General features: G+C 41.0%; 2 protein-coding genes and 1 pseudogene across 8 annotated transcripts; all 3 read right to left on the bottom strand.

Annotated features, from left to right (window-relative positions):
* Window positions 1-27,186: 27,186 nt before the first annotated feature.
* Window positions 27,187-85,338, bottom strand: RABGEF1 (RAB guanine nucleotide exchange factor 1). Of its 4 annotated transcripts, none has more exons than XM_028109805.2 (9): window positions 85,239-85,338; window positions 66,060-66,248; window positions 63,310-63,476; window positions 51,774-51,943; window positions 40,408-40,489; window positions 39,176-39,308; window positions 37,879-37,970; window positions 33,067-33,323; window positions 27,187-29,745 (listed from the first exon to the last, which is right to left on the bottom strand). In XM_028109805.2, exons 2-9 carry the CDS (start codon window positions 66,236-66,238, stop codon window positions 29,347-29,349), a joined length of 1,479 nt encoding a protein of 492 aa, XP_027965606.1. In that variant the 5' UTR covers window positions 66,239-66,248; window positions 85,239-85,338; the 3' UTR covers window positions 27,187-29,346. The 4 variants fall into 4 exon arrangements, with proteins under 4 accessions (XP_027965606.1, XP_027965608.1, XP_027965607.1 ...); XM_028109807.2 differs by having other exon boundaries at window positions 51,774-51,940; XM_028109806.2 differs by having other exon boundaries at window positions 66,060-66,245; window positions 85,239-85,319.
* Window positions 46,468-47,229, bottom strand: LOC114214383 (grpE protein homolog 1, mitochondrial pseudogene; annotated as a pseudogene).
* Window positions 85,339-100,802: 15,464 nt separating the features above from the next.
* On the bottom strand, window positions 100,803-111,714 carry KCTD7 (potassium channel tetramerization domain containing 7). Of its 4 annotated transcripts, none has more exons than XM_028109809.2 (5): window positions 111,399-111,714; window positions 108,345-108,514; window positions 105,157-105,335; window positions 104,324-104,722; window positions 100,803-101,488 (listed from the first exon to the last, which is right to left on the bottom strand). In XM_028109809.2, exons 1-5 carry the CDS (start codon window positions 111,540-111,542, stop codon window positions 101,436-101,438), a joined length of 945 nt encoding a protein of 314 aa, XP_027965610.1. In that variant the 5' UTR covers window positions 111,543-111,714; the 3' UTR covers window positions 100,803-101,435. The 4 variants fall into 4 exon arrangements, with proteins under 4 accessions (XP_027965610.1, XP_027965609.1, XP_027965611.1 ...); XM_028109808.2 differs by having other exon boundaries at window positions 104,324-104,696; XM_028109810.2 differs by having other exon boundaries at window positions 101,396-104,722.
* Window positions 111,715-114,155: the final 2,441 nt, after the last annotated feature.

Genomic DNA, 114,155 nt, shown 5'->3' with positions numbered 1-114,155 from the left:
AACCTCATGCTCCGTGTTAAGAAACTAGAATGGGGAAGGAGCTACACAGCGTACTTCAAAGGTACTTTGAGCAAGTCACAAGCACTCTGAACCTCATGTTCTTCATTTCTGAAATGCGGATGATAATACCAGCTTAGTCAAGTTGGTAAAAATCCTCCGCTCTGTAAACTGTAAAGCACTATCCAAAGAGAAGTTATGTGCTGTGAGAGCTAACGGTGGTAGGACCTGAGCTGTTTGTCAAAGTTCCTGCAGGGTACTGATCCCCAGTCAAGGTATGATGCACACTGATTTAACAGTATTGTTTTGTAACCCATGGGTTCAAGGAGCTTCAGAGTAGTTTGTGTCAGCTTCTCAGCATTATTCGTTGATAAAAGCCAAAGGGTTCTGCAGTTGGAGCTAGTTACATAGCAGGAATATGCCTATGTGACCAGCAAAATATTAAAAAAGAAACTAGCAGAGACTCTATCTTGGGCTCCCTGCTCCAAAGTGTTCCGTGCACATGTCACTGGTTCCTGTCCCAGGAGTGAAAGTGCGTTCTGTCTTGGCTCAGACAGAAGTAGGGTAACAGAGCCCTGTACTTGGCATTTCCAGCAGGCCTCTTGCTATGAGACAGCCTTTGGCTGTGATGCATTATCTGTTACTTAAATTTTACTGCTATATTTAAAATGAAGGTGTTATTAAATTTGTAGACTGAGGAAAAAGAACAAAAAAGATATTACATCTATATTGTATTTTTTTTTCCTGTAATAAACTGTGGATTTGTTAGTATTGTCACTTGGCATCCTGGGAATCTTCTTTAGCACCTAAAGCCTGTTAAACCATCTCAGCAGCTGCTATCAGATGTAGGATTTACTGAAAAAACAAAAAACAAAACAAAACAAAACCCTGACTCATTCTTAACTGAAAACGTGGCCAGGGCATTACTAGAAAGAAAAAGGGTGATTCTGATAAAGAGGATGAAAATGAACAAGTTACTCCTGGTTTGAAGTAGCTCAGCCTTTGAAATTAGACACCAGCAGTAAAACATTTCAGTGAAATCTGGAAATGAAAGAATCGGAACCTCAGGAGCCAGAAGAATGGACCAGAAGGGAACTGCAAACTGCTGTCAGGTCAGCTAAAAATTCAGTTCTGTGGTTGTTGCTTTGAGCATCAGCAAAATGAAAGTAAGTTCGGAATCTCCTTGGGGTGAGCTCTGCCCCTTGCAGCTGGCACTGTAATATCTGATGAATCAGCTAGTTCTGCGAGATGTATGACAACAAAGAAGGTAATTCAAGTGAGGCAAGATGCCGAGGGCAAGAAACCATAGAAATAAGGGATTATTCAGTGAAGGAGCTGAAGCATTTTCTAGATCATTACAGACATCATTCTAATAAACCTTTGTGAAAAGGACTCCTGAGAATTTTAGAAGGAGGAGCAGTGTCTCTGCTTTGAACACTTCTGACTAAAGGGGAATATTTGGGCCCACCAAATATTGGCTAATACCTTTGTGGGGACGGTTCAAGGGGAAGCCCCTAGACTTCTAGAATGGATTAAGAGAAGGGCAATATCAGTGCCCCTCCCTTGTCAACACATGCTGAAGCCACAAAAACATTGCAGGTGTAGGCAGTTCTGAGCTACCTTCCTAACGACAGAATCAAGCTTCCTGCTGGGACGTCCCTCACCCAGGCTACAACCGACGCTGTAGTCCAGGGAGTCCCACCAACACTGGAACCATACATGACTTTGCTATTGAGACCACAGGAGGGTGTAAAAGAGGTAACCTTGAATCCTTTACCCCAACTACCACACAGAGGATTTCAAAATTTTTAAAGAATCAGTGGCACAGCGACTCTGGAAAACTGCCTAGCAGTTCCTCACTGACATTTAACAACAGCATTATAATAGCCAAAAAAAAAAAAAAAAAAAAGTGGAAACAGCCCACATGTTCATCAACTGAGGAATGGGCAAGCAAAATGTGGGACATCCATACAAAGGAACATTATTCACCCATGAAGGGGAATGAGGTACTGACACTTGCTCCAACGTGGATGAAACTTGAAAGCATTATGATAAATGAAGGAAGTCAGTCACAAAAGGCCACATATTATATGATTCCATTGATATGAAATGTCCAGAATAGGCAGATCCATAGAGACAGAAAGTGCATTAGTGGTTGGTGAAGGTGGGAGGTGGTAACTAAAGGGGGACGGTGTTTTGGGGGGCCAACAAAAACATCTGAAAATTGACTGTGCTGATGGTTGCACAACTCTGTGAATACACTAAAAACTATTGAATTGTACCCTTTAATTGGGTGATTTATGTATATGAAATATATCTCAATAAAGATGTTTTCAAAAAGGTTAAAACTTTACAAAAGAAAGAAGATCAAACCAAGAAAGGGATCAACAATTCAGGCTCCAATCATGTAGAAATCTTTAGACAGTTAATTTTAAAAGTCATGAAAAAGGAGGAAATTGACAGAGTGCCACCAAAACCTTGATGGAATTTTATGGAAATCTGGGGATCCCACAACTAAGTCTCCTCGATGTCCCTAGGATGGAAAATCCCAAGGCTTAGGGAAAGACAAAGCTTCCAGTGAGCCTATAGCATTAGATTCCAAAATACCCACTTTTTTTTTAAGTTTTATTTATTTGACAGAGAGAGACACAGCGAGAGAGGGAACACAAGCAGGGGGAGTGGGAGAGGGAGAGGCAGGCTTCCTGCTGGGCAGGGAGCCCGACGCGGGGCTCGATCCCAGGACCCTGGGATCATGACCTGAGCCTAAGGCAGACGCTTAACGACTGAGCCACCCAGACGCCCCAAAATACCCACTTTTAATATAAAGGTGGTAGTCCTTTTTCCCATACTTGCAAATTTTCTTTAAGATTGATATTATTTCAATTTTAAATTTAAATTCAAATTTTAAATTTAAGGACATTCCTTATTAAAAAAAAAAAAATCAAGGCCATAATGGAGGAAGAAGACTGACCCAAGGGCTGGGGTCTCTTGACCCAACTCCCAGGGTAGTTCTTCAGGCCTTGTACCAACATGCGGTGGAATGGCCAAGGGTGGAGAGGTAACTCTTGTAGGTCTCCTGGGTACCAGAACACATTTGCAGTGTTGCCTAGGCCTGCGAACAAGCCCTTAGGGGCAACAGAATTAACTCAGGGGGCCATGGGGATGCTGCTGCGAAAGGGACCAAAATTAAAATCTGGTCAACAGTTGGAATATGTTGGGCCTCCTGGGTGGCTCAGTTGGTTAAGCGTCTGCCTTTGGCTCGGCACGATCTCAGGGTCCTGGGATCGGACCCCACATCGGGCTCCCTGCTCTGTGGGGAGTCTGCTTCTTCTTCTCCCTCTGCCCCCCCCCCCGCCTCTGCCCCTCCCCCTCCGCTTCTGCCCCTCCCCTTCCCCCTGCTCGTGCTCGCGCGCGCTGTCTCTCTCTCTGTCACTGAAATAAATAAAATCTATTTTTTTAAAAAATTGGAATTTGTGATTTGTGTTTTGTTTTGTTTGGAATGTGTGATTTGTAAATGTATGCTGTGGTGGTGTCTCCCTTACCTGCCATGTTTTTGTGGTGGAGTCAGGGCAGAGGGGAGGGGCCAGAGCAGAGGACCTACCCAGGGGTCTTCTCTACTGTACCCTTACCTCTCTCAAGACTGGACCTGGTCGTGTCTGCACTGGAACTTCAGTGAAGGGCTCCAGAGGCTGGAAATTTCCACAAGATATCATGTCCATAGATTTGGACCTAATTGCAGGATTTCAAAGAGACTGACAGAACTGACTGTCCCTTCCCCACACCCCGCCTCGGTGGAGCTGACTGCTGAGATGTTTTGCGGCCTGGTGGATGGGATAGTTGCACTTCTCTGCACTGATACAATCAGACCCTCAAGATGAACTGAAGGGGAGGCTCTTCCCCATCTCCTGTTACTACCAGCAGGACTACGTGCATAGTGGGGAACCACCGGACCTTCCTTCAGAAAGGACTGGATTCAGATTAATGATATATGGAAAAAGATGAGATTGCTCCCTGGGGGGAAAGGGAGCGAATAGCTTGTTAAAAGGGAAGATCTCACCAAATTTCCATGCCTTGTGAGAAACTTAGAGGAAGAGAATAAATATGGTCTCTTAGCTTTGACTCAGATGGTCCTTGGAGCAAAGAACTCTGTTTGCCAAAAGCTCCTCTTTTTTGAAGAGCCAACAAGTGACCTGAGCACTATGAAGAACAGCTTGGCAGATCCTCAGAAAGTTACATGTAGAATCACCATGTGATCCATCAATTCTAATCCTAGGTATGCACACCACAGAGGATTAAAAGCAGGAACTAAAACAGATACTTACATACTGACGTTCATCATACCATTGTTCTCAATAATGAGAATGTGGAAACAACCCAAATGTCCAGAAACAGATGAATAGGCCAACAAATTGGCATATACATACAAAGGAATATCATCTTTAAAAGGAATGGAATTCTGATACATGCTACAACATGGATGAACCTTGAAAACATGATAAATGAAATAAGCCAGATACAAGGAACAAATATTGTGATCTAACTTTCATGAAGCAGCTAGAATAGGCAAATTCATTAAAACAGAAAGTAGAATAGAAGTTACCGGGGGTGCAGGGAGGAGGGAATGGGGAGTTGTTTAATGCTACAGAATTTCTATTTGGGATGATGAGCAAGTTCCGGAAATGGATAGTGCTGATTGTTGCATGAACTGTGAATGTACCACCGAATTGTACACGTAAAAATAGTCAATTTAAGTTGTAAATATTTCACCACATTAAAAAAAAAATAAGTGAGCTGAGAATATCCAACCTAATGACCTTCTGGGCATGGTCTATGTCCTCACAACCGGTGAACAGTTGTGAGGTCTGTTGTGACCACAAGAAAGAATAGTAACGTGGCTACGTCTTTGCATTGGCATTTCACATTTGGTCATGAAATAATAGAGAAAAGGCCTCTGACCTATACTCCTATGAGAAATAAGATATGGTACATGAGAAAAGGTAGATTTTGTTGGAAGGGACAAAATAATAAAAAATAGATTAATTACGGTTTAGTCAACAGAAGTATGCCATAAAGTACAGAGAGTCATTGAGCAGGGAGGAAAAGAATTATCAGTATAAAATTTTTTTAAAAAGATCTTACTTATTTATTTGAGAGAGAGAGACAGAGAGACAGAGAGCACGAGAGGGAAGAGGGTCAGAGGGAGAAGCAGACTCCCCGCCGAGCAGGGAACCCGATGTGGGACTCAATCCCGGGACTCCAGAATCATGACCTGAGCCGAAGGCAGTCGCTTAACCAACTGAGCCACCCAGGCGCCCTATCAGTACAAAATGTTTGTGCTTGTCCTATTATTGGATGGATCAGCTCTCTGTTTAAATGGGTACCAACCCCCCCAAATTACTGCAAACATTTGGAAACTGTGTGCACACTCGAATTCTCTGTATGAACAGAGTGCCTGTTCCAGAGTGTTCTGTGCACATGTAGGTGGTTCCTGAACCGAGAGAGGGCTAATAGGACCTTGCACCTGGCTTTTCCAGATCCTTGGAATAAGATGGCCTTTGGTTGTGATACATTTCCTTACTCTAATGCTGTTGCTACCTTTGTGCCCTTTCCATGAATAAACTGTAGATTTGTGAGCATCGCCACGTTGAGTCCTGTCACTTTGGATCTTAAGCAAGTCAAACCCACTTGACTACCGGCATCTGGGCGGTTTGGCTTCATTAACAATCACTGGGCTCCTGATGGACTGCACTGGGACACGGACACATCCATCGCCTCTTTGGCGTTCCTGCCAAAATGCTAAAACCTGAATCTAATCCTCAGGAAATGAGCAAACAAATCCAGGATGAGGGACGTTTTGTAAAATATCTAGTCCACGCTCTTCAAATGCATCCATCTCATGAAAACAGGAAACAATCCTTCCATGATGTATATCAAGTCATCATGATGTACACTCTAAATATCTTACAGTTTTATTTGTCAATTATACCTTAATAAGCTGAGGGAAAAAAAAAAAAATAAGGCCGGGCAACTGTTCTAGATTAAAGACCACTAAAGACACATGACCACTAAAAGCAAGGATTAATCCTGTACAGGACCCTGGATTGGAAAATTTGGTTATGGTCTGCTTATTGCATCAATGTTAAATTCCTGTGGTTACATGAAAGACTGTCCTTATTCTTAGGGGATACATACTTATGTAATATATATATATATATTTAGATCTATACTAAATAAAAGTATTGCGTTATCTGCACCTAAGAGAGAGAAAGGAAGCGAATGTGACAAAATGTTAAGTGTTGGATCAAGAAGGGCATATAAATATTCATTATAGTATCCTTGCAATATTTCTGTGGATTTGACATTTCTCAAAATAAAAATTTAGAAGAAAAAAATAATAATCACTGTAATACATTAGGCCAGAAGTCAGCAAACTTTTCTGCAAAAAAAAAATATTTTAAGCTTTACAGACCATATGGTCTCTGTTGCAACTATTCATCTCTGCCATGTACTGTGAAAGCCACAGAATGAATGGGAGTGGCTGCATTCTAATAAAACCTTATTTACAAAAGCAAGTGGTGGGCCAGATTTGGCTGCAGGCCATATTTTCTGACCCCTGCTTTAGTCTGTGGCCAACTCAGGGCAATTCTGTTGCATCTTACGGTCCACTAGAAATACGGTCCACTAGAAATTCATGGCTGCTCAGGAATTGACACATTGTTAAAACGTGAATAAAATATTGTAGCTTGAAATGCTGTCATCCTAATCTCCCAATACCTGACAACCTAACAGCCACACCCCACTTGAAGCACCCTCTCCTCTTTTTCATATTGTCCCTAATAAAAACTTCTCAAATCTCATTTTCCCAACATCCAAGGGCTAAAGCTCCAATGCCTACCATTTTCTCCTTTCTCAGTTCTCTGAGATCTTGGGAAGAGTCAATATATAAATTGGTGGTTAGAAATGGGGGACTCTATGGCAGAGTGTAGAATGGTGCGGCCACTATGGAAAACTGTATGGTAGTTCCTCAAAATATTAAAAATAGAACTACCATATGATCCAGCATTTTTGGGGTGTATTATACAAAAGAACTAGAAGTTTGGATCTTGAGGTATCTGCACTCCCGTGTTCATTGTAGCACTATTCACAATCGCTAAGACATAGGAATAATCTAAATGGCCATCAACAGATGAATGGATAAAGAAAATGCGTAGGGGCACCTGGGTGGCACCGTCGGTTAAGCATCTGCCTCTTGGTTTTGGCTCAGGTCACGATCTCAGAGTCCTGAGATCGAGCCCCGTGTTGGGCTCCACACTGGGCTTGGAGCCTGCTTGAGATTCTTGCTTCCTCTCCCTCTGCCCCTACCCTACCTTACTCTAAATAAATAAATCTGAAAGAAGAAAAAGAAAGAAAGAAAAAAAGAAAGAAAGAAAGAAAAAGAAGTAGGAAAGAAAGAAAAAAGAAAGAAAGAAGAAAGAAAAGAAAGAAAGAAAGAGAAGTAGGAAAGAAAGAAAAAAGAAAGAAGAAAGAAAAGAAAGAAAGAAAGAAAGAAAGAAAGAAAGAAAGAAAGAAAGAAAGAAAGAAAGAAAGAAAGAAAAAGAAAAAGAAAAAGAAAAAGAAAGAAAGAAAGAAAGAAATGTGTACACAATACAGTGGAATGCTACTTGACTTAAAAAAATAATTCTTCAAAATGGAACCCAACATGGATGGATCTTAGGACATAAGGTATGATTCCACTTATATGAGGTATTTAAAATAGCCAAATTCATAAAATCAAAGATTGGGGTGGTGGTTACAGGGGTTAGAGGGGGGATAGAAAATTGGGAGTTATTGGGGCGCCTGGGTGGCTCAGTTGGTTAGGCGACTGCCTTCGGCTCAGGTCATGATCCTGGAGTCCCGGGATCGAGTCCCACATCGGGCTCCCTGCTCGGCAGGGAGTCTGCTTCTCCCTCTGACCCTCTTCCCTCTCGTGCTCTCTATCTCTCATTCTCTCTCTCTCAAATAAATAAAATCTTTAAAAAAAAAAAGAAAAAAAAGAAAATTGGGAGTTATTAATCAACAGTCAAAAAGGTTCAGTGAAAAAAGATGAATAAGCTCTAGATAGCTGCTGTCCAAGTCAACAATAATGCACACGTAAAAATTTGTGAAGCGCATAGATTTTATGTTAAGTGTTGTTACCACAATAAAAAGTAAAAGACATAAAAAGAGTGGGGGCCCTGGAACTCCTCTGCCTGGGTTTGAATCCTAGCTCCCCACTTCAGCTCTGTGATCTTGAGCGAGACACTTGCATCTCTGTGCACCAGCTTCCTCTCTGTTCCTCAGGATAATTAGTATTACTTACCTGCAGGATTAAATGAGTTCTTCCACGTGAAGCACTTAGCATAGCCACTAGCATGTATCAAGCACCAATTAATGCTACCTATTATTATTCCCGCCAAACTAGGTTTGTTAGACCCATTTAAGAGGTAATACCTTTTAAATGCTTGCTTAGCATGCTACCTGGTACATCAGGGCTAAATACATGTAAGATTCTGTAATTATTCCACGAGGCAGCTAAACAGCGTCACTCCCCTTGTATCTTACACCCAACTCTTCTTTTTTTTTTTAAGATTTTCTTTATTTATTTGACAGAGAGAGACCGAGAGAGAGGGAACACAAGCAGAGGGAGCGGAAGAGGGAGAAGCAGGCTTCCCTCCGAGCAAGGAGCCCGATGCAGGGCTCGATCCCAGGACGCTGGCATCATGACCTGAGCCGAAGGCAGACGCTTAACGGCTGAGCCACCCAGGTGTCCCCTTACACCCAACTCTTGAGCTATTTAATTTTTCATGTTTTTACACCTTCCCCTTTCTCCTGGATTGTAGGCTCTGGGACACGTGTCTTTTCGCAGCCCCTCCAGCACCATTCTGTATATGTAGTCTGGGCTGGAATATATATAGGGCATAGACTTAACGCAGTTTTAAAGGGAGAACCTTGAGCAAACCACCTAGTTCAACACCCTACTGATTGGTTCATCTAAACACTAAAAAGACAGAGTTTCCAGAAGGAGTCACTACTACTTATGAAATGATAAGAGGAAGTTTTCACTTGAGATAGCGACGCATCCATCCACCCCTCTGACTTTTCAAATCAGGAGAAAAAGCCCAGACTCCTCCCCCTCCCCTCCCCCACCAGAAATTCAGGTTAATTTTGACAGTGGACTCAGTGCTTAGGCTAGGTGCCTCCATATTTAAGAATGCTTACCAATCTTCTAGCTGCCACCCCAAATCCAAGAAGCAAGATTTCTTTCAGCTTCATTGACTTTTTATTAAGGGAGGGAGCAACTTTCTTCTGGCAGTGAAACCATTCAGCAGGTGTATACTTCTGTAAAGGGAATTTAAACCAGACACCTATCCCTGCAGACAGTTCGTTATTCTTTTAAGGAGGGGTAGGTCTCAGAACCTTCCAAGAGGGTGATTCTACCCCTAGAAGTGGCATTCTATATTGGCAACCACAAGGGGTTGCCTGGGAAACCTTGTTTAGAGACCAACTGTGTCACTTTTAAAACAAACGTCTCCCTTTAAGAGGTAACATGAGCTATTACAGTTCTGTGTTGTGTGGTGGTTTGGATAGCTTTAGTTCTTACACTCTTAGAATAATTTTCTTCATTTTTCTGATTATAAAACAACCACGGCATTGTATAAAGTTGGGAAAATTTAGAAAATATTAAAAAGGAAATTAAAACCATCTGTAATAACCCACCCAGTGGTAACTACTGAGAAGATTTTGCTGTAGTTCTTTCTTTTTTTCTAGCATTGCATGGAATTTTCTTTTATTTTTTTAAAAGATTTTATTTATTTATTTGAGAGAGAGAATGAGAGAGAGAGAGAGCATGAGAGGGGGAAGGGTCAGAGGGAGAAAGCAGACTCCCTGCTGAGCAGGGAGCCTGATGTGGGACTCGATCCCAGGACTCAGGGATCATGACCTGAGCCGAAGGCAGTCGCTTAACCAGCTGAGCCACCCAGGTGCCCCATTGCAGGGAATTTTAAAACAAACTTGGAGTATGTTTAACATCATGCTAGGATAGTTTTCTACATAATTACTATTTAATTTAAACATCCCCCTCTACACAATTCAAATACTGAAAATTTTAACTTCTGTAGTCAATATTTTTTATAGAAATTTTTATTGTGTTTCTTAAAAATTATTTTCTTAGCATAGTTTTCCAGAAATGGGATTACTGTGCCAAAAAGTAAAAAGGTTTTTAAGACTCTTGACATATAGTACTGATTTGCTGTCTGGAAATTTTATAATCTGCACTTCTATCAATGAGGCATATTTCTCTGCACACTCATAGTCATAAAAATGTTATAAAATTTTGCTTTTGCCAATTTGACAAGAGAAAAATTATGTTATCAAATTATTTTACATTTCTCTGATCACTAATGAGGTTGAAATTTTTCATCTGTTGCTGACCATTTGTAAGTTTAAATGGTGAATTGTTTGTTCATGTCCTTTGGGAATTTTTGTTTTTATTTATTTATTTATTTATTTATTTATTTATTTATTTATTTTGAGAGAGAGAGAGAGAGAGCAGGGGTGGGGAGAGGCAGAGGGAGAGAGAGAGAGAGAGAATCTTAAGCACGCTCACACCCAGCATGGAGCCTGACTCAGGGCTTAATCCCATGACCCTGAGACCATGACCTGAGCCAAAATCCAAAGACAAGACACTTAACTGACTGAGCCACCCAGGTACCCCACTTTGTGCATCTTTAAATGGCTAAAATGTTTTTAATATTCTTATTTGAAGAAGTACTTAGGGGCGCCTGGGTGGCTCAGTCGGTTAAGCGTCTGTCTTCGGCTCAGGTCACGATCCCAGGGTCCTAGGATCGAGCCCCGCATCAGGCTCCCTGCTCCGCGGGGAGTCTGCTTCTCCCTCTCCCACTCCCCCTGCTTATGTTCCCTCTCTCGCTGTGTCTCTCTCTGTCAAATAAATAAATAAAATCTTAAAAAAAAAAGAAGTACTTAAATTTTTTTTCATATTTGTATTGGTAATTTGTCTTTCTTCTTTTTTCCCCTGACTTCATTGTGATATAACTGACATGTAACATTGTGTAAGTTTAAAGTATACAGCATGATTTAATAGACAATAATGTTGCAAAATGATTACCACAAAACGGTTAGTTAACACATCCATCACACAGTTACGAATTACAGTAACCCACCTCACACAATTACCTTTTTAATTTAATTGAGGTTTTTTTGGTGAGAACCTTTAAGATCTAATTTCTTAGCAATTTTCAAGTATGTAATATAGTTTTGTTAACTACAGTTACCATGCTGTGCATTAGATCCTCAAAACTTACTCATCTTACAACGGGCAGTTTGTACACTTTGACCAACATCTCCCCATTTCCCACCCCTCAGCGCTGGCAACCACAATTTTACTATTTCCATGAGTTCAACCTTTTTTATTTTTTAATTATTTATTTATTTGAGAGAGAATGAGGGAGAGGGGCAGAGGGAAAGAATTTCAAGCAGACTCCCCACTGAGTGGGAGCCTGACACGGGGCTGGATCTCATGATCCTGAGATCATGACCTGAACCGAGATCAAGAGTTGGATGCTTAACCAACCGAGCCACCCAGGTGCCCGAGAACTCCATTATTCATACTGATCAGAGATGAAGGCCCTGAGTGTGTTTACTTAATATACGATTACCATATTCTGTGCTAAGTGGTCCAGAGGAAAAATGAATCTTCTCACTTCATTATATATATCATTTTTTTGAGATTTATTTATTTGAGAGAGAGAGAGAGAGAGAGAGAGAGAACAAGCAGGGGGAGGGGCAGAGGGAGAGGGAGAGGGTCTGCTTGGGGATCTACCTCCAGCTACCAAGCATAGAGCCCAACTTGGGGCCTATCCCAGGACCCTGAGATCATGATCCAAGCTGAAATCAAGCCCAACCGACTTAACCACCACAGGTGCCCCAAGTTCAGCTTTTTCATTTTCCACATATAGATTCTATAAGTGAAATCATACAGTATTTGTCTTTGTCTGATTTATTTCACTTAGCATTAATGCCCTCAAGGTCCATCCATGTTGTTGCAAACGGCAGGATTTCCTTCTTTTCTTTGACTGAATTTTATATGTTGATAACATTTCTTTATATATTTATATAACATTTCTATATATTTATAACATTTCTTTATCCATTCTCTGTGAGTAGACACGTAGGTTGGTTCCAAGCTTTGGCTATTATGAATAATGCTGCAATGAATGGGGGCACAGATCCTCTCTGAGACACTGTGATTTCATTTCCTTCCACATCTATACACAGAAGTGGGATTGCTGGATCATATGGTAATATTTTTAATTTTTTGAGGAGACTCCATAGTTTTTTCCACAGTGACTGCACCAGTTTGCATTCCCACCAACAGTGCACAAGCGTTCTCTTTTCTCCACATCCTCACCGATGCTTGCTGCCTCTCATCTTTTCTATAATAACCATCCCCACAGGTGTGGGGTGACATCATTGAGGTTTTGATTTGCATTTCCCTGATGATTAGTGGTGTTGAGCATCTTTTCATGTATCTATTGGTCATTTGTATGCCTTCTTTGGGAAAATGTCTATCTATTCAGGTTCTCTGCCCATTTTTTAAATTTGATTGTTTTTTTTTTTATTATTTTATTTATTTGACAGAGGGAGACACAGCGAGAGAGGGAACACAAGCAGGGGGAGTGGGAGAGGGAGAAGCAGGCCTCCCGCTGAGCAGGGAGCCCGATGCGGGGCTCGATCCCAGGACCCCGGGATCATGACCTGAGCCGAAGGCAGACGCCTAACGACTGAGCCATCCAGGCGCCCCAATTGTTTGTTTTTTTTTTACACCATTTAATGAAGAGGCTATCCTTTCTTCATTGTATATTCTTGTCTTCTTGTAAATTCATTGATTATGCACATGTGAGTTTATTTCTGAGCTTTCAGTTCTGTTCCAATGATCTATGTGTGTGTGTTTTTAATATTTTATTTATTTATTAGAAAGAGAGAGAGAGAGAAGCAGACTCCCCCTGAGCAATCAGTCTGATGCAGGACTTGATCCCAGGACCCTGAGATCATGACCTGAGCCGAAGGCAGATGCTTAACCGACTGAGCCACCCAGGTGCTCCTATGTGTATTTTTATGTCAATATGGTATTGTTTAGATTACCATATCTTTGTAATATAGTTTAAAATCAGAAAGTGTGATGCTTCCAGCTTTGTTCTTCTTTCTCAAAGTCGTTTTGACTTTTTTGGGTCTTTTGTGGTTCCATACAAATTTTACAATTGTTTGTTCTAATTTTTGAAAAATGCCATTGGAATTTTGATAAGAATTGCATTGAATCTGTAGATTGCTTTCAGTGTAGTATGGACATTTTAATAATATTAATTCTTCTAATCCATGAGCATGGAATATCTTTCCATTTATTTGTGTCTTCCTCCATTTCTTTCATCAGTGTCTTATAATTATCAGTGTGCAGGTCTTTCACCTTCTTGGTTAAATTTATTCCCAAGCATTTTATTGTTTTAGACTATTCTAAATGGGATTCCTTTATTAATTTTTCTTTCTGATACTTCATCATTGGTGTATAACAACACAACTGGGTTTTGCATATTGTTTTTGTATCCTGCAACATTACTGATTTCATTTATTAGTTTTAGAAATTTTGTGTGTGCGTAATCATTAGGGTTTGCTATCTATAAGATCAATCATCAGCAAATATAGTTTTACTTCTTCCTCTCCAATGTGAATGCCTTTTATTTCTTTTCCTTGCCTAATTGCTCTGGCTAGGACTTCTAGTACTATGTTGAATAGGAGTGCTGAGAGTGGACACCCTTATCTTATTCCTGAAAACAGAGGAAAAGCTTTTATTTTTTCACCATCGAGTATGATGTTAGATGTGGGCTTGTCATATATGGCCTTATTATGCTGAAGTATGTTCTCTCTATATACACTTTGTTTTTTTTTTTTAAGATTTTATTTATTTATTTGACAGAGAGAGAGAGACAACACAAGCAGGGGGAACGGCAGGCAGAGGGAGAAACAGGCTCCCCACTGAGCAAGGAGCCTGAAGCAGGACTCGATCCCAGAACCCTGGGATCATGACCTGAGCCAAAGGCAGACCCTTAACTGACTGTGCCACCCAGGCATCCCTATATGCACTTTGTTAAGGTTTTTTTTTTTAATCATGAATGGATGTTGAATTTTGTCAAATACTATTTCTGCATTTACTGAGATGATCATGTGATTTTTATCATTCATCTTGTTAATGTGGTATATCACATTAATTAATTTCATATGTTGAGCCATCCTTGCATCCCAGGGATAAATCCCACTTGATCGTGCTGTATGACCCTTCTAATGTGCTGCTGAATTCAGTTTGCTAGTGTTTTGTTGAGAATTTTTTTGCATCTATATTCATCAGGAATATCAGCCTGTAATTTTCTTTCCTTGTTGTGTTCTTATCTGGCTTTGGTATTAGGGTGATGCTGGCCTCAAAATGAGTTTGGGAGCGCTCCATCCTCTTCAGTTTTCTGGAAGAGTTTGAGAAGGATTGGCACTAATTCTTTAAATGTTTGGTAGAATTCACTAGTGAAACCATCTGGTCCTGGATTTTTGTTTGTTGGGAGGTTTTTTACTACCAATTCAATCTCCGTACTCATTATTGGTCTGTTCAGATTTTCTGTTTCTTCATGATTCAGTTTTGGTAGGTTGTGTGTTTCAAGGAATTTAGGTTATTCAATTTACTGACATATAATTCTTCATAGAAGTCTCTCACAATCCATTGCATTTCTGTGGTATCAATTGTAATTTTTTAAATTTGATTTTGTTTATTTGAATCTTCTCCCCTTTTCTCCTAAATAGTCTAGCTAAAGATTTATCAATTTTGTTTATCTTTTTAAAAAGTCAGCTGTTAGTTTCACTGATCTTTCCTGTTGTTTTTCTGGTCTCTATTTTGTTTATTTTTGTTCTGATTTTTGTTATTTGCTTCCTTCTGCAAACTGTGGGCTTAGTTACTTTTCTAGTTCTTTGAAGTTTAAAATTAGGTTGTTACATTGAGATCTTTCTTTTATCTTAATGTAGGCATTTAACACTATAAACTTCCCTCTTAGCACTGTTTTTTGCAGCATCCCATAAATTCTGGTATGTTGTGTTTCCATTTTCACTTGTGTTTCACACGAAAGATTTTGTTTCCTTATTGATTTTTCTGCCTGAATGATCTATCCATTGATGTAAGTGGGTTGTTAAAGTCCCCTACAATGACTAATTTACTGTCATTTTCTCCCTTTACGTCTGTTAATAATCGCTTTATGTATTTAGTTGTTCTCATGGTGGGTGCATAGACATTTAGAACCATTACATCATCTTGTTGGATTGATCTGCTTATCATTATGTAATACTGTTCTTTGTCTCTTGTTCCAGTCTTTGTCTTAAAGTCTATTTTGTCTGGTGTTAAGTATTGCTACTCTGGTTTTGTTGGTTTTTTTTTTTTCCACTTCTATTTGCATGGAATATTTTTCTCCATCCTTTCTCTTTCAGTCTGTACGTATCCTTACATCTGAGTGAATCTCTTGTAGGCACCATTTGACCCATTGGTTGTTCAGGACAGTGTTGTTTAATTTTCATATATTTGTGAATTTTTCAGGTTTCCTCCTGTTGCTGACTTCAAGTTTCATACCATTGCTGTTAGAAAAGATTCTTGGCATAATTTCAACATTTTTAAGTTTGCTAAGACTTATTTTGTGGTCTAACATATGACCTATCCTAGACAGTTTTCTATGTATGCTTAAGAGGAATGTGTACTTTGCTGCTGTTGGATGGAATGTTCTGTATATATCAGTTGGGTCCATTTGGTCTAAAGCGTAGTTCAGGTCCAGTGTTTCCTTACTGATGTTCTGTCTGGATGATCTATCCATTGTTGAAAGTGCAATCAAGTCCCCTACTATTGTTACATTTCTCTCAATGTCTCCCTTCAGATTTGTTAGTATTTGCTTAATATATGTGGGTGTTCTGATGTTGGATGTATATGTATATTTACAATTGTAATATAGTCATGTTGAATTTACCCCTTTATAATTACATAGTGACTTTTGTTTCTTGTTACTTGAAGTCTGTTTTGTATGCTATAACTACCCCTTCTCTATTTTAGTTTCTGTTTGCATGGAATATTTTTTTCCATCCTTTCACTTTGAGTCTATATGTGTCCCCGAAGCTGAAGTGAGTCTTTTGTAGGCAGCATCGTCTTTTTATCCAGAGAGCCACTCTATGTCTTGAGTTGGGGAATATAATCCATTTACATTTAACAGTGTCATATTTAATTGGTGTTATAAATGGAATGAACGTCCCCAACTTAGCCACCTTTATGGAATATGCATTCTACGAATGTAAAGAAAACAGTTTAAGAACAACAAAGGGTAAAGGGAATACTTACATATATTTTACACTAGTACTTTCACCATTTTGTATTTTTATTTTTATTATTATTATTTTTTTATAACTAACATTGTGTTGTGAGCACTTGAACAGGTATTACCTCTTTTATTTTATTTTTTAAAGATTTTATTTATTTATTTGAGAGAGAGAGAATGAGAGCATGAGAGGGAAGAGGGTCAGAGGGAGAAGCAGACTCCCTGCCGAGCAGGGAGCCCGATGTGGGACTCGATCCCGGGACTCCAGGATCATGACCTGAGCCAAAAGCAGTTGCTTAACCGACTGAGCCACCCAGGCGCCCCATTTTGTATTTTTATATCTGTCTCTTTAGTCCACCGGGAATTGAATTCATGATAGTATGAGATGAAGTTCTACTTCAATTATTTACCAAAAATTGGTAATACGGTAGTATATCACTGGGGAGTGGAAAGCAATCACTCGTGATAAGGAGGAGAGTGCAAATCAGTGGGCTGGGAATTGTACATCTCCTCCCTCAGTCACTCTTATCTAGGCTTCATTCTACCATTAAAACAGCTTGCCACTGAAGCTGGCTCTATCCAAGTGTGTTACCCCTGGGCACCTGTCACATCGGAGAAGCTTGTAAACCATTGAAATAATGACATCCAACATGATTAAACTTTTAATTTTGAAATACTCATAGGAAATTGGTAAAATAGTAGAGAGACCTCCTGTACATACATACCTCCAATGGTAATACCATACATAACTATAATACAGTAGTATACCAGAAAATCAATATTGGTATAATCTACAAACCTTATTCCCATTTCACCATTTTTACATGCACTTATTTGTGTTTGCACACATGTGTAGTTCTGTGCAATTTAATAGCATGTATAGATTTGTGTAACCATCACCGACAACATCAAGATACAGCACAAAATCAAGAACTACCACCACAAAGCAACGCCCTCATGCTATCTTCCACTCCTGTCCGTAACCCCTAGCAACCACTAATCTTTTCTCCATGTACATAATTTTATCATTTCAACAATGCTATGTAAATGGAATCATACAATATGTAACTTTTTGAAGTTGGATTTTTTTTCACTCCAGTTGCATGTATTAAGAGTTCTTCCTTGGGGCGCCTGGGTGGCTCAGTCGTTAAGCGTCTGCCTTCGGCTCAGGTCATGATCCCAGGGTCCTGGGATCGAGCCCCGCATCGGGCTCCCTGCTCCGCGGGAAGCCTGCTTCTCCCTCTCCCACTCCCCCTGCTTGTGTTCCCTCTCTCGCTGTGTCTCTCTCTGTCAAATAAATAAATAAAATCTTTAAAAAAAAAAAAAAAGAGTTCTTCCTTTACGTTGCTTAGTCGTGTTCCATTGTACTACACTTGGTTTTAGCCAAAGGGCCGAGAAGCAATAGTCGTGTTCCACTGTATGTATGTGCCACAGTTAGGTTAACCCATGAAAGAACATATGGAATGTTGCTAGTTTGGAGTTATCAAAATAAAGCCGCTATTAATATTTGTGCACAGGTTTTGCATGCCCAGGAGTTTTCATGCCCAGGAGTGCTATTGCTGGGTTGGATGGTAAGTATATGTTTTATAAGAAACTATCCAACTATTTTCTAGAGTGGCTATAGCATTCAACACTTTTTCTTTTCTAATTGCATGTTTTTATTTTTTTTCTGGATTCATTTTCCCTTTTATCAAGTGTAATTCCTTTTTACTTCTTTTTTATTTTTATTTAAATTTTTTAAAATGTGGTAAGATACACATAACTAAAATGTTAAGTGCACAGTTCAGTGGCATTGATTATATTCACAGTGTTATGCAACTATCATGACACCCATTTCCTGAACTTTTCCATCATTCCAAACAGAAACTCTGTGCCATTAAACAATAACTCTGCACTCCTCCTCTTGCTCCAGACTGTGGTAACCTCTATTCTACTTTATTCTGTCTCCATATATTCTGTCTCCATATAGTTGCCTCACATAAGTGGAATCATACAATATTTTACGTTTGTCTCTGCTTTATTTCACTTAGCATAAGGTTTTCAAAGTTTATCTATGTATCATGTATCAGAATTTCATTCCTTTTTGAGGCTGAATAATATTCTACTGTGTGGATAAAGAAAATTTTTTTTAATTCATTCATCTCTTGATGACCATTTGAGTTATATCAACCTTTTGGCTATTGTGAATAATGCTCTCCAAGCATGGGTGCATAAATGTTATAAACTAAATTTTGTCCCCACAAAAATTCATTTGTTGAAGTCTTAACCTTTAGTACCTCAGAATGTGACTATATTTGGAGATAGGATCTTTACAAGTGTAATTAAATTTAAATGAGGTTATTAGGGTGGACCCTAATCTAGTATGACTGGTGTGTGTATAAGAGGAGGGAATTTGGACGTAGACATATACAGAAGGCAGACAATGTGAAGTCGTGGGAAAAAGGCCATCCACAAAACAAGGAGAGGCCTCAGATCTAACCCTACTGCCACCATAACCTCACATTTCTAGCCTCCAGAACTGTGAGAAAATAAACTTCTGTTGTTTAAGCTACCCAGTTTTTGGTACTTGTTGTAATACAAATTAATTATTTTTTACAATACAAATTAATTATTAATTATGTATAATTAATGAAATATTATTAATACTAATAATACAAATTAATACAGCAAGTATCTGTTTGAATCCCTATTTTCTTTTTTTTTTAAGATTTCACTTATTTATTTATCAGAGAAAGAGAGAGTGATTACAAGCAGGGGGAGTGGCAGGCAGAGGGAGAGAAGCAGGCTTCCTGCTGAGCAAGGAGCCAGATGGGGGACGCGATCCCAGGACCCTGGGATCATGACTTGAGCCGAAGCCAGACGCTTAACTGACTGAGGCACCCTGGCGTCTCTGAATCCCTATTTTCAATTCTTTTGGGTACTATATCTAGAACTGGAATTGCTGGATCATGTAACACTCTAATAATCATATTATCATATAATAATCCTATATTTAACTCTTTGAGGAACTAAAACACATCAAACACACCAAAATGTTTTCCACAATGACTGCACCATTTCATATTCCCAACAGCAATGCACCAGGATTCCATCTACATCTTCATAGCCACTTGTTTTCTGCTTTTCTACCAACAGCTGTCCTGATTGGTGTGAAGTGGTACCTCACTGTGATTTTGATTTGCTTTTTTCTTTTTTTTTTTCTTAAGATTTTATTTATTTATTTGACAGAGAGACAGCGAAAGAGGGAACACGAGCAGGGGGAGTGGGAGAGGGGGAAGCAGACTCCCCGCTGAGCAGGGAGCCCGATGCCGGGCTCCATCCCAAGGACCCTGGGATCATGACCTGAGCTGAAAGCAGACGCTTAACCGACTGAGCCACCCAGGCGCCCCTTGATTTGCTTTTTTCTAATGACTACTAATGTTGAGCATCTTTTCATGGGCTTATGGGCACTTGTGTGTTTTCTTTGGAGATGGTTATTCAAGTATTCTGTACATTTTTGAATTGGGTTGCTGTTTTTTTTTTTTAATTGTTGAGTAGTAGGAGTATTTCATATATATTCTGGATATGTAACCCTTATCAAGCATATGATTTGCAACTATACTCTTTTGTAAAACGGTGATTTCTAGGGGCTTGGGAGAAGAAGGAATGGGGAGGTGATAGCCAAATTATACAAAACTTCAATTAGGCAACGTAAATAAGTTCTGCAGATCGACTATACAACACAGTGCCTATAGCTAACAATACTTTAAATTTTTCTAAGAGGGTAGAAACTACCCCCCCACACACACATGCACAAGTTAATGATGATAAAAAAGGACAAGAGGAAACTTTGAAAAGTGATGGATATGTCTATGGCCTGGATGTTGGTGATGGTTTCACAGATGTATAATTATCCTCACTCATCGAGTTGCACATCAAATATGTACAGCTTAAAAAATTCCTCTCTCCGGGGCACCTGGGTGGGTCAGTCTTTGGGCGTCTGCCTTCAGCTCAGGTCGTGATCCCAGGATCCTGGGATCGAGCCCCGCATCGGGCTCCCTGCTCGGCGGGACGCCTGCTTCTCCCTCTCCCACTCCCCCTGCTGGTGTTCCCTCTCTCGCTGTGTCTCTCTCTGTCAAATAAATAAAGTCTTCTAAAAAAAAATTTCTCTCTCCCATACTGTGGGTTGTCTTTTCACTCTCTTATTACTGTCCTTTGAAGCACAAAAGTTTTAAATTTTGATGAAGTCCAATTGATCCATCGTTTCTTTTGTTTTCTGTGCTTTTGGTGTCACATCCAAGAAATCATTGCGAAATTCAACATCATGAGGATTTCCCCCTCTGTTTTCTTCTAAGTTTTATGGTTTTAGCTTTTATGTTTCAGTCTTCGATCCATTGAATTAATTTTTTATGGTGTGAGGTAAGGTCCAACTTCATTCTTTCACATGAGGGTATCTAGTTTTCCCAACACCACTTATGGAAAAGATTGTCATTTCTCTCACTGAATGGTCTTGTATATATCCTCTATGGTTAAATTTCTGTTCAAGTCTTTTGTCCCTTGTCTAACTGAATTCCTTTAATTGTTGATTTCAGAGCATTCTTTAGATATCATGGATATCACTTGTTGGTTGGACATGATTTGCAAAATTTTTTGCAGTCTCTAGCTTGTCCTGTCATTCTGTTAACAGGGTCTTTCCTAGAGCAAAAGTTTTAAATTTTGACAAACTCCAGCTTATTAGCTTTTTTTCTTTTATGGATCATGCTTTTGGTGTCATGTCCAAGAACTTTTGGTGTAGCCCTGAGATTCCAAATATTTTCTTCTAAAGTATTATAGTTAAGTGGAGGTTCTTCTTCTCTTTTCCTTCTTTTTTTTTTTTTTAAAGATTTTATTTATTTATTTGACAGAGAGAGACACAGCGAGAGAGGGAGCACAAGCAGGGGGAGTGGGAGAGGGAGAAGCAGGCTTCCCGCTGAGCAGGGAGCCCGATGCGGGGCTCGATCCCAGGACCCTGGGATCATGACCTGAGCCAAAGGCAGACGCTCTCCTTCTTCTTTTGCACTATGGATGTCCAATTGCTACAGCACCATTTGTTGAAAGTCTACCCTTCTTCCATACAGTTTGGGGAGAACTGTAGTCTTTACAATGCTGAGTCTTCCAACACAGTATGTTTCTCTATTTGTTTGGCTTTTTCTTGATTTCTTCATCAGCATTTTGTAGTTTTCAGCATAGATATGCAGAACATGTATCCTTATATTTATACCTTAAATATTACTTTTTGAGCATTTGTAAATTGTATTTTATATTTAGTTCCCACCTGTTCATTGCTGGTATATATATATATTTTTGTTTCTACATAACTTTATTTTTATTTAAGTGGATCAGATGTTCAGCGTCCTTCACTGCAAAGTGCCTATTTACTTTCCACTTACATTTGTATTCTTTGTTGACATATTTCTCTCTCTCTCTTTTTCTTTTTTTGGTAAATATTTATTCTTATTAACATTTTAACAAAATCACCAAGGGAACTTTAAGAAAACAAAAGGAAACCTGCCAAAATTATGTACAGGGCATCATCTTTAAAGCACATCAACTTTAAGTAATAGTATCCTGAAGTAAAGGCAGAAATCTTAAAGTAAATGCCACAATACAGCCTGGAGGATTTGCCTGAAAAATTTTAGATGCTAGCAATGAGCTCCACAGCTGTTATTCTGACATTTTAAAGCTTTGTCGAAATATAACTCACCATAATATTCATTCTTTTAAAGTGGACAATTCAGTATTTTAAGTATATTCACAAAGTTGTGAAGCCATTATCACTAATTTCAGAACATTTTGTCACCCCAAAAAGAAACCCTGTACCCATTAGCAGTCAATTCCCATTTCCCAGCCCCCCGCCCCACCCCTGCTCTTGGCAACCACCAATACTTTCTGTCTCTATGGATTTGCCTATTCTGGAGATTTCATATAAATGGAATCATACAATATGTGGTATTTTGTGTCTGGCTTCTTTCAATCAGCATAATGTTTTCAAAGTTAATCCATGGTCTAGAATGTGTCAGTATTTCATTCCATTTTTTATGGCCAAGTATTCCATTGTATGCATATACTATTTTTATCTACTCATCACTTGATGGGCATATAGGTTGTTTCCATATGATTTAATAGATTCAAAAAATCAAACTTCTTATTTTAGGATAATTGTCAACTCACATGCAGGAGTAAGAAATAATACAGATCCCAAGTACTCTTCAAACGAGGTTTTCCCAAGGGTAACATCCTGCAAAACTATGGTACAATAATACAAGCAGGAAATTTACACTGAAACGATACACTGATTTTACACAGATTTTGACAGTTTTACATAATATTATTTGTGGTTTAGTTCTATGCAATTTTATCACGTGTAGATTTGTGCAATCACCACCACAGTCAAAATACAGAACAATTTCACACCAAAAGGATCCATGTACTGCCTTCTTATAACAACATTCAGCTCCCTCCCCACCCTATCGTGAACCCCTGTAATCCACCAATCTGTTCTTTACCTCTATAATTATCATTTTAAGAACATTATTTAATTTTGATATAAATTATAATGGAATAAAAATAAATGGAATCATACAGTATGTAATCTTTTTCGGATTGGATTTTTCACTCAATATATATCCCTTGAGATCCATCCAAGTAGCTTTATAAATAGTTAATTCCTTATTATTGAGTAGTGGTATTCCATTGTATGAATGTACCACAGTTTGTTTAACCATTCACCTGTTGAAGGATATTTGGTTTCCAGTTTGGGGCTATCATGAATAAAAGTGCTGTGAGCAATTGTGTACATGTTTCTGTGTGAACATAGTTTTCATTTATCTGGGATAAATGCCCAACAATGCAATTGGTGAGTTGTGTGACAATGACATGTTTAGTTTTATGAGAAGTTGCCAAAATGTTTTCCAGAGTAGTTATATTAGATTTCCATCCGGATTGTACAAGTGATCCACTTTCTCCACATCCTTGTCAGCATTTCCTTCTGGTGTCCATGGCTTCTGATGATAAATCCAATGTCATTCAAGTAATTGCTCTATCATAGGTAATGTATCTTTACTAACTAAAGATTTTGTTTTTAATTTGAGAAATTTGTAAAATATGTCTTTGCATGGATTTCTTTGGGTTTATCCTGTTTGGAGTTCACTCAGCCTCTTGAATCTATAGGTTTACTATACCTTTGGCCAAATTTGGTAAACTTTCAGCCACTATATCTTTTAACAATTTTTTAGCCACAACTTTTTTCTTCCCTCATTCTGGAACTCTAATGACAAGAATGCTAGATCTTTCATTATTGTCCCAGAGGTCCCTGAGGCTACATTCATTTTTTAAAAAATTTCAGCCTATTTTTCAGTCCATTATCAGATTGGATAATATCTATTGATCTGTCTTTAGCTCACAGACTCATTCCTGTCATTTCCATTCTAATATGAAGGCCATCAGTGGTATTTTTTCTTTTTAAATTTCAGTGATTGTAGTTTTCCGTTCTAACATTTCTATTTGGTTCTTCCCTATTTCTTTGTTTTGCTGAGACTTTCTACTTTTTCATTTGTTTCAAGCATGTTCATCTTTGCTCATCAATGCATTCTTAGGATGGTGTCTTAAAATTTCTCATTAGATAATTCCAACATATATGTCATCTTGAATAGAAGTGGTGGAAGCAGGCATCCTTGTCTTGCTCCTTGTCTTAGAGGAAGAGCTTTCAGTCTTTCACCACTGAGTATGATAGCTTTGGGTTTTCAAATATGCCTTTTATTATGTTGTGGTTTCCTTCTATTCTTAGTTTACTGTTTTTTTTTTTTTTCAAGAAGGATATTAAATTTTGTTAAATGCTTTTTCTGCTTCAGTTGAGATGACTATGGTGTTTGATCCCTTTATTCTGTTAATGTATAGCATAGATTGGTTTTGTATGTTGAACCATTTCTGCATCCCCAGGAATCAATTCCACTTGGTCATGCTGTATAATCCTCTTAATGCATTGTTGAACGTGGTTTGCTAATAGGTTGAGAATGTTTGCATCTGTAGTCACCAGAGAGATTGGTCTGTAGATTTCTTTTCTCGTAGTGTCCTTATCTCACTTTGGTATCAAAGAAATGCTGGTCTCCGGGGCACCTGGGTGGCTCAGATGGTTAACCGTCTGCCTTCGGCTCAGGTCATGATCCCAGGGTCCTAGGATTGAGTCCCGCATCAGGCTCCCTGCTAGGTGGGAGCCTGCTTCTCCCTCTGCCTCTGCCTCTCTCTCTCTCTCTCTCTCTCTGACTCTCATGAATAAATAAATAAAATATTTAAAAAAAAAAAAAGAAATGCTGGTCTCCTAAGAAGTGTTCCCTCTTCAATTTTTTAGAAGAGCTTGAGAAGGACTGATGTTAGTTCCTTAAGTGGTCGAATTCACCAGTGAAGCCATCTGATCCTGGGCTAAAAGACTGATATTTAAAATTGCATTCCCTCCCCCCCTACGGTTACTAGCTATCATTTTACTGTGAAGAAGGCTTTCCCTCCATCAACTGGGTGCCAATTATAGTTCTTCCTCAAAATGGGTTGGTATAATGGTAACCTCCAATATGTGGAAGTTTTTAAAATTTATTCCATGTTTTTCACTATTACTCTTCATAGTTTTTTATTCAAACTGTCCCCAGATTGGCCAGTGAGAATCCTTTCAAGCTGACTCCTCTGTCCTATTGGAATATGCCCATTCGCCTTAAAGTAATTTCTTACTTTCTGGCTTTTGGACCAAAGATTTATTTTCCTTATTTTTTAACTTATCTGGATTCAGCCTTTTCTCCATGGAGTATGCTGGAGAAAGGGTGAGTGAAGCTCCTCCCCACCCCCCAACTGGCCAAGATGCAGCTCTCATCCAGCTAACCATCAGTTGCACCATCCTGTCCTGGTCCAACACCCCAAGCATGCACACCCAGCTCTGACCATTCCTGAGTGCCCAGGCCCTGGCTAGAGGGGTAAGACGAAGAGCTTGTCCTTGGAGGGTGGTGAGAAGCGAGATTATGAATGAGCTAAGGCTCTAAGCCCCACAGTGCATGCTCCATTGTCCATCAGACTTGACTTAAAAACACAAATTCAAGGGGGCGCCTGGGTGGCTCAGTCATTGGGCATCTGCCTTTGGCTCAGGTCATGATCCCAGGGTCCTGGGTTCGAGCCCCACATCGGGCTCCCTGCTCAGCAGGAAGCCTGCTTCTCCCTCTCTCACTCTCCGAGCTTGTGTTCCCTCTCTCGCTGTGTCTCCCTCTGTCAAATAAATAAAATCTTTAAAAACAAAAACAAAAACACAAATTCAGTGATAAAATAGAATTTCCAAGATGGCAGGGAGCCTAGGCGGCTCAGTGGGTTAAGTGTCTGCCTTCAGCTGGGGTGATGATCTCAGGGTCCTGGGATCGAGCTCTGCATCAGGCTTCCTCCCAGCGGGGAGTCTGCTTCTCCCTCTGCCTGCCACTCCCCTTGCTCGTGCTCTCTCTCAAATAAAAAATTCTAAAAAAAAAAAAAAAATTCCAAGAATGAAGAGATAGAACATTAAAGCCCAAGTGTGGGGAACTTCTGAGCATAGGCCCTGTGCATGTCTATTTTTTGTTTCTCAATTTTATATTTTTTTCCATATAAATCCTAAAAGCTCTTGCTACTTGATTTATAGGTTTCTATATTGAATAAAACTTTTCCCATTACATCTGCTAACTGGCTAATGAAATCCGTAAGTCATTTTGTACAGTTATTTTTGATGGCTATTCCTAGCATTTTCTATCTTACCATCTTAGTGAAATTTAATGTTTCAATATCAGTTCTCTTGGGTTTTCTACATAGAACAATCAACTATAAATAACGGCGATCACTTGAGCACTTAGCATTGCTAGGTACTGTTGCAAGTCATTTAATCCTCACAAGCCCTTGAAGCAGGCCCGATGATTATCCCAATTCAGATTAGGGATGTGAAAAATGAGAGACTTGCCCAAGGCCAAAGAGGTAGTACCTAAATGGCAGCCAAAACTCTAAACCAACACCAAGCCTCCTAGCTCGAGTTCATGTCCCCTATCATGACGCTAGAACATTTTTTTAAGATTTTATTTATTTTACAGAGAGAGACACAGCGAGAGAGGGAACACAAGCAGGGGGAGTGGGAGAGGGAGAAGCAGGCTTCCCGCTGAGCAGGGAGCCCGATGTGTGGCTCGATCCCAGGACCATGGGACCATGACCTGAGCCGAAGGCAGACACTTAACGACTGAGCCACCCAGGCGCCCCGAGGCTAGAACATTTCTACATAGATTAGATTAAGCCCCCTTTGCCTGGGTGGCTGTCTCTCAAGCGTCTTCCTTCGGCTCAGATCAAGATCTCGGGGTTCTGGGATCGAGCCCCACCTCGGGCTCCCTGCTGCAGGGAGTCTGCTCCTCCATCTCCCTCCACCACTCCCCCTGCTCATGCTCTCTCTCTCAAATAAAATCTTTTCAAAAAATACAAAATAAATTAAAAAAGATTAAGCCCCTTTTATTTCTGTTTGAAGGCTGAGTACCTGGGGTAAAACTTTCAGGACAATGCGAATAGTAGGAACAGCAAACATCCTTCTCTTGTTCTTAATTTTAACTGGAATGTCTCTAATATTTCCTTTTTGGAATAGTAATGGTAATGATGGTTGTGCCCTAAACAGGAAAACTTTGTAACATAAGAATGTTACTAATGTAATTTTCCTAAGGAGCTAAAAATCAAATCTATTTGGAAGAGGGATGGATGATGACACCTTATTAATACGGACTTCTGTTCCAAAGGTTTATTCCAGTTACATTTATAGTACATAAAATAGCAATACATTCTTGTTGAGAAGACAGAAACTGTGGCCATAGTATTGAAGCTGACCTAAGAGAAATACAAGCCTCTACCTAAGGCAAGAGTTCATATCTAAAGAATTCAATTAATATGAGATGAACAAATCAATTCAACAACTTACTCTAACGATACGTAAGAAATCAAAAGAAGACAGCTTTTGTGGGAGGCTGATATGCACATTTTATTTAACAAATATAGTGTACGACGACTAAAAGAACTGTATATTCCCAGGAGAATTAAGAGTGTGTATACCTGGATTAGCACCTAGAGAGTACATAGAAAAGAACAAAGGAAAAAGGGGACCGCCCTCTACAGAAGTCACTTGGGGCCAGGTTTCTAAGTGCAGATTCTCACTGGTATTTGACAGTAACTCACTGCACTCCACGTGAGCTTGGTGATCGGGGACACAGGTCACTGCTTCATCACGTCTTCAGTGCTTTATGACAACAGGTGTGTCAACCTGATGGCTTGTACGTGTAAATTTAAGGATAAAAAGTTTTATACTCACCCTAGTTTTATTCCAAAATTATTGCACTACAAATTGGTGGTACACTATTAGGAAGATATTGGGAAAGCAAAGAAACCTTAACTGCTTGTGACATGACCTTGTTTCAGAATGGTGCCCTGTAATTACGCACAATTGCTCAGGTCCACTGGTAACCTGTAGAAATCACTGACTGGAAGGAGGAGCATACATGACATATTTAGGTCACAGAGGGTTCCATTAGGATTAGGAAAGGTTCCACAGTGCCAGTGACTGTAAAGCCTCAATGACTATCAGTTAACTGTACGGTGCATTTAATGCAATATTCTTTGGTTACATCACATTAACCACCACAAGGTAACTTGGTTACCTTCCTCACTTACGAAATAGATCAGGGGTTCTTAACTGGGGGCGATTTTGCCGTCCCCCCCAACCTGGAAATATTTGGCAATGTCTGGAGATAATTTTTCACAACTCTGGGGGATGCCACTAGTGTCTAGTGAGTATAGAAGCCAGGAATACTGCTAAACATCCTACAATGCACAGGGAAGCCTCCATAACGAAAAACCTTCAGGCTGCAATGTCAGTAGTACGGAGGCTGAGAAGCCCTGGGAGAGGTTTACAGGACACGTGTCCGGGTTGTCCATCAAGTCAAAAGTTCTCTCCAGAGGCAGAAAGGCACCTGTGCACATTCGAGCTCGGAGAGATCCCCCATGGGCTCTCCCCAGTGGAGTCCTGTTCACTCCTATCTTCTGATCCAGACCCAGGACCAGCTCCTTTACAAAGAACTCTATAAATATTTCCTGAATGAGTGGAGGAAAAAGGTGCAAGAAGCATGGTTCCAAGTCTTCAAATGACTATCCTAAACAGCAACTTCATGTGACCTAAAAATTATTCTGAAGCTCAATGGTGTCACAGTCTCTGACTGTACAGAACCCAAGTCAGGGCTAACAAATTGTTAAAAATGGAGTCGAGATTTTAAGGGGACTATGCCCAAACACTTCTAGATTCATTTAAGTGGGGGCAAACCAAATAAAATGGAGTTAAAGGCAAACATTCAATATACTTCATTTTAAACTAAACAAATTAACACATGAAATGCCATGCATAGCAGACACCATTCCTTTTTTTTTTGTTTTTACATATTTACAATTTTACATATTTACTTATCAATATATCTTCTATCTTTACAATTATAAAATATTTCAAACTGTAGAATAGTGGTACCACTGAATCCCCTTAAACATACATTTTGTAGCATTCATCTGTTTTATCCTTTAAAGGCAAGTATTACCCAAATCCAAACCACAGTGAATGCCAAAGAGGAAGCACACAGGAAAATCATGGAGAAAAAATAGATTTAGACAAAACTTTCACATAAACCTTAAATGAATCTATTTCAGTAACTCAAATAAATAGTATTTTATTATTTACTAAGCTTCCCCTGCCAGGAAAAACGAAACAAAACAATCCCCACAAACTGTACCTTGAAAAATGCTCTGACATTTATAAGCAATTAAGTTATAGTCTAGATCCCAATCATGGACTGTAGTAAGGGCTAGCTACAATTTAGGCTCAAATAAATACTACCCATGTAAATTTTTATCATCCTGCATAAACTTGAGGTTGCAAAGGTGGAGGAAGTTTATCATTTTCAACATTTTCAGAGTCAATAGCTGCTAAAGATTGATTTGGGGGTTTAATTTCAAGCGGGTATTTCTCAACAATGTCTTGAACCTCTTTTGCAATTCCATCCGTCCACTCTATTAGGTCTTTTTCAAGTTTCTTGGCTTCACTCATGATCCTTTCTTGCCGTTCATTCAACTGAGACAGAAGATCCAAGTTCTTATACATTTGTTTAACCCCTAAGCAAGCATCAGGAGACCAATTCTCAGATTCCTGCTTCCTGGGAGAAGTCTGGCCGGACATGTATCGATCAAAATCTTCCTGACTTAAATTCAAAGACTGAGCATCTAATTTCTCAATGAAAGCCACAGCACAGCACTACAAAACAAAACAAAACAAAACAAAAAAACCCAGAATGTTATTTACTATAGTCACATGAGGAAAGCTTCAAATATTCAAATATATATTTTTAAATCCTTTTATTATGGTGAATTTAAAATAGAATCAAAAGTAGACACAACAGTTGAATGACCCACCATGGACTTCAGCTTCAAAAATTACCAACTCCTAGCCAATCATGTTTCCTTTATACTCCCATACAATACATTTCTTCCTTAAAAAAAAAAAAAAAAAAAAAGTCACATTGCCAATCCCCACTGAGTCTGTGAGAAATTCAGTCCTCTCCTTGGGTTGTTCACAGAGTCTCATACAGAGTGAACGCTACAGCAGGTACCTTCAGTCTGTTCCACACCGGCTACTACAGAGCTTCCCGTGGACAAAAACCGAACGATTCCTCAAACTCCAGGGCACTCTGCCTCCCGGTCGCGTTCAAGACAGAGGAAATCACTACCGTGGCCAGGAGCGCCAGGGCCGCGTGCCTCGGGAACATGCCCCATAAGGCCATTCCCTCTTGAGGTCTAGCCAGTCCCACAGCGTTCACCCAGGGCACGGCAGCTACTAGGTGCATCTTCAGGGACTGCTGTGGCACACAGACCTCTGGTCCTCAAAGGACCATTGGTCTTTTAACATCAAATGGTTAAAAGAATATAAGCTCTGAAATCAGGCAACCTGAGTTGTCACCTCTGTCACGTGATAGCCTAAGGGTCTGTGAGCCTAGGAAATTTACCCATGCTCTCTGAGGTTCCGGCATCTGTAAAACGGGAAATACCACCCAGATTTGTAGTGAGAATTAAACAATCCAGCACATGTAATGTGCTTCGCTCACAGGTCAGCAGGAAGCAATGAATAAATGGGAGCAATTACTAGTATAGAAATCCTTGGGCAAATGCTCAGTTGAACAGACATCTGTTAGCTATACTTTCTTATACTGATTTAATTTTTCTATAAGGAAAATTAATTTTCACATTTTTATTATTTATTCATTTTTATTTTTGTTTTTTGAGTAATCTCCATAGCCAACATGGAGCTCGAACCCATATCCCCAAGATCAAGAGTTGCATGCTTCACTGACAGAGCCAGGCCCTCACATTTTTTAAAAAAGGCCATTTTCACAAGACATGCAATATAAACAGAGGAAAACAGGCAGCTCTCGGAACTTCTGCTGAGCAGCTCATTCCCAGGATCCTCCATTATTGCTCATAAAAATGTGAATCTCTTTAAGGAGTATTCAGCAAACCTACTGCAAGTGACTCATGTGATGAGAACGGGCCCATCTGACCCCTCCATGTCACAGGCTTGCACTGCATCTGTGGAAGTGTGCAGTCCCTGCGACCTGGAGAGAGGAGGAATCTATGATCCCAGCACTGCTGGCATGGACATACGCTATTGCCGCCGTGGAAACAGTCTATGGTAGAAAAGAGAAAACCACCTGAGGTTCCGGGAAGGAGTTTTAGTTTTGAAAAATTAAATTTGAGGCATAATGAATAGCTGGGAGTGGAGCTCAGTGTTGAGGGCAAAACAGGTGACGTGAGCCTGTGCATCCTCACCGTGCAGGTGACAGTGGAGCTGTGACCAGAGGAGACAGCCGAGGGAGAGGAATGCAGAGGACAGAACCCTAGGGAGTAACACAATTCAAGAGGAAGTAGAGGACACAAAGCCTACAAAGGAATTGTGGAATTCAAAAGACATAGGAAGTTCTAGAACAAAGGAGCTATCAAGAGTGTTAAACAAGTGAGATGAAGACAGAGTTTTCATGGGACCGAACAACTGGCAGATTTTTCACTTTTGCCAGAGCAGTTTCACTGAAGCAGTAGGAGGAGAAGCTAGACTCTGAATCAGATGGGAAGAAGATGGAGAAATAAGGTGCAAACAGAGTAAAGGCTGTAGGTCATGGCTCTGGGAAACTGCAGGAAGAGGCGACCCAGCAGCCTCCATTGCTGACCACAAGGGCTACAACCTCCGGGTCCTGCTCACTTCTACTACCAGCCATGTCTCCATCTCCATACTTCTCAGTATGAGAATCTCAGTATGAAAATCTCAGGATTTTCAGATTGTCTGATTTCCCTAGACTAAGAACTAAATCCAAAAGGCTCTTCTCTAGCAGTCAAGAGCATGTTTCACTTATGTTAAGAAATGAGTAGTTCAGCCACTTAAACTTTTTTGGGGAGTATAATTTAAACAACCATGTGTCTGGAAGGATGAAAAATACAGCAAGTAATGGCGCAAGCGTCATTTTGAAAAAGAGCATTCCTGGGATGGGTTAAACGGTGATGGGCAGTAAGGAGGGCGCTTGTGATGAGCACTGGGTGTTGTATGTAAGTGATGACTCACTAAATTCTACTCCTGAAACTAATATTACACTGTATGTTAACTAACTGGAATATAAATGAAAACCTGGAAAAAAGAGCACTCCGAAGTCGAACAGCTGAACCCAATGGCTGAGGGTGATGAGTGACAGGGGCAGGTCCAGGTTTTGAGGGACCGGAAGCTTACAGACTTTTGGGAACCCACTTAAAGGAAAACACAATACAAAATTAGGTACAGAGGTGAATACATATTTAGGATGTAAAAATAAATCACAACAAATTTCTGGAAGCCTTGAAGATTCAAGTACCGTCTTTTTGGACAATTTACTAGAAACACTACCTTATGTAACCTTGCTTTCTCTCCCTATTACCCTGTACAACTTCCAACACAGGAGAGAAAGCATATAAGGTATTCTGATGCTCAAATTCATTAGTAAATCTAGTCTAAAGCAAACAAACAAAAGTTCAGTGGTCAGTAAAAGTATTCAACCTTATTACTTAGACATACATACTTTAATACTGTCTCACCAAGAATCAATTAGCACTGTTAACAATACTTGAAAATCATTTCACATCCCCTAAACCAACCCTTTTAAAATCTCAGTATTCAGTTCTAAGAGATCACTTATAGAAATGAGACAAAAAATAATTCCCAAGTCTTTTAATAAATCAAAATCCACGATCTGATTCATTCATGGTTAACCCAACTAAGTGACTGGCCCTTTTACCCAGGATCTGGGGGAGTGATGGCCAAGAGCAGCAGAGACTCCTCCATGTGGCTATCAGGTGTTCCGTAAGAGGACCACAATCTGTGGGCAAGTGCCAAGCGGTGGGGCGTCTGCATGGTGTGGTCGCGTACGCTATGGGACACCAGGCAAACATCCTCAGCTATGCTGAGGCACTAGACCGTCACGGGCCCGGGGGGGTCTGTCACAGCCCGCGGTAAGTCCCTTCATGGTCCTTCTCCGTTAGCTGCAAGACATCAAGCACTCACCAGATTGGTGAAATAGTAGCCGTCCTCCCCCGCCATCAGTCGGCTCGGGTTGCAGAAGCGGGTGACATACTGGATGTTGGACTGAAGGCGCGGGGGGTTGCCCTTCAAGACAATGTAGATGAGAGTTGGCAAAAAGTCATCAGCTGAGGCCGGCTCATTCTTGGTGATCTTAATGGCATTGAAAATGTGCTTGCTGCACTTGGTGATGCAGGCCAACTTATCTCGAGGTACACGCTTTGAATCCATTTCAATGATATCTATAAAGCAGAAAAGACACTGCTTCCAATGAGAAATAATTACATAAAAGAAGCATTAGAAGTATCATTTTTTAATCTATCAAGTTAAGAGGTACCCTCGCTAACCCCTTCTCCGTCGGGTAATTTATGTATGAACAACTCTGACCACAAAAAAACATAAGCACTAGCTCATCCTTTCGGGAAGCAGGACCACGAGCCAGACACCATGTGCATTATTTCTATGCTCCACAAGCCTATTTCTTTTTCATTCTCAGATTGTACAATGGGTACAACTATTAGGAAGGGAGCTGAAGTTCAGAGACGCTTGATCATTTGCCCAAAATTATATAGATAGCAAGTGGCAAATGGACGATTTGAAACCAAGTCTATCTGACTCTTAAAACCCATGCTTTTAATCACGATGTTAAACTGCTTATAAGCTCCTTGGAGAAGAGTCTTTCTCCTGCTTCTGTTCCTCTAATACACTGTAAAACTCAGTTTAGAAAGCATACTGCTTTTTAGAAAGGTGGCTATCATACAAAGCATCATTGTACTGGATATCAAAATACAGCTGCTGAAATCTATCACACTGTAGGTCTACAGTGGCCAGTCCCCATGGCATATAAATCCCCACCAACTATAAACATCTACAGAACCTTTGTGACATTTATAACCTACTGGTCAGCACAGGGGATAAAGCAAGGATATAAATTTTAATGTCATAAATACCATTCATTTCCCTCAGAGAAAGACTACTTTACTGTCCCTAACTACCACTAAGTGGCAGGCTCTTATAAATGCACGCCCTGTGTCACAAAGACTAGGAGGTGGTGAGGAATAGCTGTCAGAAGCACTAGAACAATACAAGAGGAAGGAGGGAGAGTGCCCTCGGATGGACATTTCTGCTTGCAATCTGGAGCAACATGAAAGAAACAGCAGAGGCAGGTTAATTTGACAGCAATTTCTGGCCAATAGCAGGAGTAAAAGTTTCCAATTTAGGCAGGATGGTGGTAAACATCGGAGTTCTTTCTGCTCCCAGCTCCCATCCCTGAGGTTGGCTCCCAGGGGAACCCTCACAGGACCACCAGCCCTGGAAGAGTAGTGTGTGGGGGACAGAGACACGGGACAGTGCGGAGGCTGTATTTTAACTTACTAATGCTTTCATTTTCTGAACTCACATGTCTACTGTGTGCTTTTGCTTATTTTATAGTTTAGTTCCTTTAATCTTTTAATTATGGGTCGTAATTATTGTTAATATGTCTCAGTCTATTTTCATTTTCTTTTTCTATTTGAGTAGAACAAATTACAAAAGAGATTTGGGGGTAAGACTTTTACTGGTTTTTATTCTTTATTTTAAACTTTTAGCCACTCAGGCGCCTAGGTGGCTCAGTTGGTTAAGTGACTGCCTTCAGCTCAGGTCATGATCCTGGAGTCCCGGGATCGAGTCCCGCATCGGGCTCCCTGCTCAGCGGGGAGTCTGCTTCTCCCTCTGACCCTCTTCCCTCTCGTGCTCTCTATCTCTCATTCTTTCTCTCTCAAATAAATAAAATCTTTTTAAAAAAATAAATAAACTTTCAGCCACTCTCTCATTAATGTTTATCCTTTAAGGGGCGCCTGGGTGGCTCAGTCGGTTAAGCGACTGCCTTTGGCTCAGGTCACGATCCCAGAGTCCTGGGATTGAGTCCCACATTGGGCTCCCTGCTCAGCGGAGAGCCTGCTTCTCCCTCTCCCTCTGTCTGCCGCTCTGCCTACTTGTGCTCTCTATCTCTGTTAAATAAATAAATAAGAATCTTAAAAAAAAAAAAAAAGTTTATCCTTTAAGTATTAAAGGGAATAAAAAATGAATTACTTTTTATCTGGAAGCATGTGTAGCTGCCAATGCCAGGAGGGAGGGCCAAGAGTGTAAAAAGGAAGAGAAGGGAAGGAAAAAAAGAATAAAGGGTGGTGGTGGTGATTTCTCCCACACTCTGTCCTGCAGAGACCCTTAACTTCCTAGCATCCTTTAAGCCTGAAAGAAGTTTTTTGGGGGGAACGCTTTTGAACCCCCCACCATGTGTAGTTAGTTCCATGAGCTGCACTGCCTGAAAGCCTAAATGAGGAGATCCCGGAGAAAATAACTGAACAGGAAACTCCCCGCTGTATTAATTCTTCCAGTAATGACTTCCCGCCCTAGTCTGCCTCCTGCTGTCGCTTACTTCTCACAGTCCTCAGCTAACTGCTGTGTGTCTGCCGTCTGGGGCTTTTACGTGTCATCAGTAGGAAAGATGGGCTGAGTGTGGCTACTCCATCTTGGCAGAAGTCTGGTTTTATCTTTAATGAAGTTTTGAAAACAAAGTAAGCTAGCCCTCTAAGTCATGATTTCTCAACCTTGGCACTAAACAGTATTTTAGATTGGATCATCTTTTTTGTAGGGAACTGTCCTGTCCTGCAGGGTGTTTAACAGCATCCCTAGCCTCCACCTACTAGATGAGAGATGTCAACTGAAATGGAAAATGCCTCATTCAGTGTATTTATCAACAAAACTGACAGTGCTGATTAGTAGCACATGGGATGATTTTGAGAAATTTAACTGACTTCTCCATTTTTAAGACCACTGTTATACCCTGTCCTCTCTGGTTGCTCCTGTATTTAGGCTAACAAAGGGAGAAAGTGATCACATGACCTTTGGCCCTCACAGAATGTATCTGCACTCGGATTGGCAAGATATGGGGGCTAAGATGAGAAAAAGTAAAGAAGGCTTTTATAATTCTGTGGCCAAATTTCTACTCTCAAAACATCTCTTCAAACTCCCAACTCAGATGACTTGAGAAAAGTTTCAACTCTCAAATTCTATTAACAAACTATTGATATACTGAAGTCCTCTTAGTTCTATTTTTAAGCAAACAATGGTCTGGCTCTGGCAGTTTCTGGTTTTACAAGGTCTATCCTATGGCACTTCAGAAAAGAGTACCAGACATAAATTTCTATGAAGTACTTTAAACAAACCAGTTGGTCTTGAACTTGGCAAGAGTCTTCGGAAAAAAACACAAGTACAAGGCCATATCCAGGCTTCTCACCTTCAATCTCTTACGATGTTCCCTGAGCAAAAGGTGGGAGTGGGAGTGGGCCTTGACCCAAAGGAGTCAATTCATGAAACCTACAACACTGCCTTGCAGAAAAGCTTTGAACAACAAAGATAACAGTATTTAGCTAGGCCAGACTCTGCAAGCGGAATTACAGAAAATCATTCATTTAATAACAGGAGTTAAAAAGCAAAGATATACAAAGAGAAGCAGAACCCGAGAGAGTGGAAGAATCATGTTAAGAGCAGATGATCCAGTCCCTAGAGGGGCCATGAAGCTAAGTTTCTGTGAGAGTCCTGCTTCCTTTCTTACCTTGATAAGCAAACCCCCATTTCTTCCTGTAACTTGAGTCTCTAGTTCTTATAACCAAAGGAGCCTACTTAATGGCTTGCCCCCGGCCACCGCTAACAGCAGCCGACCAACTTTCCTTCCCAGCAGAATTTCATTAACAACTCTAAATAGGCAAGTCTTTCCAACTCTTCTTAATTAAGGATACCCAAGGCTGGGTATCCTCTCCATTAGAAGGAATTTGTTTTCGTTCTGTTTTTTTCTTTGTTTTTAACTTTTGTCGTATACTTCTGCTGAGCTATTCCTATGAACAAGAAACAGAAACCTTATGAGGTGCCTGGACCTGTCCAGGATGGTGGAGCCACATCAGTTCAGGGCACTTCATTTACATCTTAAACCAGAAAAATAATCCAAACCACATCTCTGATTAACAACCAATTAGAGAGCATGGGGATTACCATGCCTCATCAATTCCCTTCCTTCCTCCAAAATTATTTTGAATATATAAATGCAACCGAGTTTTAAGAAATCTGCCCTAGGGGCGCCTGGGTGGCTCAGTCGTCAAGCGTCTGCCTTCGGCTCAGGTCATGCTCCCAGGGTCCTGGGATCGAGTCCCGCATCGGGCTCCCTGCTCCGCGGGAAGCCTGCTTCTCCCTCCCCCCCTGCTTGTGTTCCCTCTCTCACTGTGTCTCTCTCTGTCAAATAAATAAATAAAATCTTAAAAAAAAAAAAAAAGAAAGAAAGAAAAAAATCTGCCCTAGCTAGGGCGCCTGGGTGGTTCGGTTGGTTAAGCGTCCTCCTCTTGACTTCTGGCTCAGGTCATGATATCAAGCCCCATGTTGGGTTCTGCGCCGGGCATGGAGCCCGCTTGAGATTCTCTCTCTCCCTCTTTCTGCCCCTCCTTTCCCCTCCCCCTGCCCCAATCACACACTAACTCTCTCTTTAAAAAAAAAAAAGGAAAGAAATTTGCCCTAGCTGCATTTGACCTTACTTTAGTTCAATGCCCAAGAAATAAGAGACCTTGGTCACAGAAAGTAAAGGGGAAACATAGTTCACCTGCTAAAATGCTTCAAATTCATAAAACTAGCACACTTACAAATTGCTTTTACCGCATTTCAGTATGTCTTTGGCAGTCTGCATTTTAGAAATACTTTGCTGTCTCATACGGATTTACGTTAACTTCAAGGGAGAAACACCCAAATAAAAAAGCTCTCCATTTCACTGACCTGTAATTGCTTTCACCACCATATCAGATACTTCTGAAATTTCTTCATTAACAGGGACACAAAGCATCTGAGGTGTAACCCAGTGCAGGGCTCTACAAAGAGGGAGAGACAGTAAAAAAAAAATTCCAAGAATGGACCACAGTCATTTGTCTTGTCATTTCCTTCAGTAAAGGAGAAATATGGGGCACCACTGACTAATGAGACAATCCTCGGAACCAGCACACTGCCCCTGAACATATTAGGAACCCAGATGAAGTGACCAAAATCCTAAAATGAGGCTTCTCTTATCACAAGAAAAGCAGAAGACAATTTTACTGGTTGAAATGAGATTATACTAAGGCTGAAAAGACCGAAGATTTGAGAAGAATCTGCTGCTCCCTCTCTTCATTGTCCATCACCATAATGTCCATTTAGGCTCTGCCTTCAACTTCTGAGGCACACCAGAGGCTGTGTAAGAGGTCAACAAGCATGTGTCACCCAATCTGAATCCCTGAGTTTCCTGGTCACACCCTATCTTCACAGCAGAGATTCTTGCCTGACAAATACTCTCACCATGCACATCAGTCCAAAGCCCATCTAGTTCCTTCTGGCTCCACCTGCAACCTTCCTAATACCAACTCCTCGCTTCTGGTGTGACACCATCAAGAAGAGATCTACCATTACCAGCCCCACTGTCGGGGAATCCTGTTTGGATTCCTAGGCCCCCAGACCTTAGCATGACCAGTCTTGGACCCATTCCCACATTTAGATGGCCTATTTCCTAAAGGTTTCACTGCCATTGGAATACAGAGCCCTGGGGCTCCCTCTACCGCCCAGGGAAGATGGAGTGCTTTGGGAAGTGTTATCAACCCAGTACAAGTGGGAAGATGTGATCAGAGGAACAGCTTAATAATAAGCACCCCCAGTAGGGAGGAGGAATAATGACCCCTACTGCCTTCTATGGATATTCACAGCTTCTTGCCTGATAAGACATTATAATGAAATGAGAAAATAATGAAATTTCCTCCTGTTCCTCGGAAATTTTGGAGATTTGAAACAATCTCAAACATCAGATCTGCTTATCTAAAGCTGCTTGGAGTCAGATGCATAAGCAAGAAGGTGATTTCAGCCCTTTCCTCCTATCAATTTACCATAGTCCTTTTTTCCTTCTGATACCATGAAGAAGCTGAGATGCTAAGGATGGTGTGTACCTTTGAGGTTAGTTGCTGTCAAGGTTTGAAATGCAAGTGTCCTGTTGACCCACAACGTGTTCTGATGGTAGGTAGTAAATACAAGACAAAGCAAAACAACCAACTACCTGATCCTCTTTTGAATAGCGAGATCTTTCTTCTCATCATCTGTAGTTTCTGGACAGAACACATATTTATAGAGACGAGTCATGATGTACTTTTCGATCTGATCCATTATCTTCTCAACTCTTTCTGAAGGCACTGAAATATCCAAATGGACATAAAAGCTAGCTCTCAAGAGAAGGATGGACAGTTTAAATTAAGAGTATGTCTTCATAGCTTTTCCTATGTAGCAGAAAACTAATTTACTAGTAATGCATTAAATATAACCAGAAATAAAAGTGTAAGATGTTACATTAAAAAATACCCTTTAAAAATTTACCTCAACTTTTGGGGCTGCCTTTCACAGAATCACCACTTCTAACTGAAACTGTTGGGGCAGGACCTAAGAGCTGTATGCCCTGCCAAGTGGGAACACTGCAGCATGGGTCACTCCGCATTGCTACATTAGAGAAGCACCTGAAACTCCCAAGACTGAGAATGATGGCAACCACTCTTTCATTTTTCTGAGGTTTACTATACAACCTTGGAGACCTCTTAAGAGATGCACAGGTGGGGCTTATTTCTCAGATAGACATCTATGCTAAGTATATCCTAAAACACAGCATCAATGGAAGTCAAATTTAAGAAAATTCTCTAAAAACCTACAGCTCTAGGGGTGCCTGGGTGGCTCGGTCGTTAAGTGTCCGCCTTCGGCTCAGGTCATGGTCCCAGGGTCCTGGGATCGAGCCCCGCATCAGGCTCCCTGCTTAGCAGGAAGCCTGCTTCTCCCTCCCCCACTCCCCCTGCTTATGTTTCCTCTCTCGCTGTGTCTCTCTCTCTCTGTCAAACAAACAAACAAAAACAGCTCTAAGTCAGTGATTCTCATTCCCCCCCACCCAATCTGAGGAATACATAATCATGAAAAATGACTCACCAAAATGGTGATTCCAAGATGGGCATTTCATTTAGAAGCCTCCTAAGGGGTTTTAATGGATTCTGCCCCTACCCCAACGGGATTATTAAACAATGTTCAATAAATTACGCAACTGCTGTGATCACCTTGGAGTGATGCACACGGTGGTATTCAAAGGCCCTCTAAGGATAAGACCAGCTATCAGAATGTCAGTGGAGTTGTTTATAGGACAGAGCTGGCAAACCAGCCAGGCCATGAGAGAAACAGAGAAAGTTCTAACAGACACAGCAGTCAACTCTGTACAATTACCAGCAATCCTTTTATGGCTGGCTAACAAAGCATTACCTTTTCCACGAGTCTGCATTCTTTCAGCCACATTCTGGTAAAAATCCTGAGTACACTCTGACTGTTCCTCAATGCTTAAATCCTGAAACAAAGGGACAAAGAGGCTGCTTGGTAGCTGAAGAAAGATCGTGCATAAAGCTCTAAATTTTACAAAGTTTCCAAAACCCACTCCTTGACTGGTGCTCATCTCAAAAAGTACCTACCAATTGTATTAACTCTGCAGAGGAGAAAAACCTATCCTTTAAAGTTATTTACAACTCGGGCGCCTGGGTGGCTCAGTTGGTTAAGTGACTGCCTTCGGCTCAGGTCATGATCCTGGAGTCCTGGGATCGAGTCCCGCATCGGGCTCCCTGCTCAGCGGGGAGTCTGCTTCTCCCTCTGACCCTCCCTCCTCTCGTGCTCTCTCTCTCTCATTCTCTCTCTCAAATAAGTAAATAAAATCTTTAAAAAAAAATAAAATAAAGTTATTTACGACTCCCATGACCTCTTACTTCTTTCTGTGTATATATGTGTGTGTGTGTGTGTGTGTGTGTGTGTGTACATATATATATACACACATATATATATTCTTACGTGGGTATAATGCATATTTTGACAATTTACATGTTTATGTACATTTCTATTTATCTGATCTACTTAGTCATTTCTGGTGGCTTTCTCACATTCCATTATATTAAATGATTCACTTAACCAGTCTACCACTGTGCATTTGGGTTCCTTCTCTTTTTGTCACTGTTATGTACTGCAGCTATAAATAATTGTGTGGACTATTTCTCTCGGGTTATTTCTTTGTGTTAGATTTTCAAGAGTGACATTAACAGTTTAATAAATATGAACAACTTTATAGCTCTAAGTATCTACTGCTAGATACAATCCTCAGAAACTCCAATGTCCAGCCATCAGCCATATATGTGTGTTTATTTCTCCATGGCCCCTACAACACTGGGCTTTATAATTTTCCTTTGGGTTTACTGATTATTTAGGTAAAATATGTATATTTATCTCCTATTTTCTTCTAAAGAATAAAGTCTACATAAAATATAAACACAGTTCAGCACAATTAACCAGATGAAAAACAAAACATGGAGAGAAACACAAAATGGAGCTAGGAACAACAGAAAAATGCAGTCCTTGAAGATACAGAAATTAGTGGAGTCAGCCCATACCTTTGTCTTTAAACTTTCTAGCAATCATCACTAGGACAAAAAATAATCACATAACTGGGTGTCCAAAATGTAAAAGTAAACTAACTCTTCAGATGAAATTCTAACACCAAACCCAGAAATTTCTCCCAAGGGTTCTCATAAAGAAGTCATTGCAGAAGAGCATGAATATGGCCCGGGACAAATTCCACAGGACTGTTTTTCAGACTGCCTCCACACAGGCCAATGAGAGCATAGAGCAAAGGCCCATAAGGCCCTGGGGAGAGCATGCAGACCCTGCCCCTCCGGCTTAAATCCCAAAGTATGCCTTGGGGTCCAGACCGTGCCCTTCTGCCTTTTACAATGTCTCTCCCAGCCATCCTCCCCTGGTTTGGCCCTCGTCACCTCTCACGTCGAGTATAGTTGCTCTCCCCAACTTTGATCTCACTTTTCAATCTATCCTACACACCACAGTCCAACTGGTCATCTCAGATTCAGATCTGGGCACAAAATCAGATTATCCTCTGAGCGCCACACCTCCAATGGCTGTCCATCAGATGGATGCTTGAAGCCTGCACTTAGCACCACCCTCCACCCTCCTTCCTGCTTACCCTGCCAGGTTACCATTTGTTCTGAGGGTATGCTTTTAGTTGCCCCACCTCTCTAACACTATAAAGTTATTCTCTGTCTGCATTACTTTTATTGCTGTCCAGTCTTCCAACAGCTGTCCAAAGAAGGCTCTGTTCACACGTTACCTCTTCTAAGAAGTTGTCCTTCATTCCCTTAGTCAAAAGTAACTTTGTGGGTCTCACAGGGCTTACAGAGCTCTTTGACAACCCTGACAGCTACTCTTGGTGCTTCCTTCACTATTTATATAAGAGCCATTTGGCTGAATTGAAAATGATCTCTTGTCTAGTAAGAACTCGGTACTAAGTAAATTTTATACATTTTGAAATGTTAAGCTTTTATTTATATTCACCACAATTTCCCAGTGCTGCTTTCCATTTTATCTTTTATTTTTCATTACGCAGCTTTTAAAAAGAATACCACTAAACCTTTTAGCTGGTTCTTAAGAATAATTCTTAAAACAGTTCAATTGCAGCTTAAAAACTGTTCTAAATTTCTCCACAGAAATAAATATCTCTACAGTTGAAATAAATATTCTAATCTACTTTACTAATTTACTTCTAAGTTTTTTCATGTTTAACTCTTTATTTGGCGGGAGTGTAAGGTGCACAGTATAGAATACAGACCGGAAGTAATCTATATACAAACTTCCCTGTTTTTTTCAGAAGCAGGTGGTAAAAAGCAACACTGTCCCTGTCTCGTTTCCCCAGTTGTCACATACCTGGCTCCCGAGAAACTGAATTTATTTCTGGAATCCCTGGTTTATTTCACTGTCCTATATTTTATTTTTTTAATTAAAATCTCACCTAGTTGTGATGTCTTTCATTTTAGGATATATTTTGAAGTTGGCCAGATCTAGAAATCTCTCCTACCAAATTCCTGCTCCCCGCCCCACCTCACAAAAAGATTATACAGTATATATATATTTTTTTTAGAATAAATGTAACATTGTAATTTAAATTTTTCTTAGCTAGATCCAAGATACAATCCTCAGTCTTTTAATTCTTTGAATGAACTAATTTTCCTTATTAAAGTGTTACTAATATTTAATGCCATTCATTGCTATTATCTTTGAAAATTACTTTTTAATACTGTGCTAGGCTCTTTAGCTCTTTATCACAGGCATGTCATATTGTAACTGAATTTCGTGAATTTATCTTGTCATGTTGCTAATTTTACACCCCTATTAGTACACTTGGATTTTCCTGATGAGATCATTTTTCCTCAATTTCATGAAAATTATATTTCTATCCACTCTAAAAGCACTTGCTGCATGATTAGAATTGCCAGCCACTGTACCAGACAAGTACAAGAAAACTAACAAAATGCTCAGAGACCATTCAACTTCAATGGGCAGACTGAATGCGAGTAAGTAATTGTAACAGTCTACCAGAAGGACAGAGCGCCAGGGGGCATATGGTAAATCTTTTACTTATTCCATCTGTCTTCAACAATCTTCTCTAAATAGGTACGGGTAGCAGCAACAAGTATTCTTCTTTCATACCAACAACCACGTGAGTTAGTAGTGATCTTCCCAGCAGTGCTCACGAGAAGGGATGTCTCTTTCAAGCTCTGTGGTGTCAACTCCAGGGGACCCACTGCTGTCTGCGAAAGAAGTGCTAATCCTACCCAGCCACTCCTGCTGCTGCCTCTATGTGAAGGCAGGATGGGACTCTATCTGAGCATGCTCAGTCTGTCCAATACACGACATCCTTTCTGTACTACTCCCCGGCGAGATTTCAAGCTTTTGTTTCCTATCTAGCCCCCATCTATGAATCACTCAATAAAGTTTGTATTGTAAATTCTCTAAGCTTCATCCCTGCACTAAATTAGATCACCAGACAAATATATCCATGGACTAAACAATTTTAAGTCTCCTGGGAGCATTTTTATGATATGGGGGATTCACTTAGCATTTTAACAGTAGTATTTTTATCTTCCTTTATGATGCTATAATTTTACTTGTTATTCTTTCCGTTTATGTACCTTCCACAATAGATTATCTATTCTTTTCATCTATTTAGGTACCTTAGACATGGCTACCTTTCATTTACCAAAGCTCAACACTTAGAACAAACTACACTAATTCTTCTGATTATTACTAGTACTCACTTCTAACTAAAAACTGTGATCTGTTTTCCTAGTGGCAATGAATCACCTATTCCTCCCCTTGCTCCACACAATCACTGCAATTCTGTTACTATTCAGAAAATATCTTTTTATATTTCTATATATATTGCACAGACTTACACTTCATTACGGTGTTTATTTTGCAATTTAAAATAACTCCCCTGCCACTCTGTCCTCTTCTCCTGTTTTAGATTCTTTGTAGGACTTACCACTATGCTATATTACAAACCTGTTTATTATCTATTTTCTCCACTAAAATGTGAGGTGCACAAGGGCACTGCCGACCACCGTATCTTCAGTGCCCACAACAGGGCCAGGCATAGGGCTAGCGCTCAGTGAGTTGAATGAAAGAAGAAATAAATGTGACCATCTATCATCGCCCCTCCCTTTATAATACTGTAAGAACATTGGGACACAATTCTACATAGCTCTCTTCTACTTCTACATATCTTGTGAGGAGAGCCACGGACTGCCTTTGTTCTACACTATCTTTTCAAGGATAGCTGTTCAGAAGACAGAGATAGTGCCACCCTCAAGTAAAAGGGCAAATTGTCTACTGTCCAGTATAATAATGGTTCCATGTGAGGCGAAGGTCAGTCAAGCTTACTGCCCATTATAAAAGATCCTCTTATCTAACGTTGCTCATTGCACCCACAGGCGTTATCTGGTCTTTGCATGCCCCATGGGAACTGATACTCAGGGAACTGGTGCAAATGCTGATATATTCTGGATATGGCTACTGCTGTGAGTAATAAGCTGGCCTTCTTTTCTGACCCAGGAGACTCATGCCTTCTGCCAGCATCCACAAAATGATGGCAGGCTAACTTGTTAACTTGCAAGTAGGGAAAATCTCAGATCCTTCACAGTTCTTGTCAAAGAAGCTAAACTCTGGGCAGGTTTGTGCTAGTAAATTTTTAGGTTGTACAAAATTCCAAAATGTTTTTTTGGTTTTCTAAGAAAAATCACAGCCTAGCCACATAAATGAACCCCTTTCCTTAAGTATTTTTTTATTGCCTGGGATCATCTTTTCTATAATGTCTGCATGTAAAGTCATCTTATTTTTTTTCCTAAAAATTTTTCCTTTGTAGTTTAAAAGTTTGACAAGCAGGTGAATTCCTTTGAATACTGAGAGGTATTCTGTATACTTTCTTAATTGTCTGGTTGAAATTTTTTCCCCCCAATCTGTTTTGAAAACTTTGCCTATTCCCTAATTGTGTTTTCTATGTTGTTCATTTGAAACTCTCATCTTTAGAATTTAGAATTCCATGATTTGTTTTCTGGGTTACGTTTCTTTTGTACTGTAGTAACTTTGATTTATTTAGGTGTTAGCTTTGATGTCCATATTGTTTGAATTGCTGGTTCCTGTTGCCTTCAAAAAAAATTTTTTTTAGGAAAAGAAACACATTAGGGCTTTAATCCTCTTAAACAAAATTTTAAAATTAAACATTAACATCTCAAATAGACCAAGCATGTGGTTCTTTTGAGATAGTTCATCTTACCAGGGAATATATCCTGAGGTCATTAGTAGCTAGCTGAATACAGATTTAAACATTTCTACATTTTAGATGAACAAAACAGGGCAAAAGTAATTGATTTTTGTCAAATTCAATTACTGGCAAAATAAAGGTGGTGAGAATTAAGGTACATGTGTTCCTTTCACATCTCTAGGGAAAAGCCAATAGTTGATCATTTTTAGCAGCTGGCTAGTTACTAATTACAAATGAGCTCACATATGTTCTTTACAAAGGTCATCATTAAATTTTTTTTTAGCAAGAAAAATGTAATGCAGTGGGTAACTAAGTACTCTGGTAACTCACATGCTACAGTGAGATGCAGAAGAACCACAGTGCAGCCAGGCACGGCCAAGTAACCACAGAGAACTCCCAGTGTATTCATTTAAGATACCTTGATGTCAACAGAGTTTGAGCTGATATAGCTTACTCCTGATACTCTAGAGCTCTAGTAGTGTCCCACTGGCCTCTGCTCTCAGTATGTGAAACAATTACACAATTGTGTAATCAATGAACAGACTCCTCAATTAGAGTTCATTAATGCAAATGCGTGTTTAGCCACTTGGGTTTTCCAACAAGGTTTGGGAAAAGGTAAAAAGTACTCATAGATAAGATGCCTTTCAAGAGTTATAGCGGCTAGTTAGAGGCAGCTAAGCTTCCTTCACCACACCCACCAAGGTAGGTCTTGGTGTGTGCCCATAAGCTTCTACCTCACCTTGTTAACTAGCACTGCTGTGCCCAGCTCTTTCCCTTCAACAAGAATGCAGAACAAGGCCTCACACCTGTAGGGTCAAACTTGGCTTTTTGAACACCTTCTGAATGTGGACTTCAGTCATTACGAGGCTCTTCTACGAGGTTCTTCCATAGATTTGATAGAGTTATCATCTTTAATTTTTTCTTCTGGAACACACATTGTGTTGCTTTCTCCAAAATGCCTACAACCTCTAGCAAGTCCTTGCAGAATTCCTAAATACCATATAATTTTGCCTCCTCTGCAACAAGTTCTTGGTCTCTGCGAAACCTCGCTTTTATTTTTCCATCGGCTCTTGTAGTTGTTCTTCTAACTTGACCTTCTCTTCCAGGAGTATCTTCTCTGTAGAGGAAGTATCTCTCTTCTGTTCCATTTTGGCTCATGTCCTCTCTTCCATTCTGGCCACTGTTCTTTTGTTTTGTAGCTGTGCACAACAGGAGAGGGCCTGAGGGGCGATGCCAAAGCTGGGAGCCTGTCTTGCCGGCCTCACCCACTGAGGGATCAACTTCGTGTTTTAAATTTTCTCTCACATATCACTGTATTCTTCTATGTATGTTCTTATTTTATTCATTCATCACTTTCGACATAGTTACAACTCAACCTTTTATTTACCTTTAGTTCTTATGATATACAGATCGTACCAGCTCAGATGCTTTCCCATTGCTTGTCACCTCACTTCTCATCCTCTGTGCTTCTAATTTACAATTGTGTCCTGGGTTACTCCCCTATGCCTGTTCCCCAATTTTCTTAACCACGATTAAAGCCTATTTTGTTAATTAAAGTTTCTTTGTCTTGGATACATACTTCTGCTCTCTTAACAGTAATTACATAGCAGGGCAAACTACGCCTTGCATATACACATAGTTTAGAATAGTGAAGTCATTTTAAGGTACAGGAGGCCATCTATCTTTCTAGTTCTGAAGAAGAGAAGGTAAATGAAGATATAGCCACATTTTAAACTATGATTTTCTTCTCCTTTCTCAGGTTTAGAAAGTTAAATTTTAAAAATTCAAAGAGAATTAGTATGGGAAAATTTTTAAATTTATATATGTAATAATATCAGAATTTTATAGAATGAATGGCTGGGAATAGAACAATGAAAGTAGCAAGAGGTCTTCCATTGTGTTTGAATGCTTCCTTAGGAAGGGAAAAAGCATATTTGAATGACGGCTAATAAAGGAATCTTTTTTAAAAAATTGTATTGAGAGGGGTGCCTGGGTGGTGCAGTTGGTTAAGCATCTGACTCCTGGTTTTGGCTCAGATCATGATCTCAGGATTGGTGAGCCCTCTGTCGGGCTCTGCAGTCAGCATGAAGTGTGCTTGAGTTTCTCTTTCCCTCTTCTTCTGCCCCTTCCCTCACTCTCTTGCTCTCTAGCTCTAAAATAAATCTTTTGAAAAATTGCACTGAGAAACCCACAAAATTCACTTATTAAAAAGCTTTAATGTCCAATAAATTAAAGGGTATGTGTTTTCAGGAAGTAGAGGGTAATACAGGCTACGCTTTCAGAATAAGGCAGTGTTTCCGAAGGATTTATTAGTAATTAACAAGGGCAGGATTTAAACAATTTGAGCAGCAAAAGTATTTTTTTGATTTAACTGCAGTCTGTTTTGTGTGTGTTTTGAAAACTTTTTTTTTTTTTTAAGATTTTATTTACTTATTTGACAGAGAGAGACAGCGGAGAGGGAACACAAGCAGGGGGAGTGGGAGAGGGAGAAGCAGGCCTCCTGCTGAGCAGGGAGCCCGATGCCTGAGGGGCTCGATCCCAGGAGCGTGGGATCATGACCTAAGCCGAAGGCAGACACTTAACAACTGAGCCACCCAGGTGCCCCTGAAAACGTTTTCATATAAATAAACTTGGGAAAAAATTCTTCCTTTTTTGGCTGGGATCTCAAGTTAAAAAATAGGGTTTTCTACTTATGATGGAAAAGGCTAACATCTAGTTGGGTCTCTATAATTTTAAAATTACCCTGGGCACATAAGTTTTGTCCAAATGACAAAAGAAACCTATACATCCTTCATTTCTTTGCTGACCAGATACATCCTGGAATCCATGGCCACTCTTAGGGCTATTTAAAGCTTGGTTCTTACAGTGAGATTCTTAAATTCTAGTTATTTTTGTAATGATAAGAAGTTTAAAAAACTAAACCTTGTAAATTCCTCTTAGATTCTTCTGCATATGCTACCCCCCATCAGCCATTTTCTCAGTAAAATTTAAATTCTTGCTATGATGAGTTCTAAGAAGAGAAAAGCGTCTGATAACAACATTAATATAAATGGATTTTGTGTTAATGATGTAGCTGCCTATCTTGTTTGCAATAAAAATATCTCTTATTCTAAAGAATATAAAAAGGAACTATAAGAAATACATATTTTAATATTAAACAGCTAATAAGATTAATCGAAAAGAAAAAATGGCAAAATAAACCAGCTTCAGAAGAGTCTTAGTAAACAAAAGTATTTGTTGAACAGCAAAGCATTACATTGCATTACTGCAGTGTGTATGAATTATGTAGGGGCTGAATGAAATTTCAACCCAAGATGAGGAAATTAAAAAAACAAAAAAGTCTGAGTACAGATAAGGTGTTTCATGACAAAGATAAAATGGCTGAAAAAAACCCCAACCTTTTTAATGCAATTCTGTAAATATTTAGTTTTCTAGACTTGATCCATATGTGGAAAAGGCTGCTCACCATTGGCATAGAGGAGGATTGGAGAAAACAGAAATGTAGTAGATAAAGATATGGGCAAGAGTGGCTCATTGTCCTGGACCTCAGAAATTTTGGGAAGACTACTACTGTGGGACGCAATAGAAAGAATTACCAGTTGGGGCGCCTGGGTGGCTCACTCGGTTAAGCAGCCGATTCTTGATTTCGGCTCAGGTCATGATCTCAGGGTCCTGGGATTGAGCCCTGAGTTGGGCTCCCCACTCAGCAGGGAGTTTGCCTCTCCCTCTCTCTCTGCCCCTCCCGTTTGTGCTCCCTCTGTCTCTCTCTCAAATAAATAAAGTCTTAAAAAAAATAAAAAAAATTACCAGTTAATGGCAGTGTCACCAGGGTGGGTTCATACATATAAGAATGAGTTTTCGTATTGTATAGGTCATTAGAATAAGATGACTTAGAAAGTCTACTTGGTGAGAATAACATTAAGTTAAGGTTTTGGAGTCTTAAGTCTAAGCCTAAGTTAAGGTTTTGAGTTTTGGTGAACTGAGTAGAGAGGGCACCTTTCACTATGACACACTTCATTACCTCACAGCAACTATCCCAAGCTGTACTCAATCAAATTCTCCCAAGAAACTTAAGTGATTAAGTGATTTGAAGCTAGTCAGTTAATATTGGTTCATTCTGGTATAAAAACTGTTTCATTTATTTGAAAGGATATTTAACTTGCAGACAAAGGCAGAAAGGCTTCTCCAGGGACATTTCAGTTTAACAAATGTCTGTTCATTATCAGGTACATGCCAGGTTGTGCTAGATGCTAACCACACATGCATAAGACTTGGCCACTCAGCCACAGAACATTTAGGGCTGTGTAGAAATGCAACACAGGCTGCAAGATGGCTCTTCAAATGGAAGCAACCTAGGCCCTATCCAGTTCTCTGATATCAATTAGTGATGCCTTGAAAACAGGCATGACGGTAGCTGCACTAATTACCGTTATACTTTTAGTGTATTGATTTAAAAGTCAACTAAATTGGGGCGCCCGGGTGGCTCAGTCGTTAACCATCTGCCTTTGGCTCAGGTCATGATCCCAGGGTGCTGGGATCGAGCCCCGCGTCCGGTTCCCTGCTCGGCAGGAGGCCTGCTTCTCCCTCTCCCGCTCCCCCTGCTTGTGTTCCCTCTCTCGCTGTGTCTCTGTCAAATAAATAAATAAATAATCTTTAAAAAAATAAAAGTCAACTAAATTATTACAGAACAAAAGCACATTATAGTTCTGAACAAAAGAAAAAGGAATAAATCTGTTCTGATGAGCTGATTAAATGAGCTGACTGGTTTTCTAAAATACAGTATTACACAGTATACATGCTATATGTACAATGCCAAAATAGGATAGATGTCCTGTAAACATTCTGTATGAGCTAAAGAATAAAGAACTACAAAGCCTTAGTTTTTACCTCTGGTTAAAAAATGAAAGTTGCACACCACATGAGCTCTGATATTTCCATACTGAGGAAGTCTATCATTGCTTCTAACCCAAAACATCAATGATCTATGCTTTCTTTAAATGTTACTATCTGCTTACAAATACTTTGAGGGAAAAAAAAAGGGGGCTGCTTACTTATTCTCAGTGTAACTACACACCAAAAAAGAAGAAAGCTTCTTTTCTCCTTTACTAACTGAATTCGGTATTTAAAACATATTTTGGCAGAAGATGACTGCTTATTAGCCTAGTGATCCTGACCACAGCTGGAATACAGCCAAGCAGTTCATCACCTTGCTGCCTTCTTTATTCTCTTTTTCTTTTCAAGACTTCCTCACTTTACAGAAGGGGCTTTTAGAGCTAATTCTGAGTTTAATAGCTGAAGAACACTACAAACAAATTGATCACTGTTTAAAAAAATGAGTCCCTTTACAAGTAGTCTTATGAATTATTGCAACTGAAATTACAGTTTAAGAAATTATGGGTTAAAGACACACATGTGGAAGGCACAAGTTCTAGTTCTGACATGGGCAGAATGTAGCTGTGTAACCTTCCCCATCTATAAAATAAAGGGACTGAACCCAGATAGTTGCTAAGGTCCCTTTCCACATCTAAATTCTAGCTTTCCCTTCTCTACCTGAGCAAGGAGAGGTATTTTGTATCAAAATACAAAACAAAAAAAACCCCAAAAAACCCTGACATGAATGCTACCTGGTCTAACAACTGTTACTTAGAGTTCAAGATCTACTATGTTCTTTCTCTTGGTGGTTTATACTACTTACAAGGTGACTGGTTAGGAAGGCTTTTTACTAGAGTACACAATATAAGTGGCTTCAGTGTCAGGCTTTCCGTGCAAAGATGATCCAAACACCACTGACTTGCAGTGGAAAAGTACTAGCCTGGGAGTTGGGTTTTAACTTGGTTCAGTGACATTTCTTAGGTAAGTAACTTAACATCTCTGGGTCTTGATTTTCCCAGGTGTAAAGTGACAAAGTTACACTAGATTATCTCTAAGACCTTTCCTAAAACCAAAACTCCATGTTTCTAAGTGGTTATTCTCAACCTACCCTTTTGTAATGCATTGTTTCCAAAAACATCTTGGTCTGCTTATAGATTTCTTGGCCTGTCTTGTGGAAGGTCTTGAGAAATTCTATGAACTCTTTAGACACTCTATCCGTTTCAATGCTGGCTTGCCGGTTTATGGAAGGACTGGGAGCTTTTGCTTCCTGAATTTCTGCTGGGAAAATTAAACATAATGAGTTTCATTACATAGAAGATCCATGCATGGAATTACTTTCTTTAAGTATGTAACTTAAGATTTTTTAAATTATGCTTAATCAAAGTTAAACTTGAATTTAAATTACTTTATGTTTAAATATTTGGACAACTTTACTTAAATTGAGCTAAATCTATTTTATGACTAGGAGGTACAAGCAGATAAAACTATATGATATTCCCATTCAAATAAAAGTTGTTCTACTAATATTTTCTTAGCCAAAATATATCATGCTTTGATCTACATACTTAATTGTAAATACTGAAATAGCACTACTATCTTGAACTTTCTCAAAGACTGCATGAGTTTACGAAACTAGTCAACAAGTAAAATAACAATCAGTAGAAGCACAAAAATGTTAGGTTACTTATAAGATTTGTTAACTCTTCCAAACCCATTCTACCTGTCAAAGAGGCTAATCTGTTTATGTGGAGACTAACAATTATTTACCCATCATTCAGTTTTCAAGTCATACTGCTCAAAGTGAAAGAATGCATCCAAAGCAACACAGTGATCATGACAGAACATACAGCAAAGAGGCAAGCGAAACAGATAAAATACTGTCTACTCAGCGGCCACACAACTCTTTCCTCTCTTCAAAATAATACACTCAAAGGAAAATGGGACCTTTACAGAACAAAGATAAGGGTGATGCGATAGAGTAAGTGCTCAAGGACAGCACGAACTGTATCACCAGATCTCAGACCACATTCTAAGCACCCTGATTTTTTTTTTTAAAGGATTTTTTTTTAAAGATTTTATTTATTTATTTGACACAGAGAGAGAGACAGCTAGAGAGGGAACACAAGCAGGGGGAGCAGGAGAGGGAAAAGCAGGCTTCCCGCTGAGCAGGGAGCTCAATGCGGGGCTCGATCCCAGGACCCTGGGATCATCATGACCTGAGCGGAAGGCAGACGCTTAACGACTGAGCCACCCAGGTGCCCTAAGCCCCCTGATTCTGAACTGTGCTAATTCAATAACTGTAACAAATTAAATGACCTCATACTCCCGTGAAGACAAAGTATCTTTTGAAAGTAGTGAAATCAACTTATTACCTGCTTTCTCAGAGTAACTTCTTATAATTCCACTTTTTAAACTTTAGTACCTGCAATACATTTTAATGATGAAGGTGCACTAAAGTTTTAAGACTGGATTATTCGAGGGGCACCTGGGGGCTCAGTCAGTTAAGCATCTGGCTTCAGCTCAGGTCATGATCCCAGGGTTCTGGGATCGAGCCCCACATCAGGCTCCACCCCCAGCAGGGAGTCTGCTTGAGGATTCTCTCTCCCCTTCTCCCTCTGCCTGCCCCCCCCCAACACGCTCTCTCTCTAATAAATAAATAAATCTTAAAAAAAAAAAAAAAGAAAGAAGAAATCTTAACAGTTCAACAGGAAACTGGGTAAAGAATACTAACTGAACAGAAAGGAAACATAAATGGATCTTAAACATAGGAAACATGCTCTATCTCACTCATGATAACAAATTCTCAAATTAAAACTAAATGAGATGCCATTTTAAAAATTAACAAAGACAAAAATCTGATGCTGATGGGGATATGGAGGGAAAGGCACTCTCATACTGTGGAGGTGAGAAAGTAAAATGATGTAACTGCAATAGAGTGCAATGTGGCAATAATTGTCAAAATTAAAAATACATTTATCCTGGGGTGCCTGGGTGGCTCAGTTGGTTAAGCGACTGCCTTCGGCTCAGGTCATGATCCCGGAGTCCCGGGATCGAGTCCCGCATGGGGCTCCCTGTTCAGCGAGGGGTCTGCTTCTCCCTCTGACCCTCTCCCCTCTCATGCTCTCTCTCACACTCTCTCTCTCAAATAAATAAAGAAAATCTTTAAAAAAGAAATACATTTATCCTATGACCCAACAATTCCATTTCTCAGAAATTTTCTACTGATATAACGGCACATGTACAAAATAAATACATACAAGGCTACTCATTTTAGCACTACTTATAACAGCAGAAGACTAAAAATGGCACAGATATTTATCACTAAGGGACTAAATAAATTGTGGTTTAATCCATAAATACTGTATAGTCTTAAAATATTTTTAATGTACTAAAAAGGAAGAATTCTTAAATGCTCAATAAAAAAAGGACAGTATGTAAGAATACAGAGCAGAGTATATGTAATAAAAATACATGTGTCTATAAATGAAAACAAAAGCACATAAGGATACACAAGAAACAAATGACAAAGGTTGTCTGCATATGGGAGAACGATGGTGGTAGTGGCTGGAAACTAGATGGGTGAGGGACCATATACCTTTTATTTTGGAGCCATCCGAATGTACTATTTATTTTCTTTTTAAGCAAATAAATAAATCAGGTACAATTTAACTTAAAACAAAAACTGGCAACATCCTTCCTGAAACATTTTTTACCAGTATGGAAAACCAAAAGTTGTATTTGACATCCTGTATGATTAGAAAAAGTTCTTTAATACTTAAGGGTTTAATCCTTCACTCAAACTGATAATTCCACTCCTAGTCATGATGGAGTAACAGGGATTGGGTTTATGCTACTGCCCTAACAACTAGAAAATCAGATAAAATATATGAAATAATGGTTTTTAGAAACTGGACAATAGAGAGATGGTAGAGTAACTCCTAAGAAAAGTAGACAAATATGGTAAGTCCTACAAGTACCCCAGCTTACTACAGGGAGAATTTTTAGGCCATGGCACAGGGGAAAGTAAGGCAACTCAGAGCCTAGCAGACTGGCTGAATTGGGGAAAGAGCATTTAGAGCTAAGGGAGGCCAAAGTCCCTAGAAATTGCATGGCAAAATGAGAGGATGGGGCTGCATAGAAAAAATTCCAGATAACTGCAGAGGGGTTCCCTCGAGTCTGTGACTGAGTACTGCATGTGTGTGTTAGAAAACTACCAATGACTGCGTAGAGAAGTAGGCAGAACAATCCCCAGAGCACACACAACAGGGAATAATTCATTTCCCAACAGCCAGGAACAAAGAACACCAGCAATGGCAAATATAAAAAACATTTTCTCATTTAAAAAAATTTCTAGAAGATAATTAACTGTTTACAGCTAAAGTAATAATAACGGATTGTGGGATTTATATCATACGTGTAAGTAAAATATAGGACAACAATTGCACAAAGAGTGGGAGGAAGAAATCTAAGAATACTATTGGTAAGGTTCTAATATGTAAACTGGTATAACACTATTTGAAGGTAGAGTAGTTAAAAGGTATTTTTTAAACCTCAGAACAGCCACTTAAAAAAAAAGAAAGAAGTACAGCTAATAAGCCAATAGTGAAAATAAAGATATAATCATAAAAAACAATCTACCAAAACAAAAATTTTACTAAATATAAATAGCCTGAACAGTCCAATATAAGTAGCCTAAATAATCCAGGATCCCTATATATCTTCTCTCTGAGAGAGGCAGAGTTCAGGTACAGAGGAAGAAGATGAGGCCCAACAGGTATTCAGAAGGGAAGACAGAAAGGAGTAACTTCCCCTATATCACATTTTGGCTAGGATCCAGATGGCAACAGCTTGCTCTTCAACTTCAAATCTTAAGATTTTAATACAGAAAATTTTTAATGTAGAATGTACATTATATAATGTAGATAGGCCTGGATGGTTCAGTTGGTTAAGCGCCCAACTCTTGATTTCAGCCCAGGTCATAATCTATGGATCATGAGATCAAGCCCAATGACAGGCTCCACACTTACAGTGGAGTCTGCTTGAGATTCTCTCTCCTCCTCTGCCCCTCCCCCTATGCACATGCACATGAGTTCTAAATAAATAAAAATCTTTTAAAAAGTCTTCTTAGCAAGGTTCCTCAAAAAGTTAAAAACAGGAGCGCCTTGGTGGCTCAGTCAGTTAAGCGTCTGCCTTTGGCTCAGGTCGTGATCCCGGGGTCCTGGGATCGAGCCCCGCGTCGGGCTCCCTGCTCAGTGGGAGGCCTGCTTCTCCCTCTCCCACTCCCCCTGCTTGTGTTCCCTCTCTTGCTGTGTCTCTCTCTTTGTCAAATAAATAAATAAAAAATCTTAAAAAAAAAAAAATCCTAGAGGAGAACATAGGCAGTAACCTCTTCAACATCGGCCACAGCAACTTCTTTCAAGATACATCTCCAAAGGCAAGTGAAACAAAAGCAAAAATGAACTTTTGGGACTTCATCGAGATAAAAGGCTTCTGCACAGCAAAGGAAACAGTCAACAAAACAAAGAGGCAATCCACAGAATGGGAGAAGATATTTGCAAATGACACTTCAGACAAAGGGCTGACTGATATCCATGACCTGTAACTTCTCAAACTCAACACCTAAAAAACAAATAAGTCAAAAAATGGGCAGAAGACATGAACAGACACTTCTCCAAAGAAGACATACAAATGGCTAACAGACTCATGAGAAAATGTTCATCATCATTAGCCATCAGGGAAATTCAAATCAAAACCACATTGAGATGCCACCTTACACCAGTTAGAATGGCAAAAATGGACAAGGCAAGAAACAACAAATGTTGGAGAGGTTGTGGAGAAAGGGGAACCCTCTTACACTGTTGGTGGGAATGCAAGTTGGTACAGCCACTTTGGAAAACAGTGTGGAGGTGCCTCAAAAAGTTAAAAACAGAGCTACCCTGTGACCCAGCAATTGCACTCCTGGGTATTTACCCCAAAGACACAGATGTAGTAAAAAGAAGGGCCATATGCACCCCAATGTTCATAGCAGCAATGTCCACAACAGCCAAACTGTGGAAAGAGCTGAGATGCCCTTCAACAGATGAATGGATAAAGAAGATGTGGTCCATATATACAATGGAATATTACTCAGCCATCAGAAAGGATGAATACCCAACTTTTACATCAACACGGATGGGACTGGAGGAGATTACGCTAAGTGAAATAAGTCAAGCAGAGAAAGTCAATTATCATATGGTTTCAGTTATCTGTGAACATAAGGAATAGCATGGAGGACATTAGGAGAAGGAAGGGGAAAATGAGGGGGGGAATTGGAGGGAGAAATGAACCATGAGAGACTATGGACTCTGAGAAACGAACTGAGGGTTTTAGAGGGGAGGGGGTAGGGGGCTGGCTTAGCCTGCTGATGGGTATTAAGGGGTATTAAGGTGGGCATGTGTTGCATGGAGCACTGGGTGTTATACACAAACAATGAATCATGGAATACTACATCAAAAATTAATGATGTATTGTATGGTGACTAACATAACATAATAAAATTAAATTAAATTAAAAAAAAAAAGAATAGGTGTGAAAGAGTAAAGACAACCTGAATATGTCAATTATCAAAAAAGAACATGATCATGTAGTAAAGATGACTAACACCATTTCTAGTACTAAAAACATTTTATAGGGCGCCTGGGTGGCTCAGTTGGTTAAGCGACTGCCTTCGGCTCAGGTCACGATCCTGGAGTCCCGGGATCGAGTCCCGCGTTGGGCTCCCTGCTCGGCGGGAGGTCTGCTTCTCCCTCTGACCCTCTTCCCTCTCGTGCTCTCTATCTCTCATTCTCTCTCAAATAAATAAATAAAATCCTTTAAAAAAATAAATAAAAATAAAAACATTTTATATCGCCATGTTAAAAAGTTTACTGAAAAAAATCCCATGTTTCTCAGATTATCCAAACAAAATAGGGGCAGCTCAGTAGAATATTACAGTTCTTACTTTTTCAGTGGTTCTGTGTATAGTTATATAATGTGAACTAAAAGGGAGATAGTCTGTAGCACAGTAAGAAATGTATGTTTGGTCTCTGCACCTGGGTTCCCTGGACAGAACTTCTAAGACCCTTGAAATTTCCTGAGTTACAGAGACGAGAGGAGCATCTGTTTTTATTTATAACAAGCCCCTTTCTTCCTTCCTTTTCTGAATTTATGCTAATGAGGTGACTCCGTGGACCCCTACATAGCTTAGGGCTATCTAGAGAGGCTAATCACCAACCAGAGGAATCAACCCTGCAATGAGAGGGTTTAAACTTTGAGTCCCACCCACCCCACTCACCCCTCAACTTCTGACTTCTGACTTTTCAGACGGAGGGGGGGATGGAGACTTTTGATTACCAATGATTTAATGAAGCTGCCGTAAAAAACCCTAAATGATTAGGTTTGGGAAATTTCCACATCGGTAAACATATCGAGGTGCTGGGTGTATGGCCCACCTGGAGAGGACATGGCAGCTTGGTGTCACCCCACCCCCGCCCCATACCTTGCCCTATGCATCTCTTCCATTTGCCTATTCCTGTGTTGTATTCTTTATAATAAACTGTAAGATAAATAAAGTGTTTTCCTGAGTTCTGTGAGTCATTCTAACAAACTGTCAAACCTGAGGAGAGGCTTGTGGGAATCCTGGACTTATAGCTGGCTGGTCACAAGTTTGGGTGCCCCGACTCCTGGGGGCTGCAACTGGCCTCTGGGGTGGGGACAACCTTGTGGGACAGAGCCCTTAGCCTGTGGATTTTGTGCTGTGGAGTTTGTGCTGACTCTGCGTAGTTAGTGTTAGAAAAAGGACTGAATTGTTGGCCACCCAGTTGGTGTCAAAGAATAAAAGACTCCAAATACACAGTAATAGGGAAAAAATTTCTCATAGTCCTTATCAATGAAAGTCAGAAAACAGTCACGATTATAAAATCAGTTCTAAATTCAACTTGGGGAATCATTAACTCAGTTTCATCTAAATGCCAAAGTGGCCCTCATGATTAAAGTAGCAATTCATTAGTGATCCTTCAGACGATGTAATCAACACTATGCTTCTACTTAATTAACATCTGAAGTTCAGGTCTTGGGATAGCACTGAATGCTAGAGGATTACAGTTTTAAGTCTTATTTTGAAATAACCTCAAATTTACAGAAGCTGCCAGACTGTCACAAAGAATTTCTTTAGGGGCCTCTGGGTGGTTCGGTTGGTTAAGTGTCTGACTCTTGGTTTTGGCTCAGGTCATAATCTCAGGGTCGTGAGATCGAGCCCCCGTTGGGCTCTGCACTCAGTGGAGAGTCTGCTGGAGATTCTCTCTCTCTCCCTCTCTCTCTAAAAATAAATAAATCTTTTAAAAAAAATTTCTTTATACCCCTTACTCAGATACACAAAATTGTAACACTTTGCTACATCTGTATTATTTTTTCTAAATTTTTCAAGTAAATTGCATATATCATGCTCTTTATCCCTTAATTTGCATGCTTCCTAATAACAAGAATATGCTTTTACATTACCACGGTACAGTTCCTGAAAAAGTGAGTGTTTTTTTCTTACACAGGATTCAATTGAGAGTCATGTCTTCACTTGGTGGTCAAGCATACTTAGTCTCCTTTAACCTCTAAGGACTCCCAGCCTTCCTTTGTTCTCATAATACTGACAACTTTAAAGAATATAGGCAAGTCATTTTATTGAATACCCCTCAATTTGGGTTTCTCTGCTGTTTCCTCATGACTGGATTCGGGTTATAACTCTTCAGCTTAAATATGACATAATTCATGGTATGTTCTTCTCAAAGTATCATATCTGGAGGTACATAATGTCCATTTCCCACAATTACAGTTACCATTTCTCTATTTATAATTAATTAATTAGTTGTGGGAGTTAATTTGAGATCATGTTCATAATTTGTTCCTCCGGAAACTCTCCTCTCACCCCAGATTTAGCATCCAGTGATGAAATGTGCCTGAATCAATTCTTACTATGATGATTGCAAAATGGTGATTTCTTATCTCCATTACTCCTTTCATATTTATTAGTCAACATTCTATGGTAAAAAAAACAAAAACAAAAACAAAACTTTCTCTGGGCGCCTGGGTGGCTCGGTCAGTTAAGCATCCAACTCCTGATTTCAGCTCAGGTCACGATCTCAGGGTCACGAGATCAAGTGCCACGTCTGCATCTGCAACCACATCCAGAGCTGTGCTCCTGCTCAGCGGGGGAGTCTGCTCAAGATTCCCTCTCTCTTTCCCTCTGTCATTCCCCCTCCCTGCCTGCACTCTGCAGCACTCTCTCCCAAATAAATAAATCTTAAAAAAAAAAAAAGAGCTTTCTCTTCTCCTTTATTTAGTCTTTTATTTATTTAATTAGTTGAAAGGACTAATGGATTATTTTATTCAATCAGTTATACTCCACTTATTGTCCTTATTTAATACTCAAATTTGGCCAGTTGAAATCCACAGAAGCTGGCTTCTGGGTCTTTGACATGTCCCCAAATTTTGGGCAGCCCGTCTTTCCCTGCTCCAGCCCCTGAATCAGTCTTTTCTCCACGGAACTCATGAGTTCATTTTAGTGAAGATTAGTATTTAGACTCTAAGGTCTGGGTGGAAAAATTGGTATTTCAATTCTAAAAAAAGAAAAGAATCCTATGAGCACTGCCTTTAGATTAGTTTGTGAACAATGCATACAAGATTCTACTCAGGACAACAAGAGTCTACTTGAGCTCTAAAAGAAAAGGGGCTTTCAAAATGTATGAGCAAGTATTTCAACTTGGCCAATCAACTATGACTTACTCTGTAAGCTCACTCAGTCTTACTTTAGAAATCTAAAAACTGTAGGTAAACTCTGAGTCTTTAATCAAGTTATTCCCTTAACCTTCTGTGAAGGGCATCCAACTCTTAACAGGATACTAAATATTCTTCAAACTCCTTAGAAGGCTGTATTTATGTTCTGTTTACCACCAACTTGCCTTGGTTTAAGAGCTTTCTTTCATGCCACCGACAGAAGCAAGAAAAATATCAAGAGCAAAGGCATCATGTATTAATGAAGTAAAATAGAGAATACAGAACACAAAAGGCCTATTTTAGTTGTGACTCAATAAATTAAAATCACATTTAGTATAGACTAACTTTATCCACAGGCAAAGACCAAATAAATCAGTCTGAAATGCAAAGTTCATCTGTAAGCAGTCTGCAAAGATCAAATAGGATCTTTGCACACACACATCAATTTTTTTCGATACTTTGAGGTCTCTATCTCCCTATGCTTTCTATAGACCAAAGCCAACTAAAGATTGAAAATCTAAGGTAATAATCTACCATTTGAAAAGGAAAGAAGCTAAGAAGTATACCAATAAAATTTTAAAAAATAAAAACAACTTGGAACTTTTAAAGTACAAATCTTCTTTCATAATATAATGCACATGCACAGACATTCTTAGGATACGCTTTTTTAAAAGTACCAAGGATAGTCACCGAAGGTACATGACTATTACGCACTTCAGTGAATATCATACAGACACAGAGAGATATACACACACACCCACATTCACTAGAGATCAAGGGATATAGTGGGAAAATGGAACCTAAACATCAACATATTATATGACCTTGAGTAAGTTACCTAATGTTTATGGGCTTTCATAGTGTTACTTACAAAAAGAGGCAATTAGAGCCACTGGGTTTTATAACTTCTTTACTATTTCATATTTCACGTTTTACTATTTCACTGTATATCATAATTTCATAAGGTTAATGAGACTTTCCCAAAGCAAGAAACAGAATTTAAGCTTAATAGGAATGAATGGCTTTAATACCCTTGAGCTCCTTACTAGTAGAGCTTATTCTACCAGAGAAACAACTTGTATTTTTAACTAGCTAACATTTACTGGAGACTTACTATGTTTGTCAGGTACTGTGCTGAACTCTTTTAATTGCATCAGCTCATTTAATGCTTAAGACATGCCTACAGTAGGTACCACGGTCCCTCAGAATAGACAGCTTAAAGAGATTAGCTTGCTCAAGGTCACAAGAGCTAGTAAACCACAGAACCGAGACTCAAACAAGAGGACTCCAAAGCTTATGCACTTAACCACCATGCTACACTACTTCCTCATAAATAAATCATGAGCCAAATTCATCCTTAATTTAATCTCTAACAGGTACTCATTATTCCCTTTCTAATTACAGTAAACTGCCACAAGTAACAGCCAACCAGGAAACAACTCCAAATTAATCATGTGAACAAAAAGATTATTTAAAGGCTTGCTTTTATTGGGACACCTGGGTGGCTCAGCTGGTTAAAGGTCTGCCTTCAGCTCAGGTCATGATCCCAGGGTCCTGGAATCGAGTCCCACATCAGGCTTCTTGATCAGCAGGGAGCCTGTTTCTCCCTCTCCCACTCCCCCTGCTTGTGTTCCTGTTCTCGCTGTGTCTCTCTGTCAAATAAATAAATAAAATCTTAACAACAACAACAAAAAAGGTTTGCTTTTATTAAAGAGAAGTGCTGTGTTTGGGGTAATCAGCAACCTTTCCTTCTAATAAAAAATAATAGCCATTAAATCTGAAAGACCAGCAAAGATCTTAAGGTGTGATATTATTATTCAAATACAAAAACAAAACAAAACTCCTGACAATTACCCCAGGTGGTGGGGTTTGTCCAAGAGAACATCTCTTCTGATAACATCAGCCTTATCTCCATCACCATTTCAAATTTACTGCATAACTCTGATTACCAACATAAAGGTTCAAAGACTAGGGCACCTGGGTGGCTCAGCTGGTTAAGCCACTGCCTTCGGCTCAGGTCATGATCCTGGAGTCCCAGGATCGAGTCCCGCCTCGGACTCCCTGCTCGGCGGGGAGTCTACTTCTCCCTCTGACCCTCTTCCCTCTCGTGCTCTCTCTCATTCTCTCTCTAATAAATAAATAAAATCTTAAAAAAAAAAAAAAGGTTCAAAGACTAAGCCCTAACAACAGTCTTTTTCTTGCTTCTAGCTAGGCCACCTGAACCAGCTGTCTGAGGACAGGTAGAACACATTTTAACTTTAGTGACAATCTTTTTACTGGGTATATAGCATTTTAAGAAGCAGTTGAAGAAGGTAATGTACATATAAATCCATACACTAGAAAATACCTACTATGAATTACTTTCACCCCTCCAAAAGCCCAAAGCAAGCCTTTTCCTATATGTTCTCTATGTATTTCTTCAAGATGCAAGCTGTCTCTCAAGCGCTCAGAAAACCTCTATTTTAGGTGACTTTCAGCCTAGAAACAGTCATTTCTGATTAAGGTACGGTTAATAAGGATATTATACAAAGGAGAATAAACCAGAATCCCAAAAATTAAAGGCACAAAAAATAAAACATTCAAAAAGATATACATTTGGATGGTAATACATTTTATAAACAGAACTACATTTTTGTAGTCCTACGGGGTAATAAACAAGCTTCTCCCACACACAATGTCCTCCAACCAAAGAAGATTTTTGGTGTTATATACTGTCTGACCCTTAAACCCCACTTCAGTTTCAAATCTGAGTTGATACCCCCTGAATGCTTAGAGAAATTAAAAAGCAGAGCCCACATGCACTGTGGATCTACTCTGTATCTCATTTGAGCACAGAGGAAAAAAACGAATCAGAAAATTACCCTTTTTTGATCCAACCCTGGATGAAGCACTGAAGAATTTCTTTACTGTGGTAACCTTGCGAGTCTTCTCATTGGTTTTCTTTTCTTCAAACTTGGAAAATGTGAGGGACTGGGCCCCTGGGCCACTCTGACTGCTGGCAAAGGCCTCTTCCTCCTCCCGCTGAAGTCTGCAGTTCAAGAGAGGATTGAGAATGAGCCAGACATCCTCTTAAGTTTTCCCTGTATCCGAAGTTATTACTCAATGAATTGCAGGGGCATCCAGAAGGTTTAGAACTGGAGGCTAAACACACCAAATAGGTCTGAGGTGTCTGATACGAAATTATCCCTACCGGATCCTAGACTTCAAAAGGGACCTTCTCCATGGATTGTATTCATTTAGCAACTGTAACTAAATGTAACGAAGGTTACAGAAAAGCACTAAACTCTAGTCCTTTCCACTAACAACCTCAAGGTTGAAAAGGAGAAAGAGATAAGTAATTACCATATAACGCGATAGCTCTTACAGTAGAGAGTAAAACCCAACTGCTGTGAGAATATAAGCGAAGAATAACTTAATCTGCTAGAGAAGTCCAAGGTTTTACAATGGTGACATTTAGGCTGAGCTTAAGAGATGAACAAGGTTCCACTGACTGAAAGGACACTCAAGAGATGAACAAGATTCCACTGAGCGAAAGGACACTCCAGGGAGAGGGAGCTACAAATGTGAGGGCATGTGGCTTCTTTTGCCGACTAAGTTAAGCGAAGTCATTGATGGTGTGACCAGATGGTAAGAAACTTTGACAGCCAAGTCCATTATAATGCTAGATTTCACCACATGGTGCAGAACCAAGAGTGATCATAAATCCAATAAATTACCATTATCAGATCTGTGCTTTAGAAAAATAATGCAGGTAGCTATGTGATAACTTGAGGGGCAATAATTAAGAGTATATACATGTAGTATATACATGTATACTCTTAAGAGTATATACACGGGCACCCGGGTGGCTCAGTCATTAAGCATCTGCCTTCGGCTCGGGTCATGATCCCAGGGTCCTGGGATCGAGCCCCACATCGGGCTCCCTGCTCAGCGGGGAGCCTGCTTCTCCCTCTCCCACTCCCCCTGCTTGTGTTCCCTCTCTTGCTGTATCTCCCTCTGTCAAATAAATAAATAAAATCTTAAAAAAAAAAAAGAGTATATTATACAAAGATTTAAGTGAGAGAAAATAAAGACCAGGAAACTAAGAAAGGGTAAAATTCAAAAGACTTCTCTGAGCTGGAATAAGTTCTACTTATCGCCCAATTAGTTTTAGATAGTATGGGAGAAATTAAGAATGATTCCAATGTTTTTTAGCCAACTGAATAAAACAGTGATGTCATTAATTGATACAGGAAGAAGTGTAGGTAGGAGGAAACACTGGTATTGAGGATTAGAGTAAATAAAAACAAATTTGGCCTAGGACAAGCTGAATTTGAGAATTTATAATAAATCTCAAAGGCTGTCCATAGAACAATGGCTCTATATGGTGATCCCAGCAGCATCACCTGGGAACTTGTTAGAAATCCAAATTCTCAGACCTCACTCCCACCCTACTCAAGTCAGAGACTCTGCAGTGACGTCCAGTGATGCCCCTTTTTATAAGCTTTCCAGGTGATTCTCATGCTTGTTCAAATTTGAGAAACAGTGCTATAGGAAATCTCAAGCAAGGTCACAAATGGAAGCAGTAAGAAACAGCAAGGAAATCACAGACAGAAGTGTTAGTCTGTGAGTGGAATAGGGACACACCTCCCTCTGAGACAAAATAGAAGTTAACATAAAGATATTAGTACATTTTGCTGTGGAGAGGGGAGAAAGCTAAGGGAATTCATGCCTAGTGACCTCCACTTTCTTCATGAAATAGGATCAGCTACTGAGAATATCAGTGGGAAACAGGATGAAATTAACATTCTATGTCTACATTTTCTGTCTTTGACTATAGAGTTACTGAAAGCAGTGAGCATGCATTATAATTCTGAGTTCACCACAAATGCAAGCAAAGTGGTCACTCAACAAATACGGCTGAGTAGATATAAAAAAAAAAACTAGCAAAAGCTGTCAGAGTTCAGTCTGACTTTCTTTTATGGAGAAGTTTTATTGTTTCTGGGTTGTTTGGCAAAAGAGTAACATCATGCGTGGTATTTTATTCATCCCTATGCTCACCATCCATTCTATCTTTTACTTTTTACCATAATCATATTTCTGGATAATATAAACTACTTTTCACTAACAAACCCCATTTTTAAGAAAAAGTTAAGTTTCCAAAATGCAAGGGCCATGTATACAAATCAACAAGTTTCTACTATTGTGTTTATGACCATGTCAGATGCCATGCTGAATATATTATAAGAATGAGGAAAATGATGCTTGATGAGAGCCATGTGCCAAGTTCTGTGCTAGGGACATCACAGATATTACCTTAGTTGACCTTCACTATGAAGTATGTGTATATGCATTCTTCTAGTCCAAGAAGCCTATTATCTATATTAGAGAACTCAGACTAACACACTCTAAACACAAAATAATTAAAGGAATAAAGATGAAAATGAAGTAATCACTGAAAGCTATTCATTAAATGCTGACTGAGAAGAAAAGGGTAAAAAATTTCATTTCTCTTAATATTAAGCTGACTTGTTGACAGCTCACAACAGGAGAGAAAAATGGATTTTGACAGTGACAGAACTGTATATCCAATCATATCACAGTTAAACCACCCCTATTTAAGTCCTTTTACCGCTCTGCCAGTTCCCAATCCTCCTGAATCTGCTTCTGCCTTGCTTTGTGGTACTCTTCCCTCCAGCACTTGGAGCAGAAACCCTGCCAAGCAGGGTTGCCATAGTAACCACATCCTTTCTTGCAAAGGAGCTCTGACTGATCCACATGAATTCCTCGGCGTTCAGACTTAAGGCTCATCTTCTTCCTGCTAATCAAGTAAATAAGAAAGTGATGTTGTAAATGAATTCACTATCATTCTTCTATTAGCACAGCAATTAAGAAAAAAAAGGTGAGTCCAGGGGCGCCTGGGTGGCTCAGTTGTTAAGCATCTGCCTTCGGCTCAGGTCATGATCCCAGGGTCCTGAGATGGAGCCACGCATCACTGGGCTCCCTGCTCCACAGGAAGCCTGCTTCTCCCTCTCCCACTCCCCCTGCTTGTGTTCCCTCTCTCACTGTCTCTCTGTCAAATAAACAAATAAAAATCTAAAAAAAAAAATGTGAGTCCATAATCTTCAAGCTGTAAGGGAGGGAAGGAACACAGAGAGGGAGGGAAAAAGAGTTTAAATATAACAAGTTCCTGGGGTACCTGGCTGGCTCGGTTGGAGCATGTGATCTTGATCTTGGAGTTGTGGGTTAGAGCCCCACACTGGGTGTAGGGATTACTTAAAATCTGGAAGGGAGGGAGGGAGGGATGGAGGTAGGCCCATCCGTCCTGACAGTTATACTAAAGAAAACACTTCTTATTTCCTTCTCAATAATATAAAGAACACTTTAAGAAAGGACTAATATTGGATTAAAGACCTAAATGTAACACATGAAACTATAAAACTCCTAGAAAAAAACATAGGGGAAAAAAACTTCATGACATCAGATTTGGCAACAATTTCTTGGATATGACACCAAAAACTAGCATAAGCAACAAAAGGAAAAATAGACAGATGTGACTGTATCAAACACGAGCATGGTGGAGGGGGGTGGGGCAGAGGGAGAAGCAGACTCCCTGCCAAACAGGGAGACTAACGTGGGGTTCAATCCCAGGACCCTGGCATCATGACCTGAGCTGAAGGCAGACGCTTAACGGACTGAGCCACCCAGGCACCCCTGTAACAAATGTTTATAACAACATTATCCACAATAGCCAAAAGGTGGAAACAATCCAAACGTCCATCAACTGATAAATGGATAAACAAATTGTAATAAATCCATACAATGGGGTATTACTTGGTCATAAAAAGGAATTAAGTACGGATATACGCCACAACAAGATCAACCTTGAAAACATTACGCTATGTGAAAGAAGCCAGTGATAAAAGACCACATATTATACGATCCCCTTCATGTGAACGTCCAGAACAGGTAAATCTACAAAGACAGAAAGCAGATTAGCAGTTGCTTAGGACTAAGGGGGAGAGGATGGGAATAACGAAGATAGCTCAAGAGTATGAGGTTTCTTTTTGAGATGATGAAAATATTCTAAAGTTGGCTGTCATGATGGTTGCCACTGAATTGTCTGATCTTTAAATAGCTGAGTTCTATATGTGAATGATATACCTCAATAAAGTTGTTTTTAAAATACAGGTATAGGGGCACCTGGGTGGCTCAAATGGTTAAGTGTCTGCCTTTGGCTCAGGTCATGATCTCCAGATCCTGGGATAGAGCCCCATGTCGAGCTCCCAGCTCAGGGGGGCATCTGCTTCTCCCTCTTCTTCTGCCCCACCCTGCTTGTGCTCTGTCTCTCTCTCAAAAATGAATAAAATCTTTTTTTAAATAATAAATGAATGAATGAATGAATAAATAAAATACAGGCATATCTTGGAGATCTTGCAGGCTGGGTCCCAGACAACCACAATAAAGCAAATGTCACAATAAAGTGAGTCAAATAAATGTTTTGGTTTCCCAGTGCACATAAACATTAGGTTTACACTATACTACAGTCTAAAAGTGTTTAATAGTATTATATCTAAAAAAAAAGTACACACTTTAAATTAAAGACATATTTATTGCTAAAAAAATACTTTATTGCTAAAAACTGCTAACCATCTGAGATTTCAGCGAGTTGTAATCACTGATCACAGATACTATAACAAATAATGAAACCATTTGAAATATTACAAGAATTACCAGGTCTTGTGACACAGAAACATGAAGTGAGCAAATGCTGTTGGAAAAATGGTGCCAACAGATTTGTTCAATGCAGAGTTGCCTTACAAACCTTTAATTTACAAAAATGCAGTATTTGTGAAACTCAATAAAGCAAAGTGCAATAAAACAAGGTATGCCTGTAAAAATCAGAAAAAGAGGGTGGAATGGGAAGTCAGATTCAAAGAACTATCAGCTTTGAAGGTGGACAGACTGTAATCCAAGGAATATGTAAAGCAAAAATAAATTTGCTTTTCTCCACTTCTAGAAGCGGACAATGACCCCTGGCTCACAGCCAGCAAAGAAATGAAGACCTCGGTGCTATAACCACATGGAACTCAATTCTGTCAGCATGAGTATGTCTGGAAGCAGATTTTTCCCACAGCCTCTAGATAAGAGCCCAGGCTGGCTGATTTCTTAATTTTGACCTCCTGAGATCCACAACAGAGTACCCAACTTGAGCTAGCCAAGAGTTCTGACTTACAGAACTTTGGGACAATAACTGGGTGTTCTTTCAAGCTGCTAAATTTGTGGCAATATGTTATGGCAACAACAGAAAATGAACACAGGCCTTCTTCCCATTTGTCTTTTTTGGGGCCTTTGCACTTATGTTCCAATGCCTAGAATGCTGTGCGCCCTGCTGTTCGCATAGTGACAACTCTCTCACCATGAAGGCCTCAGCTTTCATGTCACACTTCCAGAAAGGCCTTCCCTGGCCATTCTATCTAAAGTACTACCTCCCCAAGCTCCCCAACCCTCACCTCCACACTGGCTCAGCATTATTTCTATCTAACTCTGTCTAACAAGGGAGGGTAGGGAAAGAGTTAACCAAGTAGGATCAATTGCTAAAAAATCATAAGCATTCTCAGAAAGGCCTGCTTAGTATGTGACTGGCTCTTGGTCAGCTTCTGGAAATGGAGGTCTTGGAAGTGTCCTTGTGTTCTGTACTCTTGGAAGTACACTATACGAACTTGTTTAGATGGTTCGTGCAAATAGTGTGATGTATGGTAAACACCCGCTTTCTTTCTGGAGTTGGATTAACTGTGGTCAGTCATGAAGGCAGTTGTGCTTGTCTGACCAACCTTCAACAAAAACCCTGGAATTCAAGGCTTAAGTGAGTTTCCCGAACAGAAAATACCTCACATGTTGCTACAATTTGTTGCTGGGGGATTAAACACACCCTGTGTAACTCCACTGGGATTAGATTCTTGGAAGTTTATGCCTGGTATCCTCTAAACTCTGTTCAATGCACCATTTTCCTTTATTGATCCTGCTTTGTACCCTTTCACTAGGTATAAAACATAGCCAGGAGTGCAGGAGTCCTTCTATCCAATTACCAAACCTGGGGGCAGTCTTGGGGAATACCAACATAGAGTATGATTATAAAGGGGTGGCATGAGGGAGATACAGAATAATTCTGTATCTTGATTATGGTGGTGGTAAACAAAAAATTTTGTGGATTTGCAGAGCTTCCCACTATTTTCCTTATGAGAATCCTGCTTCCTATTCTTGGGTTCAATGTCATGTCCTCATAGATCACTCCTCAAGGCTGAGATTTATAGGAAACATTCAATCAACTCTACTAAAATGATAAAATGTCCTTTGACCTCAGTTAAGAAATAAAACTTACAGGTAATTTTTTTCCCTTAAATTTGCTTTTCTCCACTCATAGAAATATAAGATGCTTACTCTAAAACACCTGAGATATACAGACAAGAAGAAAATAAAGTACAAAGAAAATAAAAACATCACCCAAGTCACTATATTCTTCTAGTGCTTTCTCTACTTATCACTCACTTATTTAGCAAATATTTATATACTGATATACATTATATGACAGGTACTTTATAAAAGTAAAAGTAAAGTTTCAGTCCTCATGGTGCTTGCTGTGTAGTATGGGAGATATAACTATATATCTAGAAAGCCTGAAAGAAGAAATGAAAACACTATGAAAAATGAAGAAACAATTTTAAAATTACATAAAAGAATTTATGTTTATGTGGAACAAGCTAAATATGTATACATGAAATCTATGGAACTCTTAAAATAGCCTAACAATAACAAGATAGAAAATATAAAAAGAGATCTCATTCACAATAGTATCAATGTTGTAATAGGAAAATCATATAGTTTACAATAAAAATTGAGATACAAAGAAGGCTGAAATAGTTGGTAAGACATGCCAATTTTTACTGAGAAAATTAAATACATAAATGGTAAATGTTTCAAAAATTTCAAGTTTAGTACAAATGACAATAAAATTACAAAAAACTTTTTTGAACTTGACAAAAGTTTTCCTTATTTTCTCAGCAATAATAGGCAAGATTTTTTTTAGTTTTCTAAATTAAGTTATTGAATTTTAATTTTTTAAATAAAATTTTTAAAAGATTTTATTTACTTATTTGTCAGAGAGCGAGCACAAGCAGAGGGAGAAGCAGGCTCTCCGCAGAGCAAGACCGAAGCGGGACTCAATCCCAGGACCCCGGGGATCACGACCCCAGCCGAAGACACACGCCCAACTGACTGAGCCACCCAGGTGTCCCTGAATTTTAATTTTTTTAAGCAAACTTGTTAAAATAGGGTGAACTTAGAAACAGAACTGGCAAATGGATACAGAACAGGTTGACTCCAAAATGAATGCTAATACAATACATAAAACAACTGGGGCACCTGGGTGGCTCAGTCGGTTAAGCGTCTGCCTTTGGCTCAGGTCATGATCCCAAGGTCCTAGGATTGAGCCCCACACCGGGCTCCTTGCTCAGCGGGGAGCCTGCTTCTCTCTCTCCTGCTCCCCCTGCTCTCTCTCTCTGTGTCAAATAAATAAATAATAAAAAAATCTTAAAAACAAACAAAAAAAACCAACTTAGTAGTAGTGGAAGGAGAAGGGGAGAATTTTCAATAAGCAATGCTGAAATAACTGGTCAGCAACCTGGTACTCTCCCAAATTAATTACAGGTATCTTAAAAGAGTTAAAAAAGTTTTTATTAAGGTTTTATTTATTTAACAGAGAGACACAGCAAAAGAGGGAACACAAGCAGGGGGAGTGGGTGAGGGAGAAGCAGGCTCCCCACTGAGCAGGGAGCCCGATGCGGGGCTCGATCCCAGGACGCAGAGATCATGACCGGAGCCGAAGGCGGATGCTTAACAACTGAGCCACCCAGGTGCCCCAAGAGTTAAAATTTTTAAAAGACAAATGGAAAAATACAAAGAACTAAAATTATTTATGAAACTTTTAAAGTACTGAGGGCTATTTAAGCTTAAAAACTGAAGGAAAATTTAAAAAGAAAGATTTAAATATAAACTGAAACTTCTACCTAGTTTTTAAAAGGTCTACTTAGAAAAAGAAAAGCAAATACTTTAATCGGACAATGAAGTAGTTTATCATATTTAGAAATTATACTGATAAAAAGAAATTGTGAATCTCTGATATGCAGGATAAGGATGTGAGTAGACCAATCATAAAATGGGAGCAGCTTCCTAGAAACAGAAACGGAATGTCAAAGGGTTTGTGCATTTTAAATATTGATATATACTACCAAACTGGCTTCACAAAATGGTTGTATCCATCTACATTCCCACCTATGGTGTATGAGAGAATCTACTTTCCCACAAAATCATAAACAGGCATCATTAGTCTTTATTTTGCCAATCTGAAAGGCAAAAAAAAATCATTTATTGTTTTAATATGCATTTCCTTAAGATTAAACATCTTTAATACATATTTACTGGCCATGAGCATATCTTCTTTGAAGAATTTAACTATTCACGTTCTTTGCTTGTTTTTCTACGTCATCTTTTTTTAGATGAAGCATAGTTTACATATAATCTTTTTTCTTTTTATAGGTGCTCTTTTTATGTTATCTTTTAGTCCCTGACTTTATATTATGAAGACACCATTGTTTTAATCAAAGACAGTATTTAAAATCTATACCCAAATTTCACTGACTTTTATATTATTAAATACATTGCTTCCAAAATGAATGTAACTATCATACTGAGGGGGTGCCTGGGTGGCTCAGTCAGTAGAGCATCAGACTTTTCATTTCCGCGCAGGTCAGGATCTCAGGGTCGGGAGATCAAGTCCTCCCTCAGGCTCAGTGGGGCGTCTGCTTGAGATTCTCTCTCCACCTCCCTCTACCCCTCCCCCACCGGGGCTCATGCTCTCTCTCAAATGAATAAATAAATCTTTAAAAAAATATATATCACACTGAGAATCAGTGGCAGAGTTCCAATGTTAAATATAACAAAACAGAGTATCCAAACACTAGCCTGCCCAAATAATTCCACTCTGTAATCAAACCCATGGAATATAAAGTGGAGTTTGTGCTGCTGGAATGAGCAGAGCCAGAAGAGCAGCATTCTTACAGAGTGAGTTCTTGACAACAATCTTCCACTGTATTAAGCTGCACCCTCTCCAGATAAGTAAAATTATGACTCCGATCTGAGCATGCCATTTCCCAGGCTAACAACTCAAACTTGCACGCAAAAAATAAACTGGCTGCTCTGGTCTACTTCCTACCATGCTCTATCCTCTCTTCCAGGGAAGCAGCCAATTCCCCAACTGGTCAGTTTCTAAGTAAATGACCAAATATTCTCTCTCTTAACTCCACTTACACTAGCAACAAACTGCGGTACATAATGTGGTTTCAACCATTAACAGCTTTGTTTTTTCTCAAACTTACACCTTAGTTTTCGCTTTGCTGCAGCCATTTCACCCTTAGCCTCACCCAGCTGTGGTTGGGCAAAGTGATACACACACACATCTATGAGATATGAGAAATACAAAAAGCAACTGCCTGGTTTGAAAATTTATTCAGACTTGTTAGATGGCTCTATGAAATACATATTTGTATTATGTTTTAAGCTTCTGAGAAGTATACTGTGTGTAATAAAAATGTAATCCCATTAAATTGCAGGAACTTTCAAAAGTTCCTAAACCATACCATCTCAGGGCGCCTGGGTGGCTCAGTTGGTTAAACATCTGCCTTCGGCTCAGGTCATGTTCCCAGAGTCCTGAGATCGAGCCCCACGTGTCAGACTCCCTGCTCAGCACGGAGTTTCCCTCTCCTCCACCTCCCTCTGCCCCTCTCACCTGCTCATGCTCTCTCTATCTCTTTCTCTCTCTCAAGTGAATAAATAAAACCTTAAAATAGAATAAAATAAAAACCATACCATCTGTTGTGGGTTGAACTGTGGCCCCTCAAAAGACAGGCTGAACTCAATACTGTGAATGAAACCTGATTTGGAAATAAGCTCTAGGCAGATGTAATTATAGAAAGAGGTCATACTGGATTAGGGTGGGGATTAGGGTGGGCCCTAAATCCTTATAAAAAGGCCCTGAGAGACACAGAGGCCATGTGGCCACAGAGGTGGAAATCAGAATAATGTGGCTGCAAGCCAAGGAACTACAAGGACAGCCAGCAATCATCTTCCCTACAGCCTTCAGAGCTAGAACATGGCCCTGCTGACACCTTGATTTCAGATTTCTAGCCTCCAGAACTATGAAAGGATAAATTTGTGTCGCTTTAAGCCACCCAGGTTGTGCTAGTTTGTTTAGAGGAGTCCTAGGAAACTATAAAACCATCAAGAATTGTAAACTGTAATTGTAAACAAATAATTGAAAGAAATGAGTTTTCCACAAGTTATAATAGAACTGTGGGTTCACAGTTATCACTTGCTCTTTATACACTGGGTAATCACACATCCCAGTTCATGAGAACCGTCTGGCTTATGTCTGCTATCCTAGCATAAAGACACCCCTTTGGTTCTCAAAAATGACCTGCTCTGCATAATAAATTACATGGTCACTTTATTTATGAACAAGCCTAGAAAACTCTGTTAGTCTACCTTCAAATTTCACCCCATTCAAATAACATCTGACTCCCCTTTTCCCATTGATAGAATAATTCTATCTCTCTGGTTCTTACAGCATTTTATAAATACAGCTATTGTAAAACATTCTATTATAAAAGCTTACTTACATGTCCATTCCATGTTCACAGGCACATAACGCAGTGTTAGGAACAGAGTGAGTAATCAATATGCATTTCCTAAATTTATTAAATTATTTATTCAGAAGACTAACAAAGTACCTACACAGTCCATTTTCTTTCATTTTTTTCCCCATATACACTCTCCAGGGCCCAATGAAGGTAGAAGTATAATTTAAATAGCAAAACAACTAACTTACGAAGCAGTTGTTCTCAAATTTTAGCATGCATCAGTATCATATGGAGGACTTGTTAAAGCACAGAGCACTGGGTCCCAACCCAGAGTCTCTGATTCAGGAGGTGAGGGGCAGAGCCTGAGAATCTACATTCCTAACAAGTTCCCAGATGATGTGGTTAAGGACTACTCTTTGAGAACTACAGCTATAAAATAAGCACAGGGGCGCCTGGGTGGCTCAGATGGTTAAGCATCTGCCTTCAGCTCAGGTCATGATCCCAGGGGCCTGGGATGGAGCCCCGTATCGGGCTCCGTGCTAAGTGCAGAGCCTGCTTCTCCCTCTCCCTCTGCCACTCCCTCCACTTGTGCTCTCTGGCTCTGTCAAATAAATAAATAAAATCTTAAAAATAAAATAAAATAAAGTAAGCACAACAATTATTAAAAGACTAATTTCTTCTCATGAATTCATTACTGGTAGGAGACTTTCTTTTCTAAATACAATGGAGTAATTTGTGGCAGACCAACACTCCTGCTGAGAACAAGGAAAGCTAGATACATTTTTTAAATCAATATTTAAAGGCATCAGAAAATCTGAAGCAATCTAGACGCCTCTGGATTCTGGAAAAAGAGAGGAACTGTAGAGAAACAAAGTGACATTCTGCAGTCACTTTTGCTGCAAGTGTATTTGCTGATTCTGGGGCAAAAGGATGAGAATCCAGACTTTAGGCAGAAGAACCACAGGAGCTTTTGTAAAAGAGGAAAGGCAAGACTCAAGAAGCCAAAATCCCAGTGAAAGAGAGTCAAAGAGAGCTGGGTGTAACATAAGGCTGGTTTTCCCCTGAGGACATTTACCAAATTTTGCAGCTGCAAAGAAGAGGGCTTCAAAACAAAACTGAAAACCTGAAAATCTAGAGTGGAATTTTCAGGGGTGCCTGGCTGGCTCAGTCAGTGGAGATGCAACTCTTGATCTCAGGGTTGTAAATTTAACCCCCACGTTGGGTGTGGAGATTACTTAAGAATAAAATCTTTAAAAAAAAAAAAAAAGGGGGGGGGCGCGCCTGGGTGGCTCAGTCAGTTAAGCATCTGCCTTTGGCTCAGGTCATGATCCCAGGGGCCTGGGATAGAGCACCAGTGGGTCAGGCTCCCTGTTCAGCAGGGAGTCCGCTTCTCCCTCTCACTGTGCCCCTCCCTCACTGCTTGTGCACATGTGCTCTCTCTCTCAAATAAATAAAATCATTAAAAAAAAGGTGGAATTTTCAGTAATCTCACTGTTCTCAAGAAACAAAGATTACAGTATAGAAGCCACCAGGGGAAGACACCCCTGTGAATCTACACTATCAGTTTGAAGCCCGGGATGACTACTCGATAGTAGTAAAGGTAAACAAGAGGGAAACCGTCTTAATCAACCCAGCAACACAACCTCAACCATTAGCTCAGTCCCTAATAAGACTAGGTGATAAGCCCGTACTCAAAAGGGAGGAGAGATTTCCTCTCTGAAAAAGAAGAGTATCATCTGGAGCTTCATTTTATTCACAACACCCAGCATTTACATAATTAAAAACCAAAAAGAAAAAAACAGACAATAGAAAGAGATGCCCAGATGATCCAATGAAGTTAACAGAAAGACTTTTAATAATGACAGTTATTTAAATTCCCTATTTAGGGCGCCTGGGTGGCTCAGTCGGTTAAACGACTGCCTTCGGCTCAGGTCATGATCCTGGAGTCCCGGGATCGAGTCCCGCATCGAGCTCCCTGCTCAGCAGGGAGTCTGCTTCTCCCTCTGACTCTCTTCCCTCTCGTGCTATCTCTTTCTCTCAAATAAATAAATAAAATCTTTAAAAAAAATAAATTCCCTATTTTAAAAAAATAGGTAAAAAGTAGATTAAAAATAGGTGAGAAAAGGGGGAAAGAACATTTTAAAAATGAAGAATTTTAACTGAGAATTGTAATCATAAGAATCGATCTGAAAAGTATAACTAAAATTAAGAATTCAAAGGTTAGATTTAATAGCAGACCAGATCTAACAGAAGAGAGGATTAGACACTGGAACCCAAGTCAATAAAATACATCCACACTGAGGCAGAAGGAAAAACTAATAGGAAATACAGGGAAAAAAAAAAGTGTAAAGAGAATCAGGGACATTGTGGAAAAGTCTATGGAGTATGTAACTGGTGTCCCTCAAAAGAAAAGGAAAGAATGAATAAGAACCAATATTTAGCAAATTTTCAAAACTGATAAAAAGACAACCCACAGGGGCGCCTGGGTGGCTCAGTTGGTTGAGCGACTGCCTTCGGCTCGGGTCATGATCCTGGAGTCCCGGGATCGAGTCCCACATCGGGCTCCCTGCTCAGCAGGGAGTCTGCTTCTCCCTCTGACCCTCTTCCCTCTCATGCTCTCTATCTCTCGTTCTCTCTCGAATAAATAAATAAAATCTTTAAAAAAAAAAAGACAACCCACAAATTCATGAAACTCTGTGAACCCCAAAGCAGAAAACACAAACACACAGATACAGCATACTTAACTGTTGATAATCAAAAACAAAGAGAAACTTTTAAAAGTAGCTAGTGGAAAAGAAGCACATCACTTTCATAGGTGCAACAATAAAACAGCTAAATTTTCAAAAGAAATCATAAAAACCGTAAGACAATAAAATGACCTCTTGAAAAGGCTGGAAAAAAAAAAAAAGCCCACCTAGAATGTAGTGCTTAATAACTGTTTCCTTTAAAAATAAAGGCAGAATAGGGGTGCCTGGGTGGCTCAGTCAGTTAAGCGTCTTACTCTAGATTTAGGCTCAGGCCAGGGTCATGAGATCAAGCCCAACGTCAGGCTCCACGTTGAGCCCGTTTGGGATTCTCTCTCTCCCTCTGCCCCTCTCCACACTCCCGACCACACCACTCATGCGCACTCTCTCTCTAAAAATAAAGAAAAAAAAATTATAAAGAATTCATTATGGGCCCACTTGCATTAGAAAAAATAGGAGCGGGAACTCTTCAAATGGAAAGAAAAATGTCTATGCCAAAGAGAAACAAAGAAATAAAGGAAGGGTCGAAAAGTAATGTAAACAGTAAATATGTAAGTAAATGCACATAAATACTGATTACAAAAAAACAATAATTTCTTACAGGTCTTAAAAAAATAGGTAGAATAAATGAGTAAAACAGTAATGCAACAAGGCAGGAAAAAGACAAATTGAATTAGTAACTAAAGTTCCAGCATTACTGGAGAAGTGATGAAAGTTATAATTTGTATTAGACTGCAGCAAGTCAAGGGTGTATGTTATAACTGATAGTAATAATCACAAAAAGGATAGTAAAAGAATGTGTAACTAAGCAATTACTACAGGGAAAACATTAAATACTAACCGAATAATAATCCAAGAGAAGGCAAGAAAAAAGGAAAAAGGAACAAAACTGGTGAGTCAAAAAGAAAACTTATCAAAAGATGGTAGATCTAACACCAAATATAGTGACAATCGCATTACATGAAAATGGACTAAATATTCTAATTTAAAAACTAAAATTTATACTAAAGAAAAAAACTAAATTCAACATCAAGATGCTAGGATAAAAAAAATGAAAATATAGGGATGGAAAAAGATACAGCATGCAACATTTACCTAAAGAAAGCTTAAGTAACGCTGTAGTGATACCATACAAAGTAGACTTTAAGGCAAAAAGTATTACCAATGATTAAAGGATAACAGTGTTAATCCACCAAGAAAATTCTAATGTGAGCCAAGCAGGTAGAAATTAGTAATCACTGGGAGCTAAGAAGAATACTTTTACGAATGGCCTTTGAAGGCCAATGCAAAGCACTGGCTGCAACCAATTCCATTTGGGAAAATCTATGGCAGCTCAAAGGGTAGAACTCTACAACAGCATAGAGCATAAATACCAGACTTCTTTGCAATACAATAAAACTCACACATACCTTATGGGAATTTTGAAATGCTTATATAAAATAGTAAATAACTTTTTTAATCACAAAAAAAAAAGATAAGACCATTTTACACAACAGAAGGTATTCTGGGGTAATATAGTGTTTACCAGACTAGGTAGTTTGAAAAGTCACTAAAATTTATAACTATAAAAACTAGATTTCCTGAAATTAAACCCTCAGAAAAAGAAAAAACAAAACTTTAAGAAAGTACTTAGGTTCTCCTTTTCCAAATATAGCTCGAGCTTTGACTGAAGAATGTAAACTGACATCTTTGCATTACACTTACCTAAATGGCAGACTCACCATCATAACCATTAGTGGTTGTGTTTGGAGCTGGAATTGGTTAGGCCTAGAACCGACCTCCTGATCAGTTTTTCTGTTAGAATCTAAGAACTTTAAACTTCAAAAGAATCTCAGCTTACTTCTCAAGCACTATTTTAAATAAATTAATAAGTTGAGATTTTTATTTTCTAATTTATTTATTCAATTACTAGACCAAAGTACTAAAAAAGCAAAAGTTCTTATTTTTTCTTTCTTTTTTTTTTTTTTTGGTGGTCCATACAGGGATTGGAGAGTTCTTCTTGAAAGAAATAGCCTATAACCTCTTGTGGTTAGCAACAACGTCAAAAAAGTGTCTGCAATTTGTTACCAAATATGTCCAAGAACAAAAGTAGGCTCTTGGGAGAAAGCAGTGTTTACATACAGTTGATATTCAAAGAACTTAAATACTGAGCAGTTAGCATATGGGTGAAAACACTTTGCCATCTGATTATTCCTCATAAATGATACTTAAGATGTGTCCACCCATGACTACACAACATTTGAAACCTCAAATAATATCTACACACTTACCACACTTGGAATGGCTAATTAATTTATACAAATAAAGATATAATCCAACTTGCTAAGTAGAAGCCAAGCATATTACTTCCTGAGACACTAATTACAATGGATTTTAGACATTTTATTTCATCAGCCTACAGTTCTGTTTTTTGTTTTCACATTTTTTATTTGCATTCTTCTTGTAATATCCTATTGAAAACTGTGGTCACGGGGCGCCTGGGTGGCTCAGCCCTTAAGCGCCTGCCTTCGGCTCAGGTCATGATCCCAGGGTCCTGAGATGGAGCCCCGCATGGGGCTCCCTGCTCAGCGGAAAGCCTGCTTCTTCCTCTCCCACTCGCCCTGCTTTGTATTCCCTCTTTCACTGTGTCTCTCTCTGTCAAATAAATAAATAAAATCTTTAAAAAAAAAAAAAAAACTGTGGTCACTAGCCCAAGTCATTTTTCAGGAACATGTTTAAAAAACAATGTCAAAAGCTCTATGGAAATGCAATTAAGGAACCACTAAGTTACATAACTACATTTAGGCAACAACAGTTCCACCTATTGTTTACTGATTAAAGATGAATAAGGATGTTCTCTACTCTGCAGTTTCATAGACTAGGTCACAATTTACAATATACTATAGGAACTATATTATAATACTTCAAAAAAAATTGGAATTACCTGAAATAGCTGCATATGAAAATGCACAATAAATAATGGTTTACTTATCTGCACAACTTTAGTGCAATACAATTCCTAATGAAACAGAATGAGGCTTAAGAACACATACACCCTGCAATGGCATTACAACAAAAGTATAACCTAAATTCATCCCAAATCACAGCAGTGTTGGGGCACCTGGGTGGCTCAGTCAGTTAAGTGTCTGCCTTCGGCTCAGGTCATGATCCCAGGGTCCTGCTCAGTGGGGAATCTGCTTCTCCCTCTCCCTCGGCTGCCCCCCTGCTTGTGCACTTTCTCTCTCTGTCAAATAAATAAATAAAATCTTAAAAAACAACAACAACAAAACAACACCAACACAGCAGTGAGACCACCAGCTAAAGTTTACTCTAAAATATGAATATCAACCTCTTTTTCTAGAATGGTGCACTACCTTTATAAATATTATTGTGGCTTTCCTGATCTCAAGACAAATTTAGAGCAAACAGAAAGAAAAAATATATGCATTTTAAATGCAAACACATGAAATAATATCCCCACTCTGCTGATCCTGATGCATGCTTAGAAGATTGCCCCCCACCAGCTTTACAGACTGTGGCCAGCCAAATGCCTTAAAGTTGTGGCTCCCTGACCATTATCTGGATAGGAAGATCCCAAACTGTTCAAGGCCCTTTTGTAATGGTGGGTTCCAATACTTGCCAATGTGCCTACCTCTGTTAAGTGTATATGTCTGGTCTCACCTTGTGAGCTCACAGTCTAGTCTGCTGCAGGTATTATAAAGTCATGGTTAGGTGCAGACCACTGATTCGGTCAGACTACCAGAGTTCAAATCTCCATCACCTCTTGTATGACCTGAAACAAGTTTTGTTGAACCACATTTCTTTATATCTTTAAGAAGGGTGAGGGGAAAGGACAACATTGAGATCACACATGTGAAGGATTTATTACTCACATAGTGCCTGGCCCATGCTAGCACTTGATAAATCTGAACTATTATTACTTAAACAGGCAGCTTTTTAGCTTGAGCAAAATACAAATATATTATCTAGACACTCCATCTAAGATGAATGGATCTGTTCCCGTCTTAAAAAAATAAATTATATGCCTGGACTTTTCAAGCCAACATTTTCTGTGCTGCAGCTAACAGCCTGAACCTACTTCTGGAAATGAATGTTAGGTCTGCTGTTTGGTATTCCCTAAGACCATCTCTATATGAAGGTAAGGTGATTTACATTTAAGTATTTGTTCTTGTCAGACTCCTCCATTTTCATAATCCCCATGAAAATAAAGCATGCCTGCCAAAAATATGGCTCTGTGATTAAACAATATAAAACAACATAAAAAATAGATGTACTCGAGGAACTTGTCAGGAAGCACAAACTCACCCCACTGCTGATAAATCTATAACAAAAAGCTCCACTGAGAAAATATTTATGGAAGGTAACCTGAAGAATGTACAATCCCCATCTACTTATCTAGATAATCTAAAACAGATCCTTAAATTAAATTAGCGTAGAAATCTAAGTACTTAGATCACATTATTTTGCCAGCACCAGGACTGCTTTTACTGAATTACGTTTCGATGTTCTGTCATCAACCTGCACAATGAGGCAACAAAGACTTTTAACTAAAAAACAAAGTAAAACACAACACAGTCCTTTGAGATGCATGCCGTTATTTACTTAACGATGTAGTTGAGGAATTTGTCAATACAAGGAGTCTCAGAATCCAAAAGAGAAATTGGTCTTTTATCTTATGGTCACTTAACTATGCAACTGATTATATTTTTCTCTGAACTGGCTATTAAAAAGCAGTCATATTTGTGGCCTTCTAACAAATATTTAAGACTTCAGTCTAAGTACTTTGTGTACAGATCTCATTCCATCTTAATGAGGATCTTACAGATGTGTTTTCATCATAATTTTTCTCCCTCAGTGCTAAATTCATCACCCCTTTATTTCTGTATGTTCTCAATAACATGCTGTATTTTTGTAAGCCATTATGAATCCTTTCTGGAACAAGATGTGACATTAAGTAAATGATATGCTCCACTTAAATATTATAACACACTAAGATGTTTTCTTCCATTAATAAGTATTTTATGAGTTCAACTTGTAAAGGCATTACCTTTTCTGTGCTCCCAAAGAAAAAAGAAAGTGCTTTTGCAAATACTGTGTCTAAAATTAGGAAATTCTAACAACAGGAACTATAAAAATAAAACTTTCATGATGTATTTTTAACTGTGGAGCACACAGAAAATTATAAATATATCCCATGTAAAAATCACCCAAAAGTCATTTTTAATTTTAAAATACAGACCAAATCACCATAAATGCAATTACAATTATTTATTCTGAATGGGAATTGAAGAGACTAGCTTCAAAAATGATTTCTGTACAACTCCTTCTGAGCTGGCCTGTGCCTAGCATAGAGGATGCTGCCAACCACACCTTAAGGTGAAACAACACAGAATTTAGAGCCCCAAAGGTTCTTGCTACATTACTGCTTTAAGGATTTTGCTACATTCCTGCCTCAGGGATTTCAGCAAGCTCCTTGATGCCATTTGAGGAAAATAAAAAGCTTAAGAATCTTAGCGTGTACAATCTAACCTATTCATGAACTCATACTCTGATCATAACTTAGGACTTTTAACTACATATTTATCTAATTAATGGATTATAATTAGTTCTTCACCTTCCTCGTGACCATAAACAAGTAAGCTATGCTACCAGAAACATGAAAAAATGTTCTATTTTGTAATAAAAATTACAATTTCTACCCCACTGACAGAAACTTCTTCAAACACAGGAATCTCACACTCCAACTTGAAAGCAGCACCATAAAGGTACAGCTTTTTCTTAGAGCATTTTAGGAGCTTTATCCAAATATCAAACAAAATATAAGTTATATAATATCAAGTGGGATGGAGGTAAGTCCACTGTTGTTTCTCCTGTTTATTCAACAATACTCTGAATTATTTCCAGGCATTCCAGTCGTATGAAACTCTAATGTCTCTACAATGCTTTATGATAGAAATGAGCATTTAATAAGACTTTCAAAATGTTTGACTTCTATTGTGAAACTCTTGTTTCTGGTGTGATAACTTTATTTATGGGTTAAGAAGCCACTTAATAGCATTTCTATTCTGAGTCACAGAATAGACAGGTGTGTTACACAGGTATCTTCCACATTTTAGGGATGGGTCATTTCTGCTACAGATGTTTCCTATGCAACCAATAAAAACACATGTGCCAAAAATTAAACTCACAGTCAAGACTGAAATTCTATGCCTCTAGCCAAAGACTGACACAAGTAAATGAAACAAGATCTTAGTTCTCCTATAAGTAGATATTAAAATAAGTTAAGTACTGACGGAGTTTTTTTTTCCCCACTGACAACCAACATCAGAAATCAATGAATTCTCATTAAGTTAACAAGTACTCACGGAACACTTGTGAATGCCCAACTTGGATTAGGTATGCAAACAGATAAAAGCAGAATTCCTGTTTACAGAAGCTTACAAATGAGCAGGGTCAGACACTTTTTACACAATGAAACAACTAGTAAATGAGCATAACACTCAATTCAAACATTTAATGAGCACATAATCAAGCTCTACATTGGGTACACACAGTCTTCCTCAGCAAAATAGCAGCCAGTGCATAAGATCTACATAAAATTCCATTTTAATCACGCAGAGACCCTTCTTTGGTTTTGTCATCGCCAGATAAAAGCCGAAGCTCCTGCATCTCTGCCCAGCACTTTTTTACTTTGCAAAAACCACCTCCCAGTAGTGAGTTACTGGCCTATTCTCCTGTTACTCGGCCCACCTCCACATTCCCACCCAACCTTATTTCAAAGTTACTCATTCTTCAAGACACTTCCATAAAGTATTCGCTGATTATCTTTCTTCACCCTCCACACCCTGCAGTGTCTCTCCTCAGGGCTCTATCTCAGCTCTAACGACGTTGTGTTGAAAAGTACCCTCATTGTCCCTCTCTAGAGAGAAGAAACACGATTGCTTGGAAGGTTAGTGACATTTCAAATCCTGAACACGTCTTAATCTTCCGCACAAGAACCAGTATCTCTTAAAAGTTAACGTTAGGGGCGCCTGGGTGGCTCAGCCGTTAAGCGTCTGCCTTCGGCTCAGGTCATGATCCCAGGGTCCTGGGATCGAGCCCCGCATCGGGCTCCCCGCTCAGCGGGAAGCCTGCTTCTCCCTCTCCCACTCCCTTGCTGTGTTCCCTCTCTCACTGTCTCTCTGTCAAATAAATAAATAAAATCTTAAAAAAAGTTAACGTTATTTATCATTAAACGGATTAATAATATAATCCAATTTTACCCGACCGGCAAGCCTTCTTGTTACAACTATTTTAATTAACAGGCTTTTTAAAAAGCAGTTACAGGAGCGCCTGGGAGGCTCAGACGGTTAAGCGTCTGCCTTCAGAAAAAAAAAAAAAAAAAAGCAGTTTCAGGTTTACAGGGAAAAAAAAGTACAACCATTATTATTATTAATTTCAAAACAAAACCAACAAACAAGAACAGCCAAAACTCTTCTCATCCAAAAACCTACTCCGCTAGTGATGCTGTAAACTCGTCCTGACAAATTTTCACGTCTAATCTCAAGGGCAAAACGAGTCCACTGACGTATTTCCCAACCACAGGGCTTGGTCACGGGCGCTGAGGCACCACCAGATGTCTGTGACCTACTCTCTAAAGCGGCTGAGTGCCTCCCTCCCTCTGACTAAACTTCCGTGATGGGCATCACCTCTGTTCCCCTCCGAGACAGTTCGGAAGCAGGGACTTCTGCTCCTAACCCCAGGCCCACAAGTTCCCCCTCAACCACCGGGCGAAAGTTAGGACAAGTCTTCAAGTCCCCGCACCACGAAAGACTGCACCCTCCCTGCTCCGGGACCTTTCCCTCCGCAAGACCGACGCAGGTTCGTGAAGTCCCGACGCCCCGGCCAAGGCGGGGCTGCGATCTGGGTCTGAGCCGTCAATCCCGACGGACCCCCGAGCGGCCCGGGGCACGAGCCGACCGGCCGCCACCACAGGTGTCCCCTCGGACTCCGAGAGCTGGACAGTGAAGAGGAAGCCGGCCAGAGGGAAGCCATCCTGCGAGGAGTGGACGGGTGGCAGGAGGGGACCAGGAAATGACAAGCGCCTGTCCGTCGGAGTTGGGCCGGGCCGCGCAGAACTTGGCGACGAGCGCCTGAAACGGGCAGAGCACGACAGAATTAAGCCGGCCGGCGACTGCCTGCGGCTAGTCAGGGCCGCACCGCGGGGCCCGGGGTTGGGACAGACCGCGGCTGGAAGCACCGAGGCACAACGGCTCCGGCCGGGTAGACGGCACGGGCGAATGACCCAGCAGCCCCCGCTCGGACGGCGCCGCCGCCCCGCCGCCCGCAGCCGAGAGCCGCGCCAGCCTCGGCCCGCGTCCGTCTGCTCCGTACCTGGTCTGCGGTTCCACGGGCGTCGGGACCGCTGCTCTCCGCGGGTCGCTCGAGTGGGTCCCCGCTCCGCCAGTCCACAACCCGCCCTCTTGCCGGCCCTCCCTCTCTCAAGCCCCGCCCCCGGCGCCGCGAGCGCCCGGCACGCACGCACAGACGTCACTTCCGGGGCCCTAGGCGCGCGGAGGAAGTTGTTGCGGGTTCCCCTCAGAATCTGCTCTGGGTGTAGCGAGGCCGAGGTTGGAGTGAATGACAGCACCTGCATTGCTCGAGGTGTAAGGGGAGGAGGCGGCCGCCAGGCTAGGATGGGAAGGGGTAATCCTTGGGCCAGTAGACGGTTGCCAGCCCGTAGGGAATGAAGCCGCTTGGAAAAAAACCAATGAATCCTATCCCTTCTCGGATGTCAAGATTTTTAGTTTTCGAATTAAAAGACCTTTAAAAGATTGGTGGTTGATCCAAAAGCCGTTTTTACAGCTAAGCATAATTGAGCCCCACGAAATTAAATAATTGTTAGCCAGTATTAAGGTCGAGTCATAAATGGAATCCAGTTCTCGTGATTCCCTTTCAGGAATGTTGGAGACAGCAGCTGCTTCTGTATCCTGGATGCCATCTGTGGCATAAATTGCAGCACAACAGAGAAAAAACAAAAGTATACTGTATCTTGGAGACCTGGATTGGAATCCCACCTTGGCTAAATGCTGCCTCTGTGATCTTGGACAGGTTGCCTAATTTATCAGTCTTTTTTCATTATTTGCAAAATAGAGATTGAGTCATTCCTCAAATTCTTCCTAAATGCAGGGGGATAGCAGAACATGCCACCCCGAAACATACCTCTTTGGCAGAAGGTTAATTTGAGAAAGTAGACACAAGAGAAACTCTGAAAACAAACTAGAATACCCTTTTGGAAGGGAAATGTACATTTATAAAGGAAATCTCCATTTGTAAAGGTGTCTTCCTCTCTGTGCCTAGAACAGCATTACTGAATCACAAGACACTTATCAATGGAGGAGACACTAACCTAAATCTGCATAGCAAAACTTGAGCTTGTTTCCTTTCCTTTCCCTGGTCACTTCCCATAGCTGGTCCTACAGCTACCCACCCAGCCCCAACACACACCTTTCTTTTGTCTACCTGAAGATAGTATTTAAGTTGGCATTCTAAGTCTTTTCCTTGCGTATCTCTTATGTATGTATGAGGTATATGTGTTAATAAATTTCTATTTGTTTTTCTCTTGTTAACCTTTTCTTCTCAGCCAAGAAGTAGAGGTAACGTTCTTTTCCCTCCCCTAATACTGAGAAGCTTACATTCTAGAGAGGGGAGAAGCCAATAAACAAGTTATTTACAGTAGTACAGGAGATGGTGATAATTGTTATTAAAAAAAATAATAATGCAAGGAAGAGGAATAGAAAGTGCAATCTAAAAGTCTGCAGTGTTAGAGTTGAGGGGAAAGCCCTGGCTGAGAAAGTAACTTGAACAAAGGGCGAGGGAGCTAGCCATGCTGGTATGCAAATATTTGGGCAGGTGTTCTAGGTCCAGGGAACAAGTGCGAGAGCCCTCTTGACACTTCCAACCTATGTAGCTGTAGCAGAGTGAACTAGGGGGAGGTAGAAGGAGAGATCAAAAGGTAATGGGCAAAGTAGGTAAGGGGCTAACCCCTAGGTCAATGTGGGAGGGAACTAGCAAAAGTGAGGACACTAGTAGGTCTGACTCATTGGGGCCGTTAGTGGGACAAATTACCAGATATGCCTTCTCTCTCAGAGAAAGTGGGGTGGGAGGCTACTGGAAAGGGGCACCAAGGCTATACTTAACTGAGGAAGCAATGTTTTAGTTCTTGAATTTAGTGGTTTAGTTCTTGATAGGTATATGGATATTCATTGTATTATTTTTATTTTTATTTGTGTTATTTTGCATATGATTATATTTTGCATATGCATAATTAATTTTAATTAATTGATATATTTATTTATTTAGAGAGGGACAGAGAAAATCTGAAGCAAGCCCAACCCAGGGTTTGATCTCACAACCCTGAGTTCATGACCTGAGCTGAAATCAAGAGTTAGACACTTAACTGACTGAGCCACCCAGGTGCCCCTTTTGCATATGAATTTATAAAAATCAGTCCCATTGGAAAAAGTGAAGATAAAAGAGGGCTAAAAATTCATCTTGGAGTGAGTCAAAAGAAAAAGAGCCAGCAAAAGAAGAGTGAAAAAAAAATAGAAGCAAGAGGAAAATTATAAAAGAGGAGTAATGTGGAAGCTAAGAGGAAAGAGAGAAAGCAAAGGGGTTGTTGGGAGGAGTCAGATTCCAGAGAAAGGTCAGATAAGATGAATCTACCCAAGAGAAATGAAAACATGTTAATAAAAGTAGTGAAAGCAGGCATCCTTGTCTTGTTCCTGATCTTAGTGGAAAAACGTTCCATCTTTCACAATTGAGTATGATGTTACCGCTGGGTTTTTCATATATGGCCTTTATCATGTTGAGGAAGTTCCCTGCTACTCTTAGTTTACAGGCTTTTTTTTTTTAAATCATGAAAGGGTATCATAGTTTTTAAAACTTGTTTATTGTAAAATATATACATCATAAAATTTACAGGCAGAAGAATGAATTTGGACCCTTACCTAACACCATATACAAAAATTAACTCAAACTTGATCAAAGACCTAAATGTAAGAGATAAAATTTGGAAGAAAACACAGTTGAAAAGCTTCATGACACTGTATTTGACAGTAATTTCTTATGCAATACCAAAGACACAGGTAATAAAAGAAAAAATAGAAAAATTGGACTTACCAAAATTTAAAATTTTCATGCATCAACGCCACAATCAACAGAATACAAAGGTAACTCACAGGATAAAATGTTTGCAAATGACTTATCTGATAAGGGATTGTTACCCAGAATATAGAGAGAACTAAAACTCAACAACAAACAACCAAATTTACATGAGATTTCTTTCCATTTGTCTTCTTTATTTCTTTCAGCAAAGTTTTAGAGTTTTCATTGTACAAGTCTTCTACCTCCTTGATTAAGTTATTTCATAAGTATTTTATTCCTTTTGATGCTCTTATAAACGGAATTGTTTTAATTTCTTTTGGGTTGCTCATTGTTAGTGTATAAAGAGGTGACTGATTACTGTGGGTTGGTTTTGTATTACTACATTGCTCAATTTTATTTATTCTATTAATTTTTCCTGTGGAATCCTAGGGTTTTCTACATATAAAATCATGTCTTTGACCAGATATAATTTTACTTTTTCCTTTCCAGTTTGGATGCGTTTTTTTATTTCCTTTTCTTGCCTAGCTGCTCTGGCTAGAACGTCCAATAATATGTTGAATAGAACTGGGAAAAAAAACTAGCCATCTTTGTCTTATTCCTGATCTTAGTGGCAACTCTTTGTCTTATACCATTGAATAGAATGTTAGCTGTGGGTTTTTCATTCATATGTGGCTTTCTTATACTGAGTTAGTTTCACTCTATTCCTAGTTTGTTGAGTGTTTTATCATGAAAGGGTGTTAAATTGTGTCACAAGATTTTTCTGTATCAATTGAGGAGATAAGGTAGTTTTTTCCCCTTTATTCTCTTAAGACCATCATTGTAGTCTAGGGATATATCCCACTTGGCCACAGTATATAATCCTTTTGATATGCTGTGGAATTCAGTTTGTTCATCTTTTGTTGAGAATTTTTGTATCAATATTCATAGGGGATATTGGTCTGTATTTTTTTTTTTCCAATAGTGTCTTTGGTTCAGTATCAGGGCAATGGATGAGTTAGTATGAGCTAGAAAGAATTCCCTTCACTTTCAATTTTTTGGAAGAGTTTGAGAAGGATTGGTATTAGTTCTTCAAATGTTTGGTAGAATTCTCCAGCAAAACCATCAAGTCCAAGGCTTTTCTTTCTTGGAGGGTTTTTGATTACTGATTCAACCTTGTCACTAGTTATAGATCTATTTGGATTCTCTATTTCTTTGTGATTCAGACTTGGTAGGTTTTATGTTTCTAAAAATTAGTCCATTTCCTTTGGTTAATTTGTTGGTGTATATGTTCATAGTATTCTCTTATAATCCTTTTTATATAAAGTCAGTAGTAAGGTCCCCTCTTTAATTTCTGATTTTAGCAATTTGAGTCTTCTCTTTTTTCTCTGACATTCTAGCTAAATATTTGTCAATTTTGCTGATTTTTTTTTTAAGATTTTATTTGTTTAGCTGAGAGAGAGAGTGAGAGAGCGAGCCTGGGCAAGAGGCAGGGGCAGAGGGAGAGGGAGAAGCAGCCTCCCTGCTGAGCAGGAAGCACAACGTGGGGCTCCATCCCAGGACCCTGGGATCATGACCTGAGCCAAAGGCAGATGCTTAACCAACTGAGCCACCAAGGTGACCCAACTTTGCTAATTTTTTTTTTTTTTTTGCAGTCAACACATATTTATTGAGACAGCGAGAGAGGGAACACAAGCAGGGGGAGTGGGAGAGGAAGAAGCAGGCCTCCCGCGGAGCAGGAAGACCGACTCGGGTCTCGATCCCAGGACCCTGGGATCATGACCTGAGCCAACTCAGGCGTCCCTATCCTATTCATTATTTCACTTATCTCCATTCTAATCTTTATTTCCTACTTTCTGCTAACTTTGGCTCAGTTTGTGTTTTTCTTTTTTTTTAAAGATTTTATTATTTGACAGAGAAAGAGATAGCGAGAGCCCGAACCCAAGGAGGGGGAGCGGGAGAGGGAGAAGCAGGCTTCCCGCTGAGCAGGGAGCTTGATGCGGGGCTCGATCCCAGGACCCTGAGATCATGACCTGAGCCGAAGGCAGACGCTTAAGGGCTGAGCCACGCAGGCACCCCTGTGCTTCTTTTTCTAGTTCCTTTAGTATAAGGGCAGCCGGCTGGCTCAGTTGGTAGAGCATGTGACTCTTGATCTCAGGATCATGAGTTCTAGCCCCACGTGGGGTGTGGAGCCTACTTAAAAAAATTTTTTTTTAGGGGCGCCTGGGCAGCTCAGTCGTTAAGCATCTGCCTCCGGCTCAGGTCATGATCCCAGGGTCCTGGGATCGAGCCCCACATCGGGCTCCCTGCTCCGCGGGAAGCCTGCTTCTCCATCTCCCACTCCCCCTGCTTGTATTCCCTCTCTCACTGTGTCTCTGTCAAATAAATAAATAAAATCTTAAAAAAAATTTTTTTTAAGGTGTAGAGTTAGGTTATTGAGGTTTTTTAAATATAGATGTTTGCAGGTATAAATTTCACTTGAGCACTGCTTTCAGTACATTTCCTAGGTTTTGTATGTTGTGTTTTCATTTTCATTTGTCTCAAAATATTTTCTAATTTCCTTTGTGATTTTTTCTTTGACCACTGGTTATTTAAGAGCATTTTTTATTTTTTTAATATTTTATTTATTTATTTGACAGAGAGAGAGATAGTGAGAGCAGGAGCACAAGCAGGGGGAGTGGGAGAGGGGGAAGCAGGCTTCCCGCAGAGCAGGGAGCCCGATGCGGGGCTCAATCCCAGGACCCTGGGATCATGACCTGAGCCGAAGGCAGACGCCTAAGGACTGAGCCACCCAGGCGCCCCTCCTTTGGGCATTTCTTACAGTGCAGGTCTACCAGTAACAAATTCCCTTACCTTTTGCTTATCTGGGGATGTCTTAATTTCTCCTTCATTCTTGAAGAGGAGTTTTGCCAGGTATAGTCTTTTTTTTAATTAATTAATTTATTTTAGAGAGGCAGAGAGAATGAGCAGGAGGGGCAGATGGAGAGGGAGTGAGAATCTCAAGCAGACTCCATGCTGAGCACGGAGCCCAATGAGGGGCTCAATCTCCCAATCCTGAGATCACAACCTGAGCCGAAACCAGAGCCAGATGCTTAACCGACAGCACAACCCAGGCGCGCCCAGATACAGAATTCTTGATTGACAGGTTTTTCTTTCAACACTTCAAATATGTCATCCTACTGCCTTCTGGCCTCCATAGTTTCTGATAAGAAATCAGTTTATATTCTTATTGGGATCCTTTTTATGTGATGAGTTTATTCTCCCTTGCTGCTTTCAAGATTCTTTTTCTTTGGCTTCCTACAGTTTGATTATAATGTTTCTTGGTGTGGATCTCTCTGAATTTATCTCACTTGGAGATCTCTAGGCTTCTTGAATTTGTGTATTTGCCCCATTTGCTTTATCATTTGTTCAATCTCTCTTCTTACATATGCGCGCGCATGTGCGCGCGTGCGCACACAGACACACACACACACACACACACACAGGCGTTTTCCTGAAAAATGCAAATAAGTTGCAGACATCATGCTTCTTGACTCCTACATATTTCAGTGTGTATTTCCTAAGAAGAAAGATAATCCTCTTAGAAAACCAAAGCAGAGAGCGCCTGGGTGGCTCAGATGGTTAAGTGTCTGCCTTCGGCTCAGGTCATGATCCCAGAGTCCTGGGATCGAGTCCCGCATCAGGCTCCCTGCTCTGCGGGGAGCGTGCTTCTCCCTCTGCCTCTCTCTCTCTCTCTCTCTGACTCTCATGAATAAATAAATAAAAAAAAAAAACAAAAAAAAGAAAACCAAAGCAGAATCATTAAAATCAGGAAAATTAACATTTGATAAATTAACATTGATAAAATTCTACTGCTTAATCTACAGCCCTTATTCAGTTTTCATCAATTGTCCCAAGAATGGCCTTTATAGTTATTGTTTCTCCTGGTCCCAAATCTAACCCAGAATCATTTAATTGTCATGTCTCTTTAGTATTCTTTAATCTGGAATAGTTCTTCCATTTTTGTTTTTCATGATCTTGAAATTTTTAAAAAGTGTAAGACAGTCAGTCTAAAGAATGTCCCTCAATTTGGGTTTGTCTGTTGTTTTCTCATGATTAGATTCAGGTTATTCATTTTGACAGAGAAATTATTTAAATAATGTGCTTTCTCAGGACAGGCCCTTCGGCTAATGTTGACTTTGGTTACATGACTCATGAGGAATCTTTCAGGTGTCTACACTGTAAAGTTACTATTTTTACCTTTGTAATTAGTTATTTGTAGGGAAATACTTTGAGACTATGTTAGATCCTGTTTTTCTTCAACAGTTCATTCATTAATTTTAGAATCTTGATTCTTGTCTAAGTCAGTTATAATTTTGATCATTGCTAAATGTAGATTTTTCTAACCCCATCATTTCCTCTCTATCTGTTAGCTGACATTTTACTGTAATTAAGAACTTTCCAGGGCGCCTTGGTGGCTCAGTTGGATGAGCATCCAACTCTTGGTTTTGGCTCAGGTCGTGATCTCGGGGCCGTGGGATCCAGCCCCGTGTAGGGCTCCATGCTCAGTGCCCAGTCTGCTTGTCCCTCTGCCTTTGCCCTATCCCCCTGCTCACACTCATGCACAGTCTCTCTCTCAAATAAATGAATAAATAAAATCTTAAAAAAAAACTTTCCTTTCTACTTCTTTTATGTAATTATTTATTTCTGTCAACATAAGCTCATGGATTCTTATTTTATTCAGTGGGTTATAACCCATTACAGTTGGCCCTTGAACAATGTGAGGGTTAGGGGTACTGACCTACTGTTGAAAATCTGCATATAACTTTTGACTCCCCAGAAACTAAACTACTAAAAGTTTACTGTTGACTGGAAGCCTTACTGATAACATAAATAGGTGTTAATTCATATTTTGTATGTTTTATGTATTATACATGGTATTCTTACAATATGAGTATAGTAATAGTATAGAGGGATGTTGAGCATCTTTTCATGTGTCTGTTGGCCACTGGATGTCTTCTTTGGAGAAATGTCTGTTCATTTCTTCTGCCCATTTTTTGTTTTTTGGGATTGTTTTTTGGGTGTTGATTTGTATAAATTCCTTATATATTTTGGATACTAACCCTTCATTGGAGATGTCATTTGCAAATATCTTCTCCCATTCAGTACGTTGCCTTAAAAGGCAACTGTTTTTGATTGTGTCCTTTGCTGTGCAGGAGTTTTATATTTTGATGTAGTTTACAGTTTTTTTTGTTTGTTTGTTTTTTGTTTTTTAAGCATCACACAACACAGAGAACTTTATTCATCCATATCATTCCAGAGAAAAGCAGGGTCACTTTAGTATGCTGTTGTCTGGGGCTTCTGCCAGTTCTCTCTCAGTGTGTTTCCATTTCTCCTGCTTCTTTTTCTCCTTGGCTGCTATCCTCTTTAACTCTTCTGCTTGAGGTTTCAGGTAGCTGTAGCACTTGGCTCCATAGGCCATACCAAGGAATAGGGCAGAGTAGTGGCTGATGAGCAGAGACCTGCACTGCCAACACCGTCTTTTCTGTAACCCTAACCAGATTTTTTTTGATAAATACAGAACAGTACTGTAAATGTATTTTCCCCTTCTTACGGTTTTTGTAATATTTTCTTTTCTCTAGATTATTGTAAGAATATAGTATATTATATAAGTATGTAGACTCTTTATGTTGTTGGTAAGGCCTTCGGTCAACACTAGGCAATTAGTAGTTAAGTTTTGGGGGAGTCAAAATTTACATGTGGATTTTCTGCCAAAGAGGTTGGTGACCCTAACCCCTGCATTGTTCGTGGGTCAACTGTACTATCAAATTTTAAAGTTGGGGGTGGGGAGGTGGAGCTCTAAATGGATAGATCTACAAAAGATAGTGTTAAATGAAAACAGTAAGGTGATGGAACATGTGGTATGCTACCTTTAGACTTCAGTATAGATATATATTCTCTTAGGATATGTATCTCTTTCTAATATATGTATATCTCTTTCTATATGTTCATATATTCTATGAATATATATATTCATATACAGAGAGAAAGAAACGGAAAGAGAGAGATACATGTATACATTCTAAAATAGATACTGTAGATATAGGAAGAGAATTATTTTAAAGAATGGGGTCATGTGATTGTGAAGGTTTGGTGAGCCCAAAATCTGATGGGGGAAATTAGCAAGCAGGAGGCTCTGGAAAGAGTTGCAGTTCAAGTCCAAAGACAGTCTTCTAATGAACCAGGAAGAGCTGATACTGTAGATGAAGTTCTTAAGGCCATCTGCTGTCAGAATTCCCTTGTGCTTGGGGGAAGCCAGTCTTTTGTTCTATTCAGACCTTCAACTGACTGGATGAGGCCAACCCACACTAGGGAGGGCAATCTGTTTTACCTAAAGTCCACTGATTAGAATGTAAAACCCACCCAAAAACACCCTTACAGAAACATCCAGAATAATATTTGACCAAATATCTGGGCAGTGTGGTCCAACAGAGTTGACACATAAAATCAACCATCACAATTCTGCCCCTTGTCAACTTAACACCCATATCTCTTCAAATCATACTTAATCTCCATACTGAAATCTCTTTACCTGGTGAGGTGACCCAAACTTTCATTCATGAAAGGTCTGGGCCATTAGTAGTCCTGCCTAGATTGGGTTGTTGTTTTCCATTGACTTTAATCACAGGGCATGGTAATACTAAAATACCCTAAGAGGTCTGTCCCTACACTGGACAGATTGTTTGACAGAACTTGACTGAGCACCTCTTTTCCAGGCACTGTTCTAAGCATTGGGATATAGTTGCAAAATTTCTGCCTTCAGGGAGCTTATTTAAAAGGAAATAGAGACATAACAAACAAGATTATTACTATTGGTAACAAATGCTATAAAGGAAATAAATCAGGTGATGTGATAGACAGTATTGGAAGTGTACTTCCATGGCATGATCAAAGGTCTCACTGATTATGTGACATTTGAGCTGAAACTTAAAATAGGAAAGTGAGCCAGCCCATGAGAAGGGCTGGGGGAAGGGCATTCCAGGGACAGGGAATGCCAATCACAAAAACCTGAGGCAGGAACTGAAAAAAGGCAAGAATAGAGGGTGGGAAACAAGGAGCAGGGTGGTGTGATGAGCCTGGGGGTGCATAGGCACCAGATCAAACATGGTAAGACCTTTCAATTCCATTCTAAAAGCAAAGAGTTTTAAGTTGGCATGCTGCAGGATCTAATCAACCCTTTCAAGACTATTTCGGAGAACAGATTGGAGGGGGTAATCAGGGGCCAAATTAAGCCAAGAAGCCTTTGTAGTAATGCAGGGTGAGAGATGATGGTGATTTAGACAGGTGAATTTGTGATGTTTTCAAGATACATCCTGAAGACAGATTCAAGACCTGGCAATGGATTGCACTAGAAGGTGAGGTACGGAGGGGAGTTAAAGATGACGCTCAGGTTTTTTGTTGACTGGGTGAATGGTAGTGCCATTTCCTGAGATAGAGAAGATGGAATAAGGAAGATGGTTGGGGTGGGAAGAGGAAATAAAGAATTCCATTTGGATATATTAAGCTTGGGATGGCTAATAGATACTGAAGTAGAAGTATTTATCAGGTTATTGAGTATATAATTCAAGGCTCAGGAAAGAGGCCTGGGCAGGGGTATAAATTTGGGAGTCATCAGCATATAGATATGCCAGTTATTGGGGCAGCTCGGTGGCTCAGTCGGTTAAGCGTCTGCCTTCAGCTCAGGTCATGGTCCCAGGGTCCTGGGATCAAGCCCCACTTCGGGCTCCCCACTCAGTGAGGAGCCTGCTTCTCCCTCTGCCTCTCCTCCTCCCCCCGCTTGTTCTCTCTCTCTCTCTCAAATAAATAAAATCTTTTTTAAAAATGCCAGTTACGGATTGCCTCTTAGCTCCATATTCATCCTCTATTGCTTCTACGAAAATTGGGTTGGGACCTTTGAACATTTTTTTCCTTCATCAATGAACATGATATTAAACTTTGCTAGTAGAGGATATTGGTGAGACGCTGCCAAGAGGAAAGGTATTTTCCTTTCTGGTTCTGGTGGGACTGCTCACAGCACAGCTTCTCCAGCACCCAGCTCCTGCAGTACATGGCACTCAGTAGCACAAAGAGGCCAGCAGCTTTCCCCAGCACTCACCTTGGGTGGTTTTGTAGTGGACTGCCTCTGATAAAACACCTCCCTGAGCAGATTTTCCCAGCAGATTTCCAGCAAGTTCCACCAAGCACAGCACCCCAGTGACTTCTCTGCCAGTCAGTGAACCATGGCTATGCCCTCTCCAAAAAGGTCTGATAATCAGCTCTGGGGAAGGGGTCGCTCTTCCTTGGATCCTCTATCTCAGTCCTGAGTGGCTGCTTCCTCTATGTGGCATTCCTATATTCTTTGTAGTTATCACTACTATTTATTAGCCAATCCCTCATTATTCCAATCCAGTTATAATTAATTTGTATTAAAGATATAAATTGTTCAGATTACTGCGTGTTTTTTTCTCCTCTTGACTAATACAAATGACTCAGTGCAATTCAGGCAAGATCACTTTAGAAGGAGGCAGTACAGACTTATGTGTTGACTAGAAGGTCCCAAGTTTCTATGTTATTTTCCATTTTGAATGGGTGAGATGTAAAGGCACGTGGGATAGCAATAGGGTGGAGCAGAAGCACCAGAGTTCGATTTCCTCTCGTCACCCCAGTTAGCCGTTATCAGAAGATACAGTTCCTTTTTGTGTCCACTTTGGCAGGCTCTGGATTTTGGCTGGCCTCTGCTACATGTGGGTACCTACCTGCAGCTTGCAATGGCTTCTCAGTTAGCTACAACCAGAGCTGGAATTCCTTTGCTGGCCTTTTTCTCGCGGTTTTGTGTATGTTCGGAGTATCTTCTGAAGCCAAAATGTTGGAAAAACATGGCCTGCCTTCACTATGTGGAGCAAGCTCCCAGTTTCACCTTGAGTACTCCAGGCTCCTGTAGACAGACATCCCTGCAGGGGTTCTTTCGAATGCTGCCTCTAGACCTTGAATCTGTTGGTTATGTTGCAACTCTCACACCTACAGGGGTTGTCGGCCTGCCAATACCAGCATCATGGACGTGTAAAAACAAGGGACAGAGGCTGCCCATGCTTGTGCCTCCTTGTTTCCCCTTCCGAGGCACTGAAGTGTGTCTTGGTTCTGTAAGGCCAGGATACGAGAAAAGATGTACAGGGTTTTCAGCTGTTGGAATTCTGGGCCCTTAGTAAGGGATCAGGTGAAACCCCTTCCTAAAAAGACAGGATGATCATGTGAGGAAGTTGAGGAGCATGAATGAATGGCCACTGCCTATAAATCCCCAAAATTGTGGGGTAGTTGAGTATCTGGAAAGCCTTCCACCTAAGAAACATCACTTTCTACTACATTATCATGAGATACCTTGGTTGGACTATCTGGAAATCCTACCTCTGGATCTCAATCCACAATTCCAGGTTGTCCCAGGGGTGCTGCTGCCATAAAGGAGTCAGGATTGCCATCCCAGCAGAGAACAGCACTGATGGGGTTCCAAATCAGGCAATAAGCCCTATGTCTGTAGAATCCTCTGGGCTAAAGGCCCAGGCAATGTAAGTGGTAGAATATTCCTGCAGGTGACTACAGAGGGTATTCCTCAGTGTTCTGCCTCTCTGAACCAATGGGAATTTCCAAACAGAGTGTATTTGGAAGTATAAAATTAGGCAATTGGGTAGAACATTCCCTGAATATGTCTGGAGGCAGATACATTCTGCCTTGACTTTCCGGGAGTGCCAAGTGAATAATGCCATCCTCATTTCGGCCAATAGTGATGTGGTCAGCTGACCAGGGAAGTCCCTATTTTCATTAGGAAGCTCTTGGTGAATGTAGTTTCTGGAAAAACTATGTTGATTATCCCTTCCAAGGGTAGAGGAGGGTGAAGCTAATTTATCTGTTCAGTGGGGTCTTGCAAGTATCCTCTGCTGCCCTTGTGGAAGTAGACATGGAGCTTAGAGAGAAAGGCTGAAAATGCTCTTCAAATCCTAGCAGGCCAGTTGAGAGAGCTGAATCCAAGTCCAGGACCTCAGTGCAAAGAGCACCTAACTGCCTGAGAATAAGTTGGGGGCAGTGCTGGATAAAGCATCACTGCCAGGGCTGGCAACCAAATACTGGATGAGGTATGGCCAGAAGTGGCCAACCAGCTTTAAAATGCCAAAGACAGGGCAGTCATGAGTGGTGGGGGCGGGGGAGCGGTGGAGATGACCCAGTGAGAATAGGGACAGTAGGCACCCACGATGTGTGCATATACAGATGGGTCCCTGGGACAGTGTAAGCTGAGGTAGAGCTGAAGGTAAGGATGTAATGTTGGAAAGCACACTAATAAACACACTAATAAAGGCATTTATAGAAGTCGATACACATTCTAGGGACTTAAACCTACTCATGATACCATCCCAATCCCTTTACAAAAATAACAAAGGTATAAAGATTTCAACTCAACTCTTAACTTATAAATTTCTTTTAATGGAGATCAAGCTCTAAGCTGTGTGGTGCTTTGGGGTTCTATTTCTTAATTTTTTTGTAAAAAAGGAGAAGTATGTATACATCTGTTCCAAAGATCTACTGGAGCTAGGCCATCTGCCAAGATCACATGATATAGGAAAAAATCCAGGGTCTTCTAAAAGTCATGGTTTGTGGAAGGGTGATTCAGGTTGCCACTGGGATCACAGAAGGGTGGAAAAGGTGCATCACAATCTGATTATGGGTCCCTTTTATGAAGTACTTCCGGATGGTTCAAGATGGTTCAATTCAGTCTTTCCTGCAGCTGAGTTGGATTTTTTTTTCCTGGTGCACAATAGTTCTGTTTCCACTTAGTTCCAGGTGGTTGGAGGTGGTGGAATCCCAGGATATTTAGATCATGTCATTGCTCAGGAAGAACAAGTGTGTGAAGGAAGAAGCCCTTAGCCGTCAGGAATGGGACTGCCCTCTTCCTAAGTCTGAACTTACTGTTCTTGTGTGTATATGGGGGGAGGCAGGCATTCTGGAGGGGGAGGTAAAAGCTTGGCCATTGGATCTAGTAGATAACCCAGATCTATGACTTTTGTAATAACACTGTCAGTTTCTCCTTGTATTTAGACTTTAGAAGAAGATATTCATCTAAGAGAAAAATGAGATACCTAATGTTCACAGCTAGTAAGATCATTGTAGAAATGAATGGAAAAAAAAAAAAGCACATAATTTCCCTTGCTCAGAACAAGCACTATCTTCATTAGCATCCTATTCATATAGGTGCTTTATTTTAAAGTTACATTAGAAATAAAGTTTAAAATTACGTTTAAAAAATACAGAACTCTAAAACACATGACAGGAAAAACAAAATGGTAAGGAATCAAAAGACAGAAAGTTAAAGGTGAAGTAAACAAAAGCTAAAGGAACATGTTCTAAGTTAAACAAATCAAAATGACGTAAGTGAAGCTAACTAAGAGGTCATCTCCAAAATGATGACAAAGGAACAAACGGGCAGGGTTGAGGCCCAGAGTCTAAGGGCCATAAGCCCCAAGCCAGGCGCACAAGACCCCCTAAGCTAAACTAAAAAGCCTTACATTCAGTTATTCTCTTGAGGCCAGGGGTCCCTGAAGGAGGGCCGAGGCCTCGGGCATCCTTCTCCACACGGTCAGGCTGCATAGCACATCTGTGTGGTTAGGCCTGTAGGCTGCAAGAGTCTGATGAACTCAGGCCGTCCCAGATCATCTCGCCACACCTAGGGTCCAGCCAGGGAGCCATTACTCACCTCCATCACTGCCCATGAGTGGGACCCTTCTCCACCTAGTGAACATGTGTCCCTCACTAAGGAGGGTGGTACACTGGGGACCCCAGCTAGCTCCTTAATGTTCACGGACTACTTAAGGCCTACACATCAAAGAAAGTCTTCCTTCTAGAGCATCTGCCTTTCAAATTTTCACAGGTTGAAGCCCTCTGTGCTGCCAAGCGGAAGGGAGGGCTCTATAGAACATCTGTGAGGACTTCAGAAAAGGGTCCTGGGTTTGAACCCTGACTTTGCTACCTATTAGCTATGTGCCCTTGAGTAAATTACACCTCCATGAGTTTCAGTTTCCAATTTGTGAAGTATTATTAATGTATCATTACTATGTGATTGTGTACACAGTAAGCAGGTCAGGGAATACACTTGGCACAGGTGATGCTTTTGTTTAAAAGTCAGAATAATGAGAGATTTAAGGAAGCAGTTGGAGGGTGGCATAGCTACCCAGCATGTCAGGACTCACCCTTCTGGGTTAATCCATGAAGTGACTCCAAGGGACATCTTGATGAGGACCCTCATTAGCCAGGGAAGTGTCAAACTCTATTTCCAGAGGAAGGGCAACTCAAGTCCATTTTCCTCAACGAAGGGTCTTAGCCACAGAGGCTCACATAAGCTTAGAGCCATTTATCTCACCCTCAAAAGAAGTGGTGAATGACAGGAGGGATTTCTCTCAGAATCACCTGACATGGTCGTGAACCACACAGTGACTGGGCAATTGCACTATCTTCTTCCCCTAGAGACCTCTCAACACAAGAGGGCAGAGCTGTGTGTCTAGACTGGGTGGGCACACTCCTACCTGGAACAGAGACAAGGCTAGAGTAACTGCAGAAGGGCCTTCATGGGGCCCATCTCCCTTTTCCTTCAAGCCAGGGCAGAAGTTCAGCTGCTGGTCTCAGGAAAGAGCCTATTTTATTTAGTTGAGCATCCCAAAACACACCACATTTTAAGGAGAAATCAAGACATTGTTTGCTGGCACAGTGGGGGCAGAGGAGGGATGAGAGTAAGTCTCTAAAAAAGAAAGGCACAGCACCCAGATTCTAATTCTTTACTTTAATGCCATGTGAGGGTACTGGGGCTCCATGCACCAAAGCACTTACAAACAAGTAGTGAACAAACATAGGAAGTGTTATGCCATGTACACAAACCCAACACCATACAGAAGGAAGACAGTGGACCCAGGTGACCTCCCATACTCCAGAGGCAACCTGTTCCTATACCCAGTCTTTGTTCCCACCTCCTCAACCCCTGCCAACCCACCCTTCTCCCAATTAACATATGTATACATATATGTTTCTTCCAGAATTCCAAAAAGTGCCTCTTCCACTCCAGTTCCCCACACTCCGGCTTCTGATGTTTAAAGCCTCCCTCTTTTAAGGATCACAAGGCAGGTACTACCTTCACATGAAAGAGCCCCAGCAAAAAGGTACCTAAGAAAGCTTAATCACTTAGAATCAAATATGGACAGAAGGTATGCAGAAGGATATTTAAAATTCTAACTGGGATCAAAATGCTCAGTGTAAGTAGTTTTTGTTTTGTTGTTGTTATTTGTCTTAACCTCTTCAGGATCCAGCTTAGACCAAGATTGCACACTGAGGCTCACCCCACCTTGTGGCTTGCAAATGTCATTCTTCTAGTCCTCCAACAAGCAACCCAGAACAGGAAGATTATGTCACTTGAACAGCCTGAGGCACAAGGCTCAGACAGCAACCAGAATATCCTAAGCCCCGGGAAGAAAGAACAGAAGCTTTCAGAGCACAGTTGACTGCTTTCCACATGATAAGCACTGGACAGCCTCGTGAGTTAACCAAAGGTAGAATAAGGATGGTGACGGTTCCTCTATTTCTTCTATTTAGAGCGTTTACCCAAAGAACTCCTCCATCTGGGATGCTGTGATGTGTTTCATTGTGGTTTTGTTTCAATCTTTTTTGTTGCCATTAAGTTTTTTATTTTTGTTGAATTTTGTTATGGCTGCTATTGCACCATACAATCCTATCTCCTAAACCTTTCACCTTCCCAACCAGTGAGCATGACACCTGGGAGAAAAGGTGCCCAAAGTCAAACATAATGGAAGCTCCAAAGGCAGGCACTTGGTTTGACCCATAAACGTTATGCACAAGAATTCTATGAAAATATACTCCCTTTCGATTGGGTAGAAGCATTCATCCTTTGGAGCCCTCCTTCCTAACCCACCCCTTCTTATGCTCTAGACCTGACCATTTAGAGTTGAGAAGGGATCCAACTGGGAGAAGTCACTTCCTCAGATATGACCTTTATTTGGAGGCCATTACCTCAAACCACCGCATCCAAAAGCACTCTTCATCTTGGCCTTGGCTTCTCATCAGAGAATGGCCAAATTGGGCCACTGAATTCTTTTACTTCATTTCAAAAGAGCTATAAGCTGGCTGCCAGTATCCCTGCTCTGCCTGGTCTACTGGCCCAGAGCCTTGTCTCTCCCACAGTGGCATAAAGTACACCACTGTGAGGACAACACAGGGCCAGAGGGGTCCAGAGGAGTGTCTCTAGCAAGGGGCCTGGGGACAGTGTCCTTATCTAGCATCCCTGAAGCCCCAAGCTAGTCTTCAGGGTGTATTTTTGAGCAAACTTGCATTTGAGCCTACCAATCACTCTATCTTACATGTATGGACTCTAAATAACCAAGGTACTGTGATGCTCTGTGCCAGGGGTGGGAACGAGAAGGAGCCTAGGCCAGATAACTGAAAGCACTGGGAGTAATTGTCTCCTTTCTACTCACACCGCCCTTCTCCTGAATAGCTTGCCTCAGTGTCTGTCCAAAAATGAATTTGCATTAGGCAGTAACACCTATCGGACCAACTTAAGCGGAAGACTTCTGTTAGAATAAGACAAGAGCCATGTTGTTGGGAGTAAGCTTCAAGCACGGACATCAACTCCAGAATAGTGATGATTCATTTGTGGATGAGGACAATAGAGAGAACACTTATCTCTGAACCTGAACAACTGACTGCACGTTCCTCTCAGATCTCAGTCTGTACCTCTGTTCCACCACACAACGTGAGTGCAAAGCCACGCCCCGGAACCCCTGTTCCACAGGGGGCCAGGAGGTCACTGCCCCATGAAGGAGTTTGGCAAGGTCCCAGGACTTGGGCTTCTCTTCCTAAGAAGGATGCAGACATCTTCCGTTCCCCCTCGCCCTACCTCGCCAATCTGGTCTTGTAGGACTGAGACCAGTGAGGCTGTCCTCACCAGTGTTTTACATAAAAAGAAAAAAAAAAAAATCTCCCTACCAAACACCCAGCACAGTCAAGCAGAGTCGTGATTACAGGGAGAAGCCCTTAATGCAGCACAGAAATATTATGTTCCAATTGCTGGTGCTGCATAGCTCTTCCTTTAGGAGATGCACGTCCATAGCCTGCTTAACTGCCCTAGTCTGCAGATGGAGCAAGAAGAAAATGCAGTGGGAGCAGAACCTTGTGGATCCTTTTCTCTCTCTGAGATGTGGGGAGCAGAACGTGATGGAGGTTTGCTGCGATCATCCTACAGCTCCTGGTAGAGCTGTGCCTCCCACCCAACCCTTTCTTTGCTTCCTCAGAACAGACACTCTCCTAGGAGAACGTGAGCAGGATAAAGCAGCAGGGTTTAAAAATGAGTGGGGTTCCTATCTACAGAGGTTCACCACAGATTGGATGCTAACACATGAAATGGCAGCCAAAGAGATTCTGAGCCTCCAGAAAGGATGTTACATCTCATAGACAACAGAAGATCTATGCAACTTGCCTGCTTGACTCAGGGAATCTTCAAAAGGAACCTCTGAAATCTGCATTACAGCCCTGAGAAGATAACCCTTCAAGCAAGGAAGGTTGGTGGAAGGTAGGAGAAGCCAAGGCCCTAAGGCAGGGCTGTAAACATTGTGCTTTTCTAAGGCCAACCTGGTGCATGGCTTTGGCAACTATGGTTGCATCTCCAAAAGGTGGTGAAGGATATGTTTCAGGAGGCAGAGTCTTTCCACATCCCAAAACAAAGCGTGGAACTATCCCTGGGGGAAGAGGGAGAGCAGATGCTGCTTCTTCAGTCAGGGGCTGTGGGGTAGGTCCTTGGGCAAATCCCCCATCATATTCTGTGTTCATACCTATATGCTAGGCACAAGGAAGGGACACTCGAACAGGGCTGAGGAAGTGCTTACGCCTATATTAGTTTGGTAACGTGGCACTAAAAAGGGCAGAAACTCTCTTGCAAGATCAAGAGAGTGACGAAACCTCTCTGAACTTCCTGGTCAAGCCCTAGCTAGCCAGACCCCATCAGCCTCAGGCAAAGACTGCTGTGCCTTGAGGAAAGGTCAGGTGAGTGCAGGTACCAAGTCCCTGTGGGCCACAAGCCCTGAGCCTGACCCCGAGGTACAGCCGAGAGACTGGAGCTGCCAGGAGACCTCCATCCCCTTGGAGCTGTGCCTCAGGACTTGGTCCTCACCTCAGCAGGTCTGGGGCAGTTAGTATCCCTTCCAGGGATCTTACCCCAGAGCCACTAAAGGGAATGGATGCCCTCCCTGACGGGACTGTTCCCTACCAGGGCTACTCACCACCATGTGATCTTGAACTCATAGATGGGGCGCTTGCAGTAGTAGTGGTTGATGAGGTGCTTGTCACACACCCCGATGCACTGGTGGTCCACGATGAGGCCCTGGGCTGAGAGGTCCGTGACCAGGCAGTGCAGTAGGTCATAAACATCAGCCACAGCCTCCCAGGGCCCAAAAGACACATCCACTTCGCAATGGTGCTCAAAGAGCTGCCCATCGCTCTCGCTCCGCTCGAAGCGCAGGGAGTTGAGAAGAGGACACTCGTAGGGGGTGATGGGCATCTCCTCCTTGAAGACACAGACCTTGAGCTTGGCAAAGCGGGCCTTCCGCTGTACCGCACGCAGCCGGGCAATCTCCACAATCCGCTCCAAATGGTCTGTGGGGTGAACACAGCACCCATCACTGGGATGGGGGTCAGGAGGTTGGGGTGGGGGGTGGGCAAGGCAGTATCAGGACACAAAGAGAGAGCTCCAGTGAAGGCAGGATCCAACAGGGGAGAGAGATCCTGCAGAAGGGACTCTGTGGGCTTATGAAGGGCACAAACTTAAACAGGGATCATGGATCGCCATGGCAAAAGGAAACCAAAAACATGGAATGAGGACAATCCTTTTGAAAGGTGATTTGATGATGTCACAGGCAAGGTGGGTCTTATTTAACCTGAATCTTCCCAGTGTGACTGGGAGGGGAGGGCAGAAAGGGAAGCAGGAATCTCTCCAATCTTGAGTAATGTAGATGAATCTTGGACCCACTTCTTCTGGTGAAGACCTAGGCCCAGATAGATGCCTTGCAACCCTCTTTTCCCACACCTCGACCACACGGGGCAGTTGACCCCTCACCTTTGTAATAGGGCATGAGTCCCAGAAATGCCTGGCGCACTTTCTCCCCCTTCAGAGGCTGCATGTTCTCTAGCTGCTCCAGGAGGGGCCCGATGGCATAGTACTGGGCCTCTTTATACACAGCCCGTACACGCTCCCGGGGCGGCAGGTCCCCTGAGCGCAGGAAATTCAGCACATCTCTGAGCAGGAAGGAAAGAGAGTTGGTGAGAAGGAGCTAATGGACCTGGGTGGTGACATATAGTAGTTAAGAGCATGTTAAGAGCACAGAATCTGGAACCAGACTACCAGCTGTGTAACCTTGGGTAAGTGAACCTAACCTCTCTGTGCCCTGATTTTTTCATCTGTAAAAGGGGGGGAAATAAAAAAAAAAACTACCCCATAATGGAATGAAGAGATTAAGTGAGTTAATAGATAAAAAGTGCTTGGAAAATACCTGGCACTGGGTAAGCCCTCAATACGCATTAGTAGCTGTTATTACCAGTATCATTACTATTATATTTATAACTATTATTAGGCGTAATATTTTTTATTTTTATTAGGTGTTGTTATTATTGGGTATACATAGGAATAATGGAAAGATGTGATTTCTAGGCTCCTTAATCTATAGATTTAAATTGAGGTATAATTAATGTGCAATCAAGGTACAAATCATATAGTTTGATTACAACCACCACCTACACTGAGATACAGAACGTTTCCATCTCCTTAAAGTTTCCTTCTGCCTCTTCCCATTCAACCCCAGAATTCTTCTATCAGTGAAGATTAGTTTTGCCTCATCTTGAAATTCATGTAAGTGGAAGCACACAGTACGTTCTCTTCCATGCTTAGCTTCTCCCCTTCAACAGAATGTTTCTGAGATTCATCCCCTATGTAACAAACTAAGTGGCCCCACATTGAATGGATATGCTGTAATTTATTTACCCATTCTCTTGTTGATGGACAGTTGCGTTGTTTCCAGTTTGGGGCTCTTACGAGTAAAGCTGTGATGAACATTCCTGTAAAAGACTTTCTGGGGACACATGTACCAACTTCTCTTGGGTATGTATTAGGAGTAGAACTCTTCACTTATAAGGTGAAGTGCATGCTTAACAAAATGGTTGTAGCATTTTACATTTCCACCAGCAATGTGGAATGGTTCCCCATCTTCTATATAACCTTGCCATTAGTCTTATTCTGTAGCTATAAAGACATCAAATGCTTACCCCTAACACTTGAACAAACTGGTTCCTGGAGTGAAGAAAATCGTATACTGCATTTTCTTAAGATAAATATTCAGTTCTTTTAATTCTATCTTCAAATTCTTTAGTGCTAAGAATAATCAGATCCTTTACTGGTTAGGTGTGGGAAGGTCTTTTCTGTAAAGATATGTGAGTAAACCCCAAGATCAAGATGTTGCCTCAACAGTAGTCTCTGACCATGATGTAATACCAGCTATTGCTCACTAAGTTCTAATCTGTGTCAGTCACTATTCATGTGTTATCCCATTTAGTCACTTCAATGACATTGTGGGGTAAGTGCCATTTTAGGCCCATTTTATAAATGAGGAAAAAGAGGGGCTCAGAGAGGTCAAGGAATACCCTTACTCAAGGAGTCACAGCTAGCAGGAGCCCAAATGCAGACACAGTTGACTCCAAGGCCATACCCACAGTGGTCCAGACTCTAGTCCAAAGTGCTATTCACTGATCAAATGGGAAACCACCCCAGATGGCGGCCCAAGCAGCCTTCATGGGGGGTGCTGGGAGCACATGAACTGCACCAGCAGAGAAATGTTCCTGACCAAATGCCTTAAACCCCTATTTTATTTTATCTGAGTCTGTAGGCAACTTCATCTGCTGCTGATGAATCATAGGCCACAGCAGTCCAGCAGCCCGAGGATAAATGCTACAACATCCTGCCTTCTGCCACACCCTTGCCTGGCTCTGACCCTCTCCAGCTATGGCCACCTGGGCATGGGCACATCAACCTACAGCCTAACCCTGTTCCCCCCCTCCCCACAACCCCTTTCCAAATCAGTCCTCTAGGATCTTACGCAAACCTTGGTCTGCTCTGAAGAACATAACCCCGGGGCAAGGCCCAGCTAAGAGTGCTGTGGGAGCTGCCAGCCGGGGCCAGCACTTTCCTCCCGCAAACAGCCTGCAAACAAAAATCTTTTTATAGCTCTGCAGAGTGATGTGACACTTTGTTTTCTCAGCATTGGAGGCAGCTGACAGCCCAATGGGGACACCCAGATGGTTCAAAGTAAATTGTTTGACCAGAGGCTCCTTTCTGAACATAAAAATACCCCTTCTCCCAGTGCAGGCAATCCTACTCGGAGGCCAGCACAGAGACGTAGTGGTCGGAGAGTTTTTGCCTCCCTAGTCAATCTGTTGAAGGTTGAGAACCATGTTAGTTCTCTAGTCATCTCCAAAGTTAGACTGAAGGGGCAAAGAGCTTTAGCCACATGCTCTGGAAGGACCTGGCCAGGGGTCACACCAAGGCTCCTTATGTAATTGGCATGGCAGGCCTGTGAGGCAGCTATCATCATTTCTCATTTCACAAATAAGGAAACTAAAACATAAAGTCTTTAAGCTGTTTATGTGTAAGGTGTCAGAAGTCCTTTCTTGGGAAGGGCTATTTTCTTTTTTGAGATTGTGTCTTTCCATGTTTTAGTATTAAAATGACAGTCACAATTGAAGGTTTTTTTTTTTTTAAAGACTTTTCTTGGCAAAATTAAAGGATGGCAATCACATATTGGTCCTTCCCTCACCTTTTTTGTTCGTTTGTTTTAAACTCTTGAAGGAAGTCTGAGAACCACGGTCCCACACCGTGTCCCTCCCTAAGGGCAATGTGGAGCCCCAGAATCTGAATCTGAGGATTTTCCCCACGAAGTTGCTTTAGAATCTCCCACCTCCAGGGGGGATCACACCTGCTCCACACAGATGACAATTTCCTGGTCTTAAATTTCACAGGACAGAAGCAGTTTCGCCACATCCAGCCAGTGTGTGTCACCTGAGATTTCTCTGGCTGTCCTTGTCTCCTCTGGGAAAAAAACTATGACTTTTGATCTCATTCAATAAACACATTTATTAAATTCCATCAGTACATTTGTTATCTCCTCTTCTAGGTATTATAGAAGACACCAAAGCCCCATACTGAGGCCCAGGACACTCACTAGGACTACAAAGTTGACCATAGAGGGAGAAACATACCCAAAGTGGGTGCCATCCCGGTCAATGAAGTACCGGCCCTCGGCGTCTGTGGGGATGTAATGCCGCCCACTGAACATGGCCGCCAGCATGGTGTCTTCATAGCGCCGCAGAGTAGACAGGCGTGTGGTGAAGTGAGCCCCTCCAATGTTAAGGGGGACAACCTCAGGAAACTGGAAAGGAACCACCAGCACTTTCAACCAGGCATTGGGGAATGAGAGCAGGGGCTGCTCTGTCTGCAGTCTCCTTGGATCTCATCAGTGCTGCACCATTCAGGCACCCAAGGCTAAAATCCGGAAATGCTCCTTCTGAATGCTCTTCTCTCTCTCCTCCCTCTCCCCACACTTCTCAGTTGCCAAGTCCACCCCACTGTCCCCCTGAGAGCCATTAAATCAGGCCTCCTCACCCCAGTTCTACTATCTCTGCTCTATTACCACTTTTATGCCCTTGCTTATGCTGTCTTCTCTGTCCAGAATGTTCTTTCCACTCTCCCTCTGTCCATCTAGCAAATGCAACTGCCCTATATGTGGTGTGCACAAGGGCACCCATCTGCGAGAGATCTGCTAGCTCAGCTGTGTGCCTTTCTCTAGTGCACACCAAGGCACCATGTAAGTTGGCAGCGTCCACTCATTCTAAAAGCTTCTCTTCAAGTTTCCTGATTTTGTGAGCATTTCTGCCCTTTTGTCCCTCACCTGCCCCAAGACAGACTTAACTAAGTATTCCCTCCATTGCGCCTTCACCATGTGCCATGCTCTCCTCTTCATAGTGCCTACCATGATACACTAGCAGTTAATTACTCCTGTGAGCCTACCCTTCTAGACCCCAAGTTTCCTGAGGGCAGGGACAGCATCTTATTCACTAGTCACGAGGCCACCCACAGTGGGGCTCATAGATGTTTGTGGAATTATTCCAGGCATCCACTCCACATTCTCTGTACCTCACCACTTCTCTACTACTTAATCTGTAGAGTGAGATCAGTCCCTAGTCCAACTCAGGTTCTGGAGGCAAGGGCAGGGGGAGGAACAGGGATTGATGGTATAGATTGGCCCAGAGAAGCTCTAAGTTCCCCCTAAAATGCTCAGGACCTTTTCGCAGGGGGAGGGATATCTTTCACTCCTTGTAGCTTTAAAAGAAATGAAGCCAGTTCTCTAATTTTCCCACAAACCTCCAGATTAACTAAAATTTTATACTAGTGTACACTTTTTAATATTACAACATCTCTCAGGCTCCAGTGTATATTTAGCTAGATAGTCCTTTCCCCCAGCTTTCCAGTTCTATTTTTTTTCCACTTTTTTTTTTGAGGTATAGTTGACACCTAATGTTATATTAGTTCTGGGTGTATGACACAGTGATTTGACAGGTCTATACCTTATTGTCTGCTCACCACAAGTGTAGCTACCACCTGCCACCATATATTGCTATTACAATATCATTGACTATATTCCTTATGCTGTACCTTTCATCCCAGTGACTTATTGATTCCCTAACTGGAAGCCACTACCTCCCACTCCCCTTTGCCCATTTTGCCCATCCCTCCACCCTCCCTCCCCTCTTTACCAGAGGGGTTAGTTATATCTAACAGAGGAGCTGTGCTAACCAGCTTCTAACTAACCAGAACACTGGTTAGTTCTCTGTATTTATGAGTCTATTTATGCTTTGTTTTTTTGTTTGTTTTTTAGATTCCACATATAAGTAAAATAATGTTTTCAAATTCTTTGTGCAATAAAGTAGGATACAAATACATTAAATCAAAGTTAGCCAGAGCCTAATGCAGTGCCTGGCTTGCAGTAAAGACCCAAATATGCACTGAATGAATGAATGAAAAAAATACACGGTTCTTGTGTATGTATGCACTTTTACTCTTCTGCAACCAAAGGACAGCAAATGCCTTCTACTTACTCCATAGCTCCTCTAAAACCATTGTACGTGCATACCGAGGACTCAAATATTATTTTGGGATAATAATACTTTACATTTCTGGAGCTCTTTACACCTTTTCCAAGGACATCTCATACCAATCCCAGTGTTTGCTCTAGTAGAGCTGAAAAGACTGAGGCACAGAGGAAAAAGCAATCAAAACCAGTTTTAGATCTCACATGGAACAATGTATCTGTGGGGGAGCTGGCCTACAGTTCTGTGCTCTTTCTCTCAAACCACACTGTTTTCCCGATGACAGTGCACAAAAGATAAGCACCAGTGTTCCTGATGGCTTTTTTTTTTTTTTCCCCAACTGCAAAGAGTACTTCCAGGGTTTTGCTCATTATCACAAGTGTTTCATGATGTTTAGAGTTTAGGCTTCTAATCCCAAGAGGACCAGCCACCCCCAGCCCAGCCCTGCCCCTCTGGAGCTGTCCGTTTTTCTAGTACTCCACACATCACAACAGGCTCCCTTACCCAGCACTACCTTAGCTCCTACCTCCTAGTCTCCTTCTTCAGTGCCTGGCAATGCCCCACCTTCCTCCTCTTTTCTCTTTCTCTTGAGGGTCATTTCAGCTCTAAATATGATACTGTCATACACAGTAAGACCAGTAGGAGCACCCAGCACAGTCGCTAGCGGAGGAAAGCCATGGAGCTGTCGGGTGAATGTGGACACATCTGTTCATTGGCCTGCTTCTTATCTACACAGTCCCTTACTCCACCTTCTGGGCAGCTGGAGATTAGGACTGGGCAACCACGAAGGCCTCCTCTTTGATCTCCTAGAAGACACTCTCCTCTTGGGGCTCCGAGGTCCCCTTCCCACAGCCTACCCTCCCTCCTCTAGTTGGTAAGGATGCGACAGAGGGGTGGGCCTAAACCAGCCTTGCAGTCAGTGAATACTGGAAGCGGGGATTGGAGGAAGGCGGGGCGGGGGGGGGGCAGGTGTGCCCTGGGGCAGGGAAGACACACCTGGTGCGTTTTACTGGAGGTGGGTGGGCCCCCGGAGCACAGCTCCTCTGGCGCCGCCCTCGATCCCACCTCTGACCCCAGCCTCGGCACGGCTCGCACCGCAGGGTCAGCTCTGCTGGGCACCTGCTTCTCCCTCTGCGCCCCTTCCCACGCCCCACCCCCCCAAGGTACCTCCTGGGGCAGCAGGGGCAGCGCGTGCCCCGCCTGCGTGGCCGTCGGGGTGGCCGGCTCCAGAAAGTCGTCTTCAGCGTCGGAGCTGGACATGGCACCGTCTGGACGACGGCTGTCTGGCTCCCGCCCCGTGACTACCACCATCCCTCTGGCTCTGGACAGTGGGCGCGGCTTCGGGCGGGCGGGCGACGGCGGCCCGGGCACTACCGCCGAGCAGCGCCTGACATGACGCGGCGCGGCCGACGGGCGGGCCCGGGGGACCGAGAGCGCAGCGCGCGAGGGCGGGAGGGCGGCCACTCCCTCCGCGCCAACTGGCTTGCGGACCACCGCGCGCGCCGCAGGGCCACCGGCCTGACCGGGGCGCCTCCCGCTATTGGCCGAGGCTCCTCTTGCTCCGCCTCTGATTGGCAGGAAGCTTGTCCAGTCCAAGAGCAGGCAGCGCGTTCGGCCTGCGCCTGAGTGGCCACTGGGAGCCGGGCCAGCTTGCTTGCCCTGCTCTGATTGGTCGTCAGGCAGGCGGCCGCGCCCTCTCCACCCGCTCTCTCTCGTTCCGCGCGCAGGGCTGGTTCGCGAGGCCGCCGTCCCTACGCGGGCGCTCCTCGTTGGCTCGGAGGGTGGTTCCCGCATCGGGGTCGACGCCTCCGAACTCGAGCGGAGGCAGGGCTCACGACCTAGTCGTTCGTCTGTCTGCAGGGCAGTGGGTCCCGTGCCTCCTCGGGCGTCAAAGGCCAGGGAGAGCCGGGCGGGGGGGGCGGGGAACCAGGTCACCTCAGTAGAGGTGCGGGAGGAGGGCTGAAGATGTGGAGGATGTGGCGGGAGGACGGCTGAGGTCGCTGAGGTTGTAAGGGAGGAGGGGCAGCACTGCGACAGGGGCCAACCCTCCTCAAGCCACAAGGGCAAGCAGGTATCTGAAAAAAGAAAACGCAAAATTGGAGCAACCGAGTTCAGTTAGGAATGGCAGTGACTCTCCATCCTCTACCTGCCAGTTCCTTCGCAGACGGGGACAGGCCCTCCCCAAAGCAGCTGACATACTGTCTGCAGCCTCAGGTGCTGTAGCCCCCCGTAGGGGTGGGCCAGCTCAAGGACTCTGCCAGGGATCAAGGCTTGAGCTCTTTCAAACCATTTTTACACCCAGTTCCTCATCTGATCCTCATACTCTTGTGACAGAAAGGGAAATTGAGATCTAGAAGATCGGAACAGCTTCAGAGAGGTCGGCCGTGAGCTAGAGACAGAGCACTTCCTCTGATGGACCAGTCACACTCCCAGCTGCAGAAGGCTTCTAGGTCAGTGTTTTCTCCCACCTTAGTTGCATCCAAATCACTGAGGGGGACCTTGTTAAAATACTGATTCCCAGTCCTACCTCCAGGGAATCTGATTTGGTCCGTCTGGAGTGAAGCCCTTACCCGGGCATTCCTTACAAGCTGCTAGGTAATTCTGATGCTGCAGGTCCATGAACCACACTTTGAGTAGCACTGCCCCAGACGGGACCCCTGGAGGCTTCCTCTTATTTATCACTAACTGCTCCCGACTTTCTCAACAATATGTATAACAAAATTTCCTCTTTCTATCCTACAGTAAGTAGGATGTTTCAGCTGTAATAAAAACTGCAACCAAAATTGGCTTAAATAATAAAAGAGAACTTTATTATTGTACATGACAAGAAGTCTGAGCGGATCCTGGGTTGGTTCACTAAGTAACTGAACAAGGAGTTACCTGGACCAGCTTCCTTCCATTTATCCACTAGGCCAGATGCCCTCTCCTCCCCTAGGGAGCCACGTGAGAAAACCACGGGACTAAGGGCTCTCAGGGAGACAGTTATTCCAACTCCTTAAAGAAAGGCTGTATAAAGAAAATGAGAAGGGAGCCCCAGAGGCTCAGGAGGTAGGGAAATCCATGTGCAACCAGTCTTACATTGCATTCTGAATGTGTTGGAGTTTTCATTTTCCAGCCCTGCTGAGGACTTCCTTCAGGAGTGTAGTTTCCCAGTTATTTCTGTTTACACAGTGTAGGGGGTGGGGGGGATCCAAGATCAGCAGCCTGGAATGAGGACTTGCCGAATGAGTAGGAAGGGGTTGGAGCAGGCTTTCTAGGAAAGCAGCAGCCATCTCCACCCAACAGTGGAATGACTTCCGGGCCAGTTCACATGAGGGCTGCAGGGAAAGGTCAGTGAGACTTTGAGAGAGGGATGGGGTGAGTAGCAGATACTCATGCAGAGGTGGGAGCTGCTCACAGGACGCAGGCAGTTGTATACCCTAGGATCACTTCTGCAAGAGTAAACCAAACAAACAGGCCTGAGATCAAGCCCTGAGATTAGTAACTGGATTCTATTCTCCATGTCTCCCTAAAGAAAAGAACTTCTGAATGCCGGCAAATCTCTAAAGTACTGATTTAGCTATTGTGTTTTCTCTCCTGATTCAAATTTATTGAATAAATAATTTAACAACCATAAAGGAAATGAAAACAGAAACAAAAGCATCCATCTTCTTTTCCATATTGCCTTCTTAGTTTTAATTTCGATTTAAATATTTTAGACATATAAACAATTATGGACAATAATAATTGAAAACCCATGTACTTAGCTCCCAGCTCATGAAACATAAAATTACAAACACAACTGTATCTGCACACACCTCCCTAATCTCATTCCCCCCTCTCCTAAACATGGTACGTATTTTTCCATGCATATTTTCTCTTTAGTTGGGATATATGATACAGAAAAGTGCAAAACCATATATGCACAGTTTGAAGAATAATTAT

This window comes from Eumetopias jubatus, unplaced genomic scaffold, assembly GCF_037043125.1.
Source record: "Eumetopias jubatus isolate StellerSeaLion01/CBP00866 unplaced genomic scaffold, mEumJub1_p1.0 scaffold_12, whole genome shotgun sequence".
Lineage (NCBI taxonomy): Eukaryota > Metazoa > Chordata > Mammalia > Carnivora > Otariidae > Eumetopias > Eumetopias jubatus.
The sequence above is the reverse complement of the archived record's forward strand: the minus strand, read 5'-3'. Positions and strand labels throughout refer to the sequence as shown.

Excerpts from the sequence above, each read along its gene's own strand:
- RABGEF1 (XM_028109805.2), bottom strand. The coding sequence starts at position 66,238 with ATGAGCCTTAAGTCTGAACGCCGAGGAATTCATGTGGATCAGTCAGAG. Across the intron at positions 63,477-66,059 it reads GATTGGGAACTGGCAGAGCG|ACTTCAGCGGGAGGAGGAAG; the intron begins GTAAAAGGACTT and ends CTTGAACTGCAG. Across the intron at positions 51,944-63,309 it reads CAGGGTTGGATCAAAAAAGG|CAGAAATTCAGGAAGCAAAA; the intron begins GTAATTTTCTGA and ends TAATTTTCCCAG.
- KCTD7 (XM_028109808.2), bottom strand. The coding sequence starts at position 111,542 with ATGGTGGTAGTCACGGGGCGGGAGCCAGACAGCCGTCGTCCAGACGGT. Across the intron at positions 108,515-111,398 it reads TGCCCCTGCTGCCCCAGGAG|TTTCCTGAGGTTGTCCCCCT; the intron begins GTACCTTGGGGG and ends GTTCCTTTCCAG. Across the intron at positions 101,489-104,323 it reads GAGTTCAAGATCACATGGTG|GATATTCTGGTTGCTGTCTG; the intron begins GTGAGTAGCCCT and ends CCCGGGGCTTAG.